This window comes from Centruroides sculpturatus, unplaced genomic scaffold, assembly GCF_000671375.1.
Source record: "Centruroides sculpturatus isolate CEXI.00-Female unplaced genomic scaffold, Cexi_2.0 scaffold621, whole genome shotgun sequence".
Classification (NCBI taxonomy): Eukaryota; Metazoa; Arthropoda; class Arachnida; order Scorpiones; family Buthidae; genus Centruroides; species Centruroides sculpturatus.
Genome location: NW_019384795.1, coordinates 262015 through 391859, shown reverse-complemented (window position 1 = coordinate 391859; position 129845 = coordinate 262015). Strand labels below are relative to the sequence as shown.

General features: G+C 37.3%; 2 protein-coding genes across 2 annotated transcripts in view; both read left to right on the top strand.

Annotated features, from left to right (window-relative positions):
- The window catches only part of LOC111629383 (neuroguidin-like), a 51302-nt gene extending 36686 nt beyond the window's left edge, over window positions 1-14616 (top strand). The window contains exons 9-13 of the mRNA XM_023373277.1: window positions 6285-6333; window positions 11922-12008; window positions 12141-12176; window positions 12335-12365; window positions 12453-14616. Coding sequence (XP_023229045.1) covers window positions 6285-6333; window positions 11922-12008; window positions 12141-12176; window positions 12335-12365; window positions 12453-12475 — 226 coding nt within the window. The 3' untranslated portion in view covers window positions 12476-14616. The remainder of the gene's footprint in view (window positions 1-6284; window positions 6334-11921; window positions 12009-12140; window positions 12177-12334; window positions 12366-12452) is intronic.
- A 3243-nt stretch (window positions 14617-17859) lies between these two features.
- Window positions 17860-98416, top strand: LOC111629387 (protein CBFA2T1-like). Its single transcript, XM_023373282.1, has 17 exons — window positions 17860-28747; window positions 28854-28993; window positions 62603-62722; window positions 63071-63306; window positions 63541-63630; window positions 63715-63902; window positions 66106-66347; window positions 68098-68162; window positions 72965-73172; window positions 73521-73756; window positions 73991-74080; window positions 74165-74352; window positions 76556-76797; window positions 78101-78165; window positions 83255-83465; window positions 93669-93922; window positions 94865-98416. The coding sequence occupies exons 2-17, from the start codon at window positions 28873-28875 to the stop codon at window positions 95144-95146; spliced, it is 2838 nt and encodes a 945-aa protein (XP_023229050.1). The 5' UTR covers window positions 17860-28747; window positions 28854-28872; the 3' UTR covers window positions 95147-98416.
- Window positions 98417-129845: the final 31429 nt, after the last annotated feature.

Genomic DNA, 129845 nt, shown 5'->3' with positions numbered 1-129845 from the left:
CGTGTGACCTCTGACACAATTCAGACCCTTGGATGGGAACCTCTTTTGCACCCTCCTTATTTCCCTGACATTAGCCCTTCTGACTATCACCTATTTTTAAGCCTAGATAATCATCTGCGAAATTGACAGTTTAGAAATAGAGAGGTTATAGAAACGGAATTAGGGAAGTTTTTCAACTCTAAAAATCGTGACTTTTATAAAAATGGAATTTATAAGCTTGTTTCCTATTGGGAACAGGTTATTGAATGTGAGGGTGGTTATTTTGATGAATAAATTGTGTTATTTCCTATACATTTTTATGTTTGTTTTCTTTCAACAAAAAACGACAAAACTTTTTTGGTTACCTGATACAAACACCACATTCTCTATTGAAACTTGTATTTTTGATAATGATATATAGTTCCTGTTGTGAGAAGGTTTGGCCAGCCCTGGTATAGTAAGTGAGAAGTACAGTTATAAATACTATTAAGCAAATATTCATATTAGAACATTTTTGTGATATCAATATAGTTGTGAAATAACAAATCCGAAAATATTATCAGTATATTTTGTTTTTTGATTATATGGAATGTAATGAAATGTAAGTTAAAAGGAAGTATTCCCTTTTCAAAACAAATTTTTAATGTAAAATATTTTGTTTTTAATCATTGAATAGTCATTGACTGTAAAAAAGTTCAGAGAATGTTTCAAGCATTAAATAGAGTAATATAAAAACACTGCTTTAAATTGTTTATAATTAATTTTTTTGAAATATTACACACAAAATACTTTATAAATTCATATGGTTTCTTAATGACTTGTAAAATTGAATGTAAAATAATCTTTCTTTTTTACATAGGATTCAGTTGGCCATCATAAATTAAGACAAAATAAAGAAATGAAGGAAAGACAAGAGTAAGTACAGAGTTTTGTTGAAAAAATCACTTATGTCTATTAGATAAGTTCTCTTGTGTTGATACAGACATTGATTATTGCTATTCAGAAAATAAACTTTTATTATAAACAGCTTTTAATTACATTTTAGTAAATGGTTACATTATTATATGTCTTAATTAGGAAAAATGAATTCCTGTCATAATTTATGAATTAAAATCTTAAAGATGTATGTTCTACTGTTGATAAATCTGTTCTGTCTCTCTCTATATAAAATACAATAGAGCATCGATTATCCGACTCAATTGGGGACTGGGGTTGGTTGGATAATTGAAAAGTCGGATAACCGAAAAGTATGAAAAAATCCATTATTAGTGTAGTATATTATTATATCCCATGTAATTAGTATATTAGTATATTGCTATTAACCTACTTTGTGTTGAATTTTTATCAATGTTAAGCCTAACAAAAATTTTTTTAAAATAATAATCGTCGCTATTGTATCGTTAAAAATTAGAAAATTAAGCCTCGTTTAAATACTGGTTCCCTTTCATGGTCGAGCCAGTGTTGCCAGCTAAAACATGTAAAAATAATAATAAAGTAGCCACGACGTAGCCAAATATTGTAGCGCCACATCACTAGCGGACATTTGAATTTGCCGACTAGAACGCGGTCGGTTAACCGAGGTGACGGTTAATCGGGGGTCGGATAATCAATGCTGTACTGTACTTCTTAGCTTAAAATTGTTGCAACATCGTTTTTTGCCCCCCCAAATAATGGCAACATTGGGAATCAATGAATTGTCATGAAATTTTTGAACAAGTGAACAAAGACTGCAAGACAAGTAGTATCTATTTTATATATAATACACACCATGAATTTACTGTCTCGTATATATCACACATGGCAATGATCAGTACCTGCTGGAGATCACCACCGGTTCATGGCACTTCTTGGGCATACTGCCACTGTTACTTACCTCATGACTCAAGGAAGCTCGTGCATTGTTTTGAAATTGTTGGACAATGTGGCTGGGACACTATTGCTTAAAAAAAAAAATCAAAATTTGGCATCTCCCACCTTTATTGAATGATGACCCGGTTCTGCTCGACCACAATATATAGATAAAAGTGCAGCAAGACATTTATGGACAGACTTTATACACAGATAAAGAAAATAGAAATAAGGCATTAGGAATTGCCAAATCATAATATTTTTGTTATGAGTAGTATGTATTGGGAATAACGAGATAAAAATCCCTAGTACTTTTATAAAATTTGTTTGGAAACTTTATTCGTAAAAAGGAATGCATTGCTTAAGATTACAAGAGAAAGATATACTAGTTTTGAGTTATGAAAATATTTTTAATAATTATAGTTCATTATGACAAAATTATAATTTCTATTACATATTCTGTTATTATTTATTTAACTTTTAACATACTTCATAATTTTTCTACATAAGAATTTATTCAGAAAAGTTTAATATGCAGTCTTATGGTATATAAAACACATATACAGTATTTTTATTAATTACTAACTTGTTACATCCAGCATTATTAATTGTAAATTTGAAAAATTTACAATTAATTAAATGGGTAAAACCCATTTTAAGAACATCAGAATGCCTATAAATTACATGGGAAATATATCCTTGTAAATAGTGAGTTTATAGAAAAATTAGTTTGGTTTATTTGGTTACAGCAATGCAACATGTGGATGATCTGCCAAGGGAGTGCCTTCCAGCAGGACTTTTATGGGAAATTGGCCTCTATTTAAGTGTTACAAACATGAAGAAAACCTGGAAGACTCCACATGGTCATGGGTTTGCACGTCTCCAGTGGAATGGTGAACTACCAGTATTCTGTGTTTTTATCCACTCAGCTGCTGATGGGTACTTATAACAATTAAGAAAATACCATTCACAAATGAAAAATCCTGAGTTGTTAGGTGTGAGAAATATATATACTTTGTAGTTTTCACAGTGTAACACTTTTGCCTCCACAAAGGTGAATGCTATGTGCTACCTGTTGCACTAATGATATAGCATATCTACTTCGTGCTATATTGTTGTTGTAGTTGAGTGGATATAATATTTATTTATTTATTTTTAAAAAATTATATGTAGTTTATTATTTTTAAATTGTGTTGCCAATAGATGGCACTATATGTAAAGACAGCAAATAAAATGTAGACAGAAATTAATTGATATACAGAAATTCAATCCATATTTTGGGGTGGTATGCACTACATTATCTAAGTTAGAAGTACATTAGTGGTAACTGCAGAGTTTTGTACCTATAGATTAAACAGTCTATGAGTGCGTAGTGAACAAACATCCTCATTTATTTATATATATATATACACCGTATTTACTTGAATATAAGATGATTTCACATATAGGACAAGGTGTGACTTTAAAGATCAAAATAAAGAAAATTAGATTTATTAATACAATTCTAATTTTATTGACTATTGAACACAAGACTATGTTATTAATTAAACACTTGGCATTTTTCCTCTTTATTCAGTTGATAGTTAATTAATAACACAGCCTTGTGTTCAATAGTCAATAAATATGAAAACACGGTTTCAGAAAACAAATTCTAATTTTATTTCATTTAATAACAAATAAATATCAAATGAACACAAATGCATACATTGTCCCACAAAAATTACTGGCATTTTAAACTACAAGGAAAAATCTTGTAAAATTGACAACATAATTTGTTCATGTAAAGCTAGACAATTGGGAACCTTTTTTGCCAATTCTTAACAGTCGAATTCACTCTTCATTGATTACACTTATGAGTTTCTTTGAATTTCCAAATAATCATCTGTTTTCATTTGGGAATGGATTAAAACTTATATCAGGCTCCCATATAATTTTGGAATTCAGTTCAAAAGCTTTGCTTTTCCTATTGCTATTCATCTTTTTACTCCTGGCAATACACAAGAACGATTCAAATGATCCAGATAAAATACTTTTGTTTTTAAACACAAGAAGGTAAGAATCTGGTAAAATATGTAAATACATAGTTTACAAAAATTATATAAAAACTCAAAGAATCCTTCACTTGCTTGTATAGAATGACCTAGGGTTTTGAAGCAGTGAAAAATGGATAAAAACCTCGTCTTACATGCAAGTAAATATGGTATATATATTCTGAGTCATTTTGTAAATAAATAGTCAAATTTAAATAAATTTTAATGTTTTCTATATTTCTGTTCAAAATTTTTAATTTTAATGTTATAAAATGTTATCTTACAAGTCAGTCAGATGCTGATCAATACAGCTTAATGTATTGATATGACATAGAATGTGAAATAGATTTTATAATTAGACTCCATGTGCTTGTGAAACAATTTAGCACACAAGAAATTTTTAAGAGTTTATTGATAAGTATCTAGGCATATTTTCAAAATTAATGCTGTATTTTTAGGAATGTAAAAATGAAATGATTTTGAATTACATTGTATTGTCTGGTATGTGTGTGTCAGAATACAAACATTTTTGGGTTAAGGATGGCTTCTGAGTCTGAAGATGCTTTTGATACCATCCTTATGAAGAAAATTGCAGTTCTGAATTTCTTAAATTGGATATTATTATTTGTTAACTTGTATAATTTATCACAAGATTTGTCAATTGGACAATATTCACAAGCAGAATATTTTGCTTAAATATTATAAAATTAAAGGAAATATAAAATGTAAAAAATTTGTAAGTGTTTAATTGTTCCATAGAAAAACAATACAATAAAAATTATTTAAATTCTACATAAATAAAGAAACCATCATCATCATTGTTAATGATACTTTAACTGTATATTTTCCCTCTGACTAACCCTTCTCACTTCATTTCATCTCTTTGAGGATATACCACTGAGTAATGCCTCCTATCCCCCTATAAATATTGAAATATTGTATATCTATAATATATCTATCTATTGTACTATACTGTACAAGGTGGGTAGAGAGTAACTAGGCATTGAGAAATTGCTATAATTGCTATATTTCTAATGCAGTGATGATGAAAATTATTTGTCATGTACCTTATTAAATGGAAATATAGGTGTACATCTTAAAATTCAACGTAGGCACTGGTTCCATCCATCTTGGGATTGTAATGTGAACAGATCACTTTTCTGTATGCCTCTCGGTTACTGCTCGCACTGTTGACATGCGTATTATAAAATTTCATTTATTGACGTACAGGCATACACAAATTTTATGATTGCATTATTGTTATTATTGTTACAAAAATTAGTGATTTCTCAATGTTTAACTACTTTCCACACACCCTGTATATTTATATAAATATAATTGGAAATTTTTCTTGGCATTATGCAGAATTGTCTTTAATGAATTGCATCCATAATCTATAATGAAGTTCATTAAGATTCTATTTATAATTATTGCTTTTTGAGAATGTTAAGTTAGAATAGTTAGAATATGAATCTTATTAGAACATTTTGTTTACAGAATAATACTAGAAACATTGTGCATGTGCTAGAATGTGGTGATTACACAGAGTCATGTTTATCAGTTCATTCATTTAATAGTATTCACTGTCTCTCCTTTGTTGATTCCATTTGGGGTGAATTGTGCAGAAACAGTGTCGGATTGTCCGCTGGGCAATTGAAGCACGTTGCCCGGTGGGTCCCAAATTACGTAGAAGGGCTCAAATCTTTGGTGTCAACGGGCTCCGGAAGGTCTTAATTCGCTACTGCTTGAAAAAGGAACAAAGGAATTGAAGTAACTGACAGCATAGATTCGGTCAAATGGTCACATATTGGAAGCTAAATTATACAAAATGGACCAAAAACATACGATTGTATGTTGGAGGTGGTCACGAAGAGAGATTTTACTGTAATATCTTTTTAACCAGTTCAGATTGTTTTAAATTAATTCCACATAATGTTGTTTAAACATTTAATATATGCGGATGGCCGAGCGTTCAAGGTGGCATCCTACTGCTCTGGGGGACCCGGGCTCGAATCCGAACGGGTCGAAAAATCCCCAGGAATTTTTCAGGGGTGGTCCGTTCGGATATGTCGGGCCCCTTCCTCATCGCCCGGCAGCCTCATTGTGGGCCTTGCCGAACCCATAACGGGCTTACATAAAGAGGTCCTCTTAGTGCTCACAGGGCAGAAAGAGTTTAAAAAAAAAAAAACATTTAATATGGTATTAAAAATATAAATGTCGTGAAAAATTGCAAATTATTAAAAATCGTTTTTAATAGTACTTTTTATTCTTTGCAGATATTGGGAATATATAATGTACAAAATTTAACATGTAATTAGCTTTGAAATGTTTGCAAGTTCAGCTTGTAAAGCTTAATAACTTAACACATTAACTAATTTGATAATGATGTTTTCTCACATTACTTAATTTAAACATTTTTTATTTTAGGTATGAAGAAAAATATATGATGAGAATGCCATTAACTAAAAAGCAAAAGGTAATTTTTTAATCATAAATTACACTAAGCATTTCATAACAATGCATCACATATAATACACTTACACTAACTTCAACAAAGTTTCCATAGAGTTCGACGTACAGGTCGTACAGTTTTAAAATAGTTTTGAATCGAGGCAAAGGTACATACGTAATGATGAGGCAACACGACAAAACCGAAATCGTGCACGTGGAACAGATTGCAGAATGGGAACTCGCCACACTAAAGTTGCGCGTGGCCTTCTGTGCTTCCAGTCAGGTTAGAGGAAATACACAACGGTAAAATTTCCGGCGGAAAAATTAAATTTATCTGTTAAGAACATGTTTTCTGCGGTCTTTCTCGATAAAGTTCTCTAACTAGAATTTACGTGTATTATTGGTGCGTGCATACCAAACGCGCATGCTCGTGCAACCCACAATATGCTACGGCCTTAAGAGTTCTTTCCGAAACGGGCAAACCATTTCTGCGTGCCACATTAGGCATATTTGACTTTAAAAAATTTATATGGGCCAAAGTTTTAAGATATAAAAAACAGAAAATAACTTCATACTCCAAATTGAGTCTATAGTTTTTACACACACAAAAAAAAAACATTATATATAGTTTGTTTTTAACTTAGTTTTAAATTTTTAGTATGTCTTATTTTTCTCTGTGTAAAAAATATTAACCAGGAAAGAATTTTAAAATACACACCTACAAAGATACTTTTTAAGGAAATGAAACGAATATACGAGGTGTTGCAAAAATACAGGCCACTTCGAGATTTTGAAATTATAAATTCTTATTACAATTAGTCAAAAACTAGTGACAGGAATAAATGTAAATATAAAATAATTCCTTATTTATTTTCATTTTAATGGACTCTCATTGGGCCCGGAAGTCTAGCAAGAGCTATGGCAAAGCAGCCAGAGAGATCTCGTCGCGTTATAGCCAAGTATATTAAAGTTGATGTGCAATACGGAAAGAAGAAAAAAATAACAAGCTGGACGGCATTCCAAGTCGATGAAGCAGAAATCGGCACTTAACCGAGAAATAATAACACACAAAGGCCCGACGACGATCGCAAATCCACACTTTCATGGGTGGTTAATATCAACAAAACGTCTAGGGTATAAACAAGCGAAGCATCACTAATAAAAAAGGTATCCACCTGTGGCCAAGTGGTCTTCGTATCTTGAGCACTGGTTCGGTCGTGGGTTCGCGCCTCGCTCGGACGGGCTGGCCACGTAGCGTTTTCCAGGTTTTCTCCACGTCTGTAACGTCTAAATAGGGGCCAGTTTCCCTTAAAAAGACCTCCCGGAAGTCATCCCCTCTAGACAGATCGCCCAAGTTTTGCGTTACCATAACTTAACAAACAACCAAACCAACAAAAAAGACCAAAGATAAATTGTCTCGGACTCCTTTGGACTGAGGAGAAAAAAAATTCAATTTGGCACGATGTTAGGAGGAGTGGTGTCTTCGTTTACCGAGCGTGGGTGAGGAGAGAGATCGGAAATTTAGCTTTGGTAAATGGCCCGACGAAAGCAGTCGGGCGTCGAAACCTCTGGGATGCGCATCTTCCGCCATTTGGAAAAAAACTGTGCAGTAATTGCAAGAAGATAATGTACCTATCTACAATGCAAACTCTATCGGTGGTTACCAGATAACGGTGCTCGAGCGGATGATCGGTCTGGCTATTCCCCCATTTGAATCCCATAGAAAATCTACGGGGTCTAATAGCTAGGGAAGTGTACGGAGGAAAACCGTACCCGGTGCTGAAGAACTCAAAGCCGCAACTGTATTGGAATAAGATACAAAATACGATAAGGACGGACGCGTATTTCACAAAGTAGCAAGATTACGATAGAACAAGTGTGGTAACACAGCTTTCAAAATGTTTAGAGTAGAAAGTTCGAGTCCCCAGTCCAATATAATTGACGAATCTCTACTCTGAAATGTCGTAGACATTGGCTATTAAACGCTATATTCCTTCCGGATGTGTTTTATGTTTTAGAGCATAGTTACAGTGTTACTAGTCGGTCCTCACTCTTCGAGTGCCTTCAGTTCTTAATCTCGTTATAACGATTACTGATCTTTGGTCAAATACCTCCCTGTCGAATTTTCCATAATTGTCGGATCTCTCGTAGTTTATTACGGAACCGTTCGTTTCACAAATTTTGAGTGTTTTTCTAATATCCTATTTTCGGACGGTTACACTCTTACCAGAATAAAATGAAAATTAGATTTTTTCCAGAACAAAGTGTAGAGTGCGCCAGAAAATCGGAACGGTCATATAGATAACCTATAACCTTTCTCGACAATATTTTAATTTAATTAAATACAAGGACGGCGCGTAACTCCGCAGTAAAAACGGAAACCGGTTTATCGCGCTTCGTTTGGCTGATCCGACAAAATTATCACCGTTAGATTGGGCTACGTAAGAATTTACGTAGTGCGTAGACGAATTAAACGCGGTCGGATCAACCGCGGACTATTACGGAAGAAATTGTAGCGGATAAGATCTCTGTCTGCTTCCATTTTTACTAAATAAAAATCCCCATACTTATGCCAAGATTTTGAATGGAGTTACGTGTACGAATAAAGGGACGTGGGTATTACTGGCCGATTGGCTCAGTGACAAATGCTCGAACGGAAGTGGGCCAAAAAAGCCATCTTTTTGGGTTTTTTAGATTTTTCATTACTAGAAAAATCCAAAATTGCAAAAAGTAAAATATGTTGTGCATTACGAAGTATCGGAGTTTTGAACGGTCAATTGTCTCAAACGTCTGCCCGTTTTTAAAGATACGTATTATTTTAAATCGAGAATGTTTATTTTTGCCTTATCGTCAATTATTCTCTAGAATTTTTAATATTGCATTTATGTAATCGGCATGCACAAAAGTAATAGGATATTATTAACTCGCAATACGGATGTGGAGAGTTGCAAAGTGTTTGAAAATATCGGGTTTGAACTGCAAAGAGGACCACCGAACCATTACTATTTATCAGTGGGAAATTAAGGTAGTATATATACAGTTTTACGAATTGTGTGGTTTACATTTAATTGCAAAACTGCTCAAATAATAAATTTATCTTTAAAGTAAATTCACGCGAAACGTATCATTTGCGTATATGAGGGATGGTCGAAAGAAACGCGGCAGAGGCCAACGGAAATCGACTTAGGCGTTAATGATAGCCATTATCGGTGACATCGGACGACGTTGGACGAATTCCTCGGGACGGGATCCAACCCCATTCCAAAGGCATTCCCACACCGCGGCATCCAACTAAAACTAGCCGTTTCTCAGAGGAGCGCTAGCGTCCTTAGAAGAGCAACGTGGAACCATGGCGGTATGGCAGAAAATTCCGAAGAATGCCACCACTTTTGAGGCGAATCTATCGCACGATATTGTATTGGTCGAAAATCGGACGAGTTTCATCTTGAAAATGTTGGCACTCCCGTCGCAAAAAAAAAGGAATTTCCGGGCCGTCAAACGGAATACTAGTGTTCGAAACTTTGGTGTTTATATGTTATTTTTTAAAAAATTCCGCTGATCAAAGTTACTCGAAGGCTAGCGGTGACTTTGATGATACATTTATTTTGACGTATTAGAGTTTCTGGCAGGGTGGCATCGATCTCTATCGACATTTTTGGAAAGGAAACACACCGCATACGTTATATTTGAAACAAACACGTACGGGTTAGGTCTGCGTACTATGGTGTTTCTATAGCAGAGTTCCAACAAACTATTGGAACGGAAGGAGTCACAAAATTTCAGGGAACAATATGGTAGAATAACTTTTACATTATTAATGATAATAAAATTGCGTGTGTCGCCACCCGTTGCCACATTTTCTTATAAAAAAAACCTATATTATGAATTATTATAAAATGACAAAATGCTTAATTTTCAGGGTCCGGACGCGTTTTATAATTGTAAATACTAATAACCAGTAAAATCTTCATTTAAGTCCCACTCCCTCTCGAGATATGACACTTGACTACCCATTATCTCCTTGCCCCCTCGACCTTTAACCACCAAAATTTAATAGCATCGATGCCCCTCCACGTACGCAAGCCACCGTGCCTAATTTCGTTACGTAAGCTTTACCCATCCCAGATATTAAACTAATAGACACCAATAGAAATAAACATGGAATTTTTGGAGGGTTGGCATTTTTGGGTACGGAAGGTCTCAAAACGTGGAGATATGTGAAAAAAACAACAAGGAAGGTTTGTTTGTTTAGTTAATGCAATGCAACACTTGGCCGATCTGCCTAGGGAGTTGCCTTCCGGGAGGCCTTTTTAAGGGAAACTGGTCCCTATTTAGGCGTTACAGACGTGGAGAAAACCCAGAAAACTCCACGTGGCCAGCCCGTCCGAGCGAGGCGCGAAACCACGACCGAACTCCCAGTGTTCAGGGTACGAAGAGTGCTTGGCCACTGGTGGGCACACAATACGACAGGTCAAATTTGATACGAATTCGATACTTTCCCTTGTTACGTATGCGTAACAACGGGAAAGTAAAACCGAAACACTACGGTACCAACGCAGCCTAAGGCGCGAGCATTTAACATCGCGTAACCACGCGGCTGGAGAAAAAAGTGTAAGAATGATGTCCAGAAGTATATTCCTTACCGTTATTTGCCTTTACTTTTTCGGCCGTTACGGAAAAGGAAGTAGGGAAAAGTGTGGCCACGGTTCAAACTTCCACTCTTCTCATCACTTTCATTTCCGGACATTTCGACCCTCAGCAAGCCAGAAACGTAAAACAAACCCTAGCAAAATGGCGCTTGGATGTCTTTCCGGCGTTACGTTCGGGGACCGGAAGAAGCAAAATTTCCGAAATTCGGCAGATTGATTTCTATATGCGGAGTACCGACGCTATTAAATTTGGAACCGGAGGGGCGGGAGAAGAGGTGAACGTGCGTGGCGTGATCGGACGAAAATGTTACCGTTCATCAACATTTAGGATATTTTTTGGAAATTCTTCCCCACCCGGAAATTAAGCCTTTTTATAAGTTAATAATTTTTAATTCGGTAACGAGCGGCGCCATTTACAATTTTAACTCCGCCCCCGTCCGGGTCCTACGACTTCCAGTGGCCGAAATCCAAACCGCCGATATTCCGAAAATATCCGCCATTGTCAAACTTCTAGGCTTACAGGAAGGCGGCGCTGAACGTCCGACATACACGTTTTCGCGATGAAAACGTCAGCCGCAACCTCTGTTGGCGCCTGGGACGGAGAATATATAAACTGACGGAATCCCATTTAAATATGAGTAAATCAGGCGGGGAGAAAGGGTGAAGGAGCTGGCAGAAGACAAACTCTGGGACTCGTTGGGTTGGTGGATATAGCGCAGGAAACTCATTCAGGATCCCGGAATTAGCTTTTTGTCCGATTAGAAAAACGATACGGAGGGAGAAGACCCGAGGCCAGCCTCGATACGGCATATTCCTTCCCACACCCCGGAAGAGGAGGGGACTCGTTCCCCGATAATTTCGGGTGTTAAAAGTGGGTAGGTGGGTTCCACGGAACGTGCGACGCATTCTTGGTGTTCTTCGTTATCGTTATTACGTTACACATTGGTTTTCTTTTTCCTTTTAGCACAACTACCGACGTCTTCCCGCCGCTTCCGGTCTAGGAAATTTGGCCAAGTTCGAGGACGTGTCTATTTTGGATGCCGACTTCCAGGTGAGTAATTCCTAAAGCTGTAAAATTACGCCAAACGAAACCAATGTAGAATATCGTAGAATTCCGGCGGAGGGAAATTCTCTTCGTTTCTTCTTATGAAACCTTAATCCCAAAGAACGATTTTCGTTTCAGGAGATGTCCGCCCCCCGGACGACGGCCAGAAAAAAGGTAAACTTTCAGTTCTTTGCGCGACGAAAACGACAGATTCCCACGATTTATTTTAAAATCGGGGGCCGAGGGTTGCGGTCGTTTCGTCGTCTCTCGGGTGTTAAAATGGAAAAACGGCGCGCTTTACTGCTGCGATAAGAGATTTTCTTCTTTTGCAGAAAGAAAGAAAGAAGAGGGAAAAGAAAAGAGGTGGGTACGACCAGCGGCGCCACCCGTTCGCGCCCGGTGAGTACTGGAAATATTAATCCGTGGCCAACGTTCTTGTGTATTTTTCAGGGCTTAGAAAAAAGAGACGTTGAGGGAAAGACGCCGGTGTCGTTTAAGAGGAATAAAGTTACTTTCACTCTCTCGATACATTCTCGCAATCGGGTAATCGTGCCCTTAGTCCATACGACGGTTAATTGGGGTGGGTTTACGCCGCCTGGCGGAAGAGATAGTCGCCAATCCTCCGATTTTTGACCGGGTTCTTCCCAGATAAGGAGAAATGGAAAATCCCCACCGAATTTAAAATCGACTCCGGCGGGCGGAAGTGGCCCGGGCAGAAGAGGGAGAATCGACGGCCTGGGCCCGTCTTCCCGGGGGCCAGTAAGGGCCCGCTTCCGGTCGCGGCGGAGGGGAGGGGAGGCGGGAGCCGAGGGCCGGGCGCGCGCGTGTACCTGGCCGTCGGCCTATCTCTCGGCAGCAGCGCCCGCTAATCCCCGCCCGTCCGGGAAAGGGGATTAAATTCTGACGTCTGGCGAAAAGCGACGAGGTAAACTTCGCTCCGTCTTGCCGAGGATCCGTCTCGGACCTCGTCCGCCGGATCAAAAATCCGCATCGGACCCGGCTCGGATCACGTGACCGGATGTCTGCGACGCTCCGATAGCGTTATCGGTCGGGCCGAGGGCAGCAACCAGTCAGACAATGGACTTATTTATTGGTCGGAGGGACACGTGTTTTACACAGACCGGGTGACATCCGGCCCCTTTCTTATCTCTGTCGGGACATCCGCGTCTGTCGTCTTATCTGTGCCAGCCACTTTCTCTCCTCTGCCCGACCTCCTAATAACGTGACAGGTGCCGCTTCTGCATCCTCCCTTCCCTCGTATTTCTTCTCGACGCTATTCTTTATGAAAGATTACTCTCGGTTATTACTATTATCCCGATCGGACCGGCGCCACCGCGCCGATCGGCGTGGCTCGCCTAATTATTTTTTGCCCTTTCCTTCCCCCGGGGGCGGAGGTGCCACTTTCGTCGGTGCCGGCGGCGGGGGGAGCGTAAGCGAGAAGAGCGGCGGCACCGGGTGTAATTCCCACGACCGTTGCGCATTATCCGGCGCGCGACTTGACATTTTCCCTGGGTTATCTGGCGAACGGAGAGGAGAGAAAAAGCGTCCGCATCCCGGATATATCGAGTCCGGAGGTGAGAGAGAAGGAAAACGAATCCGAAATCGAAAAAGAGCGCCCCCTGTAAATTCTCTTTCTCCCGACGGCCGGACGACTCGGCCGAGGGGCGCAACAATCGCCGCCCACGAAAAATCCCTAGTTTTTCCCCTCCTCCCTCTGTCGCTTTCTATTACTTTTTGCTTTCGGAGGTGCTTCGGTGGGATTCGGTGCAGCTGCACCCGGATCCCGGGAAATTGGTCCCAAACTCTACGGCGAAAAAAGTATATATATATTGCATAAGATTAATGTTTTCTTTAATATAAATCAATTTGTTGCCCTCTGCAAAAAGAATTTAACCGATATTTTGAATCGAAATTGCATTCAACAGCTTCCTCCTCGCTCCGTTCTCGCCCGGGCTTTTGACTCTCCGACGCCGAATTTCGACATTCTTACGTCACCGATTTCGAATTAGGAATCCTCCAATGGGGACGGACTTTGATGGCGCCTCCGTCTGGTTCCTACGTCCAAAGCCATTAAATGCGACTCGATTCGCAAGATCCTGTATTTACCCTTTGACTCTAAATTTCGATAAATTAATGTTACGCGGGCCAAAATTAAAATCCCCGTCCATGCGCGCGATTTTAAACTTTGTATTGGGTTGGGGAGCAGCCGAATGGAAATGTGGTCGGTGACGTAATTCGAAATTGGCGCCGATATATCGGTGGAGGTTATCGCTTATCGATCGGAGGAGAATTGGATACCGGAATCGATATTGAGAGGTTTTTCTGGAATGCTCGGCCGTCGACAGGGCTGCCGAAAGGGTTGTGGCGGCAAGTGACGACGCCCCAATATTTACTTAGTTTTAATTTCTCGCGTTATAAACGTCGATATTAAAATTCAAATTAAAAAAATGATTCGATTTTCGCTCCTTTAATTTATTTAAAGGAACGAGAAACCGCATTTGGGAAATAATTTGCGCGATAACGGCTAAACATTATCGAACCCTTTCTGGCATCCGGTTGCCCGGGCAACGGCCCCGAGCATTTCGGGAGGGTCGCGGAAAAACGCGGAAAGAGATTGGCAACTACAATTTTCATATTACTTTTTTCCGGGATTATTGTTTTCCGAGGAGCAACGTGAGACATATCGCCCTCGCCCCTTTTTTTGCCGCGCTTTTTTCGACTCTCTCTCCATAAATCATTCGTCCGCCTCCCCCTCTTCCCCCCTCCGCCGGAGATTTGACCCATCCGAAAAGGTAGCGCCCTCCCGGTTGCACCTGGCGAAGAAAGGGCCCGTCCCCCCCGACGTTTTTACCTGTGGAAAAATCGGATTTGAACGGGTCTGATACCGAGCCGAGGGTGTTGCGGCAATTTCCTTTTTTTTCTTCCCCGGCACTCCAACTAGGGAGTGCGATAACAATATTTGGAAAATACTTTAAAGTAAGAAGAAAAAAGTTTAAAGTAAATCTGAAAATTGCTTCCTCCTCTCTTTCCACACTCCGCGTCATTCGTTATCGGCCCGCGCCATTTTCTTCTCTATATTTGCCGGAGGTGGAAAGTTACGCGCGTGCCACCCGGGGGTGCCGGAAATGCGGTTTTGCCAAGTTTGTCGGGAGGTCGAGGGGCAACGGCTAAACGTAGATACGATACGAAGTTCGGAAGCCGTCCGTCGAGCGTTCTTCCTCCACCCCAGTGCTTTTTGTTTTTCTTTTTTGGAAACGTCGTCACGTCACGAGACCGGGAAAGCTTATTTAAATTTTAAACGCTCGGCGAAATGTTCTTTCAATCTTTTCTTTCTCGGTTCCGTGATAGTAGCCTACAGACACGACTTACACCGACGTCCAATCACCGTTTTTTTCCGCGGGGCGGAGTATTCCCCCTCCCTCCACGGAAATGTTCCAGATAAAAGGAAGAGAGGAGGAAGTTCTGGCTCTCGCCTGGCAAATTCTTAATTTAAAGGGCGAGGAACCCACCCAATTAAAAGTGGGAATTTCGGGAAAGTCCGTGTTTACTGTTTACTTTTTATTCCGTTAATCGACACGGCCTTAATTTAAACCTTCCACTTGTTTTTCGTGCGTCCGAAGAATTTATGTTGTGTTATTTGTGCGCCCTTTTTCCCTTTAGTAATTAGCTTTCTTCCGGAAGGGCGTCTCTCCTCTTTCTATTATTTTGCCGAATCTCCGTTTGCATTCGTTTGATTTAAAGAAAATATCCGTGGAAGAAACGACGGGTTCGTTATGTATTCTGCGGTGTTTACGCTGGATTTCCTAGACGAAGCCAACAAACGGGCATCGGGGACGGAAAATGAATGCAATGTAACCAAGATGGAAAATAAAAGTGATTTTTGTCTTCCCAGTGTCGGGTTTTCTGTAAGCCAGCCAAAGCCACTTCCTTTTTCTCCCCGCAAAATGCCGATTTATCGTCATCGACACCCAATGACTAAAAGAGCCTTATCGGCCCTCACCTTTCGGCATTCCGTTTCGGTGGGCGACCGGGAATCGATACCAAACGCGTCCGGAATGTCGTCGCCACGCCGGTATATAGAAGTCGCCTTTCGGTACGACGTTATAAACGGGGCAACAAAAAAATTCCGGCTCGACCGGAAAAAAACGTTATATACGTTGATTTTCGGCGGTCCGGACCGAGGGCAGTCGCGGGAGGCAAATACTAGCTGATAAGCGGGAAATATTCTATTCTCTAACCCCGACCGTAGCCCCGGACCAAAAATTAAGGCGAAATTCGAATTTCCGGGTTATCCGGCGGGGATTAGAGGATAAATCCCGCTAATGCCGGAGGGTTTAATACACCGGTAAGAGGAGGAGAAAGGAAGGAGACGGGGTTAATTAAGAGGGGTCGATCCGCATCGACCCCATTTTAGGGAATTTCTCGGTCGGAAGAAAAGGAAAGGGGGAGGAAGACGAAGGAAAACGTAATTAGAAAGCGGCGAAAATAAAAATGCGGTAACGGAAGAGCCGCCATTCCGGTCACGTGGCGCCGAACGGCGCGAGACTCAGGTGCGACGACTAATCTCGGCCGGGATTGGAAGGAGACGAGTTTAGCGTCCGTTGTTTATACGGCCGAACTCACCACTCGAGACCAGATGGCCGGACGCGCGCCTCCCTCGCCCCTATACAAGCCGAGATGCCGGCACATCTGCGCCCCCGCCGGCGCGGCTCCCCCGGGACGCGGCTTCGCGTTCGATTGCCGCGCCTCCTCCCGCAATTAAAACGCGCGGTTAAAAAGTTTCTTTCCGCCCGCCGGGGGATTTCCCTCCGAATTAACGTTCCGACGTCTGGTTGCAGCTTCGCCCTCCCGGGTTTTTTTAAACACGGGCTTACTCGACTGCGCGGCGCGTTTCTAAGCCCGCGCGACGTCCGTTTATTAGAGAATCCGAAGTGGAGAAAGTATGCGGTTAAAAAAGCAAGGGACGCTTTCCGTTTTTAGTTTTCCGGACCGGGGAAGGGCGCGTTCGGCCTCCGCGGTCGAGGATTTTCACAAAAAAAAAATCTGCCCGAAACCGGCGAGGAATTTCGAAAGAGGAGGAAGGCGCGGAGTCGTATTCGTGCCGTTAATTGCTCCATTTCCGCAATTTCGTATTAAACCAGGTGGAAGACGTTTAAAGGAACCGGTTAAGACGTCGCCCGCAGGTGACGATCCGCAGCTGGTTTAAACAATCGATACGTCTCCTCTAAATCCCACTTTTTTGTTTTTTCGTCTTTGTTTATCCGCGCTGTTCCCGGACTGCGGGGTATCCTCCGAACTCCCCTCCGCTTTTCCGGCGGCGGACGGCGGGAGGACGGCCCGCGTCCTCCCTAAATGCAGCTGGATTAAAAAGCCACCACCACCTCGCACCTGCCGCACCGACTCGGAACAGGTGACGACACCGACGCTGTTCTCCCCCTCTCGACACCGCAACCGATTTTCCGGGGGTTACTGCCCTCGTTTCCAGTTGGGCATCCGACGCGGTCACTACCAGTCCACCCACTGGGAAATCGTCTGGCTTTCTTCTTTCGGTTCCGATTGGCAACACTTAAACGTCGGAAGTGGCGGGGAGAGATCGACACCGCCTCGCCCTCCGAACCGATTTTATCGCGTTTAAATTGGCACGGAAAGAAAGAAATGTTACCTTGGCAATATCCTTTCATTCCGAGGTGGCACGTGTACGGTGGCGTCGCATTCCTCCGTCCATTTTCTTTTTCTTCCCGGCAGTCGAACTTAGGCGTAATAACCAGGTTGGGGATAGAGAAGTGGTCCGAGGGGACGAAGTTGACGGTCTTCTGCGGAAGAGAAAAGATTGGAATTAAGAGGCCGAACCGGCTTACGCGTAACGTCGGGTCATGATAGGGGAAAGGGGAGGCCCGACCCGAGGAGAGAGGACGTCACCGAGAGTAAAAAATTCATTAGGTAATTAGCCGAGGAGGAGGCAGGTGAAAGATCCGTCGGTTCGCGCAGATGTTCCATCCCGAAACGACCGCTAGGTGCGGGCGCCCCGTCCGCCAACAGCCGCCCGACGGACACTCGAGGAGACAAAAAAAAAAGAGCACCCGCCCGGACACTCTCCTCGGTGACGGGGTCCATAAGAGGAACATTCTTTGGACGCGGGAAGAAGCGTTACGGAGAAACCCGCATATAGCGTAAGCATTGCGACTGTTTTCTCGACGTGGCCAGGCGGAGGGAAACCCAACGTCATTTGGATTGTTGACAATTCTTCGAGATTAGTTTGATATTTTACACATTTTCGCGCCCGGGATAAGTGAGAGGAGGAACGATGTCCTTCTCCCCTTTCGTTCGCATCTGGGCACGTGACTAAACTAATAATTATCGAATAAAACATTTAGTAACAATCGACTCGTGCGTTAAATATTTTGTGTTTTCCAACGGAGAATCTTCGATATCGGCCTCCGTTACACCTCGGATTTATTTCTGTCTTTCCCGATAAAGCGTCGTTTTGTTTTGGAATTTATCCCCCAATATCGCACGATTCTCCACGTTTCTGCTCCTCCCTGTTTTCTCGGATAAAGCGCCGAACGACGCGTGGACGACAACGTTTACGATCCGTCTTCCCTAAAAACGATTAGCCACGAACTCTGTCCACCTTTTGTAAACTAACGGAATTCGTTAATTCCGAGAACGGGGGCAAAAAGGGGCGGAGAAGTTTTCCGGTCGGTTTTTCGGGCGAGAAAATTCCCAACGACGAGAAATATCCCCGTACGGACAATTGGGGGGCAAAACGTTAGGTATCGACCGGAAAGGAGGGAAAAAGTCGGGGGCGGGCGAAGGTAAGATTCCATTTTTGGCGAAAGAGGAAAGAAAACGTTTGGAAGGAAAAGGGTAATCCGGTGGGTGGCGTTTTTAATAGGCAATCTCGGCGTCGAAGAGGTAGAAGGAGAAGTTTCTCCCACCATCCTTAAAAAACTTCTGGTTATTAATCGGAGGCTGGCTGGGAATAATTGTCTGACGGAGATATATTTTGGTCGATAGCATTAAACACCTTCGTCCGAGGATCAAACGGGCAAAAGGCTAAACACACCAAAAAAAAATCCAGAATAAGCAAATTTATGTCTGTATTGTTCGAATGGTTCCCCCTCCTCTTCCATTCTTTCCTTTTTTTCCTCCTCCTCCTCTTTCCAGACGTTATTCATCAAGTTTCTGGTGAAAAAAATCTCGCGCCAATTAAACCGCGCGTTATCAAAATAAATGTTGGAATAAATCTTAATAAAATTCTTCGCCTTTCCGACAATTGCCGCCAACGAAAGAATAAAAAAATAAACGCGGGATTACATAAGCGCTGCATCCGGTTTCCGTCAGCTCTTCCGTAACGCCGCCACAACGCGCAGGGCGTACCGGGTTACGCGCGCGCGCGTCGTTACTTCCTCTTCTCGCGTGGTGGTTTCGGGAGGCCCTGCCGCCAGCCGGAAGGGGGGCCCGGGTGGTGGGAAACGGAAAAGGCGCCTCCACTCTTCCTACCGAAATTCTTCGATTATCGGCCGGGAGGGGGAATAATTCGGAGAAAAATATGAAAAGAAGAGCGCGAATCTATAGAGGGATTGATTGGGAGAGGCGTTGGTTATATCCATCGGCTCATCAATCCCGGGACCAATGATCCTAGATTTACGTAACACCTGCTCACACTCGGACGGAGGGATCGAAGGGGGATTAATGAGTCGAGTCGGTCTTTTCCTATTTCCACTTTTGCCATCTGCCCCCGACGCGGCTCGCGCCGTCCGCGTTTTTAATTTCCCACCCCCGGCAGCGGGAATAATTACCCTTCGGATGGCGGGGGGAGACGCGTAAGAAAATCATTAGGGGAGGTGGGAGTGCGCGCGATTAGAATTTGTGTCCGGGTCGGTGTACCGAGAGATCCAAACCGCACCTTTTAGCTGTATACACAACTTGTGTGTAAGGACCAGCTGTCGCGAGTATCGATTCATCGCATTCTGCACCGTCTGCTGTCCTCTGCTTCTGTCAGATACGTTCTGCCGTCCCGCATTCTGTCCTCCACAGCGCTCGGTGACGTCCGCACCACGTGACGGAACCGGTAGGATAGATTTGTATACCCGAAGATACAAAATTATTAAATGGTTTATCCTTTGAGCCGAACGTGACGTAATTAGTTACGTGTCATTTATTTAAACGCGTAGAAACCGCCGCGGGGAGGAGGAGGAGGGTTTGCTTTCACGGATATTTCGCCGGGTCTGCGAGGATTTTCTCTTTTAAACCGTTTCCGGCCGTCGAATATCGATTTTTCGACAATCGATTATCGGAATGAAAGTTTAAAACTTTTGTTACGTTTCGGTCGCGACGGATAACGGGCGGAGGCTCTTACGCCGCACGCGCCGCCGCCTCCCCGCGTCGGAGGCCAGCCACCACCGGTAACGCGCGTGCCGGCGCCATTTTCTATCCCCAGCAAAAACCTATGGTAAATAAGATATTTGGTGGAGTGTAGAGCTTCCGGGCGTAACGCTTCAACCCCGCGGGCCGGGGTTGACCTCTCCTCCCGGATGTCTATTTCTAGAATTCGGAGGAAGAGGGCCGCGCGCCAAGGTACGTAAACGCGGCGCGACGGTGTTTTGTGCCGAAAGAGAATGTGAATATTGGTAAGGCGACGGACGGTATAATAAAAGAAAATCTCAATCAATGGACGCACCATTTATCACGCGTGACAAGTCACGCCACGGCCGGGAGTTTGACGAATTCTCGGAAGACAAAGAGAAAAACAAGGATTAGAGGAGAGGAAGACGAAGGGAGGATTAGGCTCATCCGCAGGGAGGAGTCCAATTACCGGATTCCGGCGGAGTATAATATATACTGGTGTTTACAATATAATTTTACGGCGAGGAAGAATAGTCGCTACTTTATTATTTATCGCCACTATTTTCGTCTGACAGGTGATATTTTGAAGCGAAGCTATCGACTGAATTACGATAACTAACGACGAGATTTTCTAGAGTTTTTTGGATACTTTAAAAAGTCTGAAAACGAATTATTGATAAATTACCTTCGAAGTAAGAGTAACAACTTATAACCCGCCAAAGACCGCCCGAAAGCTACTATATAAAGGCGGGGAGGGTGGCAAATAACGCGGCTCCCCCGCCTTTTCTCCTAACAAAACGTTAACAGGCTTCCGCCCCCCGACTCGGCCCGGGGAATGGAAATCTGGCCCGTAATCCCTTGGCTAGGTGCGAAATTTAAGCCGGGGACCGGGACAAACCCGTCTTCGGGGGGCGCGAATAAATTCCGGGAAAGATATTAGGCAATCGGAGCGACACCGGGTGGGACGAAGAAGAAAATGCGGCCGTTATTCCGGGTTTAATTATCGAGTGCGCGTGCATCTTACAAAAGTTGCACGCGAAGTAGCCGGTGGCGGGCGATATTTCATTAAAAGATAGGCGGAGATTGCCTACCCGCGCCATTCGTCATGCGACTCTCTCTCTCTTTCTCCCCGGTAGGGTTTTTAAAAAAGGCCGGACTCGAACCCCGACCGCTCGGGGGAGGTTACCGAAAAGAATGTTTTTGGCGGGAATCGATTCGGCCCCCCTTCATTACCGTAACACAACCTGTCAATACACGGGAAAATTTAAATTGTAGGAAAGACGCCAGATGTGCCGGTCTCTGTGCCTCATTGATTGCAGTATGAGCCGAGCATGCTGCGGCCTGTCGTCACCTCTATCTTTCTTCCATTTATTTTCCCGGTCTCTGGTAAATTGCCCCTTTTTTCCCTCCCCCTTTCCTCTTCTCGGTCCCACCCACTGACGAAACAACCCAGCTGCTTCATTAAGGACACTACAGTCCGAGAAATTCCTTCGCCGGCTTAGGTGTTGCCGTCGGAATAATGACTGCTTCCGCTATTAACCTTCTCGTCTGCCGCGTGACACCTTCTCCTCCTAATTGGCATCGACGTGACACCTCGCCGCGAAAAAAGCGTGGGAGAATTCTTTTTTATACTTCGCTCCACCACCCACAAAAAGCGATTCTGCCGCATTACCCAAGGGGGTCGCCCCCTTTCTTTAATTATCGTTGGGGGTGACGTTCACCTGGCAGTCGTCCGAATCCGGGCGGGTTCCAAATAAATTCGACGGTGAGAACACTTAATTAAACGCCGGTTGCTGTCCGTAAATGCCGGAATTTTTTAACACTTCAAACACTAAATGCCGGGAAATTTAAGGGCGATTTCTCTACTTTCTACTCGATTTTAAATCGATATCCGAAAGGAGAAGGATAAAGAAGGGAACAAACGGGAATAATTTACCCTGGGATAATTAAACCGCGACATCTTCTCTTCGAAACGACTTTACCGACTTTACTTGTCGGTAAAGGCCCGCCAGTTAACGGAAACCCTGGTCGAAACGTCCTCCGTCCGAATAATTCCCTAAAGATTTCCCGCAGATAATGAATTTCCCTTACAAACCCGGAATCTCTCGCTCTTTTTCCGCATTTAAAGGTGGTGGTCGGCGCTTCCTTTCTTAAATATTTCGCATCGTTCACGCGGGGAGCATTACGAATAAGACACTACCCAATCTGCGGACGGACCCGCGCCTCCATCAGTCCAGTGGATCTCCCCACAAATCGAATGGCGTTGGGCAGAAAATGCTAGAACCGAGCATTTTCGTTCCCGCTCTGCTACCAGAGTTTCGGATCGGGATCGGCCGGAATCTTACCACTAAATTAAAAGGATAAGTTTAAAACTGGCGTACTTTTGCCTCCCTACTCCCGGGACGGTGGCCAATAAGCATTTGGATTTTGATGTGGATTCCTCTCTTAAAGCATTTCGATCTTACGCCCGAGGATTCTTTTAAAAATCGACGGTTCGAAGTCATCCCCGACTCAAATATTACGGCAAATAGACGAAAATTTTCGACACTCATTTTACGAGTAGTCGGAAACGGGGGGGAAATCAAATAAAAAATGTCTACTCGCTTCCCACGGATAAGGCGCCTTTAGTAAAAATTAGAGGGGAGACAAAGACGGTAAAAGAGCGCGACCTGTAGGGAGGGGAGGGAAGGTGGCGTCGAGAATAAGTCTTTCTTCGCTCGCCACCGCCAATTTCAGGTGTTAAATTTCTCAGGCCCGTCGTAATCCGGTCGGCTCGTCACATAAATCACTTAGAGTCTGTCGTGACGCCCCCGCCGAACCGGGTAGATAGGTCGGAAGATACAGGTGGCGCACCTTTTATGCGTGCCGATGCCGCGTCCGGAATTCTTACCGAATGACGTGTTTGCGGATGCCGTTTTCTTCTCTTCCCCTTTTTTCCTTTTTTCGTCGTCAGAAAAACAAATTCACCGACGACGATTTGGTAAAATAATTTCCAACGTCGGTATCAACCTCGCGGCTCTCTCCGTCGCATCTTTTGCCCCTTTTCTTCGTCTTCTCGCTCGGAAACTTCCACATTTTCCGCATTACTTTTAAATTTTGAAGAACCGGAAGGCCAAAGCCGTCGAAGATTCACTACGGTCCAACGCGCGAGGGTTTCTCGCTTTTCACACGCATCGAGCGTCACCGCGGCCGGGGAATTGTCTTCCTACCGTCCCAGACGAAAAGAAGGTAACGCGCGCCGGGGACGACGCGTCATGCGCGTTCGAAGAAGAGATTTTAATGCAAAACTGGAAAAATAGGATTGGGCCGCGCGGCCAAAGGAGGAGGAATTACGAGTGGGCAGAATCGATCGACTCGTAATTTGTTGCTTAGAAATGTGGCTTACAAGTTTTGACATCGAGAGAGAGAGAGAAAAAGAATGTGTAACAAGGGGGAAAAAAGTCAACAAATGGTTATGGGAGGCAGGAAACTTTCTTTCCGCCATTCTTTCTTCCCCTGCGAATTGTTTGATTTTTTCTTCCTTGATCTGGGTTACGCGGTCGAGGTGTCGAACAACGCGTAGGAAGGGAGGAAAAAGCGCCGTTTCTCGTTGGCGCCGGATGGAATAATAGGAATTAGGTTAGATAAATATTTTCCCATTGATAATTACTAATTTAATGGGTTTACGAAATTAAAGGTTTATCGATTTTTAAAAGTAATTAATTTAAATTTATTTACGCCGCTTTATGGTTTCCGGGTGCAATATTTTTGCCGAAATGGCCCCGGCCGTCGCGTGATCCCAATCTTCGCGCCTCTTGTTCTTTGCATTTTTCGTCGTCCGGACGCGCGCGCCGCACTCTGTTTTTCCTTCTTAATTTGAAAAAACGCAAATTCCTCCATCTCTTCCCGACGAATGGCGTCGGGCGCCTTTGATATAAATACCACGGTAATCGCCCGGATCCTTCCCGTACGTCGTGCGTTTAGTCACGTGACCGGCGGTAGGCTTCCCATAATCCGTCTATCGGCCGGGCCACCGGTTCGGGCGTCGTTGCGGGGCCGCGATAACTCCCTCCCCTTCGTAATCGCTCGTGCACAATTGTCCGATTAATAGCGCTGCGCTTAACCGCCCACCGGTGACGTAAAAAAACCGACGGTGGGTTTAAAGTCGTATTCGGGATTCGTTTTTCGGGGAAATTTCGTATCGCCGAATGGAGGAGTATCCGATATTTCCCGCGTATCGGAGAGTTCTCCGTCGTACCAGGGCGTGGAAAACGATTGTCGCCAGCTTCCCGTATATGAATACCGAATCTTCACGTAAACAGAGAACTTAATGAATTAAAAAGAGTCCTCCGTCTTCCCTACGGGGATTTTTACGTAATTATATTTTCGGAACAATTTAATTTCCTGGCCTTGGGGTTTGGCCAATTCCAAGAAGCCACTTTGAGGCTAAGCTCTTGAAACTTCATTAATTGTAGAGCGTCCGTCGCAGTTCGACTCCAAAAACTCAAATTTTACGCCAGTGGCGGGTGCAAGTTACGATGATCGATACGACCCCGCGCAATCGTTTCTTCCATGCAAGATTCCTCAAAGACAGATTATTCCCGGAATTCTCGAGATTCCTACATGCGTTTACTGGGAACCAGCGATAATCCCTAAATGTTTTTAGGAGGAAGCTCTTTTTTGGTATGACGAAAGACCGTGGCGTTATCCGGGAACGGGTTCGAGATCTCCCGGAGGTTGTCAGCATCAATTTGGAACTCCCCTTTAAAGGATTCTCCGTATTCTAACTCCCGATCAACCCCAGCCCGGATTTTGGCCTGGCAAAAAATGGGATCGAATCTGGGACGGAGGAGTTGGGATGCAGAACAGAAAAGAACGAAGAAGATCGTTTCCGACCACTTCCGAGCGTCTTCTGGCCACCTGTGGCTCGAGAAAAGAGACGAGAAAACTCGTCTCCGATAACCCCCCGCAACAATGACAGATTGATGACATCTGCAACCAGAACAAGATACTATTTTATGACGTCAATTAGCTGTCAACCAATCGTCGGTGTCGACGACAAGCCGAAAGAGTCCGCAGTAATGTAACACCGTGGGGACATCTGGCGCCGTCGGCCCCGGCCGGGGGCTCGCCCATTAGCGCCATCTGGCGTGCGGAGGCGGTGACGACCGGGACTCACTCTCACGACCCCCGTTATATATATATTACGCGCCATTAAAAAATTAACACTTTCTCCTCCAGGCGGGGTATTTTCCCTTTTTTTTAAATCTCGGGTCGGTCTAACGAGACGGGCAAGAACCCCGTAGAAAGGCGTAAGGCGGGGTGAAACCCGAGGTTAAAAGGCTTAGGAGAACGAAAGGGAAAGGAAAAAAGCACGCTGTACCTCACGTCGGGAGCGCAGTTTATAATTTACAGTCTGCACTTGCCAAATTGGGATATAATTCATCGAAGTCTTTCATTTCCCAACAACACGCCACATGTGCTCTAGATAAACAAGAATTATTTATTTTCGCAGATAACAAAATGCGAAAACCCAATTTCGAAACGTCGACGTTTTCTTCCGATTACTAAAATTATCGAAACTTGCGGAGGGGGGAAGAGAAAGGGAGCGGGCGAGAGAATCGAAGCCAAAGACGATTGGTTAGACGGCGGCTCGCGCTACCAAACTCGACAATTACGAGCGGTGTCGACGTCCTCGACCCTCGACCCCGTCGTGTCACGTCTTAACCATCTGGTGCGACGTCTTGGGTTACTTTTCCCACCGCGTCGGAATCCTGAGGTTAGAGAACTCTGACCCGGTGGATTGGGAAACAGCTTTGCTCTTAGCAGCGGCATCTGGACTCAAGATGTGCACGTCCGAGCACTTTTTGGGAAAGGGTGCAGTCCGAAACGGGACACTTTCGTACGGATTAACACGTGGGTATCCTCCACTCTTACGGCAGCGCCACCGAGGATCGAATTACCAACGAATTAAAAGGGTTTTGACCCGACTTCAGCTAGGAGGGACGATAAAAGAAGAGAAACGGTGACGTAACGGCGGGCAAACAGTCTCTCTCGAATCCGTAACGAAGAGTGCCTTATCTTATTTTTAATGTTGGCTTCTAGGATAGCGTTTCGTAAATGGCCAAGAAATTACATAATTCCGATTTTAAAAAACGTTTCGGGAGCCCGAAAATCTACTTCAATATTGTGGTGCGAGTTACGGCCGGAATTATAAAAACACGCAACAAAAACAAATTACAGTAACAAAGATTAATTTGGTGATTTACGCTTTGTCCTTGCGTTACAATACGAAACTACGAGCACAAAGATTAATTTATTAATTTTATGCGCAGAAGCGAAAACGATGCGGGACGAGGAAGGTGGTGCACGGGTTGAAGCCATTTTGGAATATTTAGCATGGGAAGGGCAGAAGCAAAAACGATTTCTATTAATTTTATTTTTATACAAATTTATTCAAAAAATTGAAAACGTCTAAAATGACAAAATAGGAAATAAAAAAGAAAATTGTTAAAGAAAGAATAAATCTGAAAACGAATGGGCCAAACGTCTCATTTTGCGAGATTTCTTCTCGGCCGGCGCCAGAAATCTTTTAATATGTTCTCTCCAGATACGGAATATCGACTATTAAAACGAGAAAGGCAACTTTAAGAAGTATAAATACCTAAGGAACGATCGACATTCCCCATAAAACTCCCAACTCCTGCCAAAACGTTTCAGGCCACGTTTCGTTAGCTCTTCGTCATTTGCAGAGTCGCCGCTAAGAAAACCTCGTTTATCAACTCTCTCCCTCTCTTCACAGAATTAAGGATAAGGCGCGGATTATCCCTCTCCCGCCGACTCTCCCCTCCTCCGGTGTTGGGGGTGGAGGGGCGGAAGACGGCCACCGCCTTTGACGTTTCTGCCAGATATTCGGGATGTCTCGGACCGGTTTATTTCGGCGAGTCCACCATTGATTTCTTTGGTCGGAAGGCGTATTCTTCGCTACCGCATCCTTTTGCTCTTCGCTGCACCTTGTACCCCCGGGACACGCAAGCGTCGCACGAGGGGGTCGAACGTTTATTCAATCACGTCTCTTCCCACATCCATTTTGGTCTTGGACCCACACCTATCGATCCGGAAAAAAGAGGAAGAAGAAGAAGAAGAAAAAAAGAAAGTAAAACTTCCTTTCTTCCATGTTTCTTAAGTAGTTCTTTCTATTTTTGCTAATCCCAAAGTGGATGAAAATTTTCCTTTTTCTTTTCCCAAGAGAAAATTTCGTAATCGTCATTTTAAGACTCCGCCGAATTTCAAAATTTATTTTATAAATTCCGAATTTAAAAATCTTCGGAAAAATTCCTTCCGAAATTAAATAGGCCACTCGATTTTACAAGAAAATATTCGAAAATCTTCACCTTAAAACAAGGAATTAAATTACGTAAATTTGGAATAAAGCGCTAAATATTTCGAGACATTAAATATTCGGTGGTTCACCTTTCCCAGTTAATTAATATTTACCCAGAAAATTTTAAATAATAAACCCGTTGATAAAATAATCCCCAAAATATTTATAAATCGTTTTCGGGGGTTAAACCCCCATCCGATCCTCTGATATTGTTAAAAGGTGGGCCTGGTTTAATTCTCCAAATTACTTTCGGATTAAATAAATACCAAAATTTGTGATCACACTTGGGAATCCAATAGTTCTCGCGCATGGTCAAAAATATTTCACTTCCCTAAGAAGAACTCGAAATATTTAAGATATATAAAAATTAGGTTTATTTAATCCTCTAAAAGGTTGCAGAGTTAATTAAAACGGTTCTCTCAAACTGGAATTTATTTAATGGCAAAGGAAGGTGTTACGAAAACTCTAAATTCGATCTTAAAATCTCTAAATTATATATTTTTACCCGCAAAATATCGATGTATTTTGCAGGATTTCAACGGAAATTAGTGGGTTGGCCTACAACAGTGCTTGACGGGACCACGGCCCGTTGCAAAATTTCGAAGAGGAATTTAGAGAAAAATGGGGTAACCTTCGGAAACCGAAACCGATCGACCTTCGAAAAATAAAGAAGGGGCGAAAGGCAACAATAATTTATAATTGCCAGCTCGTTAAACACGCCAAACGCAGCTCGAAAAATGCGGAGGAACTCGGAAAAATTTTTATACAAATCGATTTTTTTAAAAACTCTTCTTAAATCAGTTTTACCACTAAATAGGGTGAATCGGAGGTTTACCGAACGGTGGCGCTGCGTAACGACGGGAATGGGAGGAGCCCGGTGCGCGTCCACCCCCCCGCTCGCGTCGCGGCCCCCCGGCGTGAGAGGAGCGCCACGTGCGACGTCTCCTGGGAAAGTATCGACTCGTAACACGTGGACTAGCGCCTCTAAGGTTTCAAAATAATATCTTTGCTGTAGCGTCCAAGTCTTTATTGGGTACGTATTACTCCTAAGCAGGCAGAGATGATTAGGTTAAAAAGAAAGAAATGTACTTTACTTCTCATCTGTTTCTCTTCTTTTTTTTCGTCTCTCTCCTCTCCAGGTCGTAATCCGACATCGAAATGTCTCTCGGGTCGCCCGCTTGTCATTTACTTGGCGTGGATTCTTTTTTTATAGGCAACACGCTACTGGTTAAACCCAAGGCCAGAAGAACTTTCGCCACATCCCAAGGCAAAATAACAGGTGAGAATAGCCATAATAAGAACTACACCTTACTCTGACGCCCGTAAACGGTTCCGGGTTCGAGTACTGGGGAAAATCTAAAGATTCTACGCTCAGACCTCCGTCGACCTGGATTAAATAATAGCGGGGAGATGGCCGGTAAATTTCAAATTCGAATAATAATAATAATAATAATACCAGAAAATATTATTTCCGACGGAGTTTTCATAAAATTTTATTATGGAATTGTACAGTACATCCATAGTACTTACACAGTCGCGCACCTGTTTAAAGTTTCCTATTTACCGTCTGTTTAACAGATGTGTATTATGTGTCATAGAGGCACGTGGAAAGCAGATCCACACGACTTTTGTGTAAACACAAGTTCCGACCGCGAGTAATTCGCTTTAATATCGTTAATGGCGACCGGCAAAACTTCCAAGACGCCTTCGCGTAGATAATAAGTTCATTAGACCAGTCCAGATATCGCCGGAATAAGCTCCCCCTCTTATCGCTTAGGTGTAGGCGCTGGGAATTTTCGGAATCTCGTCGACCCGAGGCGCCGGTGTTTACCGTTCTTTGACACGGGACCGATAACTTTTGTCAAACGTTCCACACGTTCTTATCGACGATAAACAAACTGCAAAATGACGGGCGGCTATAATTAACCGTGGCCGCCCGCCTCTCCGATGGTTCCCCGCGGCCCGAACCTAGGGCCTCTCGAATATCTTCCAAAACATTATCGTCGTAGGCCCTTCCCTTAAGACAACGCACGATCCGCCAGCGACGATACTCCGACAGATGTCGATGCAATCGGAATTTTTAAGCGTGTGGACAAAAGTTTCAGAGATGGGAAACCAGTGAGAGAGGAGCGGTGCGAAATATGGGTTTCCCATATTTCGCACCGCTCCTCTCTCAATGGTTACGTAATATGAAACCTTCGTTTCGAAGCGGAAAGACTTCTCCCGTCTACGTATAAATCTACGTACACTTCCCAAAATGGCAACAAGGTGTGGGGGAATCAACCCGACCGAATATTTCCCGCTTAGGGTCGGAAGGCCAAGTCATTATGGTAAGGTAAGGGCGGAGACCAAAGAAACGACCATCGGCCGAGGCTTATGCAAACTTCTCGATTTTTCCACGTCCACGACAATCGGCGGACAACATAATTACTTCAAACTTTACTTCCACCCTCACTGGAGTAAGCGGCTTTAACTGGTTTCCCTCTATTGTATGTAGTTCCCGCGTCTTTTTCTATATATAAGCCATAAGCTACAACACACGCATACTTGTAAATAAATAAATAAATAGATTCCCAATTGTTACGTCAGCAACAATTAATCGGGAATTTGTTACGGAGCCCGGAAATCTAGATCCCGGTAAAGGGGAAGCGTGGCATTTTGTCGAGAACACGGGATTATTAGAAAATACTGGAGACACTCGGCATCCCTCTCTAACCTAAAGAACATTCCACTCGACCAACGCTGCGGATTTGAGACTAATTTAGGATCCCCAGACAAAATGCCTTGAATTTAAGGGATTTCTCCCCAAAACTCAAACAAAACGCCTTCTTTCTACCCCTTTCACAGTCGGAGAAAAAATTCAGAGCTTACTGTAACAGCGTTCGGTAAACAAGCCGAAACTGTATCGGAAGAGCGAGGTAATTTGTACTTCGCCACTTCATTAAACCCGATTTTTAAGGAGCTTAAGCGTTCCATCAAAAGTTGGGAGTGTTTCGATCGTGCCGTGACGTCACAGTACGTACGTAAATGCATCTCCGTGGCAGACGTCGATGGCGGAAGCGCGTGGCCGGCGACGCCTCTCCTCTTCTTTGTCAGAGGAGAGCGTCACGCGGAGAATCCGACCGGGTCCGAAATCTCCGCCCCTAACCCATCGGCGCCCGGCGGAATCCGGATCGCGCTAGATTTCCGCGCTGAGTTATTTAAGTTTGCCTCACGCATTCCGGAAGCCGTCGGTCGCGCCCCCTCGGACGACGGAGCATTACCATCAGATTCAGGGATCGAACCCGATCCCTCTCAGGAAAACTATTTTAGAAACGGAATTACGGCGCGGCGCGTCCCAACGGCGGAAAAGAGATCGACCGCGGGGTAGAAAAACTTTAATTAAACGCAATAAATTTGGCTGCGTAGACGAAAAGAAAGAGAAGGAACGTCGTAAAAAGTGGGTAGGAGCCGGAGCCGCGGTCGTAAAAACGGCAGACGGAGGTTTCGGGGAATTTTTCTTCCTAATTATTATCCATTAGACTAATTAAGACCGGGGAAAACCGCCGGAGTAGATGGACGGACGTTTACGGCGGGAAGGTCGCAGGATCGGACGGATAAAGACGGAAAAGAAAAGAGTCGGCGCCTTCCCAACTTCGGACCGTCCGAAAATTTCCCCCACTATATCGCCCATTAACGTCTTTTTTCCCTCTCCGTCCTCGGTCCCGTCACCGTTCTTATACTCTTACGCACCTCCCGGCGGGAACTTTCTCCGCCTCCTCCCTCCCTCCCTCCCTCCCTCCCATCCTCGATAAGGTCTAAACTCTCGTGGGTTTTTGACGGCGGAAAGGGCAAGGGCGGGAGGAGAAGCCGAAGGGAGCGCATCTGACCGAATTGCGCCCGAGGCGGGGAGTTTCTTAATTTACGTGGAAAGGCGATAGACCGGGCGGAAAGGGGGAGAGAGATTTGTCAATAGGTTAGGCCTGGGTCAACAGTCACGCAACGGAATGGGAAGGCGCGCCCGGAAAGGTTAATTACGTTCTCCGGTGGAATTTACCCGTCACCGGGTGGGGGGGGAATGTTTTGTCTCCCGCCGGCGGACGGAATAATTACGGCGGAGACGAGGAGGGTCAAGCGATCTCCTTCTCTTCGTGATTAACTTTCAATTTCCTTTGACGCTTCCGTAATTAGAGCGCGTGCCGGAGGTGTATTACCTGTCAAGCGTTCCGCATTACCGGGCGGGAGTAATTAATCCGTCCGAGTAACGGCGGGAGCCGGCTCTTCTCCCGCGGACTTTTTCCACCTCCTCGGCGCAACTTCTTCGTCTTCGGTCCGGAATGGGCCATAAATAAGGCGCCGGCTCGGACCCGGGCCCGGGCCCGAACCCAATCGCGGCGGCAGCGTCTAATGACGGAGAGAGCGGCAGATGTCGCGCTTCCCACCGGGTGCCGGGTGATTGATACGTTCATTTGCGGCCGTCGTCCAAGACCGAGCGGCGGGCGTGCGAAAAAAGACGGACAGTGGCCGAACCGTGAAAGGGACGAGGTGTCGACGGCTCCTCCCCTTCCCCTCTCCTCCGGGGGGTGGCGCATTTTCCGGCCGGGCTAATCTCTTCCCTTTCTCGTTCACACCCACCCCGGAAACTATCTGAAATAGGCCTTTCGTCCCTCTTCCCAAGGGTGGGGAATTTTAACCGGGCCCTTTTTGCCTTCTTTATAGTAGCCACCGTCGGCCGCGGGTGGTTCGTTAGTGGCGCCGGCCGAATTGTATCAATCTCGTCTTTTATATATGATAGGAGTTCCTCCCTCTCGCCGGCAAGAAAATGAACAGTTTTCGATACGGCGCATAGACAAAGGATAGCATTACCGAGAAAGCTCGCTTCCTTTATCGTGAAAAGACGGTACGGCTTCGGGAAATAGCGCAGATGTCTGGGCGTTATCTTCGCCGTTGTTTCGTGTCCATATTCATAACTCCGCTTCCTTCCCGTGGCTACTTACCTGTCTCCTACCCGTCCATGTGCGGAGGTTCCCTTCGTACGTTTTCTACCTGCAGACCGCCGACCGTGTCCGAATATACTTTATGCATACGCCACGCACAAGATGTACGACCTCCTCCTTCCCGCCCGTGCCGATCGAAAACTTCCTCTTTCCTTTTTTTTCCCTTCCTTTCTTTAAATGGTTATTGCGCCCGGCGGCCACTTTTCTCCCACCTTCCCGGCTGAAGCGGGGGCGCGCCTTTCGGCCGCGCGCGCAAACTCAATCCCCCTGCGGAAGTGGGTGAAATTCCCGGGTTACGCGGGTGTCGCGCGTTAAAAAAGTCGACTTTTAACGTCGGACATAAAAGAGCTTGGGCCCGTTTTAAAGGTTAAGACCTCGAAACTGGGAACGGAACGGACATAAACTGCGAAACTAGAAATTTTCCAGTCGTATTTTACGACGATAAAGCTTAGTTGGGGAGGCGGAAGTCCGACGGGCCACCCGCCGCACTCCGTACTTCCTCCCGGATGGAGGAGCAAAGATTCTTTTTACGCCGCCCAGCTACCGGACTTTTCTTTTCCGGGGGGCGGAAAGTTTGCCGGGGCCGCGTGCCCGGAGACGCGCTTGCGTGTAAGAATTCCAACGTCACACAAAGGAAGGGGGAGGCCGGTGCGGAACGTGCCGGCTCGAAGCAATCGCATTACGAACGGCTGACGTTGGAGCTTTTGCCGAGCGGCCGTTTGAAGCGTTAGTGCCGGTCACAGCTGTAGCTAAATACCCGACAGAAAGGAATCGAGAAGTGCAGCTGTTACCGTACTCTAAATGCTAGAGTGTGTACACGTGCGATGCGGCTTTCGATGGTATCGGTGCAGAAGCCACCCTTTTCCCTACCTTTCCGCGCTTTTCGTCTAATTAACCCTCTGGGAATTTCGGAGGGTCGGCCGCCGCCGTCCGGCGCTTCCCGAAATACCCCGACCGACCTTCCACTATTTCCCTCTTCCTCCCCACCTACATTTTTCGGCCCGGCCCGGTCGTTCCCGTGCCCCTTCCGCCGTCCATGCCGCCGATTCGGGAGCGAAAAGCAGCGCCCGACGGGCGAAATCGTGCTCGAACCCGGTATCCCCCGCCGGAAACGTTTAATCCGCGGATCGATCGGATACCTCCGGTTGTCTGCCTCGGCACTCGGCCGGCGTAACGTGTGCCAAAGGGTGTATAAGTCATCAGTAATACATTAGGGTTTACGTAAATGATGTCAGATACACGCGCGGACGTAATTTCGTATTTTACAGCCGAGCAAATAAAAAAATAGGCGAGAAGGTATAGTTAACCGAGTGGGAAACAAGTCGGTGCGGTTAAAGAAATGTCGAAAAACTAATTTTAGATTTCGCTAACTACCAGACAGAAAAACTAAAGAAGAAAAAAAATTAGCGTTTCGGTCTGTAGAATTCGTCCCGGGCGAATAAGGAGAGAAAAATATTCCTGGTCTGCGAAATAATTTTTCCACCCCCCGAATCTTGAGGACGAATCCCAAATAATTGGAATTCAAATATCGTCTAATTAATAATCGTTAATCGATTTTCGATTACGAAATCGATAAATATTCTCCGGGAAAACCGTCGGGTTGGCAGCATCTGCAGAAAATCGTATCTCGTAAAACGGGAGGCGGAGGTGTTAATCAGAAGAGCCTTTCGTTTCGTCACACGTACGCAATAAAACATTAAAGTTTATTTCCACCTTTCCGCCGGGGCTCTTTACGCGTCGTAACAGGTGCGCCCTTCCGACCGCCCTATTACCAGAGCGGGCCGAGCGTAATGGCGGAGGGCACGGCGATCAGCGGAGTCGTCTTACACTCGAATTACGACCAACACCGGTGACGTTTAAACCCGACGTGTAACGACGCGCGGTCCGAACCTATAATGCGGGTGCGGTTAAACGGTTTTTACGCAACGTCGCTACCCACATCCGTGCAAAATCGGGGTAGCGGAGTAGCGGAGAGACGGCACTAAATGTGGGAACCGTTACGCAAAAAGCGGGTTGAAATTTGAAGGGGTTATAAGCGAGATGAGTGTTAGGTGAGGAAGTGCGGGAAGATAAGACTCGTCAAGTAAGAGTGTGACGCGGCGCTAAACTAGAGGCGAGAAGAGACGGAAGTGTTGGAGGGTAGCGTAAAGATTAGGAAGACGAGGTGCGCGGCAGGTAGGACCGGTCGATGCCGGCGGAGAGAGAGTATTCGGGTGGGACCGTTTCTCTCCGGAGACGCCGACATAAATCAGGAGGGCAGCCGAACGTGACCGAGCCGTTATTAATTTAAGTGACAGACGAAGGAACGACGAAAAGAGAAACAGAGTCCGTCCCACGCGCGTTATTTACGCAAACAGAAGCTACCGTCTTGACCGCAATAATTAGGCACCGGGGGAGGGGGGAGGACTAGACGGGCCTCTCTCTCGTCTGTCAAGACCTCCGCGATTTTCTGCGAACCGTCTAATAAGTCCTTTTTGGCGGAGAGTGAGATTGTCCCGGTTTAGCTCGTGGTGTGTATCAATGTCAGCTGCTCTGGTATACGTCAATGTCTGCCACCCAACACACAACACATCTGGCTACCATCTTTGCTTAACGAATACAGAAACGTCTGCTAAAAGTGGTTTTATCTTTCTTGTCATCTTTCTACCCAACATTGAAATTTTTACCTCTGCTTCTCTTTTTTCCTCCCCTCTTCTTTTTTTTTTTTATTACAAATTCTTGTAGCAATAATTACGGCTTTTCGCGCTCGAGTTGTGATTTATCGTTACTAGATGGCGACATGCTTTGATTTTTTAATAGTCTCCCTCCATTTTTTTAAGTTTGGATAAACAAGCGGCGTGTTTATCGTTTAGCACTCGGCGTTGGCGCGAATTTTCGGCCGGATCCACCCGCAAATTTAAAAAAAAACACTGTTTTTTGATTATTTTCCTGGCATCTTTTAGCTAATTTTCCTCCTCGCCTACGTTATTACAATAGAGCTTATTGTATTCTTCGTATTTCGACCTTGGAATGCACCGCGAATCACGTGTTTAAACTGCGGAACTTCAACTAATTTTGTGCATGCACGGTCGGCCACAGCTGTAACAACAAATAGAAAAAAAAGTTTTTTTAAAAAAGAGTTTTTACAATTATTCAAGCTTATCTTCGACATTTCTGGGAAAGCAAAACGATCCTTCACTTTTATCAGATGTCGATTAAACTACTTTAGCAATACGGAGCATAATTATTCCCGGGCTTCTGCTACTACATTAGGAACAATATAATAAAGACGAAGAGTCGTCGGTCTGGATGCGATTTCTAACACTCCGCCGACATGTGGCTTCTATTAATGTAAAGGTAACCAGAACCTAGACGTTCCCCCCGCTTCCCACTATTACAGAAATAAGATCTTTCCAATCGACGGCTCCCTCGACTTACTTTTATAAAATTGTTGCTACTATAAGGGCCTTACGATTCCTCCCGCCGTATGGGAAATTAATACTCTATCCTCTTCGCGCGGGATCTTGCCCCCCGATAATTGTTAACGTTTATCCAATTTCCGACCGCGGGCTAATTCTTGTTTTAAAAATTAGTGTAGTATTTTATATTAATGTTCCGTCAAAAAGAACGGGCTGTACTCGAATTCTTTCTATAAATGTTTACAATTTCTTAAGATAAGTTGTAAAAAATATTGAACCACTCTAAATTCCAACAAAAATTCTTAATTTGCCAAGTACTTTTTGTCCGATTGACACCAGTCACGTGCTATTACGTCACACAGTACACTTATTGTTCGCTTTCGTAGACTGGAAAAAAAGGAACGAGATCTCGACCAGGCGAAATCACCTCCCCGACAATAATAAAACGGCGTTATATCGAGACGAAGTAACAAAGAAGATTGCAAATATCGCCGGATAATTCTACGAATATTTTCTGCGCAGTTTAATATTAGAATGTACTGTACTCCCTTGTTAACTAACTGGCACCGTTCCCATTCATTTTGTTGTTCTTATTTGTCAACAAATTTATATGTAACGTAGGCCTATATATAATTTCACGCGCGGTTCGTTTCTTCTATCGATTTTTTGTCAAACCTATATTTAGGATCGATTATTTATTAGCTATGAACGGTAATTCGCACACATACACACAATTTATAGGCTAAACAATGACAAATTGCAAGTAGAATGTCATTGAGGAAAATGCGCTTTCTAAGGTTATACAAAATATCTTATATCGAACATACCAGAAGCGATTTACTTATATCTTCTCTCACACGCTTGATAGGGCTTATAACGAAATACTTCTAGCTCCATAAATTGGCATTTTAATACGTGGAAAATAGAAATTTTCTGAAATATACACTCTTCGTTTATCTTGTAGGAGTTATAATCGGTTTGGGCATTGCGTTTACTACTTAAAACAATCATCATCCTCCATTGTTAGACCATATCATTTACAGTTTCAAACGTTCTTATGGTGCAAAAAGCGTAGGACTTTAGATTTTTAAATTCGTTATAACGTCGTTAAGGGGAGGCGATGGATGTTATTCTTTAACATTTCGCTCGATCTTGGCCGGAGAACCACGATCGGATCTACTATTTTGCTACCGCAATAGCAATAAATAAATCGTTTGATGCACAAATATAGAACTGGCGACACCTCGCCACGCTATAGTAATAACCGCAGTAACCGAACGTGTCCAAAAATTCGTTAGTAAACTGCCATTACTCGAATATTTTCGTTTCTTCCTCCCAAGCCACAATGGGAATTTAATTAGACCCACTATTTTTAATTAAACAATTTCCTCTATTAAACGAGGAGGTGGACGTCTCGACGACCGTCCCCGACCCACCTGATACACCTAGCAGATGATCTCCTCCTAATTCCGAATTTGTCCCACTTTTTTGGAACCGAGATGGAAATCTAAATTTGGAACGGGACCTAACATCTGCTCTTCGTTATTTCGGGACTGAATCGCGCCGGAAAAAAGAAAAAGAGCCAAAGAGAAAAATTTTGGTGAAGACGACGCGCGTGCAAAGGTCGGAGGACCTACGCACGTTCCAAACCGTCCCGAGTGTGTCATCGAATTCGCCGACTGATAAATTAATATAATTACATCCCGTATGATTTCCTTAACGGTCGATTATTTTGACCCGAATTTAATATTAACCCGGTTGAAATTTTCTACCAAACCGGTCCCAGTATAATTAAAACCCTTTACGGTTGTAAGGGTCGGTTAAAATTCCGAGATCTCCGCCTTTAAATGTATTATTAAACTCCAATTAGTTTCTATTGTTATAAGGCGTTAAGCGCTACGGGGTTGGCCAAAACAGAGGAGGGAAAAAAGAACGTGGCCGACTAAAATGGTAAGGGCGTGCACCACCCGACGATAGTTATTAATGTGATGTGGCATCCGACTATTTTAGTAGTCTGGTAATTCCTTCCTGTTTGTTAGTCTTTCGGGCGCGCATCCGGAAGCCGAGACGACCATCGGAAGCGCAGACGACCCTACCAGGTGTTGGACGCACGCGGCGCATCCACCTGGTCGAGCGGACCTCCTGCCCCGTACGGGATCGTCCTCTTACAAATTAATACCTCGAACAGGTAAACAGACGGGCGGCAGCAGAACGTCGACGCTTTAACGGCACGTGCCGTGGCGGTTTTTATCGGGGAAGGCGGAAAAGGTAATCTTTTTCCATTAGGGACGGCTTACGTCCCCTTTCTTTCCTGTAGCGTGGAACTTCCTTGCCTCGGGCCACTTCCGCTTCCGGCGATCGCACTAAAGACAGTGGACAGGATATCCGGAGTAATCACCGCCAGAGGTGCATCGACGGCGATCAACAGCAATTTGTCTTTGGAGAAATTCCTCCCCTTCCACTCGTCGCCTTTCCATTAAAGAAACTTGTACTTTCCACCTAATTCCGCAACACTGCAGGCAGCTCTGTTCCTCCGTTTTGTTTAATTAATTCTTATACAATTATAATAAAAGGAGAAAATTGGGTGACGATTCTAAACCAAGTCCAAGCATAGGCCTACTTTTTACAATAAAAATAAACCTGTAATTCACGTAAATGCAGGTTTTTAAATTTATAAATTTTATATAAATAACAACAGTGGAAAACAAAATATCGCCGAAAGTCTCTCTATCTGTTTATATATTATTTTAATTTAGAATAAAAAGAATTAAAATGCAGAAGGCGAAATTTTAACATAAACCCGCATGATCATTCATTCACTTTTCACCAATTATAATTGTCATTTCAATAGCATTTATTAATTTATTATTACGAGTTTTAACTTTAAGAAATCAGTTTCGACATTAAATATTTAATTTCAATTAGCGTTAATCGTTGTTAATTCTTAATGTCAATTATCGCAATCCGTTGCCGATTATTGATATTTAAAAAAAATAGTGTATTGCAATAATTAAAAATCTCGGATTTAAGTAATCGATTTAAAAAACCCATTGTTATAAACCGCATTAATTTTGCAGCTTAATTGACATTAACTACAATTGAAATTAAGTTAATCGTAATTAAAGAAAGACGTCGCCGTTCGGCGGCGCTAGTAGTTAGTTACCTGCAATTAAAATGCGTGGAGCGACACGCGAAATCGCTCGCCATGTGGCGCGAAAGAAAAGGAAAAGAAAAAAGCCTAACGCGCGATCCGAAAGGAAAACGGAAGAACGATGCGAATTTTTATCCCGTTTGTCACGTGGCAGGGGGAGGAGGAAGCCGATTAGCGGCGGGAGTTAAGGGAAAGTTTTCTCGGGAAGTTTGCAGGGACAATGTCTAAACTGTCAATAATGTCGAAATCAAGTCAAAATTTCTGCCAAGCCGTCACGTGATATTGGCAGGAGGGGAAAGAGCGATAAGACGGGAATTTACAGTTCAAACCAGTGGAGTGTACAGCAGACTTAAGTGTGTGTTTGTTATCTGTCAGATTAAGTTCGGTTCTGATTTTGTCTGCGGAGGAAATTATTGTTGAAGACATAATTGATTGCGGAGTTGGCGTGCACGACCGGAGAGTGAACGCTTAATTTTCCGTTTCTCCTTCTTTCCACTCCGGTGTGTGCGTTCGCTTCTTTCATCACCGTTTAAAACTCAACATTCGACTGCTTGTTACTCGAGATTGATGAATTGCCCCAACGCCATTGGTCCGATTCTGTTTTTTCTCGGTGCTTTTTTCTTTCCCTCTTCAGACGTCCGACATCAACTCGCTGCGTTTGAAAAGAAATTAACTCTAATCTGGAGTGCAGGAAAATCGAAGAAAAGTTTCGCCCGACATTCTTTAAATATTCCCTTCGCACTACTTTCTCCGTCACGTGACCTGTCCGAGTTCCCCCATTTCCGAAAATCGCTAGCCGGGGACCGGGACGGGTCGCCACGCGACTTGGTCCGGGGAGGGACGGAGCCCATCGACGTCCAAACAATTTGGCCAAAGGTCACGAAACGGTTTAACGATTTTAATTAACGTCGTCGTGGGTGGCTTCGGTCGACTAAACTGTAAATTTTTGCCTTAATCGAACGAGGTTCCCGATCGATAACGTGTTTATTTGAGTTTTTATAGGGCGGTGGGTTTTAGCAGAGATTTAACTAAAAGAAAGGACCGAAGAGATCACGTGATCGCGCGCTTAATCCCCGGCTCGGGCCAACGAAAGCAATTTAGGCTGCAGTAAGAATGCCACCTGACCGCTCGATGTCTTCCCCGGTCACGTGATCGGAGTCGGTCTGCTATCGATCTCTCTGCGCGATCCGACAATAACCTGGCACGTCGCTCTCCTCGGAGTTAGCTAACGAGCAGTTAATCAGAGCTCTTGCCTCGACGTTCGTCAAACCCGTCATTAACCGGCGCATTGGTCTCGCCCGGCAGCCCACGACGCCGAAGGGGACGGCTTCCTCTCCACCCGACCGTTTGACCTTTCTCCCGTCTGCCTTAAATCACCGGTTTGCACGGACGGCCCCAAACACAATTATTAGCCCGGTCCGATCGTTCCAGAATCGAATCGCGGGATCGATAAATATTAAATCAGCTAATTGATCGAATCTCGGTCTCGTAAACCAGCGAATAGTTAGGAGGAAATCACGCGATTCGATATTGCGGAGTGGAATGCGTGGTTCTTTAGCAGCAGTCTTGTTTGCGGGAGATGCCGTAAAGGAAGTCGACGTGTGATATTTCCCTTCGAAAAGCGAGCACCTGCCTAGAGGTGGGCACAGGTATCTCCCTATGAGATAGTCCAGGTGGTACGATCTCCCACCTACCGTCGTTGTTGCTCCGGAAAACACCTACATCCTCTAACGGAAGCGAAAATTCCGGCTATTATTAGGTAGAAACTAGTAGGAAAAACTCGGTTCCTTTTCTTAATTTCTCTTCTTCCGCCTGCCACTTTACAAGGTCGCGTGATTCGCACTTCGGGAAAAATACTAGTCGGGATGTGGTGGCGTCTTGGCCATTCGCCGGCGACGGATTGTAACGAATACGCTTCGACTTCCCACCCGGCAACTGCGTCGGAATACGAAGAGATCCGACACTTCCTCCGTCTTCGCCAATAAACTAGCACGCGGTACCAGATATGGATCACGTGGTCCGTCCGGATGGCAGTTCTCTCTTATCTCGGTCTACGGAAGAAAGACACACGATAACCCGACCGAGTTTACGTCCAACTTATAAATATACACACGACCGTTCTCAAATCACGTGATTACGCCATTCTGGAGGATCAGGAAGACTATTGACAACTTATCCAGAAAAATAGAAGTCATCAAAGAGAGGCCGGTAAAGCTTTCGCTTACAGCAGTCGGGGTCTTGTTTATTTAGAAAGAGAAGATGGTAGCAGGTGGTCTCCGGACGCCCGATCATCAGAGAAATGGATCCAACACAACAAGCTTAAAATCAGATCCGTTATCCTTGGAGATTCCAAATTTATATAATCCTTTCCACATAAATCAGACAAATTTTTCCTTCGTTTCCCCCGAGCCAACCCCGAATTTTATTAATCGAGTTTTTAACAAGAATAACTCGAGTCGCCATCGGAATTTTGATACGGAACAATACAATACCTAACAACCGGCGCGGTGCGGAGGGCCTAAAAAATCGTCGGCATTAAGAAAGAGTCGCAACATCCGACCTGTACCGCTCGTCACGTGACGAAAAGAATTCCCATGCCCGAACGATAACAAACGGCGGAGGAGCGTATCACGTGATGGCCGGCCAAAGGCATCTGTCTGGCAGAGGAAGACATTTTTCTTCGGCGGGGCGGCGACCCTGTACCCTTTGGCTGTCAGCGGCATTTCCCTCATTAGCCGCCTCACCCGCTGCGCCTCGTTTCCCGTCCCCGGAGGAAGACTCGCCAATGAAAAGGTCGGCACGTCGTTTCAAGTGCACCGGGTTACTCGCCCTAAAGGTCACCGGCTAGGAAGCCAAGGAACTACCGCTATTCCTCCTCCAGTCACTGTTTCCGGTGTGGAGAGTTGCCAGTTCCCAACCAGTCACGTGACCAGCCAACAGAAATAAGTAGGCGGAGGACGGAAAGGGAATAAAAATTCCAAGTTAATTCCGAGTTAATCCACAATATATATAAATGAATTCTTTTTTTTTTATTGAGGGGGAAAGGGAGCCGGCAGCTGGCGAAGAGGCAGAGAGCGAGAGAGAGAGAAAGAAAGAGAAAGAACACGTCTTGGATCCTATGGGAAGAGGAGCATCTTCGTAATGCATGCATCTCTGCAGTTTGTCTCGCTCGATTGTGCTCGTGTGCTGCACACGTGTCGCGACCACCATCTGGATACCGTCTGTTACCCGCTTTTTCCTAAGTCTAGCTTTCCTCCCTTCTTGCCCGGTTGCGGCGCCGGTAATTACCTACGAAGCAGCGTTTAAATTAAGGAGTAGCGCGTGCCGCGCCCCGCTCCCCTTGGCGTGATTCGGTAGCGCGCGCGTACCGGCAACCGGAAGGCCGAGAGGCTACCGGGCCCCGTCCAAAATTACCTCCCGGGCGCGGCGCGCACGATAAATAGCCGCGCGGAGGAGACGAGTTCCGGATCCGATAGATGGCGCTACGCGCGCCGACCCCCGACGCGTCGGAAGAGGAAGAGAAAGAAGAGGAGAAAAAAATGTTAGAGCGAAGGAGTGGTTTACTCCGGCTACCAAACAGCCGCTTCTTTGTTTCCGGCGCCTTTTTCTTCGCTTCTTTTTCGCGGTGCCGTGTTCCGAGAGCGGTTTAATTAATCCCAGCAGCTGGGGGCGTTGGCTGCAGCTGTGGCCACGATGTATGGCAGCCATTATGTGGCTTCATTAGACTGCCATCCGCTTCCGACCGGCCGTCCGGGGGAGAGCGGGAGGAGCGGGACAGAGAGAAAAAAGTCCCGAGTGTCGACTACAAACGTGACGCTCTACTCCCGTAAAACTGTCACGCCAACGTTTATTGCCCATCGCTACGTCATTTTCCCTTCTTCTCTTTCCCGTAAGACATAAATTTGTTTGGGGATCCCGCCGCCGCGGTGGGTGCTGCCGTACCACGCGCGCGCCAGATATGTATTATACAACCCGGCGTGGCGGGCCGCAACTATCGAAGAAGAAAGACTCATCTTACCCCCGTAACAACTTTCACTTTAAGCCGTTACGCGTTTTATAACGGCGCCTATTAACGTTACGACGGTACATGTCCACCGAGATTTACGCGTTTTGTCCCGTCATCGTTACTTTCTCTTTCAATTAGCACTTACGTTATCCGTTCTAGTAGAGTGACGGTGCTATTAATGAAATCGATAAGGGAGGAGGGGACGAATACCGCCGGCCGTCCGTCACGGTTTGTTTTTTGTCATACGAAATGCAACGTTTATCTACACCCTGATGGATGCCACATCACCTATAACTTATCAGCTTAGGGTAGCAATTGGCCGTAGATACGAGGAGAGACCACACAACATACACTAACCGTATTAATAAATGGGAATAAATTCAAAACGAAGTGACGATAAATAATTCCTAGCGACTGCACCGTATTGTTTAGTGATGCGGTGGTGACCGTCGGCAACAAAAACGTGTTCAAGTCGAGTCGAAGACGAAGTTGTTAACACCACAATAGCAACAATGCGTTTCTCTTTGCACAATCGAAAGTGAGAGAAGGAAAAGTTTAAACGGTCGAGGGAAAGGAGGTGCGACGTTGCCCAGAGTATTTATCGTCACGAAAGAGACTTTCCTGGCTTCTGCCACCTTCAAAATGCGCTGGACGTCCTCCCGCGGTCGATCGGATCCTTTAAAAAGACCCAATTTTTTCTCTTCGAATTATTGGAGTTGCCGATCAATTGCTCTAACTACACTAACTAGACAACTGCACAATTGGTTCAATCGATCCGTTTAAGGGTCCGTTTAGCGCGATTACTTTCGACCAACCGGTTACCTTTAGCAAAAAGAAAAAAAAACTCGTCTGGAAGGGGCGCAACGTAGTAGAGGGCCACGGTCCGTTTATGAATGGGATAGTGATTTGTTAAAACGTGTTCGACATCTGGAAAGGGTGCTTCCGGCGGACTTAAACTACCTATTGTCGGGAGGGGCCCCCGGAAAATGCAGAATCGCGTGGAAAAAAAATAGAATTTTTAGAGGGCGGCGTAGCCTGGAACCCGGCTAACACCTACCAGAACGGTAACCCTCCATTCGAATTAGCGTCACGTGTCATCAACTCTCTTACCTACAAGAACCGACAACAGTTTGCGCCAGCTGATCGGTGGGCTGTCGAGTTAGCGTCCGTTGCGTCGAAAATTTGCACGTGGCCGTTTAATTGGTTCCCTCTTCCTCCCGACACAAACCCCTTCCCCGCATTCGAAGCCAGGAGAGGGGGGTCGGTTTCAGCTGCGATAGAAGGGCATCTGCGAACAGAGGCCAGCTGGTCTAGCGAAGAGGAGAGAGAGGAGGACCTCCTCCCCCCATCAAAACGGTAGCCTAGCACCCGTCCGCTACATTATAACGGACTATCCCTTAAATGTGTCATTCGTCTTCTTAACAGGTCTCGTTAGGAGAGGCGAAGAATCTAAGAGTTTAGTTAAATATTTCCAAACCCGACACTCGTCCGACAAAACAAAGAAAGCAACGGCGCGACAACTGACGTATCTTTCTAGTACTATGTCGACGTTAACGGGAGAATCGAAATATTCTAGGGAGGTGCCAACAGTCGGCGTAAAGTGCGATCGAGGACCGGATGCACTCTCTCGGATTAGACGAATTTCCTGTTAACTTCATTCACAAACCGTAACGGAAACCGAGCTAAGAAACTAGTCCTATGTACCACTCGAGCGAAGCGTACGGTTACACGTCGGTGACGTCATCGAGTTCCCTCCCCATCGAGTTCTATAGCAGATGGCCGACAACCTTCCCCAAAACAACTACCGAACCGACTTCTTCCCTATAACACGTGTCCCATTGTTGGCTCCCGTCTCCCCCACTCTAGACAGCTGGGCCCAAAATCGCAGGTGTTCCGCTGCTCCGCTCGCCAGTCATAAGCACGTGCCATAGATACGTCACCTTGTCACGTGACGCGTCGGGAGTACGTCGGGTCCGGAATCAGTTGCGTCAATCTATCGGGGAATACACGCACGCACACACCACAGTTGCGGCTTAGCCATGTGGCCGTCCGTCAAGTGATCTGGTCTGCGTCATTCCTGCCCATTCGGTACTTGCAAGGATAAAGTCGACGAAGGAAAACAAAGGAGAATAACGCAGCTATGAACGGCTTGTTGACTACTAGCAAAAGCTATTACGAGTCCAAAGTCACCTATCGGGAGATGCAACCTTACGGTGAGTCTGTCCTTTTTTTTCTCTCGTTTACGAATTCGTGAAGACCATCCATCTAAATTTAAATTCTCAGCGTCTATCGAAGTAGCCTTTCATACAATCTACTGTTTACTGTTTATGCAATTGCTGTATTATACCGGTTGTTGCAGCCAACCTCTTTACCAATTCGAAAGTGTCACCGTTCTACCTACTACAGACACGTAACGGCCTCTCGCGATAATTATATATCCGACGTAAGACACTTATGCCGATTAACTTTGACCAACGTACTGTACAGTACGTATATAAACAAGTTTCTTCCTGTTTAGGCCTACTATAGTGGTATCGGTGTCGTGCCTATTGTATACAACTCGTATTGCCTAATAAGTAATACATAATTATAATTGAAATGCCCACTACTTAGGCCCATACATACACTCTATTTATTTGTGATGTATTACACACGACCTTACACGTATAATCTTCTCTTGTGTAGTATGCAATTGTGTTTAATACTTTTGGACTGTATTTAATGCTCTTATTCGTTTTTATGTAGACAAGAATAATGTAAAACTGGTGTTATTTGGCGTTTTACAGTATATAAACAGTTTATACGGTCAACGATCGTAAGCAGCCGTATCGAAATTAGTGTAAACGCGCCGGATAGGGGGCTGCACAAAACGGGTTTGCAGTTAACGTCTATATTTTCGGCGGCGGATCGCGTGGACCGTCTAAACCCGCGACACTCCTAAAATTTTTATCGCCCATCTATTAATTATGAATTTTAATTAAAAATGCAGCGGCGCAGCTGGGAAGTGAAGGGATACGAGATAGATCGATCGATCGATCGATCGATCGATTTTCTTACGTGCCAGACCCCAGAAGGTCTAACCTATAAGGGGATATAACGGGATATAGAAAAATCTTGATTAAAACGTTCCTCTCCCCATCGGTTTACATTTTCTCCGAAGCAGCCATTCGCTCTATTCTCTTACGTTTTTAGCACATCTGTTCTCGGACTCTTTTCTGTCATTAGCTCGGTATTGACACACCTGTGCCACCTGCGATTCCAGGTACGTCCTCACGTAGCACATGGTGAGTAAGTTACCATCTGGATGCACCAATAAACTCTGTATTAGGTTCTAGGATTACCGAAGAGGAGTTTTCTAAACTTTTAATATCCGAAGGAGGATACGCTGCGCAAACACTAGGGGAAGAAAAACGTTTTGCTTTTCGCGATTTGCTTTGTTTTAAAATTAATCGAGTCCCGCTCCTTCTACTTATGCCACTTTATTTACATTATACGGTAACGAGTCGTATCTGTTAATTGAAATTTCGGTTAACTAAACAACGTTCCGTTTTATTTTTAAAATCCTCTAACCTCTCGCATTTTCCAAAAAGAGTTTCTGCATCTTGGAAATTTACCTACCTCTATATAACGCCGATTAAAATTCCAAATACTTAAAAATCGTTTCTCAACGCGTAACGAACTCGACCGCGTTTATATATCCCAGGGTTTCTACAGAAAATTATAAACACAGGCTTCTAAAAGAAAACTTAAAAATTCGTAATATCGCGCTTCCCGGGACTCCGTCGTATATATATATATATATAAAGGCTAGCTGGATTTTCCACAAAAAATTACAAAACTGGGGGTCACAAGGGAGGAGGAAAAAATGTGCCACTCTCCGTCCTTTGGAGACAGAATTAAGAATTCAAAACGTAGAAATTATTAGTGGAGTCCAATAACTCGATACAAGTAGAGTATTTCAAACCTGGAACGAGGCGTAGAGCGTGTAGAAACCGCGCCAGCTGACACGACCCAGGGCTAAAGCTCCGTGAAAGGTCCTGCACCGAATTACCCTGGGGGTTGATCCGGCTACACAATCGACAGGTAACTGCGGTGTAATTACCCCGACTGTAACGGCACCCAATCGAATTCGAGTCGCGTTGATAACACCATTTAATAACTTGTCAACTAGTTCACCCCCCTCAAGGCTCTTCTGTGGCTTCAATTACGTCACGCTACAAGAAATAACGTCATTAGATAAGGTGGAAACGAGTCGAACGAATACTTTTTTTCCCACCCCTCCTCTTAACGGCATTATTGTTAGACCCCCCCTTTTAAATTTCCCGTTTAATTTTAAAGAAGGGATCGGTCGATCGACGCCATGACCTCTTTAAAATGCCCGATCGCATAAAATACGGAGAAATGGAAGGAACGAAAAATATTTTCCTACTCTATATAAGTATTTACATCGGGGAATAGGCGAGAGCCGAAATTTTCGGGGAAGATTTGGGGATGTAAAGGGAATTTTCGGGGTGATTTCTATGATAAGTAGGCACTAAACGATTTTTAAGAACGAGCCGAAATGACGAATTTAAAAAAAAATCCCAAAAGAGTAAATGGAAAGTTTAAATATAGAAAAATAAAGAAAGAAAAAGATCGGATGAGGACGGGAAAGAACCGTAAAACGTACAATTTTAAATACAAAGTAATATTGATTATTTCGGGGTTATTTGTTATCGAGGCTCTTCCCGGCCACGAATCGAAGCGGCAGCAAAACGTGGTTAAGAATACGAGATAACGGGGATCAAGGGAGGTGGAACGGCGTTATATCGGGGGAGTGGGCTAGGATGGCCTTCTCTTCATTTCTACCCGCTTAGGACGTCGGAAGTAGAAACGGGGGAGACCTCTGCAAAAATATCCACGAGGGGCGCCTCTCGAATTTAATTTTTATAAAAGTTTACGTTAAGACGAAACCCGGGATGATAACGATCGTCTTTCGATGGCAAATTAAATCAAGGAAGAGGAGGAGGCGGAGAGGATGATGGCCTGCTCTTTATCATCTCCCCTTCGAATATATCATCCGCTAGATGGCCGGCGAGCCTTTTTTTCGATGGCCCCAGTCGGGGGGATTTTTTCTGGAGCGGCATCCCTTCGGGCCTCGGCGTCCTTAACCCAGGTAGTTTTGTCGCCGACGCTCATTGGACGGCGGCCGGGTCACGTGACAGGCGAAGGAAAGGAAAACGCGCCGGAGGTGGCGCTGCCATAGGAGCAGGAGTCGTCCGAATCCGTCTGCGGCAGACGAGCAGCGTACGTCGCCGTCGTCTGACGCGAGTTGCGGGCAGAAGCCGGCTTATTTTAGTGCAATTGTCTGTTTATTGTTCCGGGTGCAGAGAATCCGACGCTCGACACCCGCCTCCCCCCTTTGGAAGTGTTTCTTTAACCTCGTGTCAAACTTTTGCCCGCTTCCTCCTCGAGGTGTTGCTCTCCTTCGGGTAAGTTTGCTTCCATTACTCTATCTCAACTTTCGCATTTGTCGGGGGATGGGCGAAATTCCTTCCACCCTCTCCCTACCAATTTCCTAGTATCGGCTCGTGCCGGCGTTAAGGACCGACCCCCACAATTATCCCGGGAGAAAGCGTTGACGTACGGGGGGTTTCTCGATTTTGTGGACCTTCCGTCGGAACGGACGGCCTACGCTGGGTGGGTTTCGTTTCGTCCACGAATGACATAACGGCGCCGAAGGGGAGACGGTGGGAGTTTGGTCCAATTAAGGGGGGAGCGTTTGGGAAGACGGGCAGAAGGGCCCCGCCGACTTTTTCCCAACGTTAGTCGGTGGCGAAGGTGATGCAGGCGGTGGACAAATCGACCGACGGTGGGTTGAGAACCACGTGACGTCGGTCGGGGTCAGGGGAGTGGAAGAGATAGATGCCCGGAGAAAGTTATTCCGGAGGTGGACTCGGAAAGGGAGGGAGGGCAGACAATTTTCCAGAAGAGATAAATCACATTTCCATTGTAATGCATTTTCTTGGTACGAGGTACGGGGTCTATCTGTTTGCCATTGATTGATCTGATTTGGGAGTTTTCGGATTTGCCTCACTAAATACTACCTCCAACGGTGCCCTCTTCCATTTTTAACCTTTTCAATTCGTCGTTTTCTAAGTCGGATTTTTAAAAGAAGAGCGCACCTTATTTTATTAATTTTCGAGTGCAAAACGGGATTGGTTTTTTGAGAGAACCACCGAAAAAAAGAGCCAATCCCGAGAGGACTTATTGGCAAATTATATATATATAAGAATATATATTTTTTCCGCGTTTTTAAATACAACAAAACCAATATTTTCTGAGAGGGAAAGGGAATAAATTCCATTCCGATATTGCTGCATACGAATTTCTAGAGGGAAGTCGCTTCTTTCTCCGCTGCAGCTTTTTTCCTCCTCCTTTTTCTTCTTCTGCCATTCCAAAAAGTTCGGAAAGGGGGAGGAAAAACTAACCAAGGCAGACCAAAAGTGGTTTGCTTAGGAAATTGCATTTTCTTAAGTTATATACGGATAGAAAATGGAGGTTTTAAAAAGAAAATTCTAGAGTTTGGCTTTGTTCTTGTCTCGATAACTTATGCAAACGAAAGCCACGTGGCCCGTAAAACGTGACGATGAGCAGATGGCCGAGCAACGGCGACAGAGATTTGTGACAAAATAAAGGTGTCGTTTCCGCTTTAATTTTATTCTTCTTCCCCCCACTTTTGGCGTTTCGCTCCGCTTGGTTATTAAAAGCAAATCACGTGCGAGAACTCTTAAGGTCGCGTCGTGACAACCGTAACACGCCAACTTTAATCATTGTCGCACGTCGGAGTAATTGTTCAACGTGTCGGTCTACGACCTCCGACGCGTCGCACGGCGGGTCTGACGTCATCTCCGACAATCTTTCGGGGCCTTACCGAAAAAATATCACACGAATCGCTAGACCACTCTTCTACTTATCAAACTATGACCTTCGCTCCTAATTTGTAGGTGTACACTCCGTATTTTCTGCCTTGACCCCTCTTAATGGCATTTTATAAAGTAGTAACTTGTATCTGCATTTCGTACGGGAGGATCCGTCTGGAAATAAAGGTGCCGGATCGAGGTGCAAATCTCGCACCCAACGACTCTTACTATTACTTTATCCAACCGATAAAAGTGCCGCAATAGTCCGATACTTTTCTTTATTTCGAGGTTTGGTAGACCCCCGGGACGAGTGGCGATCTGGAGGAGAGTCGAGTCCCTCTCTGGCAAAACGAAAAATAAGGAGCGTGACGTTATTGGGAGGGCGAGAGAGGAATTGGTTACAGTTGGAGGTAGACAATCTTCACCCAAACGATTCTCCGAGGAAGATCCTCGAGGATAACGATCGAAAATTTCGATAACAGAAAGAAATTTCCACACACTTCTTACAAAATATTGAAAATAATTAAGACGACAAACGAGAAAACACTCGAGATATTTAATGTCCCATCTTCTTAGTAACGGGAGTATTTTACAGGAAAAATCTGAATAGAGGGTCAAGAAAATTCATTGGATATTTTGTCCAATCAATTTTGTATACCGAAATACAAAAAATTTCAAAGAATAAGGATAAGACGGGGAAATTCGGGGAGAAATGGCGTGAAAATCTTAAAGAGTGTGCAGAAAAATGACCAATAAATTAATGGAAATAGTAAGTAAATTCACAGGAGCATTTAAAACGAGAATACAGGAGATATTCGGGTAAATCCTTACACGGAAATTCTCGCACCCATGGTAATTTCGTAAACATCCTTTCGCTTCCTTCTTAAATACTAATTCATTTTGACTTTTATGTCTCCGACCTAAAAACACACCTTCCAGTATTCCATGCATGCATTACAGAATAGGAATCGCGTCGGTTCTTCCACGCGGGAATCCGCCACGGCCACGCCCGTGCGTCACGTCAGTGGATCCCTTGCAGCCTTTACATCCCGGGGGCCGCGAATTTCGGCCTCCACGGCCTTTACGAAGGATTAAAGAGACGAAAAGCAGGAATCGGTCGGGTGGCGCGCGACAATAGCACGTGCGAGAAGGGAGTTAAAAATAAGGGACCTTAATGGGATGTAGAAAGGGGAACGAGTGCATTTGGGAAGAAGGCGCGGCGGTGCGGAGGCGAATTCCGCTACCTACGGCCCACCTCCCACGTCATTGGAGGACGCGAAGTCGTGCAGTCAGCAGTAGCTGCGTCCCCCCTCGTCCCCTGGCGGCGCATTGAACGGCGAAGCGGGCACAACTGGCGGTCACTTGCAGCTGGCGTTGGGATCTGAAGCGACGGAAGAGAAAGGTCTGGCGGTGCAGCAGTTGCTTGAAGTACCGGCGGCAAATGAATGGAGGTCTGCTGTCAAACGCAGCACGAGTCACAAGTCCCGTGTTCATAATCAATCCCTGTAGGTTTTGACAGTCACCGAATTCCCCGCTCGAGTCCTTTTGTTTGGAGGGTGGTAACTGGAACTGACAACGGCACCGGTTTCTAATGGCCCGATCCGTCGCAGCCACGCGCGTGCTATCCCACCCCCTCCGCCGGCATAGAACGATAGGAGAATATCTTTTCACAGTCCTTGCACCATGTAATTTGCATGGTATTGTCGAGGAGAGGGTGGAGCAGTCGAGGTAAAGAAATTTCTCTCTCTTCTCTAAGCCACTAGCAGATTTGTTTGTTTTGCAAGTGAGCTTGCTGGGTTAATGCGATACACACTGGCCATTGTGATGCCTGTCATATGGTGGTGACGCTTCGTTCCATACAATTCTTTTCTTATCACTTTCTCGCATTTTTTCTCCTTATCGTCGTCTTCTCGCTAACGTCTCTTTTTATTTCCCCAATTTTAAAGCCAAGGACAATAGACTTATGCCGATTCGATACTCTTCTTTCGCTTCCCGCCCGGCAACAAGTCTCCGTAACAGGTTTTTGCCACTCGCCTTCATTAGAGGTTTCCACTTTCGCCTCCTTCTGGTTCCGGGTTCGATCGCGCCCTTTAAAACCTCCACCCTTCTCCCGTCGTCGTCGCTTCCACCCGCCCCGCTCTCGCCCGCTCGACGCGACTTCCCGATCAATGGTAATGTTAGGCTGGATGTCATGTTATCTGTTACTTAGTTCCATTCCATGCCACCAGGTGATATGCCGCAGCTGTTTTTTGTTATTAATGTCGCCGTGTGACGTCAGACGTACGACAGATGGTCGTGAGACCAAATCGCATTCTGTCAGGATTCTTTTTTTATTCCTTCTCTCTCTCCCTTCTTATCGCTATTCGCGTTTGTTTATATTCCACGATTTTAATTTTTCGAATTTCTTTACCGCGTTCCCAGGGAAAAAAATAATCATAAGAATAACGTGCGACGACAATTAATAACATTCTTTTTCCCGGGAGAGACAAACATATTGTCATGGCGTGAAAAGAAATGACGGCAACAATTGCCATTTGTGATTTTCACACTCCGATTAACTACGGGGTGTGTTCCGGAATATTTCTTTTAACTCGCCGCCATTCTTTCCGACGACCGGAGAAATCCCTTAATGGACGTTTTTAAAAACGTGCGAAATTCCCTACGTCACAACGTAGTTTCGAAAAAAATGTGTCCTACCACCGGGTGTATTCCACCTTTTAAGTCTCCGGGGCTTGTTAATTTGGCAGGCGCCTACCTTAAGGGGTTCGGAGTAAGTTCTCCTAACGCGGTATTTAATTTTCGGAAAAAACAAATCTCCGTTCGTTCCGTTTAGCGGTTCTTTTTAAAATCGATTCTCCATCCCGTCGAAAAATTAAACGCTAATTAATAAAAATTTCGGACAGGCATTGGGAGTTTGGCTTTTTACTCGTCGTGTCCCCTCGATTGTATCTTTAGCCGGGAATTTCTAGAACGTTAAGCAAGGACCATATGACACCATTGACGAACACGGAAACAGCTGCACTCCGTAACTTTACCTCTAACCCAGCTGTCGTATAAGCATCGATGTCATACGAGGATGTTTGTGTGTTTTTACTTATAGCAGACGCGTCGTTTGTAGCTCTCCGCTTCCATCGAATTACTCCGTCGGAATAAACGTTACGAGTTTCGCTTTCGGTCGGCCACGCAAAAGGGAAAAGGGGCAAGAATCGGGAGGGGTTTTAGGGAAAAGACGGGAAAATTCTCGTCGGGACGGGGAGGAATAAACCGCCTGGATATCGCAAACTTCGCACGTGTTCCACATACGGCCGGACGGAAATAAACCGGCGAGTAACGGCCTATTTTAATCTAAAACCGTTAGGGGAGTGAAACTCGCGACGTTTCTAGCGTCTAGCGCGGCGTGGAATCCAGTCGCGCGCGAGAGAGAGCGCGGGGGTGGATTTCGCTAGCTTTTATCCCGAAATTCGCAGTTTGTCCGGTCGTTTGGATACCGGGCACGCGGTCAGTCGCCCGGGAGAAACCCTCCCCGCTTACGAATGGCCGCATTTTCTGTTTTCGGCAAACATTCCGCCGGACAGTCGACAAACGGAATCGATGGAGTGGAATTCGGTCCTTTAGGCGAGGAGCGCGTGATTGGGTTTGGCAAACGCTCCCTATTCTCGGAGGTATATCCCCGCCAGACGGTCCCACCCGTCCAAAAAATCTTTAGCCGGCTTCCGCTTCTTTATCGTGGGGTAGAAAACGTTTCTCGGCGGCTAAGAGCGTCCCTCCTGCCACGCATCGCACGCACGCGCTGCCGGGAGGGTGGAAGTGACTTTTGGTCGGTCGGTAACGCGCCAGGAGTCATCGGAAAATCCGTTACGACGGATGGAATTTCGGTCACAACGTTTTAACTCGGAGAAAAGAGGGGAGGGAGAGAAAAAATGGCAAACGATTACCGACGGCTTCTCTCTCTCTCTCGCCTATTGTTCGTCTAGTAGTGGCACCGATGTATCTTCCGCAGACAACGTGACATACCGAAATATAAATAACGCTACCACAGGCTACTGCAGCGGGGAGATAAGATTGGCGATGTTCCGGCTCGTTTTTCTACCGTGTACGGCTCTAGACACAGCCGCACACCAACCGTGTAATTAAACACGTGGCCTGCTAGAGAACTGATAATACGGGAGGAACCGACTCTAGATCTCCGACTCTTCTCGGCCGCATCTTATCCGCTTCTTGCAGGATCGGGTTTTTCTCGGATCCTCCACTTTTCCGGGGGGTGATTAATAGCGTGGCACTTTTTCCCCGGCCTTTCCCGCTCTCGCCGGCCGGAGCCACCGATTATTACGTCACTACCGCGGTCACGTGTCGACGGTAGTAGCGGAGTACCAGCTGCTGCCGGCCGGTGCGCGTGCCTTTCACCTCCGAAAGGGGTGGCAATCGTCGCGAGTTTTCTTCGCCCCTTCCGAAATTTAGCAGGTAAGAGGAAACGTGTCCGTCTCTAGAATTTCTATTACGACGCCGGCAAGACGAACCTTAAAGCGGGATAATTTTCCTTAAAGATGAAGCGGGAGGCGTTACGCCGACGCGTTAACGGGGGAGCGTTAATAAAGGGGTATAACTCTGGCACGGCGCCGAGTAGTGCCTCCGAGCCGACCTTGATCTTCGTTCGGAAGACTCTTAAAGAGGACGGAGTGTTACCGTTAATGTATTTAGACCGATTGATTTGAATAAATAAAACAAAAAAAGGTATAAAGCCCACAGAAATCGATAAAGACGTGGCCGACGAAAATGGAACAATGGATAGGTACAGCTGGGACATTCCCATCTAGCTTCTAACACGAGCCTATATGTGTGTGTATGTATATATACACACACACACACATACTATATATATATATACACTGCATATTATAGGGGTAAAAGTATGATTTTAAAGTTATAATTAGGGAGAGGAGAGGAGAGGAGAGAGCGCAGCTGTTCCTTAATTTGGGTTTTTCGAGCGGGGTTGGTCCGAAAGTTTTCCGGAAGAGCGGCGAAACGTTGTTGTTTTCCGACGAGAATCGCCCGGTCCTGTGTTTAATCAGAGTTTCTTAAGTGTAAATATCTTGTTGCATTTTCTAGGCGACTTAGTTCGGATGCACGTGCAGGCTGTTATTTTTTTCCAGATGGTCGTGTGTTGCGACCGGTGATGGATGGATGCTATTACGTTGATCGGAAAATTTGATTTTTCCACAGAGAGGGTGTTCTTTTTCTCGATATCCATCGTAAATTACAAATTAATGGTGAAAATTGATTTGGCAGCTCGCTCGCCTCGCTCCACTGGCCAATAAAATCATTCCCTTTCCGAATATTTTTAATTAATCTTTTGTTACTTTTCCCAGACGGAGCCCGGTGTTGGGTCGTCTCCGCTCCATTTTTAACAAGAGCCAGAGACCACCTTCGACACTGGCTTTCCCCGGGCCGGTAACTCCGTCACAGGATCCTCTGTTAATTTGGCAATCTTTCGCCCTTTCCCCTCCGTCGTTTATCTCGTTCTCGGTGTAAAAACGCGCGGTTTGAACCGTCGAGAGCGACCATCCCCCTTTGCCCAATGTTCCCATGGCGAAACCAGATTAACTCCAACCGCCTGGCTAAAAACTGCGTAGTGTGGTTGCGCCGAAATTAGAGCGGGGTTAAAGGTCGAGCAGTTACTTTCGTCGTTCCGGCATAAAGTGCTCGCGGGGAGCGGAATGCCGAGTTATAATTTAAAAACATGAACCGAACCGGCGAGACGGGAAATTTAGTCTTTTATGCGCAAAGTGTCTCTCCCTTTTCGTAAACATCTTAAAGACAGAATATATGCAGAAAGGGAGAGAACGGTCGAGCCGAAACCTCTGTCCTATTCGGCAGGTGTATGCATGAGTGATGAGAAAGGAATTGTAAGTGGTGGGGAGAGATCACGCCAAAAACCTGTCGGCTAATGTTGTGGTCACGTCTATTGATTGGCCGTGTACACAAGTCGTGCAAATAAATATTTCAACTCGTATCGACTGATGTCATGGTTTTGCAGTAACGCCAGATGGTTCCAACCAGACAAACGATATTGAAAAATTACAAAGGCATATTCACGACCAATTTTTCTTTGCTCGAGGGAAAAAAAGAATTAAACTAAACTCGGAGAGGTCCTAGAGTTCAACTCCGCCGGGATTTTGGTCAGATAGTGGGCAAAATTGCGGGAAGGGAAATTATTTTGGTAATTTTCCGAACTGATCAATCGGATTGCGCACGGAAAAACAATATGGCGACGCGGCGATCGAACCGTTCGACAGAAAAGAAACCTTAAACCGTAATCACGGGGACGCCGTCGCTTCCAGCTGCCGCTCCATTCCTCCACTTCGATAGATATATATTTCATTCGTCACCGGCTCCCATCGTCTAGAGACGTAGCCTACGGGAGTGTGCCGGCCTTCCTTCGACCCCGGACGGGGAGCGACAAAACGCACGTGCGCCGAACAGGTGTCTCCACGGACCTGTTATTAAAGGGCCGTCAGCTGTTATCCGGCGAGAAGGAAGACCCGAGCTCGTCTCTCGCCACTTAATTAAAGATCGACTGGACCGACCGGACTCCGGCGTTACTCTCTCTTCTCTCGGCTCGATCTGTTACTCCGATGGCGTAACCGCTCAAAAAATCGCGTCACTCCGGCAAAATTACAGGAGGGAAGACGACTGGCGACTTTCCACTCCTTCCCTCTCGCTTTAAAAGGTCGTTCCGTAATTAATGGAGAGAATTTAATTAATAAAGTGTAAACCGTAAAGGATTCCAGTCTTCGGCTGCCCCCGGCCAAATCAATTCTTACAAAAATAGTTAATTTTTCCAAGGAATCGAGAATAATTTCGGAGTGGTTTACGGGGGACGTATCGGTGCAGACTGCTCTGGTGTCTCTACTACCACTGAAAAAGTATCGCTTCTTCCTTTGATACGCAAAGAACTCGCGCTTCCCAGTGGCGAAAAACGTCCTAACTGGCAGCGCACTCCCCCATTCGCCATTCTCGTTCTTAAAAGCTTAAAAATTCAAACTCCCCGCACCTTTTTAGCTCTTTATATAACGTAGACTTTCGGACACTAGCTCGAGATTCTAGGAATATTCGTAGGATATGAGGAGTAATGTAGTATCCCGGAACATCGGATCTTTTACTAACGGCACCGGTTAGCGGCTTAGATGAAGATGGCGTAACACATCCAGCACGTAGACGATAAGGAAGGAATCTTATAACGAGCGATAGTTGTATATTGTTTATAGAAAGGAGAAGTTTTAAATCGTAAAAAAAGGATAGAAATCCAAGAAGTAGACAGTTAAATTTGTCGGGAGGCGTGCTGGTACCAGCACAAATCGCTTCTCTGCTTCGCTATCTCGGGATGATCGGAGAGGGACATACCCTCATATCCTCTTCGACTCGTGTGTACTTAATAGAGAACGCTTTCGACGTGTTTCTCTCCTTTCCGACGTGGAAAGATTTAATTTGTGTAGGATTTTATCTAGGCACGTGACCAAGAAAACATTTTAAAAAAAAGGAATCGGTCGACGAAAAAGAAAATTAAGAACGCCACCGGTCATTAACAGCAACCCCGAAATAAGCCAGAAGAGGGTTTCCACCCCCGCGGATGCGGAACGATCCGCGGATCGATACTCTTTTATCCGGGTTATTTTAAAAATTTGATGGAGAGATATTACAAACCTTAACCTGCCGCATAAATCAATAACGACGCTTATACGAGCGAGTAATGAAAAGGTGGCAAACAAGGTGCAAAAAAAAGTAAAACGTCAAAAACATCTGTATCGTCACCTGTCCTGTAGAAACGGCTATTTAATCTAGAATATTTGGGTTAGGCAAAAAATATTCCCGTTTAATTTCCATTCTTGTTACGAAATTCTTACAAAAGAAGAGTCGAAGACGATCGAAAGGTGACGAATGGCGATTTTTGCCATTTTTAACGTTTACTCGCTCCAACCTTCCACTTTCTCTCTCTTTAATAACAAACTTTCCATTAGTTTACGCGCATTTTCTTCATTCTCCATTCCGTGTATTTTATTATTATAATATTCTACCTTGGCGCAGGAGGAAAAAAAGAATTAACTTTTGATAGTTTGATACGCATTCATATTTTACATTGTTTTCCCTTAATTACGCGTCATAAAAATTTCAAAACTAGAATAATTTACTCACGAAATCGAATCTACAAGCCGGTCACGTGGTCGTCGACACAGACGAGAGGCGGTTTTTGCCCGGACGAGGCTAGAATATTCGAATTTTCCAATGGTATTAATGGCCCGGTCATCGGAGGACACCCGCGGCGCTCAACGGTCACGCGATTATTAATTACCAATAAGAGACGACGTCGTCGATTACGAATATTTAAATCCCGTCGAGGAATTCCGGCTATAAATCGGCGGGAATAAAATCGATATAGGTTTTTAGCGTAGGCAGACGGGCAAATATTTACGGGAGAGGCCATCTCTTTTACGCTATTAAGAAGGGGAGGCAAGGGCGGCCCGCGTAAACTGATTTGTCTTCCGTCGGGCAAACAAACGAACAGATGGCGAGTAGACCAAAACGCGTCCGTTGGACAACCGAAGGTTCCAGATGTCGACGGCCACGTGACGGTGAAACATCGCACTCTCATCCGACAACAGAAAGAAAACGAATTGGGAGAAGAGAATAGAGGGGGGACCACTCTCTTTTTTCCCCTCCGAGTGACGGGTACGGCAGCGTTGCCAGTCCGTGTCGTAGTAGAGAACGTTGGAAACTTAGCGTCGCTGTCATTTATTCATCAGGCACCGGCGGACTTTTGCATGCATAGCAGCTGGCATACTTCCATCGAAACGCAGCAGATGGTAAAGTGTTGCCATCGGTGCCGTGTCGCCGGTACCCGATTCCAATAATCCTAAACGTGCCCACTCGACAATAATACATCTCCGACTGGTACACTCCGGATCCCTACCCACTCGCCAATTACCGTCGAGCGATACCTTCTCCCGAAAATACCTGGCGTTTTAAAGGCAGGAGAGAAGACGTTACGCGGCTTCTGGGGGAGGGGAGGGAAAAAAGTCAGAAAATAACCTACCTAACTCCCCGATAATTTATCCATTATTCACAGTCGTGTCGTTCAGGTGAGTAAATTATTCAGGACGGTGACCCTCCCTTAATGAGTTTTCCATCTCCGCAAATTCGAAAAGGCATTTCAATTTTCTAGATTTGTAATTGTCAGATGGTACCATATGCCATAATCTGCATACGGTGTAAATCACAATTTGAAACATCTGACATCTTACCGAGATTTATGTCCGAAACGGTGGAAATAATAATAATAATAATAATTTTCGCCAACCGGTTTAAAAAAGCTGTCTTTTTGCACTTTTAATATCCTATATTTATTTTTTTCTTGTAAGTTTGTTCCGCCTTTGCCCTCTAATTAACGTACACGGTTTCCAAACGGCATTTGGACCACTCACGCCTCCATTAACATATAATGTGGGTTGTGCCCCCTTCTTTTATCTGTTAGCGATTCGAACCACCCGGTAGATGGGCACCGGAGGTTCGAATCTCGTTTGGAAAAGGAAATGGCCAGTCTCCGGCGGGGACCGGCATCCGATCATCCTTCTAATTAATCGAGGGGTGCCAGGCGGGGGACGAAAAAGAGGCGAAAATGGCCGAGTGGAAGCGCGACGAGGGGCGAAGTTGTCGGTCCGAGACGATTTTGCTCGGGTCGTTATATCTGTGGGAACTTATGACGCCCAGAACAGGCTGTCTAACAAGCGAACGGGGGAGGGCGATTGATTAGATCTTGCAAGTAATCCATATCCTATTTCTCTCTTTCTATTTCCTCTGCCGTCTGCTCCGGTCACACAGCACCATTGACAAACGACCGTCTCCGGCACGTAAAACGGTATTTTTAAGAATGCCATGAATATTTACGGCCGGCCAAGCAGCCCTTCTTACTCGACTCCCGACTTTCTACCGAAAAAAGGAGGGCGCGCAACTCCGTCCGACTTTCGTCGCCGGTCCGGCCCCAGTTCCCCGGGCGTCGTTTCGCGCCTTTTTTTCGGTGGCGCGCGCGGACCGACCCGTAACGGTTCCCTTCCGTTGCTTGGTTACCGGCCCGACCAAACACTACTCTTGCTCGATACGTCACGTGACCGACGCACCATCAAAATTAATGACATCGATTACATGGTTAATTTCTTCGCGATTTCTTTTCCTAACGATGTCTCGTTGCCAATGAAGCCGATAAAACGATTACCTGTTTTATTCGTTTTTTTCCCTCCTTCTTAATTCGTACAAATTTATTTACAAAGGGGGCTTAAGACCAACGCGATTACTCTGGGAAACGATCGAATTTTCTCGTTAAAACCGGCGTCCTTCCACCCCTTTGGCCTCCCCGACCGCGGACGTTTTTGCCACTCGGTGGGGTTGCCCGCGGGCCAAGCCACCCTTATGGGCTGCCGCCGCCCCCGCGAATTAAGGAAAAAAAAAGAGGCGCGCCTCGTGGGGTGTGGGAGTCGGTGGCAGAGGGAGCAGTTAGTAGACGCTCCCCGCCGAGATAGTTAGGAAAAGCAAGTGGAGGTAATGAGCGAGTCGTCGCGGCCCGGCCAGTGTTTGGAGTTGCAAGTCCAATTACCATCTTACCCTTCGGTCTTAATTACCGAAGTTTTCAACAGCAGTACAAATAAAATGGTTCGTTTCTTTCGTAATCTCCTAATGGAAGCGATTTCGCTCGTCTTAACTGCTCCGGGCCAGAATTACTTTCCAAGGATTTTTTCCCTTTATCGAATTCTCTCTCCCTTCCAAAGAGGGAGTCGCTTCTTTCTAGATGCGCTTCTCGCGCTTATTAACGTCGCTTAAATTCCCTTTCTTCGCCGGATAAACTTATAAACTGGCCCACCTACACCTTTATATATATATCCCGGCGGCGCGGCGGCCGGGAGAATTAGCTGATTGGAAACTGGGTTGAAGTCGCGCAGTTACCGGCCGGGGAGTCGGTTCATGGCACATTAACCTCCAAACGTTCCTCGAGACATTTGGCTCAGGTGGAAGAAAATCCTTTTCTGCTTTCTAAATTTGCTCCGTAATATTTCTAAGGCGCTTACGTCCACCTCCTTACACAAAGAACCATTAGCATTCGCATGTTTAACACGCTGCGAATTTCCGACCGGGTCTGCAGTCTACTTATTTAAATCGGCCCGAGTGCAAATTTACGAGCTGGCCTTTTATATTTACCGAATTTTCCCAGTAATTTTCGCGCCGGGCTCGGGTATCTCGCAGTCGTCTTCGGAAACGGCCACCGGCTGGGGTGACTCTCTTCCGACCCGGAAACTCCCCACGCGGGGTGGAGGCCGACCGGTCGTAATAAATTTTAAAATAATTATCGTCGTAATTTGGATTTCTTATCTGTTTAGAGATTGGAAGTTTATTCGGTCTGGTTTTATTTTAATGATTCCGGCGATGGTAAACACTTAGGCGGGAAGGAGCGTGCAGGTGCTAAGCAGCGAATCTGTACCCACAAGGGAATTACATCTTGTCGAGACGTAATATTAATCAAAAGTAAATGTGTTGTGAGAGAAAGAGAAGGGAACGGAGAGAGGGTCCGCTTCTCTGCGGCCTGGCATGCGATTAAACACCCGCCCGCCACCCTCTAAATTTGGTTAAACGGCGCACTTCTTCGCTCCCCTTTCCGCGAGCCACGCGATATTTTAAGGAAAGTCGAAGGTCGCTCGGGCCTACCGGTGCCACCGACCGAACGTGTTTCGTCGGGGGTGTAAGAGATGAAATACTAGAAACGGAAGAAATCGTATGTTCCCTCCCGCAAATAGACGAACGAAACGAAGGTCGGTCGAGCGTGTGACGAAACAAATACAATATTCGGATACTAAACAATACGGACGAAATTTTGAATCTCTAGGGACAAGAAAGTAATTGCAGTGTTTCGGCTTAAGGTAGGCCCAAATTAAACCGCCTTAAAAGTTGCTAGAAATTCATCGGGCTGTAATGTGAAAAGGTAAACGATGCTCTATAGCTTATTGTGACATTGGGGAAAACGATTAGGAGATTTAGCGGTATAAGAGAGAGTATAAGAGCGGTATAAGAGAGGTAAAAGTCCCGCTAGGAAAAAAACTCCCGAGAAAAATATTGTTTTTTAATCTTTCGCCACGCTCCAGAAATAAGTAACGATATTTAGCCAGCCCGACGGAGGTAGGGACGTTGACAGTCGGCGATTAACCGAGTTACGTGACGAGAGAAGAATTGTCGGTCACGTGACCCGAGCGGCCCTTCCGGTGGAACCCTTTCTTAACCGCATTTTACGCATGTACTGCACGTAAGAAGGTTTGGGACGTGGACGTTTTGAAAATGCGTCTTAATCCGGGGCGGAATTAAAATTTTACGTTTTAGGTGGCAGACGGCCGCTAAGTGCGTAACTAATTTTACTTTTGCAGATTATTCGGACGGCGTAAGAATGCCAGATTCGCCGGATTGCAATGTCAAACCAGCACCGGTATCGACTTCGGCCAGTATGGCGTCGTCGGTGACTAATCACAAGATGACCAACGTCCAAGGTAGGAGGACGTCGCTTCTTTGGACCGTCGTTTAATGTTGTTCGCTTAATTATTAATTAGCATAAATTGTCTAAAAATTTAATTAAGACGGAGGTTAATTAAATCTCGATTCACACTAACGATTAACTAAAAGGGTAGGCGTACGTTAAACCCGGTTTTCATAAATTAACTTAATTTGGCAGAGATAAACGAAGGTCGAGTTAAAACTAAAATTTACCGTTGCGCGTGGTGGTAAAATTACCGCATTGGTAGGTTATACCCAATTTTCTTTGTAAGAAAAAAAGAAAGCATTTGTAAGGGAGTTGGGAAAAGTATGCGGAAGAATAAGTTTGGCTATTGTTCTTTCAGGTATGAATGGAACTCATTCTCCGCACACGACGTCGTCGACGGAGACCCCATCTCCACCGGCTACAAGCCAACCAAATATGTCAACCAACTCCATACCTACAGCCGAGTTGCCGCTCGGTTGCACTATCCGTCAGCTGGGAAAGTTGAAACGGTTCCTAACAACACTCCAACAGTTCGGAAGTGACATATCACCAGATGTTGGAGAGAGAGTGCACAATCTCATATTGGGGCTTGTGGTGAGTGCTTTTCTCTCGCCTTTTCCTTCTTATTCTTTTCTGCTTACTAATGCTCCCTTAATTACACGTTCCGACTAGTTAATATTTCCTATTATCTTAATTTGAAATCCGAATCGTTCTACAAATATTTTAAATATCCGAAAACTCGATTTAAACGTATTTCGCGTATTAGAGGATGCGACAGAGTCGAGTCCCTAGCGTAAATCCCCGATTAAGGAAAAAAATCTGTTACAGAGTTCGTCACTGACAATAGAAGAATTTCATCAAAAAGTGCAAGACGTGACTAACTACCCGCTGAGACCCTTCGTGGTACCTTTCCTAAAGGTAATTTTCGGCTTAACGACACTTTGGAGAGCGCGCGTAATGGCGAGAACGAACTTGACCGTGTCTTATTTCTAAAATCTGCAGTCTCACTTACCTTTGCTTCAAACCGAACTGATTCATTTTGCTCGACTGGCCAAACAAACACCTCAGCAATATCTCCGTCAACACGAGCAACTAGTCATCGATTCCACTCTTCATAACGGAGGAGAACCATTCGAAATTTTTCAAGCGGATACCAAGGAAAACGGAAAACGAAGAACACCACCCGACACGTGAGTTCTTTTCCTACGTCTAAATATATATAAATTCAAAATTAATATTCAAAACCCGTTGTACCCACCATTTGAGTTGTAATTAATTCATCCTTACCAATCTAATGTTTTAAAAAATGGAATACTTCGACGTATTTATAAATATTTTCCGAGATAAACGATTAATAAACTTGTTCCTGCAAGATAAATACCGGACACGAAATAAGATATAAAAATCAATTGTGTTGTTAAAGTACACAATTTCCCAAATCCTTTAATTTCTCCTCCCTTCCACTCCAGACAGAATATGTGGAAAAAATTAAGGGATTTCCATATAATTTCTTTTCCATGTTTTATTTACCACTGGTAGAAATTTTTGAAAACATATTTATTCCCTTTTTTCCTTAGCATTTATCTGAATGAAAATAAGTTTGAATGTTTTATTAAATATATCTAAAATGGAATCAATTGTTGCAAAAGTTTGTAATCTTTAATGGAATCATGCCAAAGATGGAGAAGGATGAGAGGAGGAAAAAAAGACAGAAAATTGCTACAAGTGGTATATATATTTTCTTAAAAGATTTGGTTTGTGTTACATTTATGTAATTTTTAAATGTTTTTTGAGTCTGGGACATGTGGATGTGGGAGATAAAGTTTAACCTTGGCAGATTTGTGGAAGTGGTGAAGGACAAATGGATTGAAAGCTTATCTCTCTTCCTATCTAAGTCATATTAAAAATTTGGGGATCTAACTGTGTTTTTTTATAACATTTGTGCTTTAGCCATTTAATTTACTTTTGCCCTTTATTAATAGTTTTTTCTGATTTTTTAATGTAAACTTATATTAAATCTTTTAATTTTTATATTCAGAGTAATGATTATTAATATTAATTATAAATTAATTTTATGCTAAGGTAAAATTTATTTATATGCAAAAAATATAAAATAGAATAATTCTCTGTACTCTCTAAATTGCACATCTGTTTTTCAATAAACAGATGTGTGCATCCGTTGTTCGCTTTCTGGAAACGCTTATTGTCGTATTTTGGAACGATGAATATTTTATCCCAATGCATAACGTATCTGTTCTTTAAAAATTTACCGAATTTACTTATTTGAGGCAGAATGCCATTCCGCTGCCAGCATTCTGATCCGTCGCCCCTCTCCGGGTCACCCCGCGTGGTGCGACGGATGACGTTACCGGCTAAGTTAAACGGGAAGAGTTTCTCTTTTTATGTAAGTTTTCCTACTGGATTTACTCCAGAAGTTTTTCTGACAGGTTGTTAATCTAACAATATTCAGTAAAAGAATGATGCTAATACAAGACAAAAATTTCCAGGTGCCCTAAGTCATCTGGCCTGTATCACCTTGAAAAGGACTGGTTATTTTATGTGCTCTTTCTTTGTGGGGGTAACGTTTGTTACATTTGGTAGCAACAACATTCATGCAATTAAGTTAATGCACTGCAGTTGGAATATTTGAACATTACAGGCAATTTAGAAAATTTACAGGTTCTATACAGACAGGATACATCAAAACAAACTAAACATTATGTATGGAACTTTCACTTGTTTTAAGCTTTTTAGATTTACCGTGTATTTAAATTGTTGGAGAGAAATTGGAAGAATACTTTTTTCTTTTTTTACTTTTTTATTTCACACTGATCCAGTTATTGTTGCATGGCTAAAGCATCTACTCCGAGTAATCTGTCATTTCTTGAAGAACAAAATGTTTGATGCTTTTTCTCTGGCAGAATTCCAATTACTTTCTCCCAAAGCTTGCCACAAATTTTTAGGTGACTGCTATTTTGTATTTTCCACATCATTATTCATACATGCCAAAATTTGTTTACATGATATTAAAATTGAGGAAAGTATAAAATTTTAAATTATTGAACAGATGGTAATAAGTGCCATTTAACAAGTGTAAGATCTACTTAATGGAAATGTCTAATTAAACTTTGTTAGCATTTCTATAATCGCAAAGAGAAAAACGGCCAATACAAAAGACGTCGAGCGTGAAATGTCGCGGGCCGGGGTTCCACGTTATTGTTTTTTCGATCGGAGGACTTTACTGTGAGAAACATTCGGCCACTTATTTTAATGATTTCTTCAAACTATGATTATTAATGTGTTTCAATAATTTAATATTTTTCTTTTGCAAAGTCTCAATTAAAAATTGTGATCGTTTCTTTATCCAAGACAATTTTTTTTTTTATCAAACAGGCGGAGTCGTGAGAATGGCTACTCGGACGGTGGAGGAGACGGACCGCCTCCAGCCAAGAGACACCAGCCTCTACCCAGTCCAACGCTAGGATCGAGAATGAGTCCTGCAGCCGGTCCCAACCACGGACCAGTTGGAATGAGCTTCCGTTTCGACGACCCGTCCGTCGTGTACAGAGAGAGGGAAAGGGATCGTTACGAACGTTATGAACGTTATGAGCGTGAGTTGTATAGACCATATTATGGTTAGTTTGCACGGTTTCTTTTTCCCCCTTTTTAACATCTGTCAATAATAGGTATATATTAATAATATTTTTCTGAATATTTAAAAAAAATCAAATTTCTGTTATTTTTTGCTTTACTCTCAAGTGTTTCATTTTTTTTTTGTGGTATTTTGTAATTTTTCTTTTTCAATCTACTTTGTATAAGTAATAAATTGTTCATTCAGATTAAAAAGATTAACTGCACTGCATGAATTTCTCTATTTGCACTTACCTTTATTAATTCTATTGTGTGTTTAACTTAATATAAAAGAACATTTTAAATTTATTTTTATAAATATTTAAGATTACATTAATTACTAGTATATATTTAAATTGTTCTGAGTGAAAAATTAAACAAACTATAATAAACAATAGAATTGAATGCATGTAAATTAATACTTTATCAAAATTGTAAGTGTATTAATGTTTAAGATTATTTATAACTAAAAATAAAAAATTTATTAGTAAAATTTTATTTATATAATATCAAAAGTTTAAGTATTTTAATAAAGCCAAATTTTATAGAAAAACAAAATTCAAGCATTAGAAATCATTTATAAATGTATGTGTGTATGTAATATGCATATATATATATACACACACACACACACATCGAACATATATAAAATATATATTATAAATGTATATAACAGAAATTAATGCTAATTTAAAATTCTGTTATATAAATTTTATAAATTTAGATTTTTCATATTTATTATATTTTAGTAGAAGAAAAGCAATGATAAGATTTTAATCATAGAACAAAGTTCACAAAAAAAAAATATTTTAAGACAATAAATTTATATTTTAAACCTTAAAAGTCAAACTTCTGAGAGAAAAATCAATTTATTCCTGTAATATTATGAATATTTAATTTAACTCATTATTTCCTTTATTTTTTTTCTTTTGTTTTAAATATAAACAGATTTATTTTTTCAAAAAAGTAAGAAAAAAATGTATACATTGACAACTAGGAGATTCTTAACATGCATCTTTCTCAAAACATGCAAGTTGTGATGACTAATCTTGCATTGTTCTGCATAATATCGTAAACAATAACTTTGCATTTTGTTCTGTGAGCAATTTGTTCTCATAACCTTAATATTCATTAATTAACTGTTAATTATTATCATTTAATTATATTATAATAATCATTAATATTCAAGTATTTATTCTTGTTCACTTTTACTTTTTTGTACAGAAACATAAATCAGCACGTATCATTATAATATTACGATAAAATACAGTTACTTTTTAATCATTTGACTTGATTATCTCAAAATGTTTTTAATTTTACTATTTTATTTCAAAGAACAGTTCTAAAATATTATCATTACATAATATTTTATTTATTTAAATAATAAAATATTTAAAGATTCTTTAGTCACAATGCTTCAATTATTGAAGCATTGTGACTAATATAGGCATTGTGACATATAGAGAAAGATATATATTACCACCCCTCAAAGCTGTTAAAGCAATGTTCTATTATTACTTATATGCAAATGTTTAGCTACATATATTTGCACATATTGATAAATTATATAATCAAACTAGGAAGACGTACAGTGAATTATCATTTAATTAGGTGAAAAAATTAAATTTTCATTATAAAACTATTAAGACATTATCATATACTCAGTGATTTTCAAATCTTTTATATAATATGGATGTTTCTTTAACATATCATCATTAGATTATGTAAATAATAATATTTGTATTTTTCATATAGGTACTTTACATAGAGACTATAATGAGGAGAGGGATATGGAAGATGAATGGAAAAATATTCACACAGTAAGAATTAATTTGTTAAAATATATTACTTATGTTTTGATATATATTGTGTTAAATACTGTCTTTCTGACATTTATTTTGTTCTTTCTTCATCTTATTTAATTATTTACTGAATAGTAAGATATTTGGAAAAAAATATTAAAATAAAGTTTTAAATAAATCAAATTTCTATAAAATTATATCAATTTATTATTTTTTCATAAACAATATTCAAATAAATTAATTTTATAAATATTTATTTAAAAATTTAAATTTTTTAAAAATTTTAAAGAACGAAAAATGTTTATGCTCATTAGAGCAGAGAAAAATATAAAGTAAATGTTTTTTTAAAAGGTAAACCATGAGCTTAATAGTTTCATTAAATCTGATACAATTAAAATGGCGAATCATAAAGCCTGGATGAATCTAGTTTAAGTAAATACTAAACAAATAAATCGTGAAAGAATTTTGATAAAATTCTGAATTTTAATTAAATTCAAAAAACAAAATTGAATAGTTTCTCCAAAGATGGTCAACAATGACCAAAAATCTTCTCGTTAATTAAAATCTGTATAGAGACAAAAGAATTGAGGTAAATTTCGTATTAAGCTCGATAAAACACTTCATTAGTTTAAAAGCAAACATCTTCCATTAATGTAAATTAACCAATATTTAAATGCCTATTTATCATGCGGATGATTTCTTCATTATAAAGATATTATTATAAAATTTTAAAAATTAATACAAAACTTTTATTATATTCGTAATTAAAAATTTCTTGTAATTTGTAACTGTAGTATTGGCCCACTTTTGAGACTATTAATTGATTTTTAGGAAAAAACTAAATTTTCTCAAACTGACTTACAATAATGCAGTATTTATATTTATAAGTTTTTAGATAACACTTCAACTTTAAAACATGCTGTATATTTAATGACTAATTGTAACAATTGGAATTTGGAAATCTTTGCATTGCAAAGCTAGGATTATAAAAGGTGTAGGTTTTTCATCTTACGAATCAGAAAAAAAGGATGATAATTTGCAATTAAACTGTCTCCGTGATTCATTTCTAACTATTTTTTTTTACATATAAATAATAAATGATACATCTATTCATCTATAATGAATTTTTAATTTAAAAGTCACATTGGCAAGATTGATTGTTAATTTATTATATAAAAAAATTATCTTTGGAAACTCATACAATTTATAATTATTAATTTTTTTTCTTACCAAATGTACTAAAATATGAGTTTCAGATCTATTGTATGATTTTTAAATTATAAGTTTTTTTGGTGCATTTTTAATTACATTGTGATCAATATTTTGTATTAGATTAGTAAATTAAAAAAAAATGAGATTTTTACACAAACTTTCTTGAAGTAAACTATAATTAAATTTTGAATGTATGATTAAGACTTTGCTAGTTAATTCTGCAGCTTTTGTGGTAAGAAATAATTTTCATTAGTCAAAATAATTTCTATTGTAATTAATAAACTGTTTACCATGGTGTTTTCAAGACATGTTCTCACATTACAAAACTTTACAGTGTTAGATTACAATTAGCTAACTTCACATATATAAAAGTATAAATGATGATATAAATATATCATCCATTATATAACTGTAATTATCATATTTATTTTTTCTTTTGAGCTTTTAGTTGATTTTGATGATAATTTTCACAAGAAAAGAAATGATTTGAAGAATATACTTAATGAAATAGTATATTAGTTACTGTATGTTTATATATGTATATGCAAACCCAAACCAGTACTGGCAAAAAAACTGGTTTTTGTGAAACCACAATTTTAGCAAAACCTGAAAACTGGTTTAGACCTTGCATAAAATCAGTATCATTGTGTTGATTATTTTTACTTTTAGTTGATGCTTGTGATTTAAGATAATTTTGCATAAATGATGCTCTACCAGAAAATTTCATTATAATGTTACAACTTGTACACTCGGGGCTGTAACAACCCTTAGCTAGACCCCTAGGATTTCAGGTATTTTGGCCCCCTCTGGCACTTCAATCTTCCCTCCCACTACTGTTGACAGCATGATATTGGTACAGTGGGTGCTAGACCACAGTACAGAATGCTACTTCTGTATATTTTTATAAAACAGTATTAATATTTTTTTATGTATCTTCTTGAGCTATGGATTTTCCATTTTCAGGGCACTAGGCACATACCTAGTGTTCCCAACTGTTAAAATGGCCCCTTATGCACATCATCCATCCAGAACATTTTTAAAATAATGCCAAGTATCATTCACATTTAAATTTGAAAATTAAAATTAATGTGAAAACTAGTAAATTAATTAGTGTGAATTAATTTTAAAATGATAAGTTTTTAAATATTGATACTATTTGTTAAATACTTAGATTCCAGCATTTACCAGCTTCAAAGAAATGCTGACCTTTCTGGTAGGAGTAATACATGTTACATATATATTCATGAATCATGGCTAATATTTACTGTGGTGCTTCATTAATTTTAACTATAAAATATTTAGTTATTATTGATTTTAAAAAAATTCAATAACAAAACATTAACGCTACTGAATTTATTAAAAGAAGTGTGAAACCAGTTAGGCATACAACATTCAAAACCAGCTAACTGATTTCAAGAATTTCTGGTTTTTACTATTAATAAATCAAACTACTTTTATTTCAGAAAGCTAACATTTTTTATTAAACAAAAGAAATGTTTTCAGTCAAATATTTGACCATTTTTAGCTTATAAACATTTATTTAACAGTTAAGCATGATATAGAACTATAGCAACATATAGAACATATAAATTATACATATGTATAATATTCCTGTTTCTATTATGTAGAAATTACAATCTTCATTCTCTTAATGGCTTATATATAAGTTCAAATGCTTAATTTTTAAATAAAAATTATTTCAAAAACAAATTCATTTATTGTTTTAATTCTCAAAACATAAATACTTTTTAATTAAACTCCAGAATCAACTTATTTATGAGACAATGTTTTTAATAAAATTTATTTGGACAATTCCAAATTTTATTTTGAATTATTCTATGATTTTCATAAGATTTTCATAAGATTTTCTCACTTAGCATTTTTTTAAAAATTATAATCACAAATCCTAATAAAATTTATTTCAGATTTTTGTTTTTATATAATGTAAATACTTCATTTTCCAAAACAGAATTAAAATTACTTAATAAGTTAATTATTCAATTTTGTTTTTTTTTTTTTTGTTAATGATCCAATGCAATATAGTTTTTATTTATAACAGAAATTAAGAATATAAATTCAAGACAATTAGCCAACTTGAAATACTTGACAGGATTGCATCATATTTGTTAAATATAAATTCGCATATCAGCATGTTTCAAAAACTGCAGGTGCATATAATATAGAATTCACTTATTAAAAGATTAAGCAATAAATTTATGAAAAATTGGATTATTAGTAAACCGAAAATCAAATAGGCGTTAGGCATTTAAACCGACTCTATTATTAATTGATTAAAACCTTTTGAACAAACATATTTTTGCACATAAAGAACTATATTATTATTTCACAACTGTCAAATAAATTCAAAACAGCAGACTAATTTTAATGATTGGTGTTTAAATTTTTCTTTTCACATTATCAGAATTATAATTTNTTTAAATCGGCCCGAGTGCAAATTTACGAGCTGGCCTTTTATATTTACCGAATTTTCCCAGTAATTTTCGCGCCGGGCTCGGGTATCTCGCAGTCGTCTTCGGAAACGGCCACCGGCTGGGGTGACTCTCTTCCGACCCGGAAACTCCCCACGCGGGGTGGAGGCCGACCGGTCGTAATAAATTTTAAAATAATTATCGTCGTAATTTGGATTTCTTATCTGTTTAGAGATTGGAAGTTTATTCGGTCTGGTTTTATTTTAATGATTCCGGCGATGGTAAACACTTAGGCGGGAAGGAGCGTGCAGGTGCTAAGCAGCGAATCTGTACCCACAAGGGAATTACATCTTGTCGAGACGTAATATTAATCAAAAGTAAATGTGTTGTGAGAGAAAGAGAAGGGAACGGAGAGAGGGTCCGCTTCTCTGCGGCCTGGCATGCGATTAAACACCCGCCCGCCACCCTCTAAATTTGGTTAAACGGCGCACTTCTTCGCTCCCCTTTCCGCGAGCCACGCGATATTTTAAGGAAAGTCGAAGGTCGCTCGGGCCTACCGGTGCCACCGACCGAACGTGTTTCGTCGGGGGTGTAAGAGATGAAATACTAGAAACGGAAGAAATCGTATGTTCCCTCCCGCAAATAGACGAACGAAACGAAGGTCGGTCGAGCGTGTGACGAAACAAATACAATATTCGGATACTAAACAATACGGACGAAATTTTGAATCTCTAGGGACAAGAAAGTAATTGCAGTGTTTCGGCTTAAGGTAGGCCCAAATTAAACCGCCTTAAAAGTTGCTAGAAATTCATCGGGCTGTAATGTGAAAAGGTAAACGATGCTCTATAGCTTATTGTGACATTGGGGAAAACGATTAGGAGATTTAGCGGTATAAGAGAGAGTATAAGAGCGGTATAAGAGAGGTAAAAGTCCCGCTAGGAAAAAAACTCCCGAGAAAAATATTGTTTTTTAATCTTTCGCCACGCTCCAGAAATAAGTAACGATATTTAGCCAGCCCGACGGAGGTAGGGACGTTGACAGTCGGCGATTAACCGAGTTACGTGACGAGAGAAGAATTGTCGGTCACGTGACCCGAGCGGCCCTTCCGGTGGAACCCTTTCTTAACCGCATTTTACGCATGTACTGCACGTAAGAAGGTTTGGGACGTGGACGTTTTGAAAATGCGTCTTAATCCGGGGCGGAATTAAAATTTTACGTTTTAGGTGGCAGACGGCCGCTAAGTGCGTAACTAATTTTACTTTTGCAGATTATTCGGACGGCGTAAGAATGCCAGATTCGCCGGATTGCAATGTCAAACCAGCACCGGTATCGACTTCGGCCAGTATGGCGTCGTCGGTGACTAATCACAAGATGACCAACGTCCAAGGTAGGAGGACGTCGCTTCTTTGGACCGTCGTTTAATGTTGTTCGCTTAATTATTAATTAGCATAAATTGTCTAAAAATTTAATTAAGACGGAGGTTAATTAAATCTCGATTCACACTAACGATTAACTAAAAGGGTAGGCGTACGTTAAACCCGGTTTTCATAAATTAACTTAATTTGGCAGAGATAAACGAAGGTCGAGTTAAAACTAAAATTTACCGTTGCGCGTGGTGGTAAAATTACCGCATTGGTAGGTTATACCCAATTTTCTTTGTAAGAAAAAAAGAAAGCATTTGTAAGGGAGTTGGGAAAAGTATGCGGAAGAATAAGTTTGGCTATTGTTCTTTCAGGTATGAATGGAACTCATTCTCCGCACACGACGTCGTCGACGGAGACCCCATCTCCACCGGCTACAAGCCAACCAAATATGTCAACCAACTCCATACCTACAGCCGAGTTGCCGCTCGGTTGCACTATCCGTCAGCTGGGAAAGTTGAAACGGTTCCTAACAACACTCCAACAGTTCGGAAGTGACATATCACCAGATGTTGGAGAGAGAGTGCACAATCTCATATTGGGGCTTGTGGTGAGTGCTTTTCTCTCGCCTTTTCCTTCTTATTCTTTTCTGCTTACTAATGCTCCCTTAATTACACGTTCCGACTAGTTAATATTTCCTATTATCTTAATTTGAAATCCGAATCGTTCTACAAATATTTTAAATATCCGAAAACTCGATTTAAACGTATTTCGCGTATTAGAGGATGCGACAGAGTCGAGTCCCTAGCGTAAATCCCCGATTAAGGAAAAAAATCTGTTACAGAGTTCGTCACTGACAATAGAAGAATTTCATCAAAAAGTGCAAGACGTGACTAACTACCCGCTGAGACCCTTCGTGGTACCTTTCCTAAAGGTAATTTTCGGCTTAACGACACTTTGGAGAGCGCGCGTAATGGCGAGAACGAACTTGACCGTGTCTTATTTCTAAAATCTGCAGTCTCACTTACCTTTGCTTCAAACCGAACTGATTCATTTTGCTCGACTGGCCAAACAAACACCTCAGCAATATCTCCGTCAACACGAGCAACTAGTCATCGATTCCACTCTTCATAACGGAGGAGAACCATTCGAAATTTTTCAAGCGGATACCAAGGAAAACGGAAAACGAAGAACACCACCCGACACGTGAGTTCTTTTCCTACGTCTAAATATATATAAATTCAAAATTAATATTCAAAACCCGTTGTACCCACCATTTGAGTTGTAATTAATTCATCCTTACCAATCTAATGTTTTAAAAAATGGAATACTTCGACGTATTTATAAATATTTTCCGAGATAAACGATTAATAAACTTGTTCCTGCAAGATAAATACCGGACACGAAATAAGATATAAAAATCAATTGTGTTGTTAAAGTACACAATTTCCCAAATCCTTTAATTTCTCCTCCCTTCCACTCCAGACAGAATATGTGGAAAAAATTAAGGGATTTCCATATAATTTCTTTTCCATGTTTTATTTACCACTGGTAGAAATTTTTGAAAACATATTTATTCCCTTTTTTCCTTAGCATTTATCTGAATGAAAATAAGTTTGAATGTTTTATTAAATATATCTAAAATGGAATCAATTGTTGCAAAAGTTTGTAATCTTTAATGGAATCATGCCAAAGATGGAGAAGGATGAGAGGAGGAAAAAAAGACAGAAAATTGCTACAAGTGGTATATATATTTTCTTAAAAGATTTGGTTTGTGTTACATTTATGTAATTTTTAAATGTTTTTTGAGTCTGGGACATGTGGATGTGGGAGATAAAGTTTAACCTTGGCAGATTTGTGGAAGTGGTGAAGGACAAATGGATTGAAAGCTTATCTCTCTTCCTATCTAAGTCATATTAAAAATTTGGGGATCTAACTGTGTTTTTTTATAACATTTGTGCTTTAGCCATTTAATTTACTTTTGCCCTTTATTAATAGTTTTTTCTGATTTTTTAATGTAAACTTATATTAAATCTTTTAATTTTTATATTCAGAGTAATGATTATTAATATTAATTATAAATTAATTTTATGCTAAGGTAAAATTTATTTATATGCAAAAAATATAAAATAGAATAATTCTCTGTACTCTCTAAATTGCACATCTGTTTTTCAATAAACAGATGTGTGCATCCGTTGTTCGCTTTCTGGAAACGCTTATTGTCGTATTTTGGAACGATGAATATTTTATCCCAATGCATAACGTATCTGTTCTTTAAAAATTTACCGAATTTACTTATTTGAGGCAGAATGCCATTCCGCTGCCAGCATTCTGATCCGTCGCCCCTCTCCGGGTCACCCCGCGTGGTGCGACGGATGACGTTACCGGCTAAGTTAAACGGGAAGAGTTTCTCTTTTTATGTAAGTTTTCCTACTGGATTTACTCCAGAAGTTTTTCTGACAGGTTGTTAATCTAACAATATTCAGTAAAAGAATGATGCTAATACAAGACAAAAATTTCCAGGTGCCCTAAGTCATCTGGCCTGTATCACCTTGAAAAGGACTGGTTATTTTATGTGCTCTTTCTTTGTGGGGGTAACGTTTGTTACATTTGGTAGCAACAACATTCATGCAATTAAGTTAATGCACTGCAGTTGGAATATTTGAACATTACAGGCAATTTAGAAAATTTACAGGTTCTATACAGACAGGATACATCAAAACAAACTAAACATTATGTATGGAACTTTCACTTGTTTTAAGCTTTTTAGATTTACCGTGTATTTAAATTGTTGGAGAGAAATTGGAAGAATACTTTTTTCTTTTTTTACTTTTTTATTTCACACTGATCCAGTTATTGTTGCATGGCTAAAGCATCTACTCCGAGTAATCTGTCATTTCTTGAAGAACAAAATGTTTGATGCTTTTTCTCTGGCAGAATTCCAATTACTTTCTCCCAAAGCTTGCCACAAATTTTTAGGTGACTGCTATTTTGTATTTTCCACATCATTATTCATACATGCCAAAATTTGTTTACATGATATTAAAATTGAGGAAAGTATAAAATTTTAAATTATTGAACAGATGGTAATAAGTGCCATTTAACAAGTGTAAGATCTACTTAATGGAAATGTCTAATTAAACTTTGTTAGCATTTCTATAATCGCAAAGAGAAAAACGGCCAATACAAAAGACGTCGAGCGTGAAATGTCGCGGGCCGGGGTTCCACGTTATTGTTTTTTCGATCGGAGGACTTTACTGTGAGAAACATTCGGCCACTTATTTTAATGATTTCTTCAAACTATGATTATTAATGTGTTTCAATAATTTAATATTTTTCTTTTGCAAAGTCTCAATTAAAAATTGTGATCGTTTCTTTATCCAAGACAATTTTTTTTTTTATCAAACAGGCGGAGTCGTGAGAATGGCTACTCGGACGGTGGAGGAGACGGACCGCCTCCAGCCAAGAGACACCAGCCTCTACCCAGTCCAACGCTAGGATCGAGAATGAGTCCTGCAGCCGGTCCCAACCACGGACCAGTTGGAATGAGCTTCCGTTTCGACGACCCGTCCGTCGTGTACAGAGAGAGGGAAAGGGATCGTTACGAACGTTATGAACGTTATGAGCGTGAGTTGTATAGACCATATTATGGTTAGTTTGCACGGTTTCTTTTTCCCCCTTTTTAACATCTGTCAATAATAGGTATATATTAATAATATTTTTCTGAATATTTAAAAAAAATCAAATTTCTGTTATTTTTTGCTTTACTCTCAAGTGTTTCATTTTTTTTTTGTGGTATTTTGTAAATTTTCTTTTTCAATCTACTTTGTATAAGTAATAAATTGTTCATTCAGATTAAAAAGATTAACTGCACTGCATGAATTTCTCTATTTGCACTTACCTTTATTAATTCTATTGTGTGTTTAACTTAATATAAAAGAACATTTTAAATTTATTTTTATAAATATTTAAGATTACATTAATTACTAGTATATATTTAAATTGTTCTGAGTGAAAAATTAAACAAACTATAATAAACAATAGAATTGAATGCATGTAAATTAATACTTTATCAAAATTGTAAGTGTATTAATGTTTAAGATTATTTATAACTAAAAATAAAAAATTTATTAGTAAAATTTTATTTATATAATATCAAAAGTTTAAGTATTTTAATAAAGCCAAATTTTATAGAAAAACAAAATTCAAGCATTAGAAATCATTTATAAATGTATGTGTGTATGTAATATGCATATATATATATACACACACACACACACATCGAACATATATAAAATATATATTATAAATGTATATAACAGAAATTAATGCTAATTTAAAATTCTGTTATATAAATTTTATAAATTTAGATTTTTCATATTTATTATATTTTAGTAGAAGAAAAGCAATGATAAGATTTTAATCATAGAACAAAGTTCACAAAAAAAAAATATTTTAAGACAATAAATTTATATTTTAAACCTTAAAAGTCAAACTTCTGAGAGAAAAATCAATTTATTCCTGTAATATTATGAATATTTAATTTAACTCATTATTTCCTTTATTTTTTTTCTTTTGTTTTAAATATAAACAGATTTATTTTTTCAAAAAAGTAAGAAAAAAATGTATACATTGACAACTAGGAGATTCTTAACATGCATCTTTCTCAAAACATGCAAGTTGTGATGACTAATCTTGCATTGTTCTGCATAATATCGTAAACAATAACTTTGCATTTTGTTCTGTGAGCAATTTGTTCTCATAACCTTAATATTCATTAATTAACTGTTAATTATTATCATTTAATTAGGTGAAAAAATTAAATTTTCATTATAAAACTATTAAGACATTATCATATACTCAGTGATTTTCAAATCTTTTATATAATATGGATGTTTCTTTAACATATCATCATTAGATTATGTAAATAATAATATTTGTATTTTTCATATAGGTACTTTACATAGAGACTATAATGAGGAGAGGGATATGGAAGATGAATGGAAAAATATTCACACAGTAAGAATTAATTTGTTAAAATATATTACTTATGTTTTGATATATATTGTGTTAAATACTGTCTTTCTGACATTTATTTTGTTCTTTCTTCATCTTATTTAATTATTTACTGAATAGTAAGATATTTGGAAAAAAATATTAAAATAAAGTTTTAAATAAATCAAATTTCTATAAAATTATATCAATTTATTATTTTTTCATAAACAATATTCAAATAAATTAATTTTATAAATATTTATTTAAAAATTTAAATTTTTTAAAAATTTTAAAGAACGAAAAATGTTTATGCTCATTAGAGCAGAGAAAAATATAAAGTAAATGTTTTTTTAAAAGGTAAACCATGAGCTTAATAGTTTCATTAAATCTGATACAATTAAAATGGCGAATCATAAAGCCTGGATGAATCTAGTTTAAGTAAATACTAAACAAATAAATCGTGAAAGAATTTTGATAAAATTCTGAATTTTAATTAAATTCAAAAAACAAAATTGAATAGTTTCTCCAAAGATGGTCAACAATGACCAAAAATCTTCTCGTTAATTAAAATCTGTATAGAGACAAAAGAATTGAGGTAAATTTCGTATTAAGCTCGATAAAACACTTCATTAGTTTAAAAGCAAACATCTTCCATTAATGTAAATTAACCAATATTTAAATGCCTATTTATCATGCGGATGATTTCTTCATTATAAAGATATTATTATAAAATTTTAAAAATTAATACAAAACTTTTATTATATTCGTAATTAAAAATTTCTTGTAATTTGTAACTGTAGTATTGGCCCACTTTTGAGACTATTAATTGATTTTTAGGAAAAAACTAAATTTTCTCAAACTGACTTACAATAATGCAGTATTTATATTTATAAGTTTTTAGATAACACTTCAACTTTAAAACATGCTGTATATTTAATGACTAATTGTAACAATTGGAATTTGGAAATCTTTGCATTGCAAAGCTAGGATTATAAAAGGTGTAGGTTTTTCATCTTACGAATCAGAAAAAAAGGATGATAATTTGCAATTAAACTGTCTCCGTGATTCATTTCTAACTATTTTTTTTTACATATAAATAATAAATGATACATCTATTCATCTATAATGAATTTTTAATTTAAAAGTCACATTGGCAAGATTGATTGTTAATTTATTATATAAAAAAATTATCTTTGGAAACTCATACAATTTATAATTATTAATTTTTTTTCTTACCAAATGTACTAAAATATGAGTTTCAGATCTATTGTATGATTTTTAAATTATAAGTTTTTTTGGTGCATTTTTAATTACATTGTGATCAATATTTTGTATTAGATTAGTAAATTAAAAAAAAATGAGATTTTTACACAAACTTTCTTGAAGTAAACTATAATTAAATTTTGAATGTATGATTAAGACTTTGCTAGTTAATTCTGCAGCTTTTGTGGTAAGAAATAATTTTCATTAGTCAAAATAATTTCTATTGTAATTAATAAACTGTTTACCATGGTGTTTTCAAGACATGTTCTCACATTACAAAACTTTACAGTGTTAGATTACAATTAGCTAACTTCACATATATAAAAGTATAAATGATGATATAAATATATCATCCATTATATAACTGTAATTATCATATTTATTTTTTCTTTTGAGCTTTTAGTTGATTTTGATGATAATTTTCACAAGAAAAGAAATGATTTGAAGAATATACTTAATGAAATAGTATATTAGTTACTGTATGTTTATATATGTATATGCAAACCCAAACCAGTACTGGCAAAAAAACTGGTTTTTGTGAAACCACAATTTTAGCAAAACCTGAAAACTGGTTTAGACCTTGCATAAAATCAGTATCATTGTGTTGATTATTTTTACTTTTAGTTGATGCTTGTGATTTAAGATAATTTTGCATAAATGATGCTCTACCAGAAAATTTCATTATAATGTTACAACTTGTACACTCGGGGCTGTAACAACCCTTAGCTAGACCCCTAGGATTTCAGGTATTTTGGCCCCCTCTGGCACTTCAATCTTCCCTCCCACTACTGTTGACAGCATGATATTGGTACAGTGGGTGCTAGACCACAGTACAGAATGCTACTTCTGTATATTTTTATAAAACAGTATTAATATTTTTTTATGTATCTTCTTGAGCTATGGATTTTCCATTTTCAGGGCACTAGGCACATACCTAGTGTTCCCAACTGTTAAAATGGCCCCTTATGCACATCATCCATCCAGAACATTTTTAAAATAATGCCAAGTATCATTCACATTTAAATTTGAAAATTAAAATTAATGTGAAAACTAGTAAATTAATTAGTGTGAATTAATTTTAAAATGATAAGTTTTTAAATATTGATACTATTTGTTAAATACTTAGATTCCAGCATTTACCAGCTTCAAAGAAATGCTGACCTTTCTGGTAGGAGTAATACATGTTACATATATATTCATGAATCATGGCTAATATTTACTGTGGTGCTTCATTAATTTTAACTATAAAATATTTAGTTATTATTGATTTTAAAAAAATTCAATAACAAAACATTAACGCTACTGAATTTATTAAAAGAAGTGTGAAACCAGTTAGGCATACAACATTCAAAACCAGCTAACTGATTTCAAGAATTTCTGGTTTTTACTATTAATAAATCAAACTACTTTTATTTCAGAAAGCTAACATTTTTTATTAAACAAAAGAAATGTTTTCAGTCAAATATTTGACCATTTTTAGCTTATAAACATTTATTTAACAGTTAAGCATGATATAGAACTATAGCAACATATAGAACATATAAATTATACATATGTATAATATTCCTGTTTCTATTATGTAGAAATTACAATCTTCATTCTCTTAATGGCTTATATATAAGTTCAAATGCTTAATTTTTAAATAAAAATTATTTCAAAAACAAATTCATTTATTGTTTTAATTCTCAAAACATAAATACTTTTTAATTAAACTCCAGAATCAACTTATTTATGAGACAATGTTTTTAATAAAATTTATTTGGACAATTCCAAATTTTATTTTGAATTATTCTATGATTTTCATAAGATTTTCATAAGATTTTCTCACTTAGCATTTTTTTAAAAATTATAATCACAAATCCTAATAAAATTTATTTCAGATTTTTGTTTTTATATAATGTAAATACTTCATTTTCCAAAACAGAATTAAAATTACTTAATAAGTTAATTATTCAATTTTGTTTTTTTTTTTTTTTGTTAATGATCCAATGCAATATAGTTTTTATTTATAACAGAAATTAAGAATATAAATTCAAGACAATTAGCCAACTTGAAATACTTGACAGGATTGCATCATATTTGTTAAATATAAATTCGCATATCAGCATGTTTCAAAAACTGCAGGTGCATATAATATAGAATTCACTTATTAAAAGATTAAGCAATAAATTTATGAAAAATTGGATTATTAGTAAACCGAAAATCAAATAGACGTTAGGCATTTAAACCGACTCTATTATTAATTGATTAAAACCTTTTGAACAAACATATTTTTGCACATAAAGAACTATATTATTATTTCACAACTGTCAAATAAATTCAAAACAGCAGACTAATTTTAATGATTGGTGTTTAAATTTTTCTTTTCACATTATCAGAATTATAATTTCTGTCTAGACTTATAAAAAAAAAATATTATATAGAATTCATGTAAACATCTAATAGATTTATATAATTATTTATTTTCTTTACAAATTCTTCTATATTACAAAAATTTCTTTTATTTATTTTTTTTGTTTAAATGTTTAAACTCATTATTAATGATTTAAAATAAAATTATATAAAGTAATATATTTAAGACAAAAATATAATTAAATGTAACTTTTTCTTTACTAGTTACCTGAACGGTTTGTTAATATTATATTTATATGAAAAAATATTGAAATTATCTTTGATGTAAGCACTTTCATTAACGTTACATCTTATAAATGGTTTAGCATTTCGTGATGAGTAAATTTATTAATTTTAATATATAGAGGAAGTATCTTTGTCTACTTAATATAAACATGTTTGATGATTGATTAACTATACATAAATATTAAATATATAATTTTAAATCTATAATAATCAGTGAATCAATAAACTATTGCCAATTTTTCTTTGTGCCCATTCAGTTTATAATTGTATTATGTTATTTTATATAAACTTCTAGTCCCATAAAATTTAGAGAAATTCAATGAAAAAAATTGAGATTATAATCAATAAAATTTAATTCTTACAATTTATTTTTGATTTTGAAACTAGTTAATTTCAATTATTCAAATTCTTCTAATTTATAATTTATAAATTACATGCAAATTATAAATTGATAAATTACATTCCATATGAATCTCTAAATTTACAATTTATAAATTATTTTAAATTATTTCTAGCAATGCATAGTTAACATTACAGGTGCTTTTCAAATATAATTTTCAAAATATAGGACAGTATACCATATATATGTAAAATGTATTTTACAAATGTACTTTGCAAAACTTATTCTATAAATCTAATACATGGAATATACTCCATCTGCTACTATAATTCAATAGTTTTTCTTTTTAGATTGCAAATATTATATTTTTTATGCCTCCAAAGGGTTGCTATATCTGCTAAAGCTTTTCTCACTTCTAGTAAGATTGTTCATTTGTTTAAATGTTTTTTATATTCTTCAAAAATTCTCAAATTTCACATTGATAATTAAAATTTATTATTTTAATTACAAAATTACGACTCTGGATTCTTTATTACTGTTATTTCTTAACTAAGTGCCTATTATATAATGCAAACTATTCAACTTGGACAATGTAAGCTCATAATTTTAAACACCAAAGAATTACTTATATGATAAAGTTAGTAAATTTCAACTGTTTATGTGAAGTTTGAAGGGTTTCTGTTGAAGATAAAAGATGCCAAAAATGTTTAGACAAATAAACAATCATTCAATGGTGCTTCTAGAAGTGGAAAAGCTATGTCAATTATTATAAGAAATTACACATAGTCTCTCAGTAAACTACTTTATATCCATTAAATCTTTTTTTTTATAAAATATATGCTAACACTGAAAAAAATTGATGAAATATTTTAGATGCTAAACTGCATTCTGGGCATGGTCGAAAAAACAAAACGAGCCCTGGCCATTCTCCAGCATCGGAGCCAGACGGAAAGACAAGATTACATTTCTTGGGGGAGAAGACATTTGGATGGAATGGACTTTGACATCAAAAAGAGGACAAGTGACATCATGGCTCAGTACAAAACGGCAGAAGAGAGAGTTTGTGAAGTCAGGAGACGAGCAGGTAAAGTGACATTTGAAATTTGGATTTTGATAATATTAGTACATTTAAATTTAAGAGACAAACAAAAAAATAATTATTCAAATTTTTAAAAATATTTTAATCATTATTAATTTAACAAAAGAGCTATGTTTGAATATTTATACACATGTATGTACATATCATTAATAAATCTCTGCTATTATATGAATTAAAACAGATTCTTCTTTTATAATTATAAAAATCCAAATAAAGATTTCATATCAGCAATGTTAATGTTTACTGTTTTCAGTAAATCAAAGTATATTACTGAAAACTGTTCAATATTTTAATTAAAAATAATTTAAAAACAATTTTAAATACAAGTAACCCACTTTCCTGTCAAATGTTATTGCCATGTTAAAAAGTTTTTTTCTCATGCACCAAAATTAAATTTGTAATCTAGAGAACATTCATTTATATATTGAAATCTGTTTAGAAAAATATAAGATTTTGTGTTCAGGAATATTGGATATAGAAAAATTTTAAGTCATATAATACCACACAGCAACTAGAATAATATTTAAAAACTGTCATATGATGTTGAAACATTATAAAATAAGGAATAATGAAAATATTTAAAGCTTAAATTTTAATAATTCTTGTTATATTCATCAATACTGCTTTTAAGTGATAGAAAATAGAAATCACATAAAACAAAATAAAATATATATGTATGTATGTATATATAGGATAGACTAAAGAATTTTTTTACAGATTAAATGCTGTATCAATACTATGGCAATTTATTTGAGGTTAAACCATTTGGTATTACAACAATTAATATTTTGTAATTAAATTTTACATTACAAATGATATATATCTTTGTTAAATGCCAATTTATAAACATAAAATTCTCTAACATTTTAAAGAAGTATAATATTTCATTTGTATTATATTTTAATTAAATATAATATAAACACACTCTTATAATTAAGAATAAAGAGTGCATATAATGTAGTATAATTGATCTTCTAAATTTTCAGTGTATGTAATTAGAATAAATTAAACTGAGAAAAGACATTGCAAAAAGAGAGAAAATTTGAATTTCTGAAAAGAAAGGGAATAAATGAAATATACTGCTAGAGCAAATATACAGTAAATAAAAAAATAATAAAATGTACAATCTAAAAACATTCTGAAATTATACTGTAAGCTTCTGTATTTTGGAAAGAATTCATTATCTTAAGTAATACAAATTGATCAATATAAGTATGTGTAGATAATAAGTATAATACAAGTATGCAGTATAATGGTGTCAAGTAATTTTTGTTGTAAAATAGATTTTAAAATCTTTGAAACTGTGATGCTTCATATCATTATTACTTTATTCTAAGAGTTTATGTTATAGCTACTTATTATCACACACATGATGAATTGACAAAATTGAATTTACTTTCTTTATTCTTTCTTACAATTAGATCAGATTACAACATATTCTGTAACTTTTATGCTCCCTTGTGTTGTTTCTTTTTCTTGTGATGTTAATTCATCAACAACCGATACTTTAATGCAGGGCTGCAAAGTTGGTTAAAAAAACACTCGACTCCGATTCCTGATAATTTTAGTAGGCTGATTCTGACTCCAGCAAAATTAAGTACCAAGTCATTTTATGGGGGCAGAGGCGCTCATAGGGGTTACCCTACTCTGAACTCTGAAAGGAGCCTGGGGTGTTTATCCAAATACTTTTATAGTTAGTATTTTTAATATTTAACTTACATTAATATTTATTTGTATAAAAAAATTAATTTTTAACAAATACTTAATAAGAGGAGAAAGAGGACAATAAACTTCTACATCTACATATATTCAACAACATTTGCACTTCATTTCACCTTTCCAGAAAAGTTAGTCCAACTAAAAAGTGTGTGATCTAGCTAGCAGTAGCTAGCCCTTGTTCAGAAAAGAAAAATATGTATTCTGATCAATTAGTCTGGCTCATTCTTTTCTGAATGTAAATAGAGAACTTATTTAGAGCAGGGATAATAAAGGAATCATTCAAAAATATTCAAATTCAATTGGGTCAAAATAATTTAACTATTAAACACAAATACTACAAAGAATACTTCATATTTAATAAATTAAATTGATGCATTTTGTTATTATATTTGTCAATTTGGACATAAATTATTAATAGGACTGTTAAACTGGTGTTAGGTATTAACACAAAATTGAGTAAAAGTTCTTAAAAAAAACAGAATTTCTTTATTGAGCCTCCTAAAGAAATTCTGTTTTCTTTAAGAACTTTTACTCAATTTTTCGTTAATACCTAACACCAGTTTAACAGTCCTATTAATAATTTATGTCCAAGTTGACAAATATAATAAGAATTGAAATAAGGACAATAAGGCAATAATAATGATGCATTTTGTATTTAAAATAAATAAATTATAACAAACTACAAAAAGATTTTTAAAAATTAATAAATATATAATAAATTTTCTTTCATTTAAATAAAAAACTAAAGTAAATTTAAAATGCGGGAATCCTTTAACAATGCCAAACAATCTGCTGGATTTTATTGGGCTATATTTTTTTAGCTTACTTTAATAATTAGAAGTAAAATAATTTGTCTATAGGTGGACACTTAGAGTCCCACTCTGAGCTAATTCTTTTCTTCCAAAATATTCTAAAATTTATTAATTTTGTTTTTTTGCAAGCTGCTAGGAGAGAAAACCAAACCCAATTGATTTACTGGAAACATTTTTGACTCTATATGGTCAACTTCAGCCAAAAGGTTCTTTTACAAATAATATTAATGAATGTGAGAATTCAAATAAAACTTCGATAGAACTTTTTATTTTTAAAAATTTGACTAAAAAGAATATAATATCTATAGAATTTCTCTTTTTTAAGTTTTTAAAATAGAGATTATTTTAGAGAATACAATAAATAGATGTACAAATAATCTTAATAAAAACTAAATTAAAAAATGAAAAAATATTAAGTTGACAACAATTTTATCCTTTTGATTAACCAAGAGACATCACTCTGTTGAGTACAGATTTCAACATTCATTGAAGTCAGCTGCGTAATTTGCATTTGGTATATTGAGATGCAGCTATATACTTGTTCTAAAACTCTGATTGGCAATCCTTTTTCACATTCTGTTATTAATATTGATTTTACCACAGAAATATCTCGTCATAAGCCCACCGAGTTACCGAAGTGAATATCTCCAATTATAGAGTTTTGATTGACTGAAAGTGTTCTTTAATTCTTTTAGGAAGTGACCTGGTAGTAGAACCAACTTAACAAAAATATTTGCCATGCTTCTTTAATTGCAGAGCATAAATTCTAGACTTAAAACAGAAATCCACTGTCTTTATCACTGCATAGAATATGCATTACTGTAAGTAATCTTATAATGTCAGAGTTAAAAAATATTGAATTTTCTTGTGTACTTAGGAGCTACTTAGAAACTGACTCCATAGAGTAGAAAATGTTTCCAATAAATCTATTCGTGTTTGGTTTCCTCAATTAGAGACTTTAAGAAAAAGACAGATAATAAACATGGTGCCAAGTTTTGCTTATTATAAGAAGTCTAAATTAATTTATTTCTAATTATTAAATTCTCCAGGAAATGACAGCATAACCATCTACTGTACCTCTGGATAAATTGCTTTGTTTCTAACTATTAAAGTACAGTACTCTTAAAATATAGTCTGATAAAATACGGCATATCATTTGGCAATGTCACATATTATCTATCATAAGGGTATCAAGTAAACACATATCTTCAAATAATTAAGATCCTATATGTTGCTTAACTTCAAAATTTTTAGTTAGAAATGTGTAAAAGTTATTAATATACATTTCTTGTATATAATATGATGAGTTAAGTTCCAGACCACCAAAAGGCAAAATACAGCTTTTTTTTTTACTAGACAATGCATGTAAAACCCTGACAATATATTTATACTATCGTTAATTTCATTAAGCATGCAAACATACTAACCTAAAAAATGCAAAAGTAAAAATAAAATCAATAGAAAAATCTCCAGAACTTCTAAGAGCAAGGAAAGTGCCAAAAGTAATAAACAAGAATATGATTGAATAGTGCCATAGCAAAGCACTGTAAATCAAGATATATCTGTATTTAATATAATAAAAACTGCAATAGCTAACACTATAACATTATTTTGTATATTCAGAGCATATTATCATCAATATCCTTACATTAAATAAATGCAAGGAAAATTTAATTAAACTTGAATGAAATTTAATAAACGTTTTTATCCTCATAGAAATTTGGAATCTAAAACATTATTATTACTAAGAATGAAATTTGAAATTTCAATAGTTCTTCTGCATAATGCCAGTTGATAATATTTATATTTATTTATGTATTCATTCAAAATAAGCTCAGTTTTAACATCAAAAAGCAATGTTTTAATAAAAATACATGAAACAGATAACATTAAACTATATAAAAAGCATATTCAAAATAACATAATAAATATGCTAGAAATAATCTTAATTTTGCTTTAAGAAAATATCATGTACAAGAGTGTTAATCAATCATTATTTGTTTCTTAAAAGTTTTAGTTTAATAATGCTGAATTTGGGAAAAAAGAATGAATTTTTGATAATAGAAAATATTTTTAAACCAGGAGCCAGTGTTTGATAATACTAACTGGAAAACATACCTGTAAGTGGTAGAAAATGTTAGCCTATTAAAGAATTTTCTACTATTTAAAGTTGTTTTTGAACAAAATAGTTTAAGATAAAAGTATGTTTGAATTATATGTAATGACCTATTGTAATTTTGTGTGGATAACCTGTGGGTTACCTGTGTTTGAAAGGGGATGTGCCAATTTTAAATTACAGAATATAATTTTAATACTAATTGGGCTACAGTTTGAAAAAAACTATAGAATTATAAATTCCCACTGTCATCTGTCCATCCATCTGTCTTTCCTTAATCTTGAGAACAGAGTTAAATAGACAAAATCCCAGACAAGAAATGGAAATCTTAGGGGCAGGAGGTCCCAATTAACTATATTTGAACTTCTGATGCAAACCAGAAGTAACATTATTTCAATTAAAAACTTTTCCCCTGAAAGCAGTTAATAGATGACTGGCACAACTGTATTGTTAAAGGAAAAGTATGATGTACAGGGGCAACAGTAATTTGAAGTGGAGAGCATATACTGTATGTTAAATTAAATAAATTTAAAATAAATTAAAAATTGTAGCCCAGCATTGTGACAATATCACAATAAATAATTGCTCATAATAAAATCATTTCCACTTTAATTTTTTAAATGCTTCTCTTACTATTATTACTGGACAAATGAAATCAGTCACAAAATAAAAATGATAATTGTATTTATTTATTTTTACACTTAATTTATATTTGGGACAGTTCATAAAACACCTACAATCGAATTACAGAGGTGTGAGTACACGGGTAAATAGATTTCTACATTAGACTTTAAAAAATAAAGCAGAAAAAGATAATGTCATATTTATTTTTGATTTTGTTAATTATTATTTTGAATTAAATTTAATTCAAAACTTCAAAATTTTTGTAATTATTAGTCAATGTTAGTATAAGACAACAGTCTATTCACTTACTTTTTAAAAAAAATTATTTTTTGTTAATTATTAATACTTAACCAAATTATAGTCTGGAAAATCCAGAAAATAATATGATTATTACAGAATATTTAGGATTGGTTGTTTATTTATATCTACAATTATTTGTTAACAGAAATAAGGAAATAGAAAAAGCAATATTTTGATGCTTGAGATGGCAAATTCTAAACTGCATACCAGTAATTATCTTGCTTTTGACAGTCATCCGGAGGCACGGGGTATATGGTGAGGCAGATTAAGAGTTTTATTTTTGTTTTTGCAATTTTCCACGGGGTGTACACCGTCATGGGTTATCCACACAAAATGCTAAAAGCACAAAAATTGAATTAACCAAAAATTTGCTTATTTTATGTAATCATTTAAAATTTTAGGTATCTGTTTACAATTCATTGAACATAATAGGAATATTCTTAATTTTGCAATTTTTCAATAATAAAGTTATGGTTATATACCCATGATATTCTTCTAACAGCAATAAAATAGCTTAAAAATATTGTAAATGCTAATAACAAATAAAATCATCATTAAGACTGACTTATCCTTATCCTCAAAATTAAGCTTTTTGCCAATAGTTAAAAATATAAAAAGTTTTTAAATAAAATAGCTTAAATTTCTTCTATTGGAAAAATGTACTTATTCCATTTAAAACAGAAATTACTAAATACAGAAAGATATTTTCAACAGAAGTAATTAATTTTTATATCAATTTTAAATATATATTATTGGCTTATAAAACATTTCATTATATAACTTTATTCATACTAAACATGCAAACATTTTTTTTAATATAACCAGAACCTGATCTCTAACAGCCAAAACAAAGTACATCTATAAACTGAACAAGACAAGAATTAATCAAATTACATAATTTAATTCATTAATAAATGACTTCATTTAGCCAAAAAATAATCTAGTTTTTAGATATGTTTTGGCATTTTTAATAATGAAAATATTTATGGGATCCTCATTTCTATATTCAATTAATTCATTCATATTCAACATTTTTAAACTTTTAAGACAAGTTATAAAATTATAATTTTAAATGTTTAAAAACGTTGAAAATATATATACATAATGCTCTTCTGCTTTCCAATATATGCTGCACTGAATGCACATATAATATGAAGAAAAAAGTTATGTTATATATATCTTTTTTTGTAATTGTGATTTTACTTTTAAAATTAGCAATAAAAATGTATTTTATCTATACTGTTAGAATTCAGTTAGTATAGGATTAAATTTGTAGATAAATCATAAACAATTGAATTAATTACAAAGATGACTTTCAAAGAGTTGGAACAACATTCTTTTGTATTCCCTAAGGCTGTTGTTTCACATGATTTAAGTTAAGAAGTCAACTTGTCATCTTACAACAACAAATTAATATATTTAGTATTTGTAAAAATTTATTTTAATTTAAAATGATCTTAACCTTGATTTCATGTTTAGATTTATTATTTCAACTTGAATATTGTATATTGTATATTATTAATTAATTGAGAATGTGCCAATTATGAATATTTTAATATAATCATAAATATTAAAAAATATCAAAGCTTCTAATATGTTTATACACCCATTTTTGAGATTTAAATCACAAAAAAAGCTTTCAAAAACAATTCTTGAACATCTAGTGTCAAGCACATATTATCATAACAATGTGTTTAATTGTTGCTATGGTAATATAAATAAAACATATTAGGGAGATTTTTGAACTAAGTATATACTTAGAAGAATATATCAATATCACAATGAAAAATATATTACATGAATAATAGAAATGAAAAAGGACCCTGTTCTAACTAAAGCAGTCCTAAACATGAAACTGTCCATGTGACAAGACAAATTTTTTTTGAAAAATTGACATCAAATAAGATTTATCATGTCTGATATCTTTCTGATATGTGGTAACACTGAAAATACCAATAAATTTATTGGAAAGAATACAGAAAGTCTTTAATAGTTAAGCATTAGAATGGATATGGAAGAAAAATTAATAACTGATGCATTCTAACTTGATGATTGTTCAAAAAACCTTAGAAACAATCTTGGAATATTTTATTTTAAAAATTACAGAACAATCTTTTGTATCTTTTGTATTTTAAGTTATTTATATTACTAAAGTTATGCTTAGAACAGATTAAGACATGGTCTTACAGTAATGTATTCTTGTAACTGAATGTTCCACAAATTTTAAAATGAAAATTTAAAGATAATTAGTAATTTAAATCTCAGAAAACAGTTCTGTAGTTCAGAAAATTGCAAAATTTTTTAATTTTAATTTAGATATTTAAACTTCATAGTCTAAATAAATCTATATTCATGCATTTCTCTTTGCAAAACCATTAACTCATTTTAGAAAATAATTGGAAATTTTGCTTATTCAAAACATACATATTATCTCCCTGTTACTCTCTCAGTATGAAATGTTAAATGCACTAAATATAAAACTCATTAATAATGAATGAAAGGTTTCACACTCTCTTTAATGTAAAACTTTCAAAACAGTTCATTATAAAGATGCAATCTTTCACATTATTAAAATTACATCTGAATGAATTAAATTTAAGATGCCAATTATTAAGAAATATAAATAAAACTTGAACAATTTTTCTTTAAATTATAGAAAACAAAATCTGTTCAAAATGCTACTCCAAGCAGATAATTGTAAAAAATCCTACCTTCATATATACAACTTGTTTTATTTTATCAGTATTTAGAAGAATGTAGAATTAAAGATATTTAATTAAAAAATATTCAATTTGTAAAAATTGACAAAAAAATCCATTGCAAAATACTCATCAGTTTTGATTTAATAAAAATACTTTTATCAAACTGTAATGTTCACAATATTATATCAGTTTAGTATTGGGTATTCAGTTACTTAGTTATTAAAAGTTAGTTATTAACAACAAGTATTACAATGTAATTCTGTAATCATTGAATTGGTAATGATATTCATTATAATAATTTTGTTTGTGTAGGATAATTTAAAATACATTTATTGACAGAAAAGTTATGCATCAAGAAGGAGGTATTAGAATCAAATGTAATGATGATGGTAATAAGTCATTACAATACCATGGCAATGTGACAATTTCCTGTCGAGCAACAGTACAATTTAAAGGAACATTGTAAAACCTTCTCTTGGCAAAAAATATTCAACAATAAGGTCTAAAATGGAAACACACTTGCACTGTATGCTACTCTGCATCAGATTTGTTTACAGATGTTGCAACTGCCATTCCAGATCCTTCTCATTCATAGATGGCCTAAGCTGGCATCACATTTGGTCCCATAAATGCTTGATGGGAGAAAATCTGAAGGCTGGGCAGGACAAGCAAGTATGGTAAAATGACAAAGACGTTCCTGGCAAACCCTAGATGTGTGTGATCAAGCATTATCTTGCTGGAAAATGTCTGTTTACAGTCATGCCATGAAAGGCAATGCAAGGGTGCAAGATTTCCTTAATGTGAGCTGTGTTATCAATGTCCTTTGCACTATTACCAGAGATGATTGATTGTCATATGAGATAGCTCCTCAGACCAGCATGTGTCAACAGTGGAGACACTGTACCTGTCAATAGTAAAGGTGGGAATGAAGCACTGAATGGCCCACTTCACTAACATGATGGTCATCCATTCCCAAACAGAACTGAGATTCATCACTAAAGTCAGGCAGTCTTTAGCAGTCTATACTTTTCCATAAAGGCCCTGCTGCAAATGAAGCCAGTGATGTTGGGTTGCTAATAGTAGGACATTTAGTAGTAGTCATATGTACAAATTTTCCTCTGCTAAATGCTATATGTACAAATTTTCCTCTGCTAATGGTATCTAAAGAGATAGGATCCTGTGGCAATGCTTCTACCAATCTTTGGATGATGGACAAAACTGCCATTACAAGTGTTTGTTTTTGTCATATGATCAGGTGATCTTTTCTCCTGGTGATCTGCCTAGAGCATCCAGGGTCTGCCTGATGTATCCACTGCTTCAACATCTTCTTACAGTCAGGACAGAGGAACGTACATGGTGAGAGGTTGGCAAAACAGCCATCTTACTTCCAGCCTGATGACGTGGTCTTTGTCAAACTCCATCAATTGTGAATAATGTCTTTTATTGCATTGTACAGGCATGTCTGGCATTTGAAGACCTCCAAACAGCAGGTACATCAAAAAATTTCTAAGACTTTAAAGATATAAAAGGCTTGCAAAGGTGTGAACCTCTGCAAGCCTTTTATAGGATACTGGGAAATTTTAAGGGACTGGTTGCATTACCTGGTGTGCAATTGGACTACAATTGTAATTGTTTAGAAAGCAGTCTGAGATATATTTGCATGCAATGTTTTGCAGTAATTAGACAATTCTATCTCTATGCATAACTTTTTTTTTATCAATGAGCTTAATTAATTTTAACAATCTAAATTTGGTGATATAGAATTCTAGGTTCAGAAATTATCTTTAATTTTATTATAATTATACATATATAATAAAATACTTATTTGATAAAATATACATACTTAGTATATGTCATAGAAGTCAATGAAAATTATTTAATGTTTAGAGGCTGATTTGTTTATTTAATCTTTTAGCAGCTGAAACAATGATGAAACTACCACTCATCCAGAGACAACCACCTCTTCTTGCACCTCCGGAAGAAGCCGTAAATGAAGTGAAAAGGCAGGCGGTTGCGGAGTTCCAAAAAGCGGTGTCGGTGGCAGAAACTAAAGCCAGTGAACTAGTGGCTGTCGAAAGAGCAAAGATGGAACGGCTGCTGAGTGAAGCTAGGCGTCAGGCGGCTGAAGAAGCTTTAGCAGCAATTAATCAACAGGAAGATTCCACAGAGGTAAAAAATAAAAGCTATATTTTGATTTTTATATTATAAATAAATTTAATAATTGATGAAATTAAATATGGCACTTTTAAATAGCAGGTAAAACATTCTTGTAGTTTAAAGTATAAGTATAGTTAAGTTTAAAATATTTTAAATTAGGCACATTACATTAAAATTGGTGTTTCATAGATGAATTTGAAAATAGCTTAATATATGAAATCTATTAAAAAAGTTTGGTAAATTAAAAAGATAAGAATAAATTTTCCTAAGTCAGATATTTTTGTAAATTATATTAAAAATATAAAAATTTGATAAAACCACAATAAAATCGTTGTTATCCTTTTACTTTCCTGACTTTTCATCCAAGGAGAACTTTAATAACAATAAATTGATTTTAAAAGACTTTAAAACCTTTACTTTACATTATTTTCTTTAGTTTTCTCATAAATGCATTTCAATTTTCTGATCCTCATCAGTAGATGAAACAGATAAGAAAATGAATGTAACGAAGAAATTGAATGAAAATGAATAAGAAAATGAATGTAATGAAGAAATTTGGAACAATTTGTTCTATTGAAGTATTTGTTCTATGAAATGTATTAACATGCTGATGAGGATCAGAAGATCGAAATGCATTTATGAGAAAACTAAAGAAAATAACACAAAGTAAAGTTTTTAAAGTCTTTTAAAATTTATTGTTATTAAAGTTTATCTCGGATGAAAAGTGAGGAAAGTAAAAGTATAACAACAGGTGTTATCGTGGTTTTATCAAATTTTTATAGCTTAACATATCTTTTAATTCATAGTTTGAAGATTAAAGTTATAAATTTAAGATAATTAATTCTCATATAATTTCATAAAATGTAATTAAAGTTTTAACTAATAAATTTTGCTTATTTTAAATAATTTGCAAATATTGTATCATAAAATCCTGAATTGCTTTGTTTCCCTTAGACATGTTGGAACTGTGGCCGCAAGGCAAATGAAACATGCAGTGGATGTAACGTTGCCCGATACTGTGGTGCTTTCTGTCAACACAAAGATTGGGAAAATCATCATCGAGTCTGTGGTCAGTCAGCTAATCTAAATGTGGGCACAACATCCGTGACACAGGCAACAACTGGTGGGACATCAGCAATCACACAAGTGACCGGAAGCACGGTACTGAAAAGAAGTCCGAGTCCCACAAGAACTGGTTCGATCGATATCAAACCCACTCCCGAAAATAAACATTAAAACGTTCATGCTGCATGGCTAATTATTTCTGTTTCATATTCATTGCTGATGATTTCATTGCTCACATTTTCAATCTCTATAAAGAGAAGACTTCAATATCATTGGTGTTCATCGGATGGTCATTGAACTCATTATTGTGATGCAGCATTGTAAATAGGAAAAAGTAAAGCAAGTTCCTGTAGCATCGAGTCGTAGGCTGCACTGTATTTCCACAGAACTGCAATTCTGACCATAGAAATTTTTATTTGTTGTCATATTCAAACTAAGACAATTTATGTGCTATATCATTCATTGTAGTGCAGCATGTTTATTGTATAATAATTTCGTTGCACATTTTCATTCACTAGTCATTATATCAGATAACATAAAACATTATTCACTTGTTTATTTAAGCAAGCACCCGTAGACTTTACCTAACAAATCTAGTGGATCTACGGGTGCATTCTAGTCACCAACCATTCGAATTGTGCAGTGATTGTTAATGGCAGCTGTTGTATGTTGCCTTAAAACAACGGAAAATATCCTAGCAGTACGTTTTGTTTTGTTTCTCTTTGTTTTTAAATGTATGGTCTGTTATCAATGTCCTAAAAGATCTTAGATGTCATTAAACATACCAAATATTTATATTCGGCTAAGTAGGTCAAACAACTAGGGTCTTTGCTGCTCTTTTCCAAAAATAATGAGTTTTGTTATTTTAATAGAAACCTTTTATTTTTATTTAGTTTTCAAATACTATGTATCAACTGAAGGTATGGCTGACAACTCCACTAAGTTATATTGTTTGATATTATTGAATTAAAAGTTGCAGACATTCAAGTGACTTTTAATATAAATATATATATTTATATATATGTAATTATAATTATATATGTTTTGATAAAATAGATAACTAAATTCTTTTAATTCTAAAACATAAAATTTGAAAATGAGATAAAAAATGTGAATGATAATGTTGAAAATTTGTAGTTATATATTTGCATCTCTTTGTAGAGAATGCAAATTGTAAAAGCTGTGATATTGTCAGCTAATTCTATAAAAATTACAAATTCTCATCATTATTTAAGTACTCTCAATTTATGACAATAATATATTGAAAAAAATATCTTGTTTAATTAAAAATTATTAGAATTTCATTTAAAAATTGTGTTTAAATTTATACATTACTTCTTTGATTCATGTTTAGGCTAAGCCACAATAAATATTTCTCATATTTGTTTATGCCATTTTATTTTAACATTAAAAATGATTAAAAGAATTTCGTTACTATTTATAAATATACCAAAGATAAAAGAGATGTTTACTAGCTTACCTAGAATTGTTATGTATCAATGTTGAATTATATTTTTAGTTTGTAATCTTACTGATTTTAAAACAATGAAAATTTAAACTATTACATAGCTAACAGTATTAGACAATATAATTTAATGCTATATTGTAGCATGTTAAAATAAATTAATATATTATGTATAAATATCCACCAACTGTGAACTCTCTGAAAATACAAATGGAACAAGCAAGAGTGCAATAATGTCATTTCATTGGCCAAGCATTACCAGTATACGTTTATAAGGGATTAAAATTTAGAAAAGTGCAAAAAGAAAAAATCGTATCTAGTCAATTTAAAAGACTAACTTGCTAAATAACTGTAATTCTTATTCTGACTTTTACTCAAAATTTGGTTTCGAAAACTTCGAAAACTCATTCGTCAAAATTGATATTTTTAAAGCAAAAGGATGAGCATTTGAATTTGATTTGAAAAATTTTTAATTAAATAATCTTTGCAAAAATTTAACTACTTAGTAAATTGCCATATAAATATCAGAAGTACAAATCTGACTGAAATTCATTATTATAAATATTAGTTTACTATTATATTACAGCACATAGTTTGAGTTCTTTCTTTAGAATTTGTGTATAATAAATAACAACAAAGTATCACTTTTACATACCCGAGTCTTTGTAATGTCAGTTATTGAGAAATGTAAAAACTGAATGAGAAATTAACTTGTACAAAAAATTTTATTTTCAGATGTTTATATAAATTATGTCAATAGCTCAATTTATGTTCTCATAGTTAATATATAGTATATCAAAACAAATATTTACATTGCCAATGAAGTCACTAAAATTGTATATTTTTTTAAAAGCAGGATTTTTTACAATTTCATTTATTTGGAAACAATGTTAAATTTTACTACAACTAAACATGCTCTCTCCTTTTTGTGCCATATATTTAGGTAAAATTGGCCATGTATATACTTGTTCCATAAATTTATCTCAACATCTCAATATGTTTTGCTATTCTCTTATACCTTTTGTATATTTTAATACCTCTCCAACTGCATGATATTATTTCTTTTCAATATACTTGAATATTAACTGATATTTGTGATATTAATTGGAAATTATATTCTAAGACCTTTAAGAGATTAATTAATATATTTATAAACATATTTTGAGTTTATTTGAAACCAAAGAGTGGGAGTGGAGCCATACCATGTCATTGTTTTTGCCAAATTTCCCATTTTAGTCACCATCTGTTGGATTAGATAAAAACCGTACTTGCAGCAAAGCAAAGCTACCTTATACCAGCCGGTAGCTATATTCTAGAAAAAATTAAAGCTGGCAGGGTAAAATAGTCTAGTTTATGACTGTGTGGAGTTGCTTTAAGTTTCTCATCACAGTAAGCTCATTTGTTTTGTTTCCTTATATAATAAGTTATATAAATATGTTGTTTTAATTTAAAAAATTCCTTGATCCTTATTTTTTATCATGAAAATTGGGTATTATATTACAGGGTCAACCAAAGTAAATAAAAAACAAAGTGTCAATTTACTTTTTAATTTAATTTTTTAAAATTGTTTTTGGTTTTGATATGGTAAGTCGGTGTCCTAACAAGACAATAAAAGCTGTTTAATAAACGCTGTGTTTAATGCATTTGTGAATAACTGTCTAAGGAGTTCAATCTCTGGCCGCTGTTGTATTTAGAAACATTACCATAGACACTGTACAGTTGTGTGTATCAAACCTGTCTGTGCACAGAGCTCTCAGTTAACTGTTTGTAAACATATATGTATCTGTTTTGTATGGGACATTCAAAGAAGTCTTAATTTGTAAAAATGTTATCTATTCAGTATTTATTTAAAAATAAAGTGTTACAATCAGAAATGATAGCTACTTACTTCTCTTATTTATCTTGCATGCTTCCATTTGTAAATAAATTTAATTTTCACATCTTCAAAACTGGTAAATAAATTCCCAAAACTCTGGAATAGTCACAATTACTGTACATTCTAAATATGAAAAGAAGAAACAAGTCTTTAGAAAAATCAAACATTAATGCACTTATATTAAAACAGTTAAAACACACTTATGAAGACTAACTAAAGCTATTTATCTATTCAACCTATCAATATACAGTCAGACTGTATATTGATGATAAATTATTTTATTGCTAATTTGTATTGCATATCACAAAATGATGAAAGACCTCAAAGTGTGTTATTGCTAGGAAATTATTTCTGGAAACTTTTATAAAAGTACTATTTGAAATTATTATTTTTTGTAGTATAACTTATTTCATATACAAGTATTTAAATTAAGATATGCATTCATAATAATCCAACATATTATTTTCTGCCTTAACTGTACTATCCTATAAAATTATAATTCAAAAAATTAAATGTACTGTAACTAAATATATAACAAATTCTTATTAATAACTTAAAAAATTAAATGTCCATGTATTAAAAGTACAATTATTTTGATGTTATTGGCACTATAAGAATTGCAAAGTCTTCTCCAGAAGATAACCAAATATCTGTTAAAAATAATTTATTGAATTGTTTTATGTTGACTTGTTTTAAATTATTTTATTAAATCACTTCATTTTTATGACCTTTACATAGTTTTGTTTATGTAAATATAAGTTTAATTGAAGTGAATTCTTTAAATGTAGTAAATCCCAGATTATGCAAGGTAATGCTACCTCAGATAACCGAAAACTCAAATGACCACAGCCATTTCAAATTAAAAGTTATGAATATAAAAGATTTATATGGTATAGTACTTTTAGGCTTCTTTTTCACTTGAATAAATTTTAAAAATATATAAGGACATTTTTTGCATAATTTATTATACAGCTAGTACATGCACAATATTTTTAAAAATAAAAATTAAAATGTAACTACAATAATATATTATTGTAGTTACATTTTAATAGAAATAATTTGTCTCACATTGAAGTTAACTGAAGGTGACAAAACAAATCATTTTAAAATACATGTTATCATTTTAAACTTTCTTTTATGAATTACAGTATAAGAAAAGTAGTGTACAGTATTTGCTTATGGGTTTGCCTTGAGTAATGAGGAACAATGGTTAATCAGAGTTCTACCATACTCAAAACTCAAGCACTTATGAGCCTTCCAACCTTATCTTCAGCATATAAGATGTTCAATTTATTAAATTGTTTAAAATGTATCTATTGTAGCATGTTAAGAAGTAAACTATGTTTATGTATTTAATTAATACATATGTAAAGATAACACAAATTTGATGAATGTAGTAGAAATTGCCAAAACTTTGAGCAAAATTTGAAATATAAGAAAATTATGCTTTCTTTGAACAAATTCTTTAAATATTCTTATCCTTTTGAGTCTTCCTGAATCATCTTCAAGGGTAAAAGATTCCAGAATACTTGAATTTAGAATATTTAAAAAATAAAGAATAATTTTCTTATATTTTGAGTTTTGCTTGAAAATTTAGTAATTTCTGCCATATCTACTATATTTGTGTTACATTTACATACCTTTGCATTAACTACATAAAACATATTTTCTTCTTAACATGCTATAGTACAGTACGTTATAATACTTTGAATAAAGTGTAAAATAGAAAATTGTTGTTTAATGAGGTAATTATTTAACCATTTACTACCATTTAATCATATCCATGAATTTTTTGAAGTTCTTCCATTGAAAGTCAATGTAGGTTAGGTCCTCTCAACTTCATTAAAATTTTTTCCAAAGTCTAAACTTTAAAGTTCTCCAATTTAATCACTTTCTACAACTATAAAATCAAACATAATGAAAATCAGAATTAAACTTATATAGATGAATTGGACAGTTTTATATTTCTTTTTCTATAATTAAAATTTTTAATATGCCTTAGGTCTATCATTATGTTGATTGCTAAAAGATAATTAAATAATTTTCTGCAAGATTTCAAAATTTGTGTGTGATAAAAATGTCATTTGATTCCAAATATCATGAAGTAAAATAATATAAAAAATTTAAGTAAATTAGTGCACTCATGATGATTGACAATTATATAAAAGATGACTCTAACCATAGTAAAAAATATCAGTTGACACTAGGCACATTTAAATGGTATACAATGGCAGAAATAGATATGAATAAACTTGTTAACAAAACATTTGTAATCAATCATTTATAGTATTCAAATCATTTATAGTATTCAAATCATTTAATTTTATGTGCTATGGACAGTATAAATATTTTAAATGCTTTATAGAGGTTTCGAACACTATCTGTGAAAAGTCAATTGGTCAAATGAAACAAAGTTCAGCAAAAGTCAAGATATTCTCAACTCCTAATGAACTTGTCAAACATTTCCCAAAAGGAAGTAATTGCCAATTCATATCAACTTTGTAGTGATTTTTGTGCCAGTGTAAACCCAGCCTTAGCAATTTATACAAAACTCATATACAGCAAAATCTCTTTATTATGAAGTTCAGGGGAATAAAAAATGCAAACTTCATATTAACTAAATTCAAATAAGTAATAAGACTAAAAACTATTGTAAATGGCAATACACAATGGCATTTTGTCATTTCCAATCACTCAAAGACTGGCACTCTTGTTTAGTCTTCTCCCAAAATGAAGAAAGCATAGGAGACTCACATGCATGGCTACAGACAGTAAGAAGTGCCATAANCATAATTTATTATACAGCTAGTACATGCACAATATTTTTAAAAATAAAAATTAAAATGTAACTACAATAATATATTATTGTAGTTACATTTTAATAGAAATAATTTGTCTCACATTGAAGTTAACTGAAGGTGACAAAACAAATCATTTTAAAATACATGTTATCATTTTAAACTTTCTTTTATGAATTACAGTATAAGAAAAGTAGTGTACAGTATTTGCTTATGGGTTTGCCTTGAGTAATGAGGAACAATGGTTAATCAGAGTTCTACCATACTCAAAACTCAAGCACTTATGAGCCTTCCAACCTTATCTTCAGCATATAAGATGTTCAATTTATTAAATTGTTTAAAATGTATCTATTGTAGCATGTTAAGAAGTAAACTATGTTTATGTATTTAATTAATACATATGTAAAGATAACACAAATTTGATGAATGTAGTAGAAATTGCCAAAACTTTGAGCAAAATTTGAAATATAAGAAAATTATGCTTTCTTTGAACAAATTCTTTAAATATTCTTATCCTTTTGAGTCTTCCTGAATCATCTTCAAGGGTAAAAGATTCCAGAATACTTGAATTTAGAATATTTAAAAAATAAAGAATAATTTTCTTATATTTTGAGTTTTGCTTGAAAATTTAGTAATTTCTGCCATATCTACTATATTTGTGTTACATTTACATACCTTTGCATTAACTACATAAAACATATTTTCTTCTTAACATGCTATAGTACAGTACGTTATAATACTTTGAATAAAGTGTAAAATAGAAAATTGTTGTTTAATGAGGTAATTATTTAACCATTTACTACCATTTAATCATATCCATGAATTTTTTGAAGTTCTTCCATTGAAAGTCAATGTAGGTTAGGTCCTCTCAACTTCATTAAAATTTTTTCCAAAGTCTAAACTTTAAAGTTCTCCAATTTAATCACTTTCTACAACTATAAAATCAAACATAATGAAAATCAGAATTAAACTTATATAGATGAATTGGACAGTTTTATATTTCTTTTTCTATAATTAAAATTTTTAATATGCCTTAGGTCTATCATTATGTTGATTGCTAAAAGATAATTAAATAATTTTCTGCAAGATTTCAAAATTTGTGTGTGATAAAAATGTCATTTGATTCCAAATATCATGAAGTAAAATAATATAAAAAATACTATCAATGCAATTAATTGTATTAAAAAATAATGATAAACTACTATTTATAATTTTTTAATGAGAGGATGACTCATAACAACTCATAACTAAACATCTTTAACAATATCTGCTGCAACATTTAGTACCAAAAACACATGCAGTTTTACACTTTTCGTGATAGAGAAACGAACACCTGCTTGAACTACAAACGCTTTATTACTCTGTGAAATTTTTGACAATGAAAATGTCAGGTAACCGTTATATATATATATGAAGGCCATATTTACAGTTGACAGATTCCACACCACAAAATATTGGTCGGTGCCAAAAACGGCCTCATTTTTGTGAAGAGCATCTGCCAAAATAGGTCAAGGTCGACAAAATCTCTACGGAATATTCCAGAACAAATAATTCAACCTTTAAATTCATAATATCTTATTGTTATTATTTAATAAATATATAAATTTGATTATTATAAAAACATTAAATAATCAACAATGTAAAAGACTAAGAATTAATACTCTGTATACATTTTAGACAGAGTAAAAATAATTATTAATGCATTGAATCTATATATTCTAAAATGTCAATGAACTTGTAAAAGTATAAAAAATAATAATTTTAATTTTCTGTATTTATGATATTAAATGAAGAATAAATTATATTCTCCATTTAATATCATAAATGCATTGAAAAGAAATAAAATTATGCAGGTGGAATAGATATTGAGTTGCACACAAAAGACAATAGTAAAATGTATTAAATGTCAGATAAGTTTCTGGGAAAGTATACAGGATGGCTCAAATATCAGTTAACTAAGACAGGCCTATACAATGAATTCTTGACATTTAGACAACTTGCTCTTTCATACAATACTTTGATACCCAGAAATCACATTTTGGATTAAAATTTCAACTTTTATACATTTTTGGATAACAGACAAAAATTTCAATCTATTCTGTAGTGGTGCTTTCTGTCAGTTTTGATTTTGGCAATATCAAAATCATTTGAAAAAATTAATTTTTATAGACTGTCTTCTGCTTAATCTATGGTTTTAATATTTTAAATAATGTTTTATGAATTTCAGGATATTCATTTTAAAAAATTAAAATTTTTTACTTCAAGAGATTTTATAATTTTTCTTTTAACTTTATAGTAAATGAATGTTTTTATAATACCTAATGTACTGTTTATAAACATTTTTAGGAATGCATTAAATCTGAAAATTGCTGACTGCCTGTATTTTAGTTATTTTAAGACATTACACAATTTCATATTTTATTTTTAAACAAATAAATACAATATAAAATTGTAAAAGTATTATTTTGATTTCAATCTTTGTCATTTGGGAGGAATCTTATTAATAAACTAATAAACAAATCAACTAAAGATCCTCTCTCCATCTGACCCCCCTATTGGTTGCATGTGCATGCTTCTGAAAACTGCAGATGCCAACCTGGCAGGAAAGGATCCTCCTAGGGGTGGATGCCTTGAAGTCAAGGATCCAGACATTGATAGGCATTGTACTCCCAGATCACAACATCAGGGAGATCTGGCTTTTACATAGTTAATGTAGAGTATACAGAACAGAAGCCCTGTATACACTACATGAACGGGCATCCAACAGGTGCAACACTAAGCTTATGTCTAGACGGCCTGTCAGTCATATGTTCCGACAGTAGGTCAGCCATACAAGCGATCAGCAATATCTCCTTTTCTTCCCCGGCAGTATTTATCAACATAGTAGACACCATTAGCCAACACCCCAAACCCATAGAAATCGGGTGGACCCCGGGCCACGTGGGGATAGACATTAATGAGGCGGCAGACAGAGCTGCATGCACAGACGCACTATCTGGCTCCTGGCGTCGAGATTTAATCTGGCATTCAGGGAATCACAAAAAACAGCGATTATGGAATTTTGGTCAACTAGATCAACTAGCTTGAGCCAAAAAGGGTGAGAACACCTCAAGCCCTTCCTCAAAGGGTGGCCATACAAGCATGCTTCCTCATGTAACGTGGAAACCCTCTTAGCTCACCTTAGAACAAACACAGCTCCTTTAAACAGGTTCCTCTATTCTAGACGCCTACGTGCCTCGCCAGACTGTCCACATTGTGGCACTCAGAAGACATCCTGCCATTTCTGGTTGACGTGCCCACAGTATAAGGAAGCCCACTAAGACCTCACCATACTCTGACAATAGACTTTGCAGTCATCCAAAATTTAACACCCTTATATTGGGTGAGAACAGACATCCCACCTCAACAGCATGTGGAGGCCCTCGAACGCTTCGTATACTTCCATTGAAAGTCAATGTAGGTTAGGTCCTCTCAACTTCATTAAAATTTTTTCCAAAGTCTAAACTTTAAAGTTCTCCAATTTAATCACTTTCNAGACCTCACCATACTCTGACAATAGACTTTGCAGTCATCCAAAATTTAACACCCTTATATTGGGTGAGAACAGACATCCCACCTCAACAGCATGTGGAGGCCCTCGAACGCTTCGTATATTGTACACACCGCTTCGCCTAACCACGGAACGGAGCGCATTGGAGGAAAGACGATCTGGCCAGAATCTCCATATTAAAGAAAGAACTAAAGATCCTTCTCCTGGCCTCAAGATAGAAGACAAGCTTTAATAACAAATTAAATTGTAATCTTAACCACTCAGCAGTGAGCAACAACTATAGTCGTCAAGGGTAATTGTGTGGCAGTGGTGAGGGACAACTATAGTTGTCAAATACTTTTGAAAGGTATCGCCAAAAACTAGCCTAAAACTGCCACAAAAAAAAATTTACATAAGAAATTAATTATGTAACAATAAAAAAAGACTTTTCTTTACTAGACATAACTGTTTACAAAATCTTTTTCCGAAAGAGTAATGAGAAAAATCGCGTGGAAAAATACTTTAAAAATTTTCTACGTTTATTCTCCACTACTGGGGGTAGAACCATACCCGACTAGTCCACTGTTTAAAGATGCTTAACAATGCTTTGTAGACTCTTATTAACATTCAAAATATAGGAAAATGTTAGTTAATCAGATCTATAAACTATATTGTCCAATTGCAGAGAAGAAAAAACAAGTATTAAATGGCTAGCTTTAAAAAATTTGAAGGTTTCAATCCATTGCTTAAATTGCCTTTCAACATTTGATATTTACTTTAATTTAAATCAAGTTAAGAAGCTTTTTCTTTTATATTTTGGATGTTTATAAGTTTGATATAATCCAATGTCAAATAACAACTGCAAGATGTTACCAAAAAAAAAAAAGACAGAATCACATGTCTTTGTCTTATATCAAAACTTAAACAATACCAGATAAATCATAACAACAGTATAATTTATGATAAACTTTGCTAGAAATATTAAATTTAATGTGATCAAGAATTTTTTGACCCAAAAGAGTATACAGAGATAAAGACACAAAACATAGTATTGTGCTAACCACATGGTCGGGCTTGTCCTCTACTGACTCAGAATTCCAAAAAAGTGATAATTGAAATACATTAAACAAGGATTCTTTTAATCTTGAAATAAAATCAAAAAATCAAAAAATATATTAACAAAGTTAGGATTGTGCTGGCTATGTTGTCACTTTGCCTTTTTTGTTGCTCAAGTCCCAATTTGTGTTGTCCACTCTTTCCCAGTTATTTTCTATTTTTATTAGTGTTGCCACTTCTGTTGGCTACAGACTCCCTCCCCAGTGATAATGGTAAGGAGCTTTGCTGGAAAGTGGACATGACATCTGGAGTGGGTGGTTAATGATGATTGTGTAGTGGAGTAGGTAGTTGTGCTGGTTGTGCTGGTTGTGTGTATCTTTTGAAGGTACAGTAGACTCTGAGTACATTTCTCCATCCTGATCCCTCAACAAGAATTCAGACTTTAATCTGTCTATGGTTATCGTCTGTTTCCTGTTTTGTGTGATGACATTAAACTATTTAGGTGTGTTGGATGCCACTTGGAATGGTCTATCATATACCGGCTGGAGAAGTTTACGCATTGCATAATGCCAAATGAAAATGCGTGAGGATGTTAATAGTTCTGGATGTATGAAGATGGATTTTTGTGAATGATGTTGCAGTTGTACTGGACGTAGATCTTTGATAAAGGTTCTCATCTTATATAGGAAGGTAGGAATGTCCATGGATGAGGATTTGCCATTCAGTAAGTTAGCTAGAAGTCTGATAGTTCCTCCATAGGTTAATTCTGCAGGCAGCATGTTCTCTCTGGGATTACATATGATAGTCTGAGTAGAACTGTTGGCAGGGCAGTTACCAAGGTGAGTTCTTAATGCTGCTTTTAAGTTATAAGTTAGTGTCAATGTTCAATTATTCCATTAGAGGCAGGGAAGTAGGCTGTCATTTTAATTCTCCCTCATTAGCAACAGTTTGTGCCAAAATGTCTGGCACTGGAACTGCCTCAGGCCAGTGGGAGAATCTGTCTATCATAGTTACCAGGTAACTGAATCTCTGAGAGGGAAGCAAAGGTCTGATGATGTCAAGATTGATGTGAGAAAACCAGGATTCAACAGGTGAGCATGTACCAATGCTACTAGTTGTGTGTTTCCATATCTTGGCATGTTGGCAGGGAATGCATGTCCTGACCCACTGAGATATGTCTTTTTTGAGTGATGGCTAAACAAAGCATTGAGTGATGAGATCCACCAAACCTTTTATTCCTGGATGTAATATCATATACATAGAATTAAATAGCAGTCATCAAAATTTTTTTGGAACAAACAATTGAATTCTCCCATTTGAAGAACCAAATATGTGTTGCACCTGATTGTCCAACTGAATGCTCTGAAATTTGAGAGTGCATGTGTTTGACTTGAGTAGCTTGGTTAGTTCCCTGCAGTTCACCTCTGCAACAGCTATGTCCTCCAATGTGATTACCAAGGTTTATCCTTGAGCAGGTATCTGCTGCAAGGTTCTCTGAGCCAGGTAGATATCTTATATCAGTAGTAAATTGCCCAATATAGTCCAAATAACGAAACTGTCTAGGTGTGCTTTATCTGGTTTTTGTTTGAAGACAAAGGTGAGAGGCTTGTGGTCTGTATATGACAAACATGCAACCCTCAAGGATGTGTCAAAAGTATTTTATCACTGAATATGTGGAAAGGTGCTCTTGGTCATAAGTGCTGTACTTCCTTTGTGAGTTTGAAAGATTTTTGGACTAGAACCCAAGAGGCTCTATCAGTGATACCTGCAGACTATGAAAACAAGGAAGGGCACAAGCTTTAAAGGAGCTTGTGCCCTTCCTTTATGCAAGGAGCTTCAAACTCTATGATTTAATGTCAGATCAGTGCTCCCATATGGTGGTGCAGGTTGCACTCAGGGCTAACTTGGCCTTGAAAACAAGGAATGGGGTTTTGCTCAACATATGACAAAATTGCATGGGTCAATGGACAAGCATGAGAGGGGGCAAGCCTGACCATGTGGCCAGCACCCAGCACACTTGTTAGCTGGACATGACCACTTGTGACTCCATTGTAGAAAGAACAGGAAAAATCAAGTAAGGGCTAAGTCACAGAAATCATGCTTTCAAATCTTATGAAATGGTGGACAATGAATGACTCAAACAAGATTTAGTTGCTAAACCATAGATTGCATGTATCACAGTTAAGCTACTGCTGTTTTGGTGAAAGAACATTGGAATGTGGTTCTGTCAGTTAGAATCACTATTTATTTATCACTGCTAACATCATCAGTGAAGTTACAAAATATCATTATGTTCTCAGCTCCAGTGCCGGCCCGAGGCAAGTTTTAGGATGGAGCGAGATCCTATTATGGCGCTCGGGAGTGGAACCCCGCCCACGCACTCGACCCACGTGCATCTCAACAGATAAGGCCATTCACATACTGGCCACATGCTTGCAATTAAAATATATCTTAAATATAAATAATATTTTTCCTTTAAAAAAATAAATATTTTTTCCTTCACTTTTTTTACCACTGAGGCGCCCCTAGGACTTAGCGCCTGGAGCGGCTGCTCCGTTCGCCCTATGGTAGGGCCGGCTCTGCTCAGCTCAGTGGACAGTGAAGTGATGGATTTGATTTCAAACCTCATTTCCAGACCATCAGTGAACAGAAACTGACATATTATTCAAATTTACAGCAATAAAATACTGGAAACATGTAAAATTCTATCGTACTCCATATTCACAATCTAAACTATAATAATATAAAATATGAGCAATTATTTATTGTGACATGGTCATAATGCCAGGCTGCAATTTTTAATCATATTTTAAATTTATTTAATTTAAAATATATGCTCTCCATCTCAAATTAATATTGTAGTTCCTAGTACAAATTTGTCTTTCCTCTGTACATCATACTTTTCCATTAGCAATGGAGTCATGCCAGTCATCTATCTAACTCCTTTTGGCAGCAAATTTTTGAATTGAAATAACATGATTTCCAGTTTGCATTGGAAGTTCATACATAGTTAATCGAAACCACCTGCCTGTAAGCTTTCCATATCTGGTCAAATTTCATTTATCTAACACCATTCTCGAGATTATAGAAAGACAGACAATGGAAATTTATAGGTCTACAATTTTTTTCAAATTGTAGCCCAAATAAAAATAATATAAAAATAAAAACTATTGAAGCTTAAACAACTAGCCAAAAGTGCTTTTTTATGGTTTTGTAAATTTTTTTTAATAAAACTGTATTCTGTTCATAAAGATTTTTAAGGCAAAAAAGCAATAAAAAGTAAAACTACACATACAGTTCAGTGTAACTCTCTGTACAAATACAAACAGCTGAGTATTTTATAAATTTTTTCTAGAATTCGAATTATTGTCTTTTAGTTTATTTATGCTTAATTTATTAATTTTGAAATCATTAAATAAACATTAAAATTAAAATTTTGTTTTGAATTTGTGAACTAGCACAAGAATTTTTATTTATGTAATAGTTATGTTTACTTATCAAATTTGCCTTTTTTTATTTGTATTATCTAAAATTTTGGATGTTATTTTGTTAAATTTCAACAGCTATCTCAATGCTTTCTAGCTAATCTGCATAATCATGTGATGTGGTATTGAAAGTGCATTCCACAGAAAAAAATTATAAATAATAATTATAATAATTTATTAATATTCATTTATCATTTATTTATTTGTAATGTAAAATAATATAAAAAATTTAAGTAAATTAGTGCACTCATGATGATTGACAATTATATAAAAGATGACTCTAACCATAGTAAAAAATATCAGTTGACACTAGGCACATTTAAATGGTATACAATGGCAGAAATAGATATGAATAAACTTGTTAACAAAACATTTGTAATCAATCATTTATAGTATTCAAATCATTTATAGTATTCAAATCATTTAATTTTATGTGCTATGGACAGTATAAATATTTTAAATGCTTTATAGAGGTTTCGAACACTATCTGTGAAAAGTCAATTGGTCAAATGAAACAAAGTTCAGCAAAAGTCAAGATATTCTCAACTCCTAATGAACTTGTCAAACATTTCCCAAAAGGAAGTAATTGCCAATTCATATCAACTTTGTAGTGATTTTTGTGCCAGTGTAAACCCAGCCTTAGCAATTTATACAAAACTCATATACAGCAAAATCTCTTTATTATGAAGTTCAGGGGAATAAAAAATGCAAACTTCATATTAACTAAATTCAAATAAGTAATAAGACTAAAAACTATTGTAAATGGCAATACACAATGGCATTTTGTCATTTCCAATCACTCAAAGACTGGCACTCTTGTTTAGTCTTCTCCCAAAATGAAGAAAGCATAGGAGACTCACATGCATGGCTACAGACAGTAAGAAGTGCCATAATGTTGTCAAAGTCAAGTTCAGACTCAGTCCTAAAAATTACAGTACTATATTAACCAACAGGAACAGCACAACTCCCAAATTCTGGATACCAAAATTTGCATTGTATTATATATTAACTGAACAGCCTTATATTAAAATCTTTGCTTGAGGACCGGAAAATGACTTGATAATAAACGTGACTCCATATTATCCAATCTCGGATAAAGGAGGCTATACTGTAGTTACAAATTAAAATAAGTAATCATTATTGATATCATTTGACATATAAATTAAATATTTTGTTTCATCCACATTAATGCATTTTTCTTGAATTTCAAAAATAAATTTTACTGAAATTATGGAATGCCTGAAAATTTAATTTATTGAGCAAAATTTGCTTTTATGAACAAAGCTATTTCCACAAATGAATTAATTACAAAATATAAAATGCAAACTTGTTCAAGAAAACTATTTCTTAAATAGCATAATTTAAAATTTCTTCATAGATTTCATCATTAAAAATAGCATAACTGTCATTTGTTTCAATGAATTAAAATATTTTGATGTAAATTAATTTCAGAAGTTATATTTTTATTTATATGACACTACTCAAAAATCTGAACATGATACTTCAAAATAAACACACTAAAGCCAAAAGTAACTTTAATAAACTAAAATGATGATGATGATAATGATGGTTCAAAACTATCAAAGCATTTGCTTTAATTTATATTTTTATTATAGAAATTAATATTCCTCTCATTGGATGAAACTATTTAATCTTTTGATTATCCCTTCAATATATTATGCAAGCCCTTTCTGGGCATTAGACTTATTATACGATTTAGAAAAATTCCATGTTATTTACTTATGAAAATTATATAAAATAGAAAGAACAGTTCCTGGTTATGCAATTCGTGCCGAAACTAACAGATTCCAACTATTTCCGTTTTATTTAAAGAGACTGATTAAATTCTATTTTAGATTAAAACAGTCTAATGAAGATAATATAAGGTTCTTACATCAAATAATGCTAAATCAAAATTTTAACTTAGATAACAATAAAAATCTATGGCAATATAAATTCAATAAATTATTACAATCTTTTGGTGTATCAAACAGATTATTTGATAGTTCAGAAACAAATTGGCAATATGGATACTCTCTAATGATTGAATCAGCATTTTCTCAATCAATAATAATGGATCAAAACTTATTATATCAGTCTGTATACCATCCATGGTACATCAACATTTTAAACATCCCGTCTACTTCGAACATCATAACAGCTAATATCAATATGAATATAAAAAGATTATTAATTCAATTAAGACTAAATAAATATTCATTGTTTATCAATAATACTTATTTTGATTTTACTAAGGACAGATGTTATTGGTGTAAATCAAGTGACTATTCTCTGATCCATATACTAAGAGACTGCGAAGGACTAAAGAAATATCATCAAAAATATGAAATTATAGAAGTAATATCTACGAAGAAAAATCAAGACTTTAGAACTAAATTAAACAATCTTACGTTAAATCAAATGTATAAAATTAATGGTTTTTTTTTTAAATCTTTTTCTTTATCAGTTAAAAAAATGAATTGTATTTTATTATTTTAAACGTTGGATTTTTTATAAAAGTTTTAACATTTATATTCTATAGTCCATATTCGTATAAAAGAGTAAATTCTTAACTTGAAAATCGTCACGTCCGTTGATTTATTTTCCATTTTGTTTGACTAAAAACTAATAGTTTAGGATCTAATTAATAATTCCACGTAAGATTTTTCGGTATATAACTACTATAGATTCTCAATTTAATAAATTAAAGAGTGGACAAATATCTTTCTACGTTGCCTACGCCTCTAACAATTCATCTACACCTACTTTTAACAGGCAACGCCCATTTTCTATCAATGGATGATTTACGACAACAATAAATTCAAACAATTTATGAATTGCTCGAAAAGCCAACGACCTGATTGCCTCGTAACTATACTCATAGATTTAAAAAAATATATATATATTCTTTTTTTTATCTTATCCTTNAGTAAAATATTTAAAAAGGAAAATAATGATAAAATTTAATACTAAACGATTATTGTAATGTTATTAAATGATCTTGAATGTGATGTATATCAAACGATGAAAAATTAACAAATGTTTAATAATATATTATTGGAAAATACCCCCTGTAACAAGGCTTAGCCTTAATGCAAATAAAAATATTTGATTGATTGATATTCCTCCCATTGAAATTTACCAATACTGTATATTATTAAATGCAGATTTCATTTAATAATCTTTTAACTGACTTTTCTAAAAATATTACTTTGTTTACACAAATAATTTTTTAGTTACATTTTTTAAGTACAAAATAGAATTTTTAATAATTTAATATATGCAGGTTTACTTTCTTGTAATAATTATATCTTATATTAATTGAATAATTATTAAAAACAAAAACTAAATTTAATTCTCAACTCGATTAAAAATACAATTGCTTACTAACTTTGTGCTAACAAGGTGGTTTTACAAATATATATAATTTTTGTTTCCTTAAAACTATTTTCCCATTTTTCATTATACTCAGTAAAGAATGTATGTTATTAAGAATTGCATAAACATATCTTGGGTGGTATACTGATCAGAAACCATCACAATGGATGGAGCAAAAGGGTGACAATGGCAACCTAGAGATGGAAAGAAACACAGGGGAAGACCAAGTGCACAATAGAGAGATGATATTGATGCATATCCAGGAGCAATGGACAATGGACAAGAAAAACATGGGATAGAAAGACTTGGAAAAATCCTAAGTTGTTCAACAGTGGACATCAAAGGACTGATGATGATGATCATGATAAACAGATCTTAATTTCTGGTTTCAGAATCATTTCTTAAGAATTCTGAGCCAGTGTAACTTTCATAACCTACATAAATCATTTGGAATATCCAAGTTTCTTTGAATTAATTAATTCTAGATGCTTTGGTAGTATAAAATATAATGGATAATATTTTTCAGATGCCACTGGATACATTCTAGTAAGGTGTGTTTCAAATTTATACGAACACAAAAAAATTAAAGTGAAACACAAATTTGCTATATTAAGTGACAAATGTTTTATTAAAAATAACATGGATTTACATGTTTCCACATTGCAAAATAAGAATTTTAATCAAACATTAACATTTTGTCACTGAAAATAATGTTTATGAAAATCTTATACAAAAAAACTGTTACATATTTATCCGGACAGGTTTCAAATTGCAAAGTTTTCTTACAATTTAATGGCCAATGTAACCACCATTTAACTTAATTACATTAAATACTCGATTAGGCATTGTTTCAATTAGATTCTGAAGGAATTCAATCTTAAGTTTATCCCAAGCATCTGAAATTGCTGCCTTCAAATCATGAATTGTGGAAAACTGCTTTCCATTGGCATAAACTGTACGAACCATCATCCCCCAAAGATTTTCCATCGGATTCAGGTCAGGGCTTCTAGCAGGCCATGTCATCAGATTAATATTTTTACGTTTAAACCACATTTTTGTTGATTTAGAGGCATGCACAGGGGCATTGTCTTGTTGAAAGATCCAATTTGGTCCACAAATATTTGGTCCAGCTTCCAATAAATGATCTTCAAGCATGCCTTGATACTTCTTTGAATTCATTCTTTGAGTTATAAATGCTAAATCTGTGGTTCCGTTGAATAAAAACGCACCCCACACCATTATTGATCCCCCACCCATTTGGCGTTTTGAAAATGTTTGTTTTTCTTAAATTGTGCCAATAATACTCCCAACCGTCTGGACCATCTAAGTTGATGTTTTTTCATCACTGAACAAAACTTCAATCCATTCTTCGGACCATGTCATGTGTTTTTGTGCCCAATCAAGTCTGTCACTTTTGTGCTTTAATGAAAGTGGTGGCATTACAGCTTTTTTTCTGAATTTTAACATTGGAGATTTATTTAAAACTCTCCACACTGTTGTGCTGCTACAAGGCAAGTCTAATTCTTGTTTTATTTTTCTTACTGATGTTTGTTTTGTGGAGCAAACCTTGATGATTTGTCTACAATCTCGAGGAGTAAGCTTGGGTTTTGGACCTGTCTTGAATTTTGGTACATCCTTGCCACGTCTTTTTGATAAATAATCACCAACAGTTGATTTTGGACGATTTATATATGCTGCAATTTCTCTTATTGACTTGCCTTGTGATTTATAGGCATCAATCTGCCCTTTTTCATAATCAGATAAATTCTTTGTTCTACCCATTTTAGAACGTTGAACAACGTAAAGAATTTGTATTACAATTAGATATGTAAGCTAATTTGCATATTTCAATGCTTGAAACTAAACAATATTCTGTTTAAGTCATAAAATGAGTGCCTGTCCGGATAAATATGTAACAGTTTTTTTGTATAAGATTTTCAAAAATATTATTTTCAGTGACAAAATGTTAATGTTTGATTAAAATTCTTATTTTGCAGTGTAGAAACATGTAAATCCATATTATTTTTAATAAAACATTTGTCACTTAATGCAGCAAATTTGTGTTTCACTTTAATTTTTTCGTGTCCATATAAATTTGAAACACACCTTATGTATCAGTCTTGGCCATAACTGATACACTGGTGAATGGGTTAATAAGCTTTTACTGGAACATCTGGCAACCCTATCAAGATAGTGGAAGCAATTGGTGCTATATTGCCATTCATAGACTTATTTTGTCAAAATAACTTTGGGTTAATACAGATGAATAGTAAAAATGGTATTACTAATATAACCACGGAGACAGCCATATTGCTTTGTCAGAGCTCACTGTATCCTGAGTGCAGCATGCATTGGTTGCAGTACTAACAAACTCACTGGTTGAATGTCAAAATACATTTTAGTACATTGTGGTTCACTGATGCATACTGGAATGTACCCACTATCTAGTTGTAAGCTGCTCTAGTTTAGAATTTATCTTTGACTCAGTATAAAAACTAACTATAAAAATATAAGCAGAAGAGCACTCCAACAATTACTGTGCACTGCCAAATATTTGCAGCAGCTGCTGTTCAACACATTGCTGCAAATATTTCAAACTAAAACTTGTGTGGTAAACTTAATGAAGAGAATAATGACATAAAAGTAAATATATGCTACACCATACGCTGTTTCCAACAGTTAAAGCATCAAACAAACACCGACGTAAATGACAGCACAAGCAAAGGCATACTAGTGTTCTACCATTAATACACTCTGTTGCAAAAAAATGTATGCACCCAGAAGAAATCGAGCCACAATCATGAAAGTCGGTACGAATGTAGTCTGGTAAGAGATATGCAAATGATAAAAATTTTGATGCCAATGAGACAAGGCTAATGGCGGTACAAGCATATGAGATGCACAGCTGGAGAGTTTAAAAGCACGAGTGCTCGCGTCGTAGGGCTATTTAAACGAATCTGTCAACTTGGATGGATGGTATTGTGAATAGAGATGCCTCTGAGATGTAACAGGCGGCAGTTCGAGCAGTTGATGGAGTTTGAAAGGGGCCGTATAGTAGGCGTCAGAGAAGCCGGTTGGTTGAACAGGCGTATCGGCCGCCACCTCTGTCGGAGCGATATGGTAGTTGCTCGGTGTTGGCAACAGTGGATGACGGAAGGGAGAGTCTACCGTCGCGGAGGGTCAGGACGTCCCAGAAACACAAATGAGCGTGAGGATCGCGCAATCAGAAGAGCGGCAATGTCCGCACCAACAACGTCGCTATCATCGATTTGACACCATTTACCACCTTCCAGGCATCCGGTGGCATCAAGGGAAACCATTAGGAGACGACTGGCCAACGCTGGTATAAGGAGCTGACGTCCATTAAGACGCTTACCACTGACCCCACATCATAGGCAGTGTTGATTGGATTTTTGCCGACCTCGGGCAAGTTGGAGTGTGACCGACTGGAGGCGTGGTCTTCAGCGATGAATCCCGATTCAGTCTCAGTGCTGATGACCACCGAACACACGTGTGGAGGTGGCCCGGCCAGCGGTCTGATCTGGCATTTGTTGTCGAGCGGCATACAGCGATTACACAAGGTGTGACAGTGTGGGGAGCGATTTGTTATGACACACGATCACCTCTAGTCGTCCTTCAAGGCAACATGATGGCTTGCAGTTACACGGACAGCATTTTAACGCCGGTTGTACTGCCTATTCTATCAAGTTGCCCAGGTGCCATTTATCAGCAGGACAACGCTCGTCCACATACTGCAAGACTCTCCCAACAATGTCTTCAAGGATATGATGTACTTCCATGGCCTGCCAGGTCACCAGACCTCTCGCCAATAGAGCACGTCTGGGACGTGTTGGGAAGGCAAATGCAGCCGTCTCGTGATACAAGTGAATTAACTGCCCAGTTGCAAAGATTATGGCATGATCTTCCACAATGGGTCATAGATAACCTAATTGATTCGATGCCACGCCACGTTTCAGCTTGTATAGCTGCCAAAGGTGGCTTTACTACTTACTGATTTGTAACGTTTTTCATGCCATAACTTCTTAATAAAACAATCTTTTGTTCTGAATTTTTAATCATTTGCATATATCTTACTAGTCTACATTCTTACGACTTTCGTGATTGTGGTTTGAGTTCTTCTGGGTGCATACATTTTTTTGCGACAGAGTATATATACCAAATTCAGTAATTCAGTCATGGTAGTATTTTGTTTAGACTACTAATATTTTTTGGAAGTTTTGATTACATATGTTTACAGGATACTTCTGTAAACTACATAAACAATTACTCTATTCAATTTAACAGCCAACAACAATCTGGGATTTCTTAAAAAGCTTTCGATAATGAAATATATGAAAATGTTTATTTGAATCTGTTTTTGATTACAATTAAAATTTTTACAGTAGCGGAAAGATATAAGATAAAAACTTAGTCTGTTTATGTAATTTATTTTCCACTTTTATTATTCAGGGTATCTATAACAAAAGTTCCACTTTCAGACATTTAATAGTCAAATACCATGATACATTAGCTGGCACAAGGCACCTGGGTTCACATTATGGCCACTGCACGAGGCGGCATTCAAAACTTCCGTCACACTCCAGATAACACGTCGGGCATTGCAACGGTTTCTTTAAGTCTTGTTTGCAGTTTGCACGGAACAGGCAGAAGGGGCACAGACTTCATCCTTTACATAACCTCGTAAGAAAAAATTGCATAAACAAAGGGGATGATGTCATAAAAGCACCGTGATTACAATTTTTGTAACCAACTAGAGTTATTACATTACAAGACCAGACAAAACGAATAAAAACATCAACATGTTATTCTGCTTTACATCCTATGCATTCTACACGTGTCTGGTTATGTGCTGTAAGTTACCAGAAGTGGACTTTTTTTGTATAGATATCCTGTATTAAATGACATATTAAAGCTATTTAATGATGCATCACCTTTGCAAAGAATAAATGACGTTTTGAAGTTTCATAAATGATATTTCTCATTCAATTACACTTAAAAGTAATCCAAATCCTAAAGGATAAATGTTGACAAATACGTTTGTTGTTATTACTATTGTTATGATCTAAACCGATGCACCCTTTCTATTTAAGACCGAACATCTTATAAGTGATGAATTTATACTTTTAAATGTATAAATTTAAAAAATTTTGAACAATTACTTTCTATGAACGAGATCGAAATCAATTCTGCCTAATTCGACGGTGGCGCCATCTGTTGAATTAAACTTTTACCATATTCATAAATATTTTTTCTGTGTTCTTAAGTAAAGCGTTCGTACTTTTATATATTCTGATAACTGCGGAAGCGTCTGATAAATATTACTTTGTTCGATCCCGCGTGATTTGGATATATTCCAACATTTATCTTTAGGATAATATACGAATCTCGTTCGAGTCGTATTCGAGACGTCACATCTCATTTCGGTCGTTGTTGCCAAGTTTAAAAATAAAAATCTACAAGACTTTACTAAAAACCACTATACACCGGTCCCTCAACTACGCGGGACATTCCAATTTTCAATACTGACTAACGCTGATCTCAACGTTCGTTAAAAGTCGTTCCTTTTTTCAACGTTGAAGTAGTGCTGTTGTCAACGCTGCCTCAATACACTCAGCACTCAACAGATATGTTGACCGCTACTTTCCAATGAATTATGGGTAATTGGTGCGACACTTGAATGACATGCATCTTGCTGAGAATGAAATTATGGGAACTAAGCACTTCGTACTCGAAGTTGGAACGTCATTGATGACATCAAATTGTTGGTTTCAACACTCAACACTTGTGTTGAAAATTGGAATGTCCCGACATTCTAAAGTTGTGGTCTACGTTACATTAGCGAGGTCGAGGCCGAAGTTTTAAACGCGAAAACGTGTACGTCGGACGTTCGGCGCCGCTTTCCTGTAAGCCCAGAAGTTTGACAATGGTGTTTGGAATGTCCAGCATAATTCCATTGACTATCAAACACCATTGTCAAATTTCTAGGCTTACAGGAAAGCGGCGCTGAACGTCCGACGTACACGTTTTCGCGTTTAATTAAACCTTCGGCCTTCACCTCGCTATTGACGGTCGCGAGTCCGGTTTAGAAGATCGTTGGTGGGAAGTTTCGAAAATTTGACGTTAGAGGTCGCGATTACGAGTCAAATTCGCGTTTTTTTGGTTGCAGACCACTCAAGCATTTACTCGAGTGGTCTGCAAATCCGTAAATTAATTATTTATTTTAAGGAGGTTATATTGCTTCGTGCCTTTTTGAACGTCACGATCTGGGAGAACTAATGTAAATAAATTTCGTTTCGTCAGTTTCCTAAAAATAACGAAACAAATAGGAAATGGGTCGTTGTCATTTTGAGACTCGATAAGTAAGAAAATTAGGTGACATTTCACTAATATTTTGTTTATGACAGCAAATTTAAACAGTAGTTTGAAATGTTGATAGATGTTACTTTTGCAAATGAAATCACTAATGACCATTTATAACGCATTCAATGAGTAATAATAACTAAATAAAGTGTAAATAAATCATATTTTTATAGTCTATCCTGGAAGTGATCCAGGATTGGCTATAAAAATCACTAATGTTTATAAAATTACAAATTTTGATATATTTTTCATTCAAAATGTAATATTTTATTTTATGTACAATATTTGCATATATAATAGAATTACAGTGGAACCTCGGTATACAACCTTAATTCGTTCCCGATGTTTGGACTTATACCGAATTGGACGTATACCAAACCAACCTTTCCCATAAGAAGTAACGTAAAAATGATTAATCCGTTCTCGCGTAAAAAAAATGGCTGGCTTTAAACACCTCGCTTTCTTGGCTAGTTCCTGCTTGATTTTTCGTGAGATCAGCGTGTATCTTTTTAGCTTTCTCGCAAATAATTGCTTCCGATACGCTGTCTCCAGCACTGTTTTTCAGTTATCCAAAGCAAAAGCAATTTCTCGACATGATCTAATGTCTTCGATCTCTGTTTAGAAATTGATTTAACCCCTTTCGCAACGTTAGCAGATTTAATAATGTCTTTATTTTTCGCGATTGTCCATATCGTCGTTCTCGGAATACGGTAAACAACAGTTAAAATCTCGAACACGCGTGCCACCTTCGTATTTCTCAACAATCTCTTTCATCAGTTCCATTGTAATTCTAGTCATTTTTTTAGTTTTCTGTCGCTTTTCATTTGCCTTTTTGCGATTCGTGATTAATAAAAATAATAAAATTTTACTTACGAATTAAAATCAGAAGAAATTTAACAAAGTTATAAACCGTTGCACCGCGAACGTCTAGTCTGGTCTAGTACACCGATAGTGCTACTTTTTCATTGATGGCGCGTATAATTGAATTATGTCGTATACCGAACAAAAGTCGTATACCGAGCAAAATTTGTTTCGTCCAAACAGGACGTATTTCGAATTGGACGTATTCTAAAACAGACGTATACCGAGGTACCACTGTACAGTATTTTACTTTCCCGGCTGTTATGTGTACATAATAAGGGAAAGTATTAGGGAACCGTGTCAAATTTGACCCTCAGAGTTTTTTCTTTTTTGCAAATTTTCACGTTAAGATCCCCTAAACTCAAAATGTAAAAAAAAACAAAGGCAAAAAGTTTTGTGGATGTGTGTACGTTGGCGTCTATTTCGTTTAATATCTCAATACGGGGTGAAGAGGTGAAGATAAAGATACAAAATTTGGCATGGTGGCTTGTATATGAGGGACATTAAAGCTATTAAATTTTGGTTATGAAAGGTCATGGGAATAGAGAGATAGCGGGTGGTCGCGTGTCATATCTTGCAAAGGATCAAACTTAATGAAGATTTTACTTGTTAGCATTTACAGTATCTTATAAAATTTATCTCTACCCTCAAAATTAATTCTTTTTTTCTATTTTGTAATAATTAAAATAATATAAATTTTTATAACAAAATCTCATAACAGATAGCGCCACATACAATTCTAGTTATGTATACAAATAATATAAATAGATTAATAATACAAATGTCATTTTTAAAATAAAATCTCAAAAAGCTGGAAAAGTTATGCAACTCGTTGCTAGATTTTTTAAATTTGAAATAACAATTAAAATATATTTAAAGTAGAAATGTGATCTCCATGATTTAGGCCTGAATGAAAAGTATACCTACATCTGTTTGTAGATATTTAAATGGTTATCTGTTTAGAGATATTTAGAGTTCTTCATAATACATATTTTTTATCTTATGACTTTTAATAATGTTTATATTATTTATCAACAATACATTATTAAAGACTCTCCACACAAGAAAACAAAAGTAAATCTTACACAAAAACCACAAGTATGCCAACTCAAGCACATAATGATATAGAATATGAAAACAATGTGTTAAAACGCAACTAAAAGTATTCAATAATACTGCATATTAATGAAACAAATATAAAAGGTATTGTGTCCTTTAGTCAAACTGGTATATTCGTGCAGAATGCCTTACTGATCAATTGAAATACATCAAAGCACCAAAGAGTAGATGGTCGGAGTTTGTCTTACGTCTTTGTATTATTTGGCAGGCTTAAGCTCTGGGAGACTATAACCACGTAAGAAAATCAAATGTATTGAATTTGCAGCAAGTGTAACTTATAGCATTCAAAAAATCTCGAGAACTGGCCTCATATCTACAACAAACACATCAAATATTTCCCGTTCTGAAAAAACTAAAAAATCATTTACACGGGTCGACTGTATATAATTGTGTTGTATCGAAACAATAATTTAAGTTACATCTAAAGAAGATTGCAGTAAAAACTTAAAAATATTTTTGCATTACTAGCTGTTATACTAACTAAATTTTTAAAATATTTTTATTTCAATAATTGTTTTTCTTTTTAATGTTTTCCTCCAAAAACTATGAGAAATAAAGCTTTAGGAATGAGAGGAGATTATACAGTAAGAACAGTAGAAGAAATTGTTTACAATGCGTTGAACTTCTTTCAACTGTTTAGACAAAATCACCTTTGATGAATTTAGTAAACTATTAAAGTTGGGGTGCACTAAGATTAATTTTGCCTTTTAAAAAATAAAATTATTGGGCTGCAATTTGAAAAAATTGTAGATCTATAAATTCTCACTGTCGTCCGTCCATCCGTCTGTCTTTCCTTAATCTCAAGAACGGAGTTAGATAGATTAAAGACAAGACCAGACATTGAAGGCTCCTATTAACTATATACGAACTTCCGATGTAAACCGGAAGTCGCATTATTTCAATTCAAAAGTTTCTCCCGAAAAGAGTTACATAGATAATCGGCATGACTCTGTTACTAACAGGAAAAGTATGATGTACAGGAGCAAGATACTACTGATTTGAGAATTGAAAGAATATGATTAAAAATTGCAGCCGGGCATTGTGACGATGTCACAATAAATAATTGCTCGTTAAGTTTACAAAAATACAGTAAATTACTATTGTTCCTCCATATTAACGTCGAATTGAGGAAGCGAATGATTAAATATTGATGTGATTACCGTGCTGTGAAAACCCAATCGCTCGGCACCTGGTGGTTTGGGTTGCTATCAGAGGCGGATCTATATAGAGACTAATAGGACTTAAGCCCTGGGCGCCAAGTGTCAAGGGCCCACAAAAATTGAATTATTATCATAAATTTTTAATACTTTTTCATTAACAATGAGCACTTATCGTATAGTAAAAAATAGTTAATAGACTAATATAATAATGATAATTTATAGTATTATTTGTTTATTGTAATAATTCATAATTAATCTAATAAAATTTGGCCCATTGGACTTCAATAAGCACCAGGCCCCAAAAAACCTAGATCCGCCTCTGGTTGCTATACTTTTACTATAGAATATCGTAAATGTATATAACACAGCGTTGTTAAGATGGCTTTTTGCACTCTTACTGGTTATATTAATTGAGTTACTAATATAAAAAAAATTTAAGGAACCACGCAGGAAAACGATCACGTTCGAGAACATCAAAGAGTACAAATTATGGGAAATTTTCGTATGAAACAGACTTTTATTTGATTTACACTTGATAATTTCAAACTTATACATCTAAAATAAGAATCTATGCCGAAAGATTGATCATCTTTGGCTCTGGGTTTCTTTTCAGCGGTATGCAGAAATGTTGGACTATTTCGAAGATTTCGTGTTTTATTAATGAGATAAAATGGAATGAAAAATTACTGAGACACTACTTTAGGAGTAAGTCAATTACAAACTATTTATATAATTATTATATATTGAAATTTTATAATTAATGATAAGATTACATCAAACTTGTTTCGGGTCTGCAAATTGGTAGATACAGTATTTGAATTTATAAAGTAGTGTAATATTACGACGACAGATGGCGGAACTAGTTTTATTTCGTTAGAAACTTTAAATATACAGTAGTACACACAAAATAGATGCCTTAGGCTTTGACGCCCCAATGCGAAGATTAAGGAAACTTAATCCGCCATTTTGTATGTTGGCAAAAAGTAGTTGCTACGCATGGCCTACTATTAGTAAATCGGAAAATTTAAATTGGCTTTTCTAAATGCCGATGTCGTGTGTTGTATATACTTACACGAAGATTTAAAATAGGTTCGAGAATTACATTTTACAGCAAATTAAAAATATATTTTAAATACAATAAGTATATACTGACCGTTATACCCGATCTTAGTTTTCACTGTGTTTATAGTTTACGAGTAGATACAACTATCTTATAAAGTACTGTATTTAATATAGGCCTATATAAATACTATTCTATAAATCTTGAAAAAACATTAGAAGTATAAAAGTTTTGATATATATGTCTAAAATCGTTAAACAATGACCCAATAGCAACTTTACATTGGAGAAGAAGGTTTTGAATATGGCTTAACAGTTTGTCTTTATCTACAGTTTAAAGCCGGGGTGTTTAAACTGGGGTCTATCAACCCCTTGAAGGTCATAGGATACAGATCGATTTCGGGGGGATCTTATATAGGAAAAGATTTACAAGATTATTTTCTCTAACCTCTACTGTAACTGAAATTTAGCTTTTTATAATGAATATAAATATCATAGTTATTTATGGCCGATTACATCATCCCGTTTCTTGAAAAATTAAATCATTAATTGAAAAATTTAAGAGTTAACATCTATACGCACATTATGTATTTAATTACGTTTCGTGCTTTATGTGAGAAGGTCTTGTAGACTCTTAAAGAGGTTCATGGCACAAAAAAAATCCTGATTTAGAACATATAAAAAGGTTTATTAATGCACTGTACTATTTATCCAGATACTCCTTACATCTTGTTTGACTGAAAATCCTTAGTTTTTCTTCCGTGTAAAGTCTTTCAATGAAATTCCTACATTTGATTAAAGACTTCTCTCACGTTTCATTCTACTAATACATTTTACTTATAATTTCCTTTCCATGATAATTATTAGCTTTACGAATTCAAGACAGAAGAAACGGAAAACGAATAAAAATACAAGGATACGCTCCGAACAAGCGTCAATTTTATTAATTCTTGAAGTGAATCATTCACATATCACTAAATTGAAACCTCTATGTATTTGCTTAAAATATTCTTGATTTACCGCAAGTTCTATTGCAAGATATATATATATATATATATATATTTACAAAAGCAGTGGCGTAGCGTGAGTGTCAGCCGCCCGGAGCGGAGGAAAATTTCGCCTCCCCCTTATTTAGGTATCTCAACTTAAAAGACTAAAATTCAGTTTCGTCACAGAATAAGTGACGAAAAATTCCGTGCTCATTTCAATCGGTCCGAATCGTAGATGGACAAAAATATGAAATGAAATGGTTCAAATTTTTACAAGATATTATTATTATTATTTATTGTGAAATTTTGCCGCGCCCTAAAAGTGCTGCCCCCACTACGCTACGCCAGTGTACAAAAGTCAAATTGTTTGTTACACATTAAATAGAATCCTTGGCGATAAAAATCAGAGGCCAATTTGAAAGATAAAGGTGTATCTTCTAGTTATATCTTCAGATCTTGCAAAATTATGCAAATATGGAGAAAATGTATAAGTTGTACCACCAGTTCAATACGCAATGATAACTACTTAATGAAATTTCAATCTGAAGTTATGAGTATAATCAAATATTTTAAAAGCTAAGTGCACTGTAGTATGTATCATTTGGTAGAGAATAAGTGCGAAGTTATATCACACCATCAGCGTGGTGAAAATATTAGGAAAAATTAAATAATTTGATTCACTTTAAGAGACAAAATACCTTAAAACAGTATTTATTAACAATGTTTTAGTGCATAAAATAAAGATATAAAACATATTACTTGTTTACATTTTGTAATAATTACTTTTTAAATAAATAATAATAATAATTTCTATAAATGAAAATATTCTTAATCATAAACAAGTATTATTTTTAATAACTCATTAGAATACAATAAAAATAACAAGTAATTATGTGTTACAAATACAATAGAAATAAAAATACAAATTTGTTTGTATTTCTATTTTTATTTAGTAGTGTTTCCCAATAAATAATACGTTTAAAATTAATTTAATACATCAAAAATTTGTTATAACAATTTCCGTTTATTCGTGATCTAGTATTATATATAACATACCACGTTTATATACTATTGTAATAAGTTTATATTCGGGTGTTCTGTTCGTGAATCTTCACTTCTGCTTCTTAGATGAAGTTTTAAACAAGAGTATTGAATTTCAATGAAATATAGTTAAACAAATGAAACACGCGCATTTTACGGAAGCCTTAGTCCTTCACAGATAAGTTTACCACATTTTATACTAAATCTTGTAATTCTGCAAACCATTTTCATTGCCCGTGTTGGCAGGCGATTCGAAGCGTAGATTACTTTCTATTATCGTTTGGCTATACGATGGTTCCTAATAATAATTGTAGGCTATACACAATAGATAAAAGTATGAGAATTGTTCATTCTTACCTTAAATTATGTGTATTTGCTGGTTTAAGTTTATCGAAATGAGCATTGTTTGGAGTCTTGGAATGGATTAATTGACTTTCCATTATTTCGAATGCGAAAAATTGATTCGGACTTTGAACGATTGCGAATTCGGACGACCTCCTGGAATGAATTAAATTCGAAAAACGAGACACCACTGTAAGTATATTAAACATTTATTTTGTTGAAATAAAATTTAATACCGTACAAAAAACTAAATAAACCATTCCAAAAATAATTTTAAAAAAGATTTATACAGCAAATAAAAATTATTAATTTTAACAAAAAAGGTAAAAAAGATTTAAAAAATTACAAAATAATTACGGCAATCGCATAAGGTTCACAGCCAATATTCTGGTTAAATAATTGCATTAATGGATACATAATACAAATATGGTTCTATGTCCCTGAAATTAAAATTTATTATTTTTGCTAAACAGTTTATCCCGTATAAGTAATTTCATTGGATAGCGTATTCTTTCTCGCCATATTATTGGATAACTACGATCAGACCAAGCCAATTTTTTAAATTGCAGAATTTTGAAACAGAATACCTGAAACGAATACTTTGTAAAAATTATCTAAAATGATGGTACAATAAATCAATCTTTCTTAGAACAAACACAAAATATTAATATTTTTCTCATTTAATTGAAAAGTTCTCATTTAATTGAAAAGTTCTCATATTCTATCCCGTAGAAATAAAAGGGTCACGGGCTCTTAAACGTCCCTTAACCGCGCTTAAAGTAGTTACGTCACCGTTAAACCGTTACGTGTTCGTATGGATACGCTAGATTCTGTATCGACCGAATCTTTCGCGTACACTTTAAATACGTTGCTCCGCTGTTCTAAACATGGTTACTACTCAATATAGTTGGGAACTGCTATTGTTCTAACTCTTCGTTTTCATTCTAGAGACAACCGCTCCCGATAGGAGCGGCAATCCGATCGTCCGGTAGTAGAAATTGGCCAGAGTCGCGTTAGCACGCGTGTACTTTAAGTGTTTTTGTACTGTGTTTAGTTATTTGAGTTTTTTGTAATTTCATTATATATGCGTTAATATATAATCGGCTTGCTATATGGTATATTTCAATGTAAATCTATCTCTGTAATAAAAAAACACACTTTGGTAGACGTATCTCATAGCAATTTCTGGTTAGCAAATTGTTTTATTTACAATTGAAGTACATATGCATTTCTTGGTATTTGAATTAGCACTGAGGAGAGGTTGGTACTCCAACCCCTCCTTAGTGTTAGTTCAAATAAACAAGAAAATCTGATATTAGAACATGACCATGATATACCATAGAAAAAACAAATTCAGATATAAAAACACTTAGATTTTATCATTATGGAAATTACAAAATTTTTGCATAAAATAGGGGGTGAGAGAGCAAACCTTACTCATCCCTAACCTGTATGCAAACATAAAATTGTAAACTCCGTATTAATATACAGCCAAAACATAAATCAACCAGCAAACAATAACTTCCATTATACTCACAATCATTTAAAAATTTTTTACATGGGTATACAGTAGATCCCCCTATAAGACGGTAGATACGTTCCGTTCTTTATGAATCAATTTTGTAGGAATCATAGTTTACGGACTACGGCTGTTTGAAAGGTTTTCTTTCATAAAATTAATCGATTCTAGACTAATTCGACTCAACATTTCCAAAATACGTATATTTTTTTGAAAATAATCCGTATAAACTACGTTATAAACAAAAAATTGTAGGATTGCTTACCGAGTGTGTACCGTTCGACTACGCCCGTTGCTAAAGCTTGGTTTCGTCGCGGAACAGCGCATCAAATTGCGGCCGCGATTTCTGATATTATTTTTCTGCGAAAACTTCGTTGACCTTTGGAGACATCATTAATATAAATAATTTTTATGGCCGTTAAATAAGAAATGTTTCTTTCACAAGAAATGTATAAAATTACAGTACTAAACAGACGATAGGTCGCCTAACTCGCCGTAGCGTGACGCTAGACGGCGAAAAATATATATTTAATTATAATAAAGTTACAATAAATTAAGTTAATATATAATTATATATACAGTACCTAATTTATATATAATTAATATATAATTATATGTACAGTACCTAATTTATATATAATTATATGAACAGACGATACTAAACTCAATTTATCCGCCTAAACGTCCGTAGCGTGGCGCTACGGACGGCGGGAAAGTAGTTCGGCTGCCCGATGACGTTTTACGTATTATAGGAGTTATTTTTACCGTTGTTTACGGATACTGCCACAATTTTTATAGGAATCATAACTATAGGAAACGGTTTTATAGGGGGATCTACTGTATAACAGACGCAGTAAAAATGTTCATAATAAAAATTGACATTCGTATGTAGAGATTTTGATACACTTACAATATTATTAAAAATATAACAGTATCAAATTACTAGGCCAAATTTTTTTAATTACAAATAATTATACTGTGTGTAAACATAATTATAACATTTTATTTATTTTAGCGCCATCTACCAATTCATACCAACGGTAACAATTTGCATACCTTCCGAGTTATTTATTAAATTACTTTTTTGTTTTCTTATTTCTAACTGTTCTTTAAATTTTCTTTTATAAATATCTTTTTCAAAATGCAAAATTTTTATATTATTACGGTTAATTTTACAATTATTGTTATTTGTATGGTAATACCACGGGGAATTATGGTAGTTCAATCTAATGGCCGCTTCATGTTCTTTTACTCTAACTTCTAACACTCGCCCTGTGTACATTGATATCAGCGGCGTGCCGTCATTAGAAGCGGTGGATGCGCCGCTTCCCTTGTATTTTCTAAAAAATAAATACATATTAATTTTAATTATATGAAAATAATCGCACAATATTTAATTATAACCGCATGATGTATCATATTACAAATTTCTATACTACACGTGAAAAAAAGATAAGATTGCTATTGTATATTCGAATATTAGTGGCGGAGTAGAGGAGTGGAAACGCTGTATCGTCAGCATCCAAAATGCCAGATTCGCGCATGAGCTTTACAGAGCACCAACCTCACCCGGTTTAGCCGGTGGAAGCCTAGGACCTTGGGTGGATGCTACACGTATACATCCAATTCTATCCAGGACCGGTTCTGGGCTGTTAGCCACCCACACGCTAGATATTTGGCCGCCCTCGCCCGATTACGTGAATCGTGAGTAGATTTATAACTTAACCCAACCGATAAGAATTTACCTGTATGTTTTTATGATAGTTTTCTGTATAGTTGACAGGAGTTTAAAAAAATCCGTTAGAATATTTGATATATTTATTCCGCTCTCCGATTTTATATTACTCACGGATTTCAATGCTAAACCAGTGATATTACAATTTCTATATCCCATCTTTAAGGGGATGTAGAAAAAACGTGTACAATTCTTGTATAATGTTAAAAAATTAACTGTTACTTCGACAGCATCATTTACAACTAAATTTAATGAATGAGAGAGATGCACGAGGTACAGAAAAAGCTCTAGAATTTATTTTCCTTAAATTTACGATTTATGTATCCGTTTGTCATAAAAATTTGTCTTTACACTTTTTTCCCAAGACTACAAATATTCGAGCACAAAGTAACTGGTTTCGACTTATTTCTACTTAAGGAGTAGTTAAATAATTAAGCAATTAGGGAATTGGGGACATAAACAAAACCCTGATGAAAGAGCCGAAATTTTACTTACTTAAACAAAAGCCTAACCGAACCAATCTCTAGCCTTGTACAGTGGGACTGATTTCTTCGAAATATTAGATGTAATAAAGACAGACATTTTTTCAGTTCAACGAGAGTGACCGAAAAGTTGGAAATTTCCGTGGACAACAACTAGTCCTAAAACGAATTAGTTAGAAAACAAACGACCGACAATCTATTAAGTTTAACATATTTAGACTTTTACAGCAATGGTGAGAAACGTTTAAAATTTACAAGAACCCTGTCTCGTCTTTTGAGGTATATTAGTGATGCGACGAAAGAGGCATTTGAAATTGACCGGTATCAGCACCCTCGGGATTTGGCAGCCCGCGTGCATGTACGCACCGCACATCTAGCAGGACCGTCTCTGATTCCACTCGTAGGGAGCTATTTGACTAAGTGGTTAAGATTTAAAGAGTAAAGAATATTTTGTGTTATTTTTATGTACGTTTCATTACAAATCTATATTTAATTATAATTTTCTTTAAAAGTATATTCATACAATTGAAGAATGTTTTGTACCAGGTATGTATATCCACCACACATTTTATTTCACCAAGTAAGTTTTTATAAT

Excerpts from the sequence above, each read along its gene's own strand:
- LOC111629387 (XM_023373282.1), top strand. The coding sequence starts at position 28,873 with ATGTCTCTCGGGTCGCCCGCTTGTCATTTACTTGGCGTGGATTCTTTT. Across the intron at positions 28,994-62,602 it reads ATCCCAAGGCAAAATAACAG|ATTATTCGGACGGCGTAAGA; the intron begins GTGAGAATAGCC and ends TTACTTTTGCAG. Across the intron at positions 76,798-78,100 it reads GTTGTATAGACCATATTATG|GTACTTTACATAGAGACTAT; the intron begins GTTAGTTTGCAC and ends TTTTTCATATAG.